This window comes from Oryctolagus cuniculus, chromosome X (genome assembly GCF_964237555.1).
Source record: "Oryctolagus cuniculus chromosome X, mOryCun1.1, whole genome shotgun sequence".
Classification (NCBI taxonomy): domain Eukaryota; kingdom Metazoa; phylum Chordata; class Mammalia; order Lagomorpha; family Leporidae; genus Oryctolagus; species Oryctolagus cuniculus.
The window spans coordinates 121,628,038-121,772,216 of record NC_091453.1 but is presented as its reverse complement, the minus strand read 5'-3'; the positions used below and the strand labels follow the sequence as shown (position 1 = coordinate 121,772,216).

Genomic DNA, 144,179 nt, shown 5'->3' with positions numbered 1-144,179 from the left:
CCTTCAGAGAGCGCAATTGTAGTAAGAGCGGCAGCTTCAGGAACAAGGGTTAAGAGGATAACATTTCCTGCTGTTCCAAGAGTTCAGGTTTAAGGGGTAAGTTTAATTGCAACATCGTTTGTGTATCTTTCATCCTTTTTACAGAATATATGTTATTAAAGTTCATGTAAATCGTCTAGATACACCTCTATATTTTGACCCTTCTCATGTTTCCAGCAATAATAGACAAAGAAGTGATTTTGAAATAATTTGTCTGAGGAGGTAATTATCCTCCACCTTGAGAAACTTCTACGTGGGAAAACAGGACTACTCTCAGACGGTGAGGTCATGAGACATTAGTATCAGCACACAGTGGATCAGAGAAGAGATTTGAAAGTTAATCATTTTTAAAGTGAAGATGACTCCCATCCTTTGACTTAACTAAAGGTTAACATATATACATCCATTCTTCAGTATACACAGGGTAATTGTTCCAAGACACTACCTCCAAAGTCTCTTACATAAATTACCCTAGCATTTGCAAATAAATCATGCAATCTACTTGTATACTTCAAAACATCTGTAGAATGTTTATAATACCAAATATCCTGACTGGTGTTTAGTGCAGCAGTTAAGACATTACTTGAACAGATTTTTTTTTTAATATGGCAGAATGGAGAGGAAGCTTATTACTCTAGTCTTGGGGAAGATAGTTTAAAAAAAGTGGAGAGAGAGCAATCTTGGGAAAGAGTTACGGAGAAAATGGCAGAGGAAACCCCATGCAAATTAGAGCGACACTATGGACCTATGTGGAGGGTGTGCACAACTCAGCACCCCAGCATCCAAGAGCCTCAGCACCAGCTTTGGAGTGAGGTGAGGCCAGAGTGTAGCAGCCAAAGTAACTAGTGATAAAGCTGCCCGAAGAGCCTGGCGTGAGTCAGGCTTGGAACCCTGGTGGGGACAACCTGGAGGGGAAAAACGGAGGCACATTTTTCATTCCCAGACCATTTTTCACCTGTGTCTTGTAATTAGCGAGTGCAAGCTCCATTTTGGAAATACATAACAGCTGTGCCACCTTGTGTCCTCATGCCCAGCAACCAGCAGAGAAGAGACGCTTGAGTCTGGCTGGAGAACTGACAGGGGGCTGGGAGCTCATGACTGTGGGAGCCTTGTGTGCCAGGACTGTGAAAACACTGTGGCGATGTGGGAGGGTGCAGGGTGTGGCTGGGACTTTGGGCAGTCACTGTGGGCAGCTCCACATACTTGGGGCTCCCTGATTCCCTGGTGAGGGTCATTGCTAAAGGATCCATGTTCACACTGAGAACTCTGTGGACTGCAAGGATCCTTTGTGTGGTTCTTGTGGCAGCATGGACGAATACTGTACCCATTAGGGCTAGCGCCTAGGCACTGGTCTCCTTCGCAGAGAGCAGGTGAGCATGAGAACATGCCAAAAGAGCAGAACAAGCCTCCCCTCAGATTAAAAAAACAGAGATTTTTCATGCCCAACTTGGGTGTTACCTTGGACACTCCCCTCACCCTGGAGCACTGAACAGAGCTCTCTGACCATAAGTAGCACATGCCTCTGTGTATTCCCTGAAAGAGAGAACACTGCACTAAGCCACAGAAGCATGGTCCAAAGATAAAAACCATCACAGGGTGAAAAAAAAGTATCACCACAAATGCCTAATAATAAATGCAGCGGTTCAAGAAACAAGAATAAGGAAGGCAGTATGAGATCTCCAAAAGAACAGAACACTTCAATACTAGAATTTGAAGATGAAGAGATTGACAAAATGCCCAAAACAGAATTCAAAAAATGATTATAGGATTACTTAGAAGTAACCAGAAGCAAATTCATGAGCTAAAGAAATATGTACATGACATGAAAGCAAATTTTTCCCACAAAATTGAGATTTTAAAGAGAAATCAAAATGAAATATTGGAAATGAAGAATTCAATATAACAAATAAAAAATACAGTGGAAAGCCTCAAGAACAGACTGTGAGGCGGAAGAAAGAATATCCAAGTTAGAAGACAAATCTCTTGAAATCTTACAATCACACCCCCCAAAAAACCTAGAAGAAGAAGAAATTAGAAAACTAAAAAACAGTGCTGGATATGTATGGGATACTACCAAATGACCCAACATATGGATCTTAAGAGTTCCTGAAGGTGTGGAAAGAGAATGGATTAGAAGGCAATTTTAGTGAAATAATTACAGAAAGCTTCCCTAATTTAGAGAAAGAAAGGGACATATAAGTACAGGAAGCACATAGAACTCCTAATAGACATGATCAGAAAAGATCTTCACTACAAAACGTTGTAGTCAAACTCTCCATGGTAAAACATAAAGAAAAGATAAAATGTATCAGATTACTTTCAGCAGTTCTCCAATTAGACTCACAGATGACTTCTCATCAGAAACTCTATAGGCAAAGAGAGAATGAAGAGATATATTCCAAGATTTTACTTAATATAGAGTTAATTGTATGTGTAAAAAGTTAATTGAATGAGTCTTAGTAAACAATAAGAATGGGAATAGGAGAGGGAGAAGGAAGATCGGTGGGAGTGTGGATGGGTATGGTGGGAAGAATCACTATATTCTTAAAGTTGTATTTACAAAAATAAATAAATAAATAAATTGTTATACAACAAATAGAAAAAAAAAACTGTCAACCTACAACACTGTATACTGAAAGCTCTCGTTTATGAATGAAGGTCAAATAAAGACTTTCCATAGCAAACAGAAGCTGAAAGAATTTGTCATTACTCCTCCAGTCTTACAAAAGATGCCTAAGGATGTGCTACACACAGAAAAACAGAAACATGGACATCACTATGAAGGAAGGTAAAAGCAGGAAATCTTCCAGTAAAAATACAAAGGAAATACAAAGTAAAAAACAGGAATATTTATGGAAAAACAGCAGGGCCAAATTGTTACTTATCAATAGTCAGCTTGATTGTAAATGGCCTCATCTCTCCAGTGAAAAGATACAGATTAGCTGAACAGAGTAAAAAGAAATGCATCTTACCAACAAGGATGCATGCAGACTGAAAGTGAAAGGATGAAAAGAGGTATTCCATGATAACAGAAAACAAAAACGAGCTAGGATAGCCATCTTAATGTCAGACAAAATAGACTTTAACACAAAAACTGTTAAAAGAGACAAAGAAAGTGCACTATGTAATGATTAAAGGAACAATTCCATAGGAAGATGTGACTATTATAAACATATATGCACCTAATTACTGGGCACCTGACTATTTAAAAGAAATGTTAATGGATCTAAAGGAATACACAGATTCCAATACAATAGTAACACGATACTTCAGTACTCCACTTTCAACAAAGGACTGATCAACCAGACAGAAAACCAGCAAGGAAACAACATAGTTAATCAACACTATGGACTAAATGGACCTAATGGATATCTACAGAACTTTTCATCCTGCAGTTGCAGAATACACATTCTTCTCACCAGTGATGGAACTTTCTCTAGGACAGATCACATACTAGGCCATCTAACAAGCATCAGCTAATCCAAAATCAAAATCAAAATCATACCATGGAACTTCTCTGACCACAATGGAATGAATCTGAAAATCAGGAACTCAAGAATCTCTAGAACATAAGTATACATGTGGAGACTGAACATCATGCTCCTGGATGAACAGTGTGTCATTGAAGAAATCAAAAGAGGAATTAAAAAAGTTCTGGAAATGAATCAAAATGACAATACAGCATATCAACACTTATGGGTTACAGCAAAAGCAGTGTTAAGAGGAAAGTTTTATAGCAATTGGTGCCTACATCAAGAAATTGGAAAGGTGCTAAATAAATGAGTTATCAATGCATCTCAAGGATGTAGAAAAACAACAGAAAACTACACCTAAAACTATTAGTAGAAAATAAATAATTAAAAGTAGAGAAGAAATACATGAAATTGAAACAAAAAACTGTACAAACAATCAGTGAAACAAAAAGTTGTTTTTTTGAAAAAAAAAATAAACAAAATAGATACTCCATAGGCCCAACTAACAAAAAAAGAGGGAGAAAACCCAAATCAATAAAATTAGAGATGTAAAAGGAAATGTATTGACACCACAGAAATAAAAAGAATCATCAGAGGGGCCAATGCCATGGCTCACTTGGTTAATCCTCCACCTGCAGCACCAGCATCCCATATGGGCAGCGAGTTCTGGTCCCGGTTGCTCCTCTTCCAGTACAGCTCTCTGTTGTGGCCCGGGAATGCAGTGGAGGAGGGCCCAAGTGCTTGGGCTCCTGCACCCGCATGGGAGACCAGGAAAAGCACCTGGCTCCTGGCTTCGGATCGGCACAGCGCCAGCTGTAGCGGCCATTTGGGGAGTGAACCAGCAGAAGGAAGACCTTTCTCTCTGTCTCTCTTTCTCACTGTCTATATCTCTACCATCAAATAAAAAAATAAAAAAGAGATAGTTTACCTGCTCTACCTACTATATAGTTCCTGCCCTTACTTGTCATTATGTTTAGCATATTCTGACAGATATTCTAATACATTCAGTCTTTCAGTCCATAAATGCATATCTCCATTTAATTAAATTCATTAAAGTTTCATTGTTTTATTCCTATATTGAATGCAGAATTTTTTTATTTTTTTATTTTTTTTTGAATTTTTTATTTTATTTATTTTTTTTTTTTTGACAGGCAGAGTGGACAGTGAGAGAGAGAGACAGAGAGAAAGGTCTTCCTTTGCCGTTGGTTCACCCTCCAATGGCCGCCGTGGCCAGCGCACTGCGGCTGGCGCACCGCGCTGATCCGATGGCAGGAGCCAGGAGCCAGGTGCTTTTCCTGGTCTCCCATGGGGTGCAGGGCCCAAGCACCTGGGCCATCCTCCACTGCACTCCCTGGCCACAGCAGAGAGCTGGCCTGGAAGAGGGGCAACTGGGACAGAATCCAGTGCCCCAACCGGGACTAGAACCCGGTGTGCCGGCGCCGCTAGGCGGAGGATTAGCCTAGTGAGCCGCGGCGCCGGCCTGAATGCAGAATTTTAATCATTACATAGTGCACTTTCTTTGTCTCTTTTAACAGTTTTTGTGTTAAAGTCTATTTTGTCTGATATTAAGATGGCTATACTGCGGCATCGGCACCCTGGATTCTAGTCCCAGTTGAGGCGCCGGTTCTGTCCCGGTTTCTCCTCGTCCAGTCCAGCTCCCTGCTGTGGCCCAGGATTGCAGTGGAGGATGGCCCAAATCCTTGGGCCCTGTACCCGCATGGGAGACCAGGAGGAAGCACCTGGCTCCTGGCTTCGGATAGGTGCAGTGCGCTGGCTATAGCGACCATTTGGTGGGTGAACCAATGGAAGGAAGACCTTTCTCTCTCTCTCTCTCTCTCAAATAATAAAATTAAAAAAAAAATGCTTTCTTAAAAAAAAGAATCATCAGAAAATACTACAAAGAGCTGTATGTCAACAAATCAGGAAATCTAGAAGAAATGAATATATACTTGGACACATACAAACTACCTAAATTGAGCAATGAAGACATAGAAAACCTAAACAGACCCATTACCAAGATGGAAATTTGATCAGTCATTAAGACCTTACCAACACAGAGAAGCCCAGGACCAGAAGGCTTCACTGCTGAATTCTATCAGACATTTAAAGAATTAAGTCCAATTCTTTGCAAGCTATTCAAAACAACTGTAAGGGAGGAAATACTCCCAAACTCTATGAAACCAGCATCACCTTGATTCCTAAATCTGAAAAAGACTCAACAGAGAAATAAAAACTACAGAACTATTTTCCTGATGAACTAAGATGCAAAAAATCTCAACAAAATTCTAGCCAATTGAATCCAACAACACATCAGAAAGATCATTCACCCTGACCAAGTGGGATTTATCACAAGTATGCAGGAATGGGTCAACATTCGCAAATCAATTAGTGTGACACATCACATTAACACACTGAAGAACAAAACTCTTATGATTATCTCAATAGATGTAGAGAAAGCATTTGATAAAATACTACATCATTTCATGATGAAAATATTAAGCAAATTAGATATAGAAGGAACATTCTTCAACATAATCAAGGCAATTTATGGCAAAACCACATCCAGTGTCCTGTTGAATGGGGAAAAGCTGACTTGATCAGCTCTTGTCCTGACGGTTGATGTACAAGGTAATACGTTATCCATTTTAGTATTTTTTTTTTGTTCTAGTACCGTTGGTTGAACTCTGTAATTAACACACAATTATTCTTAGGTATTTAAATTTTAACTGAAAAGTTGGCCGGCGCCACGGCTCACTAGGCTAATCCTCCGCCTAGCGGCACCTGCACACCGGGTTCTAGTCCCGGTCAGGGCGCCAGATTCTGACCCAGTTGCCCCTCTTCCAGGCCAGCTCTCTGCCGTGGCCAGGGAGTGCAGTGGAGGATGGCCCAAGTGCTTGGGCCCTGCACCCCATGGGAGACCAGAAGAAGCAACTGGTTCCTGCCTTCGGATCAGCGCGGTGCGCCGGCCACAGCGCGCCAGCCGTATCGGCCATTAGAGGGTGAACCTACGGCAAAAGGAAGACCTTTCTCTCTGTCTCTCTCTCTCACTGTCCACTCTGCCTGTCAAAAAAAAATTAACTGAAAAGTGATCCCTGTTAGGAATTTGGAAAACATTATGCTGAGTGAAATAAACCAATCCCAAAGGGACAAATACCATATGTTCTCCCTGATAGGTGACAAGTAACTGAACACCAAAAAGGAAACCTGTTAAAGTGAAATGAACACTATGAGAAACGGTGATTTGATCAGCCCTTGCCCTGATTGTTGATGAACAACTTAATATGTTATCCCTCTTAGTATTTTTTTTGTACTACTTATAATTTTGGTTGAATACTGTAATCAATACACAATTCTTCTTAAGTGCTGAATTTAACTAAAAGTGATCACTGTTAAATATAAGAGTGGGAATAAGAGAGGGAAGAGACGTGCAATTTGGGACATACTCAAGCTGACTTACCTCAAACGGTAGAGTTAGAAACATACCAGGGGATTCCAATTCAATCCCATCAAGGTGGCATGCACCAATGCCATCTCACTAGTCCCAGTGATCAATTTCTGTTCACAATTGATCATAATGATAGGACTAAGAACCAAAGGGATCACATAAACAAGAATAGTGTCTGCAAATACTAGCTGATAGAATAAAAAAGGGAGAGAATGATCCAACATGGGAAGTGAGATACACAGCAGACCCATAGAATGGCAGATGTCCTAAACAGCACTCTGGCCTCAGAATCAGCCCTTAAGGCATGCGGATCCGGCTGAGAAGCCCATGAGAGTATTTCAGGCATGGAAAGACAAAACACTTTGGGAAAAACAAAAACAAACAAACAAAAAACCTAAATGAAAGATCTCCACGAGTGAGATCCCAGTGGAAAGAATGGGTCATCAAAGAAGGAGGTACCTTTCTCTGAAGGGAGGAGAGAACTTCCACTTTGACCACGGCCTTGTCTAAATATGATCAGAGTCAGTGAACTCAGGGGGCTTCCATAGCCTTGGCAGCTCATGACAAGAGCCTAGAGTGATTACTGATGCCATACACAAGAGTGTCAATTTGTTAAGTCAACAACAGGAGTCACTGTGCACTTACTCCTCATGTAGGATCTCTGTCCTTAGTGTGCTGTACATTGAGATTTAATGCTATAACTAGTACTCAAACAGAATTTTTCACTTTATGTTTCTGTGTGGGAGCAAACTGTTGAAATCTTTACTTAATGTATGCTAAACTGATCTTCTGTATATAAAGAGAATCGAAAATGAGTCTTGATGTGAATGGATGGGGAGAGGGAGTGGGAAAAGGGAGGGTTGTGGGTGGGAGGGACGTTATGGGGGGGAAGCCATTGTAATCCATAAGCTGTACTTTGGAAATTTATATTCATTAAATAAAAGTTAAAAATAATAAAAAAAGAAAAGTTGGAAGCATTCCTACTCAGATCAGAAAATAGACAAGGATGCCCACCATCACTATTGCTATTCAATATAATCCTGGGAGTGTTAGGCAGAGCCATTAGAGAAGAAAAAGAAATCAAAGGGATACAAATTGTGAAGGAAGAAGTCAAGCTATCCCTATTTGCAGATGACATGGGTCTATATATAGGGTATCCAAAAGACTATGCTAAGTGAGTCTTGGAACTCACAGAAAAGTTTGATAAAGTGTCAGGATATAAAATCAACATGAAAAAACAAGAGCCTTTGTATATACAGAAAATACCATGGCTGAGAAAGAATTTCTAACATCAATCCCATTCACAATAGCTAAAAAACAATAAAAAATGTTAGAAAAATTTAACCAACTATGTCAAAGATCTCTATTTTGAAAATTACTAAAGAAAGAAAGAAAAAGAAGACACAAAAATGTAAAAATCTTCCATGTTCATGGATTGAAAGAATCAATATCATTAAAATGTCCATACTAATGAAAGTAATTCATAGATTCAATGCAATACTAATCAAAATACCAAGGATATTCTTCTCAGATATAGAAAATATGATGCTGAAATTCATATGGAAACAAGAAATCCCAAATAGCTAAAGCAATCTTATACAACAAAAACAAAGCAGGAGGCATCACAATACCAGATTTCAAGACATACTACAGGGCAGTAATAATCAAAACAGGCTGGTACTGGTACAAAAACAAATGGATAGACCAAAGGAACAGAATAGGAATGCCAGAAAGCAACCCAAGCATCCACAGACAACTTATATTTGACAAAGGAGCTATAATCAATCCCTGGAGCAAGGATAGTCTCTTCAACAAATGGTGCTGGGAAAACTGGATTTCCACGTGCAGAAGTATGAAGCAAGACCCCTACCTTACAACTTGCACAAAAATTCACTAAAAGTGAATTAAAGACATAAAGCTGTGACCTGATAGCATCAAATTATTAGAGAACATTGTGGAAAATCTGCAAGACATTCGCATAGGCAAATAGCTCTTAGAAAAGACACTAGAGACACAGGCAATCAAACCGAAATTTACAAATTAGATCAAATCAATTTCTGAAGTTTCTGTACTGCAAAAGAAACACTCAGCAAAGTGAAGAGGCAACCAACAGTATGAGAGATATTATTTGCAAGTTATGCAACTGATAAAGGATTAATAACAAGACTACATAAACAGATCAAGAAATTCAACAACAAAATAAGCAACCCAGATAAGAAATGGGCAAAGTACTTACTTAAACAGGCATTTTTCAAAAGAGGAAATAAATATGGCCAACAGACGTGAAAACATGCTCGGGATCACTAGCCATTAGGGAAATGCAAATCAAAACCACAATGTGGTTTCACCTCATTCCCGTTAGAATGACTTTCATACAGAAATCAACAAAAAACAAATGCTGGCATGGGTGTGGGGAAAAAGGTTCCCTAATTCACTGTTGGTGGGTGTGTAACATGGTATGCAGATATCTCAGAAATCTGAATATAGACCTATAATATGACCCAGCCATGCCAATCCTGGGTATTGACCCAAAGGAAATGAAACCAGCAAATGAAAGAGTTATCTGTACTCCCATGTTTATTGTAGCTCAATTAACAATAGCTAAGATATGGAACCAACTCAAATGTCCATCAACTGAAAACTGGATAAAGAAATTATGGGATATGTACATCATGGAACACTACACAGCGGTAAAAAAAAAAATGAAATCTTGTTGTTTTCAACAAAATGGATGAAACTGGAAAACATCATACTTTAATGAAATAAGTCATTCCCAAAGGATAAACATCATATGTTCTCCATGATCTCTGATAACTAATAGAGCACCTAAAAGTTAAACTGTAGTAGTGAAATTAATACTTCGAGATGTAATGACTTTGATCAGCCCTTGTCTCGACTGTTGAAGAACAGTTTTCTTTTTCAAACAATTCATTGAACTCTTTACTTAGTATAGAGTTAATCATATGTATAGAAAGTTAATTGAAAATAGACCTTAGTAAAAAATAAGCATGGGAATAGGAAAGGGAGGAGGAAGAGGGGTGGGAGGGTGGGTATGGTGGGAAGAATCACTATGTTCCTAAATATTCCTAAAGTTGTATTTATGAAATGCATGAAGTTTGTATTCCTTAAATAAAAGGTTCCCTTTGGAAAAAAAAAGACATTTCTTGGAACACCTGCATCCCATATCAGAGTGTCTGGTTTGGGGTCCCAATTCTGCTTCTGATTCCAGCTTCCTGAAAATGTGCACCATGGGAAGCAGTAGGTCATAGCAAAGTATTTAGTTTCCTTCAACCCAAAGGGGAGACCTGGCTTGAGTTCAGCTATTGCAAGCATTTGTGGAGCGAACCAATGGATGGAAGATCTGTATCTCTTTCTCTCTCTGCTCTTGTGTTTCAAATAAAAAAAATTCATGGAAAGTAGAATTTAAAAAATGCTAAATACTCAGTATTGTGAATGGATATTGTCATAATTGCATCATAGCATAGTAGCTAAGAGTAGTGGCTAACAGCACTGGATCTGGAGCCCATCCTTTCTGGACTCAGCTACCAACTATGTAATTAATCCATTACTTAACATCTCTAAGCCTTAATTTCTTTATCTATAAAATAAAGAGAACATCAACTACTGCATAGAATTGATATAAGGAATGTTGTTTTTTATTCATAGCATGGTGCCTTCAAAATGGAAACTCATAACATTTGTAGCAAATTATCTTCATAGACATAAGTTCAGCTACACACACAGAGAAATATATAATAAAACATCTTTCATGTGCATAGAACATGGCAATGGTGCTTCAGTAGTACCCTCCTCGACTGTATGCTCTAAGGTGCTTTCCATCTCTTGAGTTATGTTTCCATAGCTATCACGGCAGCACACGTTATATGATGCAGAAAGTTTGATGGAATTTATGGTGAGAACTAGAGCATATTGTTACATGTTTTCTTATAAGCCATTATAATGCAATACTCAGTATTATTAAAATAACACAAACTTTTCTTTATGATGAGAGAACTTTATCAGTATTAAAATGTTTGGGCATCCTTTTGAAAATGAAGATATATAAATGTCCAAATAATTTGTAAAACTTGAAAAAATTTATATAGATATTGACTATTTCTCTATAAGAATAAGTGACGTAATAAGGTTTTTAACACTTTTATTTGTTTAATTTATTTTAAAGGCAAGAAAAGAACGAGACAGAGAGACAGAGACAGAGAGAGAGAGCAATCTTCCATCTGCTGCTTCATTCCTCAAAATTCCTGGAACAATGGGAACCTCACCAAGTTCAAGCAAGGAAACTGGATCTCAATTCATGTCTCCTATGTGGATGTCATGGACTCAACTATTTGAGCCAACACCTGTTTCCCCTTATGGTCCACATTATAAAGAATCTAGAGTGAAGCTGAGACTTGGTCCCAGATACTCTGATATGGGACATAGCTGTCCCAAGCTGTGTCTTAGCCACTATAACAAATATTCACCCTTTAGTAAGGTATTTATTGTGTTTACAATCCACCTTGATTTTGCATTTGCTTAGAATTGAAAAGCTATAAACACTACTATCATTTTTTTAAGGATGTTACTGCTTTTTGAGTGACTGTCACTGACAAGTACAGGCATTTCTTTTTTATTTTATCTTATTTTATTTTTATTTATTTATTTGAGAGGTAGAGTGAGAGCAAGAGACAAAGAGAAAGTCTTCTATCCTCTGGTTCATTCCCCAAATGGCCGCAATGGCTGGAGCTGGGCCAATCTAAAGCCAGGAGTCAGGAGTTTCTTCCATGTCTCCCATGGGAGTGAAATGGCCCAAGCACTTGGGCCATCTTCCACTGCTTTCCCAGGCCATTAGAAGAGAGCTGGATTGGAAGAGGGGCAGCCAGGACACTGACTGGTGCCCATATAGGATGTTTGCACTTATAGGCTGAGGTTTTAGCCTACTGTGCCACAGTGCCAACCCCAGTCACTTTCTTATTACTATTTAAGTATCAGGAAAGGACATAGTGACATAAAATCAAACCCCAGTTGGCAATGGAAACATTTAATAAAATTCTTGTGCATTTTGCTTCTCAATGCCACCACATGACTATTCAGTGACATCTGCATAATTGGTAACATCCTAAGCTTTCATATTCAACTCATGAAGCTTACAGCCTAGTTTTGTGTACGTGACAGGAAGCTAGAAAACAATCCAAGGCCAAGTTCATTCATTTGTTAAAAATGTTATGCCTTCTGTTAAAAGTGAACCCTATGCTTAAAGGTTTCTCTCCAAAAGGAATGTATGAGCTCCTTGTTTTTGCCTATTACCTTTTCTTATCTCCAGCCCAGCATCCAGTAATCTCCAACCTTTCAGTGACCCTCCATTAGTATGCATATGATTTCCAAGCTCTTAATCACAACACTGAAGTTCCTCCAGTACCTAGTTCTTGGCTACCTCAGATTTAGGTACTGATGGGGATAAGAGGCACCTTATGTGAGTTTTATCAAAGTGAGATCCATGCATTTATCCTGATACTCAGCTTAGAAGTCACCTCCTAGGGGAAGTCTTCCCATTACTTTAGTGCCTTCTCTGATTTCCCAGTTAACACTTCTGGAGTTGATAGCATGAGAGAAAGAGTGGAATTGTGCCATTTGGTAGCTATAGCTTGAAAGCACAGCCAATGGTGTGCTCTGAGCAGATCACACTAGCTTGTGAACACTAATTGTGTACAACTCTTCCCAATTCTGAATACAATGACATCACTTTGGTGGCTTAATGTCACTAGTGGTGGCTAAAATGCAGCATAAATTAGTAAATGACACAAATTATGTTTTGTTTGGTTTTTCCTTCCTAGAAATATGACTGTTTCCACTTAAAATCATACTACTGCAAAACGTTTGTATATATTGGTATGAGAAAATTCTGAAAATATTCTGTTAATTAGGGTAAATGAAATAGCACAAATAATTAGGTGTTGAAAGAAAAATAATTCTTAATTAAAATATGAAACTCTTCCGGTCACACCTCAATGAAAAGTTTGAGGAGGATATGCAGTTACCTTCAGTAATAATTGCTTAAGAATTTGAGTAATTGATGATTTTATGTACATCAACTATGGTAATTTTATTTTTGTCATATTTATAACTGTTTAATTGTTTCAGATTAGTTGTATTGGAGTGCATTTTGTTGAGGGAAATTCATTAGTACCACAAAGAATCAGTCTATGTACAGGCAAACATTTTTAAAATATTTATTTATTTGAAATGCAAAGAGAATGAACAAGAGCAAGCATGAGAGAGAGAGAGAAAAAGAGAGAGAGAGACAGAGAGAGAGAAGGAATGAATGAATAAGACATTTTCAATCTGCTGTTTCACTCCTTGAATGCCTGTGACAGCTAGTCCTTGGCCATACAAAGTCAGAATCCAAGAATGCCATCCGGGCCTCCCATATGGGTGGCAGGAACTCAAGTACTTAAGTCATGATTTGCTGCCTTCCAGGTGCACTAGTAGGAAGCTAAATGAGAACCAAAAGTGGGACTTAATCCTAGGCACTCCTCAATATGGGATGCCAGAGCCAGTGTTGTGGTTTAGTGGGTAAAGCTTCCACTTGTGACACTGGCATCCCATAAGGGCACCGGTTAATTTCTCGGCTGCTTTACTTCCAATTCAGTTCCTTCTTAATGGCCTAGTAAAGTCATCAGAAGATGGCTCAGGTGCTTGGGCCCCTGCCACCCATGTAAATAGTCTCAGAAGCATATTGAGTTAAAATGACTGCTTGCAAACTATCAAATATTCAAGAAATATACTAGATAAACTCGACTGGTAAACATTTGCTTGATGTAGTGAAGTTGAAACATCACCTGTGATGTTCAGCTTAGTTGCAACAGAATCACCTAGAAAGATAGTTTTAAATACATATTCTTGTACTCCAGAACATGAAGAACTTTGTAAATTCCTTGGAATTTATATTTTAAATAAGTTCCAAGATGATTCTACTATATTTATTGAATACAATATTGTAAATCTTCTCTCATTTTGTTTTACTTTGCAAATCTGCCTTCCTTTTACTTTAAAATATATGCTGTCATATCTGAGTGACAGCCATAAAGGGAAGCTAAAATTAATCAGCAACATCAATAAATAGCTAAAAAATTGTTTCCAATATAGGATGCAATATATTGTGCATACACATGGGAAATTAGTTGGGAAACACAAGAAATTATTTCAATGATTTAGATTTATTTCAGCTTGAAATATTTTTCTGATGCCCTGTCCACATAATTGAGGAGTAAGTGCTGTGACCATTAACTTTACCCAGTAGTTTTTCAGTTCTTCTTTTTGAATGTATATAGCTATTTTGCAAATGAATTAACAAAATCAGAGACACTGGCTTTCAGTCATTATTGCTCTATGAAAATCTTTGGTTATTGCCATATGACCAAACGACTCTTTAATGATTTAAAAGCCAGGAGAAATAAGAATATATTTGCAGAATGGCAATTTAGTGTTTCAAAAATTATGTGTAAGAACTTAAACAAAAATGATCCTGTTTTGTTAACTGATATATTCATTTCCACTTGTACTTTTGCTTTTTCTGAACAGGGTTTTACTTTATCTCAGTTGAATGTGGAATTGCATTCACCTTATGGACTACACATAGAACCTTGAATGCAGAAGATGAACTGCACAGGAGATAATGGGTAATACTCTGCTATTCTTATGAACGTGTCTTTCTTTTAGCACATACACACTTGTTTTCAAAACACAGGATGTATTTCTTTTAATGACCATGAGGAAACAAGCATCCTTACTTTTGTATTTGGCTATGTATTTTATTTTTAAAGGAAAGACAGAGGTTTCCACAGTTACTAACCACATATTTCTTACAGTGCATTGTTGTTGAATGCTTCCAAATGTCATTATAATACCATATTATTTTCTTCTTAATTCATAAAATATTGTAAAAAAAGTGAATTTTAACATTTGGAAAAACTTGGAGTACTCTACTTCTGAAAATAAACATTTCAAGCCTTAAAAAACATGGATACAACATTTAAATACAGGTGTTACAGGAAAATGGTGCTGGAAAACATATTATTATCTCGGTTCTTTGTCTTACACGAAAGAAGAATTTCCAAGCAGACAAGGCGAAGAGGAAAGTGAGATTTAAAGTTTAAAAGCAAGATGTATTAGAGTCCAAGAGCTCCAGCCAGAGTGGCGTGGAGGGGGGGGGGGTGCAAGAGAAGCAAAACCCAAAAAACCCCATGGGCACTGGGTTTTCTAAGTACAATTTCGAAGGAAAAGATACTTGACAATCAGATTGACATTCAGTTACCATGGGGGGACAATATCCATCAAAAGACCTGATTTACAGTCCTATCTGGCTTGCTCTTGATAAAACAACAAATATCCAGAAGGACTTATTTTCACAACAAGCTGTGATCAACACTCCCTTGCTATTCTCATGGTAAATTTGGAGATTCTGAAGGAAGGAGGACATTCTTGCTAAAAAGAACATTTTGGGGGGAAGCAAGCATTGTACATCCCCAATCCCACTAGGACCATCCTAACTGCCTATTAACCCACCTGACTCCTCACACAGGGACTACCATGTGTGTGTGTGTGTGTGTGTGTGTGTGTGTGTTTGAATCTCAATCATTGCCTTTATTGCCTTGGTTCTAATATATTGTCCAGAACCACACATTTAATTACTTTTTCAAAGCATTGATAATATAACATGCCTACAACCAGATAGCTGTTAGCCTTTACATCGGATTATTATAAAGATCAGTTATTGTATTTGATCCTTCATAAGTAGTGCCATTAATCCAAATTAAAATGTTCAGTTAATATGATTGCCTGCAATAAGTAGAAATGAATACATCTTTATTGACAGTGGAGATGATATGGAGTGATAAAGGTATGGTTAGATTAGAATATATTTATTTCACAAAAATTCAAATTTAATGTTGAAATGATAAGAATGTTTTGAATATTTTGGAATTTAATACATGAATTCAATACCAGTCTTATAAATAAATATTCTATGGTAGAGTGGAAAAAGTCATTTTGTAGAAGATAAGTCTTGAATTCTAATTCAGACTCAGTTACTATCAAAGTGTGTAATGTTGGAAGAATCATTTACTCTCTCTGGGTATTAGTTTTCCTGCCTATGATATAAGGATACTGAATTAAATGTTTTAAAGTTTTATTAAATTTTTGGGATTTTGACTGACAAAATGAAGTCACTTACATCATAGCAGTTTAAAGTCTTTTCAGCATGATAATTTGAGGCAACTAGGGCTAGAAACATGAGAGCAAATATGTTCAAATATTTTATTTGAGAACAACCTGGAAATAGTTGTTGATCAGGTCACTACAGTGTTAGCTGTATTCTAGAATTGCAGTAGACAAAGTCCTTAGGATAAGAGCAATTGTATCTAGAAAGGAGATTTATGAAAGCAAAATTAGTTGAAAAAACTCACTTTTAAGTTGATTAATGACAAAAATAGGACTGTAACCCAATTTTGATTCAGTTAACAAAAATAATTGTGAAGTGTTTCAATGCAAAGTGGCTGCTCCTCCTGGGCAAATACAGAAGCTAAAAAGAAATTGACAAAACTTAAAAATAGGTCAAGAAATACCAAATGTATAGTTCTTATTGCAGCCTGTAAAAGTGTGAAAAATGAATTGGAATATAGATATAGAAAATGCATATATAATTTGAGGAAGAAACTCAGCTGAGAAACATGAGGTACAGATTTAGAATTTAGTTCATTTCTGAGATTTAAATACTCACAATAGATTTCCTCTAGCTAGAATAAATAGAATGGAGAAGTATGTAATAAGTAGAGTCCTTTCAAAAAAACAAACACTTAAGCAGTGCTGAAGAATGACTTCAGTTCAGCACAAGCATGCGTGATATTTGCTTCCCTTCATAGACCAGCACCTCTTTGATGGGTTTGTGGGAGTAAATTCAGGACAGTCAGTCATTCAAAAAGCAACTGGCCAGTTTAAACACCCACATAGATCTGTTTAATTACAAGATATCTTCTTATTACAGGAAATGTTAAACTGTGAATCTCAAACATAAAGTGGTTGATTCTCTTGTCTTCTCCTTTTCCCAAGCTCATGGATTCCATTCACTGTTTTCATTGTACTTTGAATTGAGTCAATTGGTAGGAGTCATCCCTGACTCTGACAATGTGATTGAGACCCAAATCATCTTTAGCTAAATGACATTCATCTTTGAAACACATAGTTTTGCTTTCAAATCATAGACCTTTTAGCTCCTATATTTCCTGCTGTATGGTATATTGAGATTGAAAACCTGGCTCTGCCACTAAATACATTGATGACCTTTGGGAATCACTTTCCCGGCCTGCTCATTTAGTTCCCTTACCTCTAAAACGAGCATGTGTAAGATCCTGTTCATAGGCACAATCTGATGGATTTTATCTCTTCTAATGTGAATATCACCTCTATGCTTTGTTCAATCTATTTAGACTTCTGCAATATTTCTGAGTGAGGTCCAATATTTGTTTATTCATTAAAAGCATTCCAAAGAAAGCAGAATATTCCAAATAAGGAAAATCTACACAATCCAAGTGTTCCTTACATAAGTATTTCTTCCAAGTGTTTAGTAATGAAGTGAGCGTTTGGCACAATGGTTGAAGTCCTTCCTTGGATACTCGCAGCACATAGCAGAGTGCCTGGCTTCAAATCGTGAATCTACTTCAACTTCCAACTTCTGCCTAATGTGCACCCTGGGAGGCAGCAGGTGATGGTTAAAGTAGTTGAGTCTCATCACACATGTGGGAGACCAAAATCGAATTCTAAGCTCCTGGCTTCAGTTGGGCTCATCTCTGGCTGTTATAAATATTTACGGAGTGAACCAGCAGTTGAAAGATCTCTGTCTGTCTTGCTCTGCCTTTCAAATAAGTAGAAATAAATCAAGAAACATTTTCTGAGACCCTAGTAAGTACTATTAAGTTAGACAGCTCCAAGTTAATAAAAGGAGAAAAATCAGAGCTGCCATTTATAACCTTACGTGATAAAAGTATGACAATCATATAGATGTTAAGCAGATACAATATTAGAACAGAGAAGTTGGAAAGCATTTAAACCTTTTTCTAATTGGTTAATATCAGTTTTTAAAAAGATAGTAGTGTCTAATTTTTTTAAAAGAAAACACATAGCTAAGAGAATAAAGAGGTAACTTCTATTTTGTAGAATTATAAATGGGAAATCACACACACATGCATATGTATAGTAAGGATATTGTAAATATTTAGCAGGTTCATTGGAGTTAATAAATCATGCTTTTTTGAAGGCATCAACTATAAACAAATCAGAATTTCCTAACTGGAATCAATGAAAAAAGTAAGAAAGAGTATGGCTGCACTATCCCAGCAGCACAGTGAATATGCACTTTGAAAGGTACACTGTATCTGCTTTCATTCAAACCACAAAAAGAATCGCACATTATGTTTGCTGCATTTTTGTGCTTTGCTTTATTGAATGATTAATTATGTCTGTCAACTTCAAATATGAAATTGTGGAAGGAAAATGGTAGGGTGCCTGTGAAAAAAGGAATATGGGGAAATTCCTACAAATATTTTCCTACCTTCATTTTAAATAACTAATATACAACCACACATTTCTGTCAATTTTATTGGTTAAAGAAAGAAAGTAATGTGAACTGAACATTTCAACGATGTCTACAGAAGTAGAGGGGAATGGAGAATTTAGCTAATTATCTAAAATACTCGGGGATAGAGATTACTAGAAAAGCCCAGGAATTTGGGCATGTATCACCTGAATGAGTTATTTACAGTGATTATTTTTTTTATTTTTTATTTAGTAAATATAAATGTTCAAAGTACAGTTAATGGATTACAATGGCTTCCCCCCCCCATAATTTCCCTCCCACTCACACCCCTCCCATCTCCCACTCCCTCTCCCATTCCATTCACATCAAGATTTACAGTGATTATTGTGCTTGAGCAAATGGTAAGTTCTGAATTTTACTTTCTAGTAGCTCCCATAGTTCAAAACTTCAATCACCCTTGGATCCCCATCATAAAAGTCAAGTTATCTACTATATGAATTCATGCCTTAGTGTCTATCCGGAGTAACTTTGAAGAAAAGATATTTTATTTCCTATTTTTTGTTTGTTTTTGTTTTCTAAAAGTATGAAGTAGCTGCTACATGTACTAAGTGACTTTTATTCTCCATGTCATGTCTACTCAGCTCACATTTAATTTCATGTACAGCCTCATTGGATGGTATCATCTCAGCTTATGCTGACAAGACACATTTCTGTTTTCTTCTTATGGCCTTCTCCAATAATGTGGAAGCAAAAATATTCTTAACACATATGAGAGATGTGAGATTATTATCTCCAAGAATAATTCTTTTTTTTAAGATTTATTTTATTTCTTTGAAAGAGTTACAGAGAGAGGTAGAGACAGACAGAGAGGTCTTCCATCCCCTGGTTCACTCCCCAGATGGCCACAACAGCCGGAGCTGGGCCCATCTGAAGCCTGGAGCCAGGAGCTTCCGCGTCTCCAACATGGATGCAGGAGCCCAAGGACTTGGGCCATCTTCTACTGCTTTCCCAGGCCATAGAAGAGAGCTGGATCGGAAGAGGAGTCAAATCGGTGCCCATCTGGGATGCTGGTGCTTCAGGCCAGGGCTTTAACCCATTGTGCCCCCCAAGAGTAATTCTTACATAATGAGGGACAAAGGCCAATATATGTATTTTGCTGACTGTTCAGGTGGGCAATTTTGGCAGATATCCCGTACACTTTTTAGTAGGTCTCAATAGAATTAAATCTTTTTTTCATTGTTGCATAACATGATCGTATTTAATGTTACCAAACTTGATACATACAAGTGGTTGAAATTATAAATACTATGGTATGTATAGTTCATCACAATAAAATATTATACATGTATTTTAATTAAACCAGATGTAAGTACTAAATGATAGAATTAAATCAGTTATATTTTCTATACTGTAGATGTAAATGCATATAATTTTCTTCTTTTTTTTTTTTTTTTTTTTTTTGACAGGCAGAGTGGACAGTGAGAGCGAGAGACAGAGAGAAAGGTCTTCCTTTGCCGTTGGTTCACCCTCCAATGGCCGCCACGGCCGGCGCGCTGCGGCCGGCGCACCGCACTGATCCGATGGCAGGAGCCAGGAGCCAGGTGCTTTTCCTGGTCTCCCATGGGGTGCAGGGCCCAAGCACCTGGGCCATCCTCCACTGCACTCCCTGGCCACAGCAGAGGGCCGGCCTGGAAGAGGGGCAACCGGGACAGAATCCGGCGCCCCGACCGGGACTAGAACCCGGTGTGCCGGCGCCGCTAGGCGGAGGATTAGCCTAGTGAGCCGCAGCGCCGGCCGTATAATTTTCTTCTTAAAAGAAAATAATTTCCGGGAATTAGTTTTAGATCCTTGATCAAATATAAGTTGGCTGTAGATGTTTGGGTTGATTTCTGGTATTTCAATTCTGTTCCATTGGTCTATCCATCTGTTTCTATACCAGTACCATGCTGTTTTGATTACAACTGCCCTGTAGTATGTCCTGAAATCTGGTATTGTGATGCCTCCAGCTTTGTTTTTGTTGTAAAAGATTGCTTTAGCTATTCGAGGTCTCTTGTGCCTCCATATAAATTTCAGTACCATTTTTTCCAGATCTGAGAAGAAGGTCTTCGGTATCTTGATTGGTATCGCATTGAATCTGTAAATTGCTTTTGGGAGAATGGACATTTTGATGATGTTGATTCTTCCAATCCATGAGCATGGAAGATTTTTCCATTTCTTGGTATCCTCTTCTATTTCTTTCTTTAAGGATTTGTAATTTTCATCGTAGAGATCTTGAACGTCCTTGGTTAAGTTGATTCCAAGTTATTTGATTGTTTTTGTAGCTATTGTGAATGGGATTGATCTTAGAAGTTCTTCCTCAGCCATGGCATTGTCTGTGTATACAAAGGCTGTTGATTTTTGTGCATTGGATTTCCACGTGTAGAAGCATGAAGCAAGACCCCTACCTTACACCTTACACAAAAATCCACTCAACATGGATTAAAGACCTAAATCTATGACCTGACACCATCAAGTTACTAGAGAACGTTGGAGAAACCCTTCAAGATATTGGCACAGGCAAAGAATTTCTGGAAAAGACCCAGGAGGCACAGGCAGTCAAAGCCAAAATCAACTATTGGGATTGCATCAAATTGAGAAGTTTCTGTACTGCAAAAGAAACAGTCAGGAGAGTGAAGAGACAACCGACAGAATGGGAAAATATATTTGCAAACTATGCAACAGATAAAGGGTTAATAACCAGAATCTACAAAGAGATCCAGAAACTCCACAAAAACAAAACCAACAACCCACTTAAGAGATGGGCCAAGGACCTCAATAGACATTTTTCAAAAGAGGAAATCCAAATGGCCAACAGGCACATGAAAAAATGTTCAAGGTCATTAGCAATCAGGGAAATGCAAATCAAAACCACAATGAGGTTCCACCTCACCCCAGTTAGAATGACTCACATGCAGAAATCTACCAACAACAGATGCTGGCAAGGATGTGGGGAAAAAGGGACACTAACCCACTGTTGGTGGGAATGCAAATTGGTCAAGCCACTATGGAAGTCAGTCTGGAGAGTCCTCAGAAACCTGAAGATAACCCTACCGTTCGACCCAGCCATTCCACTCCTTGGAATTTACCCAAAGGAATTTAAATTGGCAAACAAAAAAGCGGTCTGCACCCTAATGTTTATTGCAGCTCAATTCACAATAGCCAAGACCTGGAACCAACCTAAATGCCCATCAACGGTAGACTGGATAAAGAAATTATGGGATATGTACTCTTTAGAATACTATACCGCAGTAAGAAACAACGAAATCCAGTCATTTGCAACAAAATGGAGGAATCTGGAACACATCATGCTGAGTGAAGTAAGCCAGTCCCAAAGGGACAAATACCATATGTTCTCCTTGATCGGTGACAACTGACTGAACACCAAAAAGGAAACCTGTTGAAGTGAAATGGACACTATGAGAAATGGTGACTTGATCAGCATAGCCCTGACTGTGAATGAACAACTTAATACATTATCCCTCTTAGTAGTTTTTTTTGTCTGTTCTACTTAATATGACTGGTTTAATTCAGTAATTAAATGCACAGTTATTCTTAAGTGTTGAAAATTAACTGAAATGTGATCCCTGTTAAACATCAGAGTGGGAATAGAGAGGGAAGAGATGTATAATTTGGGACATGCTCAAGCTGACTTGCCCCAAATGGTAGAGTTAGAAACATACCAGGGGATTCCAATTCAATCCCATCAAGGTGGCATGTACCAATGCCATCTCACTAGTCCCAGTGATCAATTTCTGTTCACAATTGATCATAATGAAAGGACTAAGAGTCAAAGGGAGAACATAAACAAGTCCAGTACCTGCTAACACTAACCGATAGAATAAATAAAGGGGAGAGTGATCCAACATGGGAAGTGAGATACACAGCAGACTCATAGAATGGCAGATGTCCTAAACAGAACTGTGGCCTCAGAATCAGCCCTAAAGGCATTTGGATCTGGCTGAAAAGCCCATGAGAGTATTTCAGGCATGGAAAGCCAAGACACTCTGGCAAAAGATCTCTGTGAGTGAGATCCCAGTGGAAAGAACAGGTCATCAAAGAAGGAGGGACCTTTCTCTGAAGGGAGGAGAGAACCTCCACTTTGACTATGACCTTGTCTAAACAAGATAAGAGTCGGAGAACTCAGAGGGCTTCCATAGCCTTGGAAACTCATGACTGGAGCATAGGGAGATTACTGATGCCATAGACAGGAGTGTCAATTGGTAAAGTCAACAACAGGAGTCACTGTGCACTTACTCCTCATGTAGGATCTCTGTCCTTAAGGTGCTGTGCATTGAGATTTAATGCTATAACGAGTACTCAAACAATATATTTCACTTTGTGTTTCTATGGGGGTGCAAACTGTTGAAATCTTTACTTAATGCATACTAAACTGATCCTCTGTAAAAAAAAAAAAAAAGAAAGAAATGATCAATTCCCAACTTGACTCTCACTGGGATTAAACATGACAATAGGTCTGATCTGATTTCATCATCATTTAAAAAAATCATCTATTATTTTTCACTTTATGTTTCTGTGTGGGAGCAAACTGTTGAAATCCTTACTTAATGTATACTAAGTTGATCTTCTGTATATTAAGATAATCGAAAATGAATCTTGATGTGAATGGAAGGGGAGAGGGTGTGGGAAAGGGGAGGGTTGTGGGTGGGAGGGACGGTATGGGGGGGGAAGCCATTGTAATCCATAAATCGTATTGGAAATTTATATTCATTAAATAAAAGTTAAAAAAATTAAAAAAAAGAAAATAATTTCCGGGAGTGTTCTTTCTCTGTGGCAACCAGGCATACAGCTGTCTTCTCACTAACTGAACAGGGACCTGTACTCTTGCTTTCCTCTTTCCTTCTTTGTCCTCCTCATTTTGACCATCTTTTCCACTATGGCAATGTCTCTGATATCTCCTTTTATCCTCAAAATCATAGTGCTCCTATTCCTACCATGTGTAATTAGCATATTTCAAAATCCCTTACAGGAGCAAATGACTGCTATATCCAGTTCAGTGGCAACATACGACTGCTTCTTCTTCAACCAATCCAATCCAATCCAGTGTATGCTCCATGTCTATGCCCCCTATCAGCAGAAGGTAGGCAGAAAGAAACCGGTGCCCCATCTCCTCTTCTGTGCTTAGAGTCAGCATTGATGGAACGAGGACATGAGTCTCAGGCATTTTTGGTTTCTTGTTGCCCCTGCCTTCTTTCAAGAAACCTGTTCATTCTCATACCTGGTATGTTCCTCACCCCAACCCCTGCATACTTCTCCAGGACTGAGAGCCTATGAAAAATCTGAAAAACCTGTATGGTGCACAATACCAACATGGTGCATGTGATCTTCCTCCAACTCTTTTTCCAGAATGCGCAGCTGTCTGCGGACAACCACCTGAGCAATACTGCACACAGCCAGAAGGAAAACCGAGAGCGGCAGGAGCACAGCGACAGGAGGAGAGTTGGCAGCCCGAGCCTTTGTCCAGTGGACGACCCCAGGGTAACTCACGGCAGGTGGTGGAACAAGATGAGGAGGAAGATGAGGAGCTGACACTGAAATATGGCGCCAAACATGTCATCATGCTATTTGTCCCTGTGACCCTCTGCATGGTGGTGGTCGTGGCTACTATCAAATTGGTCAGCTTTTACACCCGGGAGGACGGGCAGCTAATCTATATCTCGTTCACAGACGACACCGAGACAGTGGGCCAGAGAGCACTGCACTCGATTCTGAATGCTGCCATCATGATCAGTGTCATTGTCGTCATGACTATCCTCCTGGTGGTTCTCTATAAATATAGGGGCTACAAGGTTATCCATGCCTGCCTTATTGTTTCATCTCTATTATTGCTCTCCTTTCCCTCAAAACTTCAGATTTTTTTCAATTCTGTTAAAATGTTTACATCAAAAGTGTTTGTAATGTGTCTGTTCTGTTCTATAATTCCTACTATGTTTCATGTCATTCGTTTTTAAGATGTATTTATTTATTTGAAAGGTAGAGCTATAGAAAGAGAGAGAGAAGAGGAGACAGAGAGAGAGAGAATGTTCCACTGTCTAGTTCAATCCCCAAATGGCCACGACAGCCAGAGGTGGACCAGGCTGAAATGAAAATCCAGGAGCTTCATCCACGTGGGTGCAGGGGCCCAAATACCTGGGCCATCTTCCCCTGCTTTCCCAAGCAAATTAGCATGGAGCTGGATGGAAAGTGGAACAGCCAGGACCTGAATCAGTGCTCATATAAGATGCTAGTGTGGCAGATGGCAGCTTGACCTGCTGTGTCACAACACCACCCTGTGTTCCTTTTAAAATCCCCAAACTTTATCCAATAGCATGTATACTCCCATACTTTTTCACACCTTGGCTTCTCCATTTTGTTTTTTCCTTGCATTTTTCAGTTTGTTGTTTGGGTTGACTGGATTCCTTTCTTAAGAGCATGATTATAAAAGAGGCCACTGAAAGCTATTGCCCTGACAGAAATTCTACATACACTGTACTTGGAAGTTATAATACTTAGTTTAATCAAAGGCAGAGGTTTTCCCGCTTTTATTCTTTTTAATATTTTTCTGAAGGCTTCCCAAAAGAAATACAGTGGAAATATAATTAGTTTGCCATCTTCTATCAGACATCTTCTGAATTCCTGCTACTTAATAAATTGCTTACACCACAAAGTGGTAAATTCCAGAATTTTGGAGTTCTAGATCTGTGGCATGCTGCTAATGGAGCCTGACGATATTTACCCTGAAATCGGTTTCCTTATTTGTTTTTTTTTTCTGGTTTCTTTTTTTTAAAACTTTTATTTAATGAATATAAATTTCCAAAGTACAGCTTATGGATTACAATGGCTTCCCCACCATAACGTCCCTCCCACCCGCAACCCTCCCTTTTCCCACTCCCTCTCCCCATCCATTCACATCAAGACTCATTTTCGATTCTCTTTATATACAGAAGATCAGTTTAGCATACATTAAGTAAAGATTTCAACAGTTTGCTCCCACACAGAAACATAAAGTGAAAAATACTGTTTGAGTACTAGTTATAGCATTAGATCTCAATGTACAGCACACTAAGGACAAAGATCCTACATGAGGAGTAAGTGCACAGTGACTCCTGTTGTTGACTTAACAAATTGACACTCTTGTGTATGGCATCAGTAATCACTCTAGGCTCTTGTCATGAGCTGCCAAGGCTATGGAAGCCCCCTGAGTTCACTGACTCTGATCATTTTTAGACAAGGCCATTGTCAAAGTGGAAGTTCTCTCCTCCCTTCAGAGAAAGGTACCTCCTTCTTTGATGACCCATTCTTTCCACTGGGATCTCACTCGTGGAGATCTTTCATTTAGGTTTTTTGTTTGTTTGTTTGTTTGTTTTTGTTTTTGTTTTTGTTTTTCCCAGAGTGTCTTGGCTTTCCATGCCTGAAATAGTCTCATGGGCTTTTCAGCTGGATCCGCATGCCTTAAGGGCTGATTCTGAGGCCAGAGTGCTGTTTAGGACATCTGCCATTCTATGGGTCTGCTGTGTATCTCACTTCCCATGTTGGATCATTCTCTCCCTTTTTGATTCTACCAGCTAGTATTTGCAGACACTATTCTTGTTTATGTGATCCCTTTGGTTCTTAGTCCTATCATTATGATCAATTGTGAACAGAAATTGATCACTGGGACTAGTGAGATGGCATTGGTACATGCCACCTGGATGGGATTGAATTGGAATCCCCTGGTATGTTTCTAACTCTACCGTTTGATGTAAGGCAGCTTGAGCATGTCCCGAATTGCACATCTCTTCCCACTTTCATTCCCACTCTTATATTTAACAGTGATCACTTTTCAGTTAAGTTTCAGCACTTAAGAATAACTGTGTATTGATTACAGTATTCAACCAAAAGTATTAAGTAGAACAAACAAAAAAAATACTAAGAGGGATAACATATCAAGTGGTTCATCAACAGTCAGGGAGAGGGCTGATCAAGTCACCATTTCTCATAGTGTTCATTTCACTTTAACAGGATTCCTTTTTGGAGCTCAGTTAGTTGTCACCTATCAGGGAGAACATATGGTATTTGTCCCTTTGGGACTGGCTTAATTCACTCAGCATGATGTTTTCCAAATTCCTCCATCATGTTGCAAATGACTGGGTTTCATTGTTTTTGACTGCTGTATAGTATTCTATAGAGTACATGTCCCATAATTTCTTTATCCAGTCTACTGTTGATGAGCATTTTGGTTGGTTCCAGGTCTTAGCTATTGTGAATTGAGCTGCAATAAACATTAATGTGCAGACAGCTTGTTTGTTTGCTAATTTAATTTCCTTTGGGTAAATTCCAAGGAGTGGAATGGCTGGGTTGAATGGTAGGGTTATATTCAGGTTTCTGAGGACTCTCCAGACTGACTTCCATAGTGGCTTGACCAGTTTGCATTCCCACCAACAGTGGGTTAGTGTCCCTTTTTCCCCACATCCTCTCCAGCATCTATTGTTGGTAGATTTCTGCATGTGAGCCATTCTAACTGGGGTGAGGTGGAACCTCATTGAGGTTTTGATTTGCATTTCCCTGATTGCTAGTGATCTTGAGCATTTTTTCATGTGCCTGTTGGCCATTTGGATTTCCTCTTTTGAAAAATGTCTATTGAGGTCCTTGGCCCATCTCTTAAGTGGGTTGTTTGTTTTGATCTTGTGGAGTTTCTTGATTTCTTTTAGATTCTTGTTACCAACCCTTTATCTGTTGCATAGTTTGCAAATATATTTTCCTATTCTGTCGGTTGTCTCTTAACTTTCCTGACTGTTTCTTTTGCAGTACAGAAACTTCTCAATTTGATGCAATCCCAATAGTTGATTTTGGCTTTGACTGCCTGTGCCTCCTGGGTCTTTTCCAGAAATTCTTTGCCTGTGCCAATATCTTGAAGGGTTTCTCCAACGTTCTCTAGTAACTTGATGGTGTCAGGTCATAGATTTAGGTCTTTAATCCATGTTGAGTGGATTTTTGTGTAAGGTGTAAGGTAGGGGTCTTGCTTCATGATTCTGCACATGGAAATCCAGTTTTCCCAGCACCATTTATTGAATAGGCTGTCCTTACTCCAGGGATTGGTTTTGGATCCTTGGTCATATATGAGTTGGCTGTAGATGTTTGGATTGATTTCTGGTGTTTCAATTCTGTTCCATTGGTCTATCCATCTGTTATAAGACACCGAGAAAGCATTTGATAAAATACAACACCCTTTCATGATGAAAACGCTAAGCAAACTGGGTTTGGAAGGAACATTCCTCAATACAATCAAAGCAATCTATGAAAAACCCACAGCCAACATCCTATTGAATGGGGAAAAGTTGGAAGCATTTCCACTGAGATCTGGTACCAGACAGGGATGCCTACTCTCACCACTGCTATTCAATATAGTCCTGGAAGTTCTAGCCAGAGCTATTAGGCAAGGAAAAGAAATTAAAGGGATACAAATTGGGAAGGAAGAACTCAAACTATCCCTCTTTGCAGATGATATGATTCTTTATTTAGGGGACCCAAAGAACTCTACTAAGAGACTATTGGAACTCCTAGAATATTTTGGCAAAGTAGCAGGGTATAAAATCAATGCACAAAAATCAACAGCCTTTGTATACACATACAATGCCATGGCTGAGGAAGAACTTCTAAGATCAATCCCATTCACAATAGCTACAAAAACAATCAAATACCTTGGAATCAACTAAACCAAGGACGTTCAAGATCTCTATGATGAAAATTACAAAACCTTAAAGAAAGAAATAGAAGAGGATACCAAGAAATGGAAAAATCTTCCATGCTCATGGATTGGAAGAATCAATATCATCAAAATGTCCATTCTTCCAAAAGCAATTTATAGATTCAATGCAATACCAATCAAGATACCGAAGACCTTCTTCTCAGATCTGGAAAAAATGATGCTGAAATTCATATGGAGACACAGGAGACCCCGAATAGCTAAAGCAATTTTGTACAACAAAAACAAAGCCGGAGGCATCACAATACCAGATTTCAGGACATACTACAGGGCAGTTGTAATCAAAACAGCATGGTACTGGTACAGTTTCCTTGTTTGTAAGGGATGATATTAGGATGATTATATTTCTTTTTTTAACCCATGGAAGTCTCATGTTATGCTTATTGTCTAAGCTTAATTACTAAGAGCTACCATTTTACCCCAAAAATGCTCTGCTATGCAAAACAAAATGCATGGGCATTCTAATGAATGGTGGTGGCTACCATATACTGTTGTTGTGATCATTAGAAGTTACACAATGTAGTGTAGAATATAGAGCCTGGCACACCACTGACTGAAAAATCAGGATTCTTCCCCTACCAGATACTGTATTTGAAAATAAATGTGCACCCTTTCTCTGGGGGGAGCATTTTCCAGTTTGACCTATGCAGAGAAAGTCCATAATATTCTCTCTAATACTCATGTTCTCCTCATGAGTTTCTTTCAAAAAGTTCATGGAAAATGGAATTAAAACATAAATTTGTTTTGTTGCAAAATATGTTTTAAATACACACGTACAAGAGTTCCTCAAATAAATTCACAGGAAAGTCACATGATGAAAAACTATGTCTGAATTTCAAAAATGCATCAAAAATTATCTTTTAATTCCAGTTTTCCATGAACTTTTTGAAGGAACTTCATCTGCATTTCCAATGTGTAAAGGATGATTATGCAAATGTTGCTTTTGGACAGAGGTGAAAAAGAATATGCTTTGATTTCAAAGTTTATGAGAACAGTTTGGGGGAGTTCTATGGGAATGCATGAAGCAAAGATATATGGACATTCACTTTACCCTAAATAATCATGAAATGTAAGTTGCCGAAGAAAGAAGAAATTCTTTCGAAAGATTTATCATTCCAGTTTGTGAATATACAACTGAGAAATGATTGAGGTGGCAGGAGCTAGCAGGAGCTAGTCAAGGACTTTATTATTTATTGTGTTCATGTATCTATATGAACTTCCTGGGGGAAATGAAAATTACTTTCTTTGAAAATTGTGCTGTTTGTACTATTATTAAACACATTTCATATGCTTGTGAATATGTTAGCATAAGGGAACGATTGAGTTATATGCTACATTTGCCTCAGGAAAAAAAAAAATATTGCTCCTTAACTAAAAGGTATAAAGAAACCCAAATGTGAAAATCCAGAAATAGACAAAAAATTTCTTTGCTTTTCCCTGATTCTAGATTTCCAAAAAATCTCATCTCATCCATTTTAAAGATACCAAAATAATATCATTACTAATAAATGTAGGTGTGCATACTTACGAATATGTAATTAAAATGAACATAAATGATTTGCATACTAGTTCTTTTTTTTGAATAAGTGCTTTTTGACTTGCTTATACTTACCATTTCTGTGTAAGTTTATCTCTGTATCACTTATTTCATGAATATCTAAATAGTATAAAGATATTCATAAATGAACAAAATACTGAAGGAACTTTTGCTGATAACTGTATCTTCCTCCTCAAATTTATGTAAAATATCTTTAAAGAAAAAGCTCACGTGTGATTCCATTAAAAATGTCAATATTTTTCCTAAAAATTAAATTTCACAAACTATACTTGGAGATGATGATTTCTTTATAAAATGAATTTACATAGAATCATTTTAGGGAGTTCTCTTGGATTATTATTATTTTTAAAATATTTATTTTATTTATTTGAAAGGCAGTTACAGAAAGAGAAGGAGAGACACAGAGGAAAAAAAGAGAGAGATCTGCCACCTCCTGGTTCACTCCTCAAATGGCAGCAACAGCCAGGGCTGGGCCAAACTGAAGTCAGGAGCCAGGAGATTCTTCCGGGTCTCCCACGTGGGTGCGGGGGCCTAAGCCAGCCATCCTCCACAGCTTTCCCAGGTACATTAGCAGGGAGCTGGATTGGAAGTAGAATATCTGGGACTTGAACCAGTGCCCACATGGGATGTCAATGTCTCAGCTGTGACTGTACCCAGTACGCCTTGTTTTTTAGATTACACTATGTAATAAGATCAATGTGCTGTGCTATTTCATGGATATATTTGCTGCAGAAACAAAATATATAACTATATTAGCTATTCATTATGTTGAAAGCTAATTTTAACTTGTTTTAAAACATATTTTGAAGTGCCGGCTCTGTTGTGAAGCTGGTTAAGCAGCACCGTCATCCCATGTGAGCACCAATTTTAGTCCTGGCTGCTCCACTTCCAATCCAGCTCTCTGCTGATGTGCCTGGGAAAGCAGTGGAGGATGGCCCAAATGCTTGGGCCCCACATGGGAGACCTGGAGGAAGCTCCTGACTCCTAGCCTCTGATAGGCTCCGACCATTGAAGCCATTTGGGGAGTGAACCAGCAGATGGAAGATCTCTCTCTCTGACTCTCTTCTCTCTCTCTCTCTTTCTCTCTCTGCAATTCTGCCTTTTAGATAAATAAAATAATTTTTTTAAAAAATACATATTTTGAAAACATACTAATGACAATTACTATGACACTAACTTGAGAACCAACAGGTTAATAAACAAAATAAGCATTCCTAAAATAAATCATAGTATATATAATAATTTAGTATTTAAAAATAAGTCGTAGAAACCAATTTGGGGACTCAATGGAACTTTCATTGAGTTATGATGAGGATTTTGGTTATTTTCAGGATAGGATCATGTTTAAACCTCATACTGAATTATATAATGCACAAAAATATGTCATCCATAAAAATAAACTCCAGTACTCTAATAACAAAATTGAAAAAAATAAAGCCTCAATGTGTAAAAGAAAATAGAAATAAAAATGGCAATTGTCTCAGGAGGGGAAATGAGTTTTCAGTTACAAAAGAAATTACAAATGAAATGTTTCATCTATTTTGTTACGTAACATTTTTAATCTTTCTGTTTAAAAGACGGTAAAGAGCTCTCTGCTGTGGCCAGGGAGTGCAGTGGAGGATGGCCCGAGTACTTGGGCCCTGCACCCCATGGGAGACCAGGAGAAGTACCTGGCTCCTGCCATCGGATCCGTGCGGTGCACCGGCCACAGCGCGCTGGCCATGGCGGCCATTGGAGGGTGAACCAACGGCAAAAGGAAGACCTTTCTCTCTGTCTCTCTCGCTCTCTCATTGTCCACTCTGCCTGTCCAAAAAAAAAAAAAAAAAAAGTAAAAGACAGTAAAAGAATACAAAAAATGCATAGGAATGAAATGAACATCTCAGGATATAATTGACATTTTTAGCCCTTTTTGTATTCCTTGTGGAACTGTGCTCTTCCTATTTTTTACTAGTTGAATATTGTGGATGGTGGTAAATTAAGCCTGTGGTTATAGAGTGGATTAAAAATATCTCTTTGCAAATATTAATGAAAAAAAAAGAAAGGAGTGAAGGAGGGGGATCGGGAGAGTGAGAGGGAAGTATGTTTATCATCTTAAAATTGTTTCTATGACAAAAAAAACTACTAAGAGGGATAATGTATTAAGTTGTTCATTAACAGTCAGGGCTATGCTGATCAAGTCACCATTTCTCATAGTGTCCATTTCACTTCAACAGGTTTCCTTTTTGGTGTTCAGTCAGTTGTCACCGATCAGGGAGAACATATGGTATTTGTCCCTTTGGGACTGGCTTACTTCACTCAGCATGATGTGTTCCAGATTCCTCCATTTTGTTGCAAATGACTGGATTTCATTGTTTCTTACTGCGGTATAGTATTCTAAAGAGTACATATCCCATAATTTCTTTATCCAGTCTACCGTTGATGGGCATTTAGGTTGGATCCAGATCTTAGCTATTGTGAATTGAGCTGCAATAAACATTAGGGTGCAGACCGCTTTTTTGTTTGCCAATTTAAATTCCTTTGGCTAAATTCCAAGGAGTGGAATGGCTGGGTCGAACGGTAGGGCTATATTCAGGTTTCTGAGGACTCTCCAGACTGACTTCCATAGTGGCTTGACCAGTTTGCATTCCCACCAACAGTGGGTTAGTGTCCCTTTTTCCCCACATCCTCGCCAGCATCTGTTGTTGGTAGATTTCTGAATGTGAGCCATTCTAACTGGGGTGAGGTGGAACCTCATTGTGGTTTTGATTTGCATTTCCCTCATTGCTAGTGACCTTGAACATTTTTTCATGTGCCTGTTGGCCATTTGGATTTCCTCTTTTGAAAAATGTCTATTGAGGTCCTTGGCCCATCTCTTCAGTGGGTTGTTGGTTTTGTTTTTGTGGAGTTTCTTGATCTCTTTGTAGATTCTGGTTATTAACCCTTAATCTGTTGCATAGTTTGCAAATATTTTTTCCCATTCTGTTGGTTGTCTCTTCACTCTCCTGACTGTTCCTTTTGCATTACATGAAACTTCTCAATTTGATGCAATCCCAATAGTTGATTTTGGCTTTGACTGCCTGTGCCTCCTGGGTCTTTTCCAGAAATTCTTTGCCTGTGCCAATATCTTGAAGGGTTTCTCCAATGTTCTCTAATAACTTGATGGTGTCATGTCGTAGATTTAGGTATTAATCCATGTTGAGTGGATTTTTGTGTAAGGTGTAAGGTAGGGGTCTTGCTTCATGCTTCTGCACGTGGAAATCCACCTAAATGAAAGATCTCTGTGAGTGAGATCCCAGTGGAAAGAACAGGTCTTCAAGGAAGGAGGTACCTTTCTCTGAAGGGAGGAGAGAACCTCCACTTTGACTATGACCTTGTCTAAACAAGATAAGAGTCGGAGAACTCAAGGGGCTTCCATAGCCTTGGAAACTCATGAATTGAGCATAGGGAGACTACTGATGCCATAGACAGGAGTGTCAATTGGTAAAGTCAACAACAGGAGTCACTGTGCACTTACTCCTCATGTAGGATCTCTGTCCTTAATGTGCTGTACATTGAGATTTAATGCTATAACGAGTACTCAAACAATATATTTCACTTTGTGTTTCTATGGGGGTGCAAACTGTTGAAATCTTTACTTAATGTATACTAAACTGATCTTCTGTTAAAAAAAAAAGAAGAAATTATCAATTCCCAACTTGACTCTCACTGGGATTAAACATGACAATAGGTCTGATCTGATTTCATCATCATTTAAAAAATCATCTATTATTTTTCACTTTATGTTTCTGTGTGGGAGCAAACTGTTGAAATCTTTACTTAATGTATACTAAACTGATCTTCTGTATATTAAGAGAATCGAAAATGAATCCTCATGTGAATGGAAGGGGAGAGGGAATGGGAAAGGGGAGGGTTGTGGGTGGGAGGGACGTTATGGGGGGGAAGCCCTTGTAATCCATAAGCCGTACTTTGGAAGTTTATATTCATTAAATAAAAGTTATAAAAAATTGTTTCTATGAAATACATGAAACCTGTTATCTTTATATTAGTTTAAAGAAGGAATAAAAGGCGAAAGATTTATACGATCTGAAGAGAAACCAGATCTGAAGAGAAACTGCCCGACGCCCGCCCCCCGGCCACAGGGGACCGGGGAGCTCAGACGGACGCCGGAGACGGAAGAGGAGGGCAAGAGGCGCACACGCACCACCCAGACGCACCCCACCGGCCAACCCGGACCGCCACGGCCACGCGGCAGCGACGGCACACGCCCCCTCGTCCACCCCCAACAACCCCCATCGCCAACGACAAGCACACACAGACCTCGAGGCCCTCTCGGGACGCCACGAAGTTGGGGGTGAGAGGAGTGCGGCAGAAGGGGTAGGGGGAGAGGGAAAGGCGGGAGGACGGCAACGGCCCCGAGGCGTGCGTGGGAGGGGACAACCTCCTCCTCCCTCCTCCGCGCCCAGGTGGCTCCGGGGCGGCTGGGCCTCCAACGGAGAGAGGGATGACGGGCCCCGGGATGGAGAGACAAGACGAGGGGCGGGGGGAGTTGAAAATTAACTGAAATGTGATCCCTGTTGAACATGGTGGTGGGAATGGGAGAGGGAAGAGATGTATAATTTGGGACATGCTCAGGCTGACTTGCCCCAAGTGGTGGAGTTGGAAGCATACCAGGGGATTCCAATTCAATCCCATCGAGGTGGCATGTACCAATGCCATCTCACTGTTCCAGGTGATCAGTTTCAGTTCACAGTTGGTCATGGTGAAGGGACTGGGAGTCAAAGGGAGAACATAGACAAGTCTAGTACCTGCTAACGCTAACTGATGGAGTAAATAAAGGGGAGAGTGATCCAACATGGGAAGTGAGATACTCAGCAGACTCATAGAATGGCAGATGTCCTAAATAGCACTCTGGCCTCAGAATCAGCCCTAAAGGCATTCGGAGCTGGCTGAAAAGCTCATGAGAGTATTTCAGGCATGGAAAGCCAAGACACTCTGGCAAAAGATCTCTGCGAGTGAGATCCCAGTGGAAAGAACAGGCCATCAAAGAAGGAGGTACCTTTCTCTGAAGGGAGGAGAGAACCTCCACTTTGACTATGAGCTTGTCTAAACAAGATAAGAATCAGAGAACTCAGAGGGCTTCCATAGCCTTGGAAACTCATGACTGGAGCATAGGGAGATTACTGATGCCATAGACAGGAGTGTCAATTGGTAAAGTCAACAACAGGAGTCACTGTGCACTTACTCCTCATGTAGGATCTCTATCCTTAATGTGCTGTACATTGAGATTTAATGCTATAACGAGTACTCAAACAATATATTTCACTTTGTGTTTCTATGGGGGTGCAAACTGTTGAAAGCTTTACTTAATGCATACTAAACTGATCCTCTGTAAAAAAAAAAAAAGAAATTATCAATTCCCAACTTGACTCTCACTGGGATTAAACATGACAATAGGTCTGCTCTGATTTCATCATCATTTAAAAAAATCATCTATTATTTTTCACTTTATGTTTCTGTGTGGGAGCAAACTGTTGAAATCCATACTTAATGTATGCTAAGCTGATCTTCTGTATATTAAGATAATCGAAAATGAATCTTGATGTGAATGGAGGGGGAGAAGGAGTGGGAAAGGGGAGGGTTGTGGGTGGGAGGGACGGTACGGGGGGAAAGCCATTGTGATCCATAAGTCGTACTTTGGAAATTTATATGCATTAAATAAAAGTTTAAAAAAAAATAAAGAAGGAATAAAAAGGGTAAAGACAAAATCAAAAATACATAATTATTAACAAAGTTAAAGACAGTTTGATATTTCTGACATATACAGCATTTAACAGCCAACAAAATAAGGCTAATAGAGTAGCTTAAAATGCAAAACACACAGCTAAATAATAAATGAAATATAAACAGTCAATAGCTCTACAAAAAAATTTCAACTTAAGTAGTAACAAAAGAAGTCCACATCTAAACATATATATATATGCAAACACACACTCATATATACACATACATATGTATACAAACACACACACATACATTCAGAGGCATGATAAGGCAGTATATCTTTGATAGGCACATAAACTGCAATTTGCCAGGCACATAAACTGTAGTCTGGTATATGTTTTCTGGAAAGAATTGTAACAACATTTATCAAGGACATTGAAAGCAGTAATATCCTTTGATTCGGTTAAAATTTATCTAGGAATACAAAGAATAAGTGTGTAAAATGTATTTATCAGAATGATGGTCCTAGTTGTGAAAATCAAGAAATTATCCCTTTATTGAAAAATAGAATGATTAAGTCACTGTCCTCTCAAATGAGATATTGTACACATTTAAAATTATAAATTTTTTGAACCTTAGAAAAACACTTGTTATATTTTATCACAATTTACCAGCCACAAAGAAAAACTACATGAGCATCTTAATAAGATGCAGACAACATCCCTTTGATGAATATTTATTAACTTGAGAAATTCTAGCTCTGGTGAGCAGATTAAAAGGTGACCTCATGGTTCCTTTCTCCCCTGGTGTTCACATCTTTGTTTAATCCTTTCCCCTTGAGTATAGGCAGTAGCTATGTCTTTCATCTTACCAATAAAATACAGTACAGGTGATGGGCTATCATTTCAGTGATAATGTTAGGCAGTTTGTAGCACCAACATTGCTACAGGTCACACTTTCCCTTTCTGGATTTGATGAAGGAAGCTGGCATGTTGTGAGATCTCCCTATGGAGAAGGCCACATGGCAAGGAAGTGAGGAGGATCTCTAGCAGATGGTGGGTGAGAAATTTTGATCCTCAGCTTGACAGCCTGCAAGGAACTGAATGCTGCCAACAACTCCTGGAACATGAAAGTAAATTATTCCCTGGTTGAGTCTCACATGAGACCACACTACTGGTCAACATGTTGACTGTAACTTTATACACTTAAACAGGGTATCCAGGTAAGCTGGCACCAAACTCCGGATCCACAGAGTGTGTGATAGTAAATGGGTGCTGTTTCAAGCCTCCAAGTTTTGGATGATAATGTTATGTGACAAAAGACAATTAATGTACTATCAAAATATTAAATGTGAAAAGCATGATAAAAGTGTATGTATTGTGCTTATCATGAATCTTTGCTGCATAATCACTCTCAAAACCTCAATGGTTTATGAAACCACTCATTTTTAACTTACATTATGTGTTGGTGGTTGCAGGGAAGCTCTCCTTATTTCTTGATTGATTCTGTGACCTTGCCTGAAGGACCAGTTCCTGAAGAAGGCATTCCCATCTGTATGACAACAGGACACAGTGGACTGAAAATGAAACCTGTGATTGCATTTAGAGCTTTTGCTAAGAAGTCATTTACATTCCATCAATTTGTTATGGTTGTCAGATTGAAGGCCCCGTTTGGAGCATGGAGGACCCTTGTCATCTCCTAGAAGTTTCTCAGAGTTTTTACTACGTGCCTTCTTATAGGGCATCTCATATACTCTCTCCACATCAGAATGAGCAATAGGGTTTCTCATATTGAACCTCCTCAATCTTCAAATCCGTCAGTCTTCCACTTCTGCTCCCAACCAGGGAAATGTACTGCTTTTAAAGTCTCCCCTGATTGGATCAGATTCATGAAGATAATCTTCTTGTATTAAGGTCAATTTACTTGGAAATTTATACGTGCAAAATCATGTGACAGCACCAGCTTGATGAGTGTTTAGATAACCAGAAGATGAGAATCCTGGGAAGAATTTTTGACATATGGGTGCAATAGTGACTAACTCAACTGAATGTTTCAAGGACTAAGTGGAATGAAGTTTCTAATGTTCTTAGCAAAGCTCTTAATATATGCCTTTGCAAACTGGAAGCTTAATTATTCACCTTATAGCAAATTTTGATTTTAATAAATTCTTAATATCAATCTTTAAAGCAAAGAAATTCAGCAAAACAGATGATAGAGATGATAAATGGATGTCTAGGTAGATCTCTATATATACTCACACATACATACACACATGCATATACTGGAGAATATATACTTAGCATATTTGGATGATGATATCTACCTGCTTATCAAGGTAATGTAGTTAAAATTATTATACAAAGTGTAGAACTCCATCTGCATCCCATTAATGTGTTCTTTCTCTTGGCAAGGAAGTTGGATGCAGAAAGGATCTGTGATGTTCCTTTACCCAGGCTATGAGTTTTTCTTCACAGAGCCTTGCAGCATGTGCCAAAACAGGCGATGAGACACAAGGTTTGAAACCAAATCCATTTTTTTCATAAAAGATTACAAATCACTGTCATTTCATTTCCAAGACCACTGCTTCAGCTTTTTAAAATGATTTTTTCCTGGACTATGATCAACAACCAGCAAAGGAAAGGCACTGAGATGCCAAACCTGTGCTTCTGATACTTGATTTTCTAACTGGCAAACACAAAACTAGGAAAACAGTCTAAAATGACTGTTCCATCTTAATTATCCTTGGTAATAATTTAGCACAAGTTAGAAACTTATACCAGCATGTATATATGAATCCTTAGAGGTACTGAAATGCAAAAGCTACCTTTTCTCCAATGGATAAATTGAGGTGTGGAAAGCAGAAAAAATCCATTTAATATCCAACCACAGATTCTTGTTTTTGGCTATTTTATAGCAATGGGATAAACGGGAAATTTCTGACTCTCAGCAAAGTAATGACTGGGTCATTATTTCTATTGTTAACAAGATATTAGCTCACTTATGGCATTCTTTCCTAAAATTAAGACACTGCAAGCTAGGTTTGACCCAAGGTCAAATTCAAGGAGCTCATCTTTAATGACTTAATTTTCTCCTTTGTTTACTCTGTGCCTGTATCTCCTGACTATACTGCACCCATTTAGAATGGTTGCAAAACACGGTAAACATGCTTTATTCTGTGCCTCTCCTCACTCACTTGAATATCAAGAAAGGTCAAGTTACACTCATTTATGGTGAAATATTACCATTTCATAAGGCCTGTGGATTCAGTTTTTGTAGACATATTTCTGTGTTGCTTAAGGATGATGCAATAGATTTTAAAGTGTTGAAATCAGCAGATATGAATTCAATTGAGAGAGAGAAAAATTTTATTCAAAGTAGAGTAAGTTGTAGAGATCACAGACTGTCGCTCCCCCTCTTCGCGGAGGAACGACACAGAACCCTGCGCTGTTCTTCTGTCTGCTCGGCCCTCCCCGGGTTTGCTGCTGGTTCTTCCTGGGTTGGCTACCGTCCCTTCCACCTCCGTGGAAGGGAAGTTCCCCCTGCCACTTTCCCCACTTCCGCGGGGGAGCGGCACACCGCCAGCCAGCTCTCTCGGGGGCTGCACAGGTATTCCTTCAGATAGATGTTCCCAGTGCATGTTGTCTCTCTCCTCCTTTATAGTCCTCTTCCACCAATCCCAACTCTGCTACCCACAGGCTGAGTACGCTGCTCTCCTCCAATCAGGAGCAGGTCCTGCTGTTTATTGGTTGAACTGGAGGCAGCTGTGTAGAAACTGTTTCCTCCTCTCCCAGTGCCATATTGTGGGAGAGCAGATGCATAAAATAAGTCTTAATTCGAGTAACAGTCTAATCCCAGTTGCTCCCCACAGATCCCCCTTTCTTTTTATTTTTGACGTTGATACGCGCCTGTCTTCGGTGCCCCACGGTACACACACTGCTCTGCTTGCTAGAGTTGTCCACAGGTACTTACAAGCCCTACCAATCAGGCAAACCGAATCCGGGTCCTCTCTTCGCCATGTTGTGAGGAGGTTTTTAGGTGCTGATGCGTGCCTGTGTTCGGTGCCCTGCAGCGCATGCTCTGCTCTGCTAGAACTGCCTGCAGGTGCTTACAAGCCCTACCAATCAGGCAAACCGAATCCGAGCCTTCTCATTGCTGTATTGTGGGGAGACTTATTGATGTTGATTCGTGCCTATCTTCGGTGACCTGCAGCTCATACTCTGGTCGAACTGCCTGCTGGTGCTTATCGCCTAATCAGGCAGACCGAATCCAAGCCCTCTCATTGCCGTGTTGTGGGGAGGCCTTATTTTTCTCTATCTCTGGGCATTCCTATTTCTCCCATTTTACTTCTATCTGCCAGCATTCCTATTTCTCTCATTTTACTTCTATCTGCCAGCATTCCTATTTCTCTCATTTTACTTCTAAACTTCTGTTTCTCTTATCCCCGCGGCTTCCTGGCGCCCGCCCCAAGGCTGCTTCTCGGCGCCTCGCCCCGCAGCGGCTTCCCGGCTCTGCGCGGCTTCCCACGCGCGGTCTCTGCGCCCTTTGCGCCCGTACCACGGCCTTTGCGCTAGCCCCACGTTTCCTACTCATGCCCCGTGCACTCTCCCCGTTTGTGCCCCGCACGCTCTCTCTGCGCGCGGCGGCTTCCGCGAGTCACACAGCCTAGCTCACGTTTCCGCCACTGGTATTCAGTCTAAGTTCCCCGGGCTAACCTGGCGAATTCAACCTAGCTCACGTCTGTGCTTTTCGGTTTGGCTTCCCGTCTTTTGCTCCCCGGGCTAATCTGACGGATTCCAACCTGGCTTACGCGTCTCCGCCTCTGGTTCCAGATTTTCGCCCCTTGTTCCCCGGGCTGACTTGAAGAATCCCAAGATAGCTTACGTCTCTGCTTCAGCCTGCACCCGCGGCTTCATTTTCCCTAACATTTTTCTCTACCTGGTATGTTTCCTAACTTTTCTTCCAACAATATTCCCCTCTCATTTCTCCTGGCTTTTCCCCACAGTCCGTATCCAAGTCTGTTTGTTCTAGCTTTCACTTTCGCTTTCAATCCTAACCTCCAATCCTAACTTCTTTCCCACAGTCCATATCCGAGTCTATGCCTAGGCTTTCGATAGCTTCTTCCGGCACCTTTTCCGTCCGGCTTTTCCCTAGGCTCTTTGCTAGTCTCTCTCTCCAGTATTTTCCCACTTCTTCCCGCTTCTTCCCTCCTAGGTTTCCTATCCGAGTCACGGCACCATTATGTCGCTCCCCGTCTTCATGGAGGAACGACACAGAACCCTGCACTGTTCTTTTGTCTGCTCGGCCCTCCCCGGGTTTGCTGCTGGTTCTTCCTGGGTTGGCTACCGTCCCTTCCACCTCCGTGGAAGGGCGGTTCCCCCTGCCACTTTCCCCACTTCCGCGGGGGAGCGGCACACCGCCGGCCGGCTCTCTCGGGGGCTGCACAGGTGTTCCTTCAGATAGATGTTCCCTGGTGCATGTTGTCTCTCTCCTCCTTTATAGTCCTCTTCCACCAATCCCAACTCTGCTACCCACAGGCCGAGTACACTGCTCTCCTCCAATCAGGAGCAGGTCCTGCTGTTTATTGGTTGAACTGGAGGCAGCTGTGTAGAAACTGTTTCCTCCTCTCCCAATGCCATATTGTGGGAGAGCAGATGCATAAAATAAGTCTTAATTCGAGTAACAGTCTAATCCCAGTTGCTCCCCACACAGACTGTGTGGGGATTCTAGGAAAACACCATATTCCCAAATTCACTGCTAAATCACTCTAACATTTGGCAGGTTACAAATCTATAATATGTATTAACCAAAGCTTTGCAAGAGGGGGACTCTCTAGCAGTTGTTCCTTTTGGACACATGCAAGTTAACTCATGGGAATTGCTATATAACCAGTTATTTTGAATGAATACCTAGCAATGCAATGGAAAACAATCCTGTAGAGAGAGAGAGAGAGAGAGAGAGAGAGAGAGAGAGAGAGGTGTTCTATACCATCTGGAAGTGCCTTATAGAGGTTGTGCCGTGGTTGGATCAGGGCTGACTTTCCTCATACATAAGACAGAAAGCATACCATTTCTTCCTTCCATAGTATTCTTTGGACTGCAACTCTTCCTGCTAAGCCTCTGCTCCTTTCAAGGGCCAAATCAACCTCTATATCCTCTAGGTTTCTCATTCGCTTCCCAGACTTGATATGTTGAGTTTGGAGACAGATTAAGGGTATTTCAGAAACCTAAATTAGTTACAAAGGCCCTTTTCTCCAGTATCACGGGAACGGTATTCGTAGCAATGACCTTCAAGGTAGGGCGATCTGTCCCAAGGCAAATAGTTGGGCTGAGTGATCAAATAAGAAAAAAAAAAAAAAACTATGAATCCAAAGAATTTGCACTTCCACTTAAGATGCAGAGAACTTCAAGAGAAAGTTGTTTCCATCATAGCAATAAGATTAAAAGAGAATCTGCGAAACCATAACCACTCCTGATTTGCTCAGATGGCTGAGGTCACAAAGCAATCAGATGAACTAAGTCCCTTATGAAAGAGGCAGAACCCTTGTCTAGACTGTTGAGGAACAGTTCTGTTAGGTGTTTTATTCTGTAATTTCTTTGTTTCTTTTTCTTTCTCGGACTAATCAGAAGAGGGAGGAGGAAGGGGTGGGAAGAATTACTATGTTCCTAATGTTGTATTTATGAAATATATACAAATAAAAAACTAGGTACTGAAGCAGTCATTATAGCCCAAATTGGAAGAAAATTAGAAAATTGTTTTTGAGTAAATTAAAAAAAGAAAGAGACAGAACACCTAGAGTGTTTTCCTTTAGGAAAATGTGGTGGGAAAATATGATAAACATCAGGCAAAAATAAAATAACTGAAATGTTAATCAATTCTTAAAGATATATTGTACATTAGTAATTAATTTTGAATGCTTGAAAGTGTCAGATAAAGGGGTGTGTGCACTCACTCACAAGCTCTTCCCAGCCTCCACCCATTGCTCCCAAGAATTACTGCAGACACTAAGACCTAAGAGAGTGGGCTTTGTTCATGCTGCAGACATGTAGATAGTGATCTGTTATCATTGGAAAGCAATCAGAAAACGTTGCCCACTTCCCTAGATTTTGCTCTCATTCCAAACATGAGCCATTTTCCATATGAAGAAGAGGAGAAAACCCTGGTGCTCACAGTACCCAGGCAAAGTCTCAGTGCTTTTGAAGGAAGAAAGGTAGACATAAATGTCATCTGCCTATGCGATGAGATAAAGGAATATTTAGAGTCTAGGAGATCAAATGCCATGGAGGGGGAAAGGAAACTCTCTCTATTATAGCTGACAGATAACAAAAAAGAGAGCTACTGTCATCAAAAGGAGTAGGAACACTATGAAATTACTTCTTCTGTGGTCCATGTGCACAGTGTCTAAAACAGAGCTTGCAGTTGGAGAAATGAGTGCCTCCTTTGCAAACAGCAAAAGCCTCTCATAGAGTGCTATGGTTTGAACATGTCCCTCAAAAATCATGTGTTGGAAACTTAATTCTCCAATGTGACAGCTGGAGACAACTGGGAGGTGCCTGTGTCTTGGCAGTGGAAACTTCATGAATGGATTTATTGCTTTTCTTGCAAGAATGGGGAGTTTTTTCTCCTTTTTTCCCTCTCCCACATGTCCAGCTTACCTCCTACTTTCCACCATGCCTTAAAACAGCATGAGGCCTTCACCAGAAGCTTCACAGATGCTAGTAATACATTCCTGGACTCCCCAGTCTCCAGGACTGCTAGCTAAAATAAGTTTCTTCCTTTATAAATTACTAAACTATCTTGTATTCTATTATAGAAAGTGAAATTGGAGGGTGGGGTTGTAGCTCAGTGGGTAAAGCTGCCGCGTGCAATGCCAGCACCATGTAGAGTCCTGGCTGCTCCACTTCTGATCTAGCTCCCTGCTAATGTGCCTGGGAAAGCAGTGGTATATGGTTCAAGTGCTTCGGCCCCTGCACCCAAATGGGAGAAGAAGCTCCTGGCTCATGGTTTCTGTCTGGCCCAGCTCTAATTGTTGTGGCCATTTGAGCAGTGAACCAACTGATGGAAGATCTCTCTCCCTCTCTCTATGTGTCTCCCCTCTCTCTGTAACTCTGCCTTTCAAATAAATAAATATATCTTTAAAAAAAGAAAGCAAATGGACTACGACAAGAAGTAACTTGAAATAATAATCCAGTGTTGAGGGAACAAAAAAATATAGACAAGTATACATAGCCTAATAAAATATGGGGTTGGAATAAGAACAGTGAGAAAAGATTTCCAGTACTCCAAGTGGCATACCTTTCATGTCAGTGAAAAGGATGTATCAATTTCTTTATGCCTATGTATACTATAGAAGGAACAAAACCTTAGTCTGTCTCAATTACTGATCAGATTGACTTGACATCATACACTAAAAGCCTGAAAAAATGAAATGGCATACACATTTATGTGCATAAATAATATTAGCTCATTAAAGAAAAGCAAGTTAAAACCATAGTTAGAAATAACTGCATACCTACTAGAATGGCTTCAAATAAAAGAACTGGCAGTGCCAAATGCTGGTGAAAATCCAATGTGAAGAAATGTTTCACAGATTCCTGTAGGGATGTGGAATGCTACAACCACTTTGGAATTTTTAAATAATGTTGGCTACACGCTTATCATGTGACCCAGTGACAATTCTGTTCGCAAGTAAGAAAAATGAAAACTCTTATTCACACACAAATCTCTGCAGATATGTTCTAACATATGAAGGTTTGTCTTGTTTTTACTATGTTTTTACTATAAAGTAGTAGAGAAGCCATATACATTCAATAGAAACTGGACTTCAAATTTGGAATTTCCATTTTTTTCTAGGCTATTTATTGTAAGCAATGTGATCCTTTCTCATGATACTGGACAGGGGCAGCAAGCACAAGAAACGACTAACACTCTCTAGTGTGCTGTGGTGATAAACCAGGATGTTTGATAGTTTAAGTGGGTTAAATACATTTTTAAAAGATTTGTTCATGTATTTGAAAGTCAGAGTTAAAAAAAAGAGAGGGAATGGGAGAGAGAGAGAGAGCAAGAGCAAGAGAGAGAGAGATCTTCCATCCACTGGTTCACTCTCCAATGGCTGCAACATCCAGGAATGCTCCAGGATGAAACCACGTGCCCAGAACGTTCTCTGGGTCTCTGACATGGGTCGCAGGGACCAAAGTACTTGGGCCGTCTTCTGCTGATTTCCGGTGCACATTAACATGGAGCTGGATATAAAGTGGAGCAGCCAAGACTCGAACCGGTGCATATATACAGATGTGGCATTGCATACAACAGCTTAATGCACTGTACCACATTGCCGGCCCCCTAAATGCATTTTTGAATTATAAATGTTCATCTTACAAAGGGTTTATCGGGATGTAACCCTATCACAAGTCAAAAAGGATGTATATATGAATGATTAGAATAGCTGTATTCATAATAACCAAAAATTGGAAACAACCAAGATATCTATCAATTAGGGAAAAGATAAGCAAAATACTATAATGGAAAATATTCTACATTAGAAGTGATAAACTACAACAATGTGAATGAGCCTCAAAATAACTATGCTACATGAAAGAAGCCAAACACAAAGGATGACATACTGCATTTTCCCTGTATATGAAATTATAGTTTGATGAGTTTTAATAAATGCCATGAAATGACCACAATCATAATAAAGAGTATTTCCATCAGTCCTCAGAATTCCCATGTCTCTGAGTTCTTTCCTAAATAAACAACCACATAAAAATATTCAGTAGTGCTTCCACACAATGTACAAGGAAACTGACAAGGACAATCTCACAATGTTTTGAAGTATGTTACCTTAACAAGTGAGGAAATTGAGACCACAAAATATTAAATAATTTTATGTGATCATAAGAGAAAGTAAGTGCTGGTACCATGTGTATCTGACACCTCAGCCTGCGATCAATCTACCTTGCCATTGAGCTCTCCCATGAGGCTAAGAGAAGGCTTGACACTTTTATCAATAATTCTCTCAGTAATACTAAAGTATTTCAGGAGGAAAAAGCTTTATAAATATCCTAGTCCAACCTATTCTTTTGACAGATGAGGTACACAAATCTCAGAGGAGATTAATGACTTGTCCAAGGTCATAGGGCCACTTATTGAACTTTCTCAGCTATAACCTAAATCTCACAACTCCCCATCTAGTACTCTTTCAAGTTTCTGTTTTTGGGAATCAATGACCACTCAACAAAATGTTTATCAGATCAAGGGAATAAATTTGATTAACGTGCTCCCTTCCAAAAAATACTGAATAGCATTTGAGTATCAGGAGGACCAGGTAAAAAAGTACAATAAAAGAAATCCATAGTGTAAAAAGAAGTTCTGTATTCACTCCCTGCTGAGTATAGGTCACAGAAGCTACCTTATCTGTGGAACCATCTCTCTACCCACCTAACAATTATACTGAAAAGTTCCTCTAGGCATGAACCCAAGGAGTCTAAAAGTGGGGTATAACTAACTGCTCAAAATGGTTATCTTTCTTCTAGCAGGTTAATTAAAGAGTCCCCCAGAGAAACTGCTTATCTCAAGTTGATCTCTAGAACGTAAGGTTCTTTTGTGAGAATCTGCACCGGAGCTTTTTAAGCAAGAGAAGTGGTTGCAGTGAAACGTGTCACAGTAACTACCATTTATTGACTTCTTACCATGAGCCATGCACTATTTTAGGTTCTTTACACCTTTTAGCTTAATCCATGAACTAGGATTATATAAAGCTGGCACCATCATTACTTTCTAACTTTACAATTAAGGAAACTGATGTTAAGAGAATCTAAGTAACTTGCCAAAAGTCAACAGTGATAAGAGATGGAGATCCAGGGAGGAAATTTAGCTTGCACATGCCTCACCATCACAGCACAACTGAAACCTTCTGCTGCAGCTCTAGCGCTTTTGAAAGGATATTTAATTAAATTTCCAAATGAATGATGACAATTTCAATATTCTAAAATATGTCCTTGTTTTGGTCAGGCTTCTAGTTTTCCTGTGGATATAGATAACAGGTTGTAGCTTACGGAACCACCTTCCAGTAGAAATTTGATTTCTATCTCTGTCACTTATTGATTGGAATTGTGGTCAGGATAATTAGCTCGGCCTGGGTTTTTCAACAACAAAGTCAATATAATCTTGTTGAGCCTGTGTGACTGCTGTGTATGTCATCCAGAGTCCAGGTATGAGTCATCATCAAAAGAAGTGATGGGGGTTGTTCAATGGAGAGACTATTTACAAGATATGGACAGAATTCACAAAAACCAGCAAGACATCTAGCAATAGTGAGGAGCCATTATCACCCCTAGGCCTGAAAGATCAAAGAGAAGGCATAGGAAGCTAAAGAAAATACTTTCACCGTGGGTAAGCTGAGGCGACCTGAGAGGAGCTAGAAGCTTTAGCTGATGGGCACCACCATATCAGTGACATTGGAGGAAGCCAAGAGAATAAATTGCCTGACCATTCCCTACTTCTTTGCTCAATCTCTTGCTTCTATTCACTGAAGCCAACAAAAGTCAGAGAGCAAGAGAATCAAGTTGTCACAAGTTTACTTCCTGTTGTGTCACCTGAAAAAGGGTGAAGCGTGGCTCCATAGAGCACATTGAAAGCATAATGAGATGGCTGATGTATGTGAATATATCTGACACACAGCACGGGCTTAATCATGTTTGCCTATTTTTTCTCTAGGAGTCATCTGTTTCTGACAGCTCAGCATTGTTTTCCCTTATTTCAGTAATATAACTTCTCCTTTGGTAACTGCATTAACTGTGGGATAGTGAGAATAGAGGATGTGAAAATATATCAGTACTTGAAAGTTTTATATTTATGGAGGTATTCTGTAGCTTAATGGTCAAAGGCATGGGTTCTAGAATGAGATGGACTGGATTGAATAACAGCTGGGACCTTAAGGAATTATCAGAATATTGTAGAACATCACTTCCCATTTTTGTATAAAGGGAACATAATTCTTATACTGACTCAATAGCATGATTTTGAAGATTAAAGAAGATTGCATAAGTACTTAGCATGGAGGCTGGAATGAACTAATGAGCTTTTGTGCCAGGCTTTCCTACTGCTATTCCATGTGTTCTTGACAACCAGGGCATCACTGACCCACCAGTGAGTAGGTATGTGCCTCAGCCTGGGTCAACTTGAATTTTTCTCCTGAGAATTTAAATTCTGCACAGAATGAAAAAAGGTTAAAATAGGCTACTGATGCTCAAGTCACACTGATAGCAAGGTCTTTAAGAAACTGTCAAAATTTCTTGCTATGCAATCCCAGTAACTCCTCTCATTCTGTACTTCCAGACTAGTCAACTGTTTCTATGGTTTTAAAAAGTACATTGGAACTTTTAAAATTTTTAACAAATTCATTGAGATCTAATTCTGATATGATACAATTCACACATTAAAAGCATATGAGTCAATGATTCTCAGCATATTCGTAGAGTTGTGCAACCATCATCACAATCTAATTTAGAATACTTTCATCATTCCCAAGAGGAATTCCCTGCTCTCCTGAGCAGTCATTCCACATTATCCAAATTTCTTCTACCCAGTATATCACAACCACTAATATATATTCTGTCCCTATGGATTTTCAACAAGGATGCCAACATAAGTCAATGTGGAGAAAGTAATATTCCCAACATGAGACAACTGGATGGCCACATGCAAATGAATGACATTACCCCCTTATCACACATTCCATATAAAAGTCAATTCAAAATGAATCAAAGACCAAAACAAAGGAGGTAAAAGTATAAAATACTGGGAAGAAACAGGTTTAAATTTTATTCCTTTGATTCTGGGAGTCACTAACTTTTCAACAATTTTCTTGTGGAAATTGTATAAAATTTTGTTTTGTTTTGTTGCTATTATTGTTCGCTTGTTTGCAAGTGCAGAATTCACAGTCTGCCACCACTGGCCCTCTTGCAGTTAGAATATTCTTCCTCAAAACCACTCCCACTCCCACACTCTCAGACCAGCAGCACAAAATACAGTACAAGTGGATTAGAACATGTTCTCTCAGCTTATGGCTGTAATATTATATACATTTTACATATGGAGAAACAACTGACTAGATTTTTGGTAAAAGACAGCATTGCCAAGAGAGGGAGAGGGAGTGGGAGAGCGGAGGGCCACGGAGGGAGGGAGGTCGGGGGGGGGAACCATAACAATACAAAAGTTGCACTTTGTAAATTCACATTTATTAAATAAAAAAATAACTATATAACAAACAAAAAAAAAGAAAAAGAAAAAAGAACTTAATACTTTACCCTTTTAGTATTTTTTATGTTCTACTTAAAGCTATTGGTTGAACTCTGTAATTAATACACAATTACTCTTAGGTGTTTAATTAATGCTATAGCTAGTACTCAAATAGTATTTTACACTTTGTGTTTCTGTGTGGGTGCAAACTGTTGAAAGCTTTACTTAATATGTGCTAAATTGATCTTCTGTATATAAAGAGAATTGAAAATGAATCTTGATGTGAATGGAAGGGGAAAGGGAGTGGGAGAGGGGAGTGTTGTGGGTGGGAGGGAAGTTATGGGGGGGAGCTATTGTAATCCATAAGCTGTACTTTGGAAATTTATGTTCATTAAATAAAATAAAATATAAATATAAAAAAAATTAAAAAAAGAAATACATTGAAATAAATCTTTCAGTTGTACATAGAGGCAAAAATATAGGGAGGAAATATGAAAGTGAGCATTCAGTAAATGGAAATTATGTTGGTAGACTAGAAATTTCGACATCTGTATAAGATTCATGTGTCCTAATTTCTTAACCACTCACCCCCTACTTTTTTATTGACTCCTAAAATTTAATAATGTTATAATTTTGAGCCTACAACTACATTTTCCCCCTTTTTAGATACTCTATGGAGTTGCATAAGCATAGACTATGCCCATCTGTAAATCCTGACTGTTTGCATGTGTGCAAAACACATTAACAAAATAAGGACCAGTTAAAGGTTCCTCAAGGGAAACCAAGGGCATTTTGCCCCTATTATTTTCTGCAGTATCCACCAGCATCTTTGTTAGGAAGAAATGAGAATATTAGCAGAGTTGAGTAACAGAGCAATATTTTCTTTTATTTATTTATTTATTTATTTATTTTTATTTTGACAGGTAGAGTGCACAGTGAGAGAGAGAGAGAGACAGAGAGAAAGGTCTTCCTTTGCCGTTGGTTCACCCTCCAATGGCCACCACGGCTGAACCGATGGCAGGAGCCAGGTACTTATCCTGGTCTCCCATGGGGTGCAGGGCCCAAGTGCTTGGGCCATCCTCCACTGCACTTCCTGGCCACAGCAGAGAGCTGGACTGGAAGAGGGGCAACCGGGACAGAATCCGGTGCCCCGACCGGGACTAGAACCCGGTGTGCCAGCGCCACAAGACGGAGGATTAGCCTAGTGAGCCGTGGCGCTGGCAAGAGCAATATTTTCTAAACAGTCCTCATACCCCTAAGCAGACAGTAGCTCCTGACTACTCCTACACCCAAGGGGAGGCCATTGAATAAAATCTCCTCAAACTTTGGATGTGTATAAGTTTCTGCAGAGAGACCTGGGCTCCTCAAATTTGAGCAATAGTAACAGAGTACAAAATAATATGTGTCAATAACAATGGTGAATTCTTTAGTTATAATAAAAAAAAACACTCTCACGCTCTACAAAGAAATCAGAATCAAGGTACAGAATCAACTGTGCTATTTTCTTGTCTAAAAACTTGTTATATTTGCTCCAGGGATTGTTTTTAGCTCCTTGGTCAAATATGAGTGGGTTGTAGATGCTTGGATTTATTTCTGACAATTGTATTCTGTTCCATTGGTCTGTCCATCTGTTTTTGTATCAGTACCAAGCTGATTTGATTGTAACTGTCCTGTGGTATGTCTTGAGGTCTGGTACTGTGATGCCTCTGGTTTTGTTTTTGTTGTGTAAGATTGCTTTGGCTTTCCAAGAGTCTCCTATGTTTCAATATGAACTTCAGCATTGCATCGTTTTTTCTATATTAAGGAGAATGTCGTCAGTATTTTGATTGGTATATCATTGAATCTGTAAATTGCTTTCAAAAGAATGGACATTTTGATGATGTTGATGCTTCTAATCCATGAACATGGAATATTTTTCAATTTTGTGTGTCTTCTATTGCTTTCTTTAATGTTTGACAAATGGTGCTGGGAAAACTTGGTTTCCACATGCAGAAGTATGTAGCAAGACCCCTACTTTATACCTTACACAAAAATCCACTCAAAATGGATTAAAGATCTAAATCTATGACATGACACCATCAAATTATTAGAAACATTGGGGAAACCCTTCAAGACTTTAGCATAAGCATAGACTTCTTGGAAAAGACCCCAGAGGTACAGGCAGTCAAAGCCAAAATTAACAAATGGGATTACGTCAAACTGAGAAGTTTCTATACTAGAAAAGATACACTCAGGAAAGTGAAGAGGGAACTGACAGAATGGGAGAAATTATTTGCAAATGATGCAACTGATAAAGGATTAATAACCAGAATGTACAAAGAGATCAAGAAACTCCACAACAACAAAACAAACAATCTAGTTAAGAGATGAGCAAAGGACTTAAACATTTTTCAAAAGAGAAAATCCAAATGGCCAACAGACACATGAAAAAATGTTCAGGATCACTAACATTCAGAGAAATGCAAATCAAAACCACAATGAGGTTTCACATCACTCCACTTAGAATGGCTTTCAAACAGAAATCAGCAAACAGCAAATGCTGGTGAGAGAGTGTGGAAAATGGTACCCTAATCCTCTGTTGGTGAGAATGCAAAATGTGAAGCCACTATGGAAGACAGCATGGAGAAAACTCAGAAATCTGAATATAGACCTACCATATGACTCAGCCTTCCCACGTCTGAGAATTTACCCAAGGGAAATGAAATCAGTAAGTAGAAGAATTATCCTCACCGCCATGTTTATTGCAGCTCAGTTCACAATGGCTAAGAAATGGAATCAACCTAAGTGTCCATCAACCAAATACTGGTTAAAGAAATTATGGGATAGGGGCCTGCGCTTGGCCTAAGAGGTAAGGCTGCCACCTGCAGTGCCCATATGGGCGCGGTTTGAGTCCTGGCTGCTCCACTTCTGATCCAGCTCTCTGCTATGGCCTGGGAAAGCAGTAGAAGATGGCCCAAGTCCTTGGGCCCATGCACCCACATTGGAGACCCGGATGAAGCTCTGGCTCCTGGTTTTGGATTGGCGCAGCTCCAGCCATTAGAGCTATTTAGGGAGTGAACCAGTGGATGGAAAACCTCTATATATATATCTCCCTCTGACTTTCCTTCTCTCTGTGTGTAACTCTGATTTTCAAGTAAATAAATAAAATATCAAAAAAAGCATTGCCAAGAATATTCATCAATATTTTTATTTAACAGTTTGAATGTCTGATTCTTGCCCAATACTTTGAACAGGAAAATTTTTCAAACTCTGAAGGCCCAGACCAGATTTCCTCAGTTGTTCACCCTAGGTCATCCCCCTGACTGATATGCTAAATTCAGGCTTAAATTCAAGGACATCATTGCTCAAGGTTTGACTGAGTCTGAAATGCTAATCCCCGTGGTATTTAAACAGCAAATCTCTGGGAGTTCAGTATGTGCTTTTGCAGGGCTAAATGAAGCTTCAGCAAATTTAAAATGACAAAAGAAATAAAAGTTAAGGAGTTGTCCAGTTTGGTACTGTGGGAGTTTGTGATGAGGAATGGAATTGAGAGTTTATCATAAACAGGACCAGTGAATTCCCACTTAGCCAGTTTTGCCTTTGTGAAGGGAATTTTAACTTACAAATAAATCAAATTAGAATATGAACATCATTAAAAAAAGAAGTAAAACTACTACTAAGTGTGTGTGTGTATGTGTGTGCATGTGTATGTGTGTGTGTATGATGGGAGAGGAGAAGATGGGGAAGAAATCAGTGTTATTCTCATCGGTAATAATATGACATTCTAACTGCAAATGGGTCAAGGATGAATGCATGTACTCACATATCTAAAACAAATGACTGTTCGCTACACTGAGTAAAAATTATCAACCCCATAAAGTGAATGCAAGACTGCACTCAAGGTTGGACTGTGTTGTTGAGAAAATGTACAATAGCAAAATTTTTTTAAAAAAGAACACAATAGCAATGTCCTTTATTGTATAGGATGGAAGATGCACAGTTTCAACAATTCTCAGGGATTCTTTTTTCTTTGAACAAGCCAATTGAACCACATGCTTAGAAAATATTTTTTTTTATATTCTGGAAGAATGAATACATGTTTTTCAAGTTAGAAAAATGCAGATGGAAAAGACAGCAACATGAGCACTAATATCTATCTGAAGCAGGGAACAAGCTTGCTATTACTAAATCTGGGAAATAAGATAGATAAAGATGATATGTAATGAATCAACTGGTATGGGAAAAAGAGTGTGTAAAAATAAGCAATAAACTAACCTTCCCTCCTCTTACATCCCTTGTTGCTGTGAATCATTTGTTTTCTGGCTAGGCGTGAAATGTTGCAATTCCTCATTACCTAATCCCAGATCCTCCTATCTTTTACTTTACATTAATTTATAGACCATTTTATCTACACCTATGGCTTTGATTATCATCCACTCACAGTTAAATTTCATAGTTCAAATGTGCAACTCCAGCTTAGATGTGTCTCCTGTAATCTACAAGTTATCCATCTCCTGAATATCCCTATATGGGTGCCTCAGAAGTATATATTCAAAGCTAAACTCAGGATCTTCATCCCCTAAACTGCACCTCTAGCCGCACCATTTCCCTAAATGTCACCACCAACCACTAACGTCCACAAGTCAGAAACTGAAGGTTTATCCGTAATATCCCCATATCATTCATATTCTCTAGATCATTCATTTGTGACAGAAGCACAAATTGAACCATGGTGGTTACTTCTAGTCTAGTATTATTAAATATTTATTTATTTGGAAAGCAGAGTTATAAAGAAAGAGATAGAGAGAGAGAGAGAGAGCAAGAGAGAAATCTTCCATTTGCTGATTCACTCCCTAAATGGCCACAACAGCCAGGGCTGGGCCAGGCAGAAGCCAGGAGCCAGGAGCTTCTTCTGGGTCTCCCATGAGGATTCAAGGTCCCAAATACTTGGGCCATCTTCTACTGCTTTCTCAGGTGTATTTTCAAGACCCCTCATATGTATGGGTTTCAAAATTTTCTGCACCAAAATAGACTTTTAATTCTATTTTCATGCATTTTTTGAAGTACCTTCATATTTACAGAATCATGAAACACATGGAGGTGAGGGGGCTGAATTGAATACCAGGATGGGATGCAAAGTGTCAAGGTAGTGGCTGTTTGCCAGTGAATACAGAAGTATTTCAATGTTTCAGCAGTAATTCTCAGTGGTGGTAGGAACTTGGCCTTGGAATATCACTATTCTCCAGGGGCTATCCATGAACTGCAAAACATTTACTATCTCTGATCCTTGGCCACTAAATGTCATTTAAGTCAACCTGATAATCAATAATGTCTTCATACATTTTAAAAAGCTACCTGGGTATTAGAGCAGTACTTTGTAAGTTGAGAATTATTTCATCACCTCCACACCCAACCCCCCCTCCACGGGAACTATGTAAAAAATAAATTCACAGGGCTTCAGCAGTTCTAAAATAGAGGCCCACAAGGGAACAAGCAATTCGATACCACTGTTACCAAGAAACTATATGGCCAGGAAGAGAGAACAGGGAAGCAACAACAGTGATCATCAACAACAACAAACACATTATAATCATAGACAAGAAGAGAGAGACTTGTGCCTATGCCTCTTGCCTCCATCTTTTGTCTACCTCAATGTACTAGAAGTGTTAGGACTTGGAAAAGGAGAAGAGAAATCTGTGTATCAGACACTGTGGCCCCTAAACTATTCACATCCAGTTGTAAGCCTGCACTGAGGAAAAGGAAGGGAAGTGCAAGTGAAATAAAGATTGAGATAGAAACCATAAACTAGATTGAAGTTTAATAACAAAAATTTCCCAGAGAGTTTATTGAACCTGTTCAAGTCTTCATTAAAGGACAGAAAAGGGAGATTCAATAAATGTGGTTGAAGGAAATGACTGTAGAAAAAATTTTTTAAAAATATGTCATGTTTATATCCCACTGAGCCCAGGCTCCACAATAAACTGATTGCAAAGCACCCTTATCATTTTATTTTAACCTGTAATTTGGCTCTTTCCATTCATGTTTGAATACACAGTTAGTGGGCTGACGTCTGATTGAAGAAAAAGATTTATAGCTTTTGAGAGATTACCATTTTCTTTTTCTTTCAATTATATTAAGTTTATATGATCTATGCATCAGCATGTTCGATTTTCTATTTTCCTCTCATTTTATTAGCCAATAAGGGGAAATAAAATACAAAATATTCAAATAACTGCACAATAAACCCTGATGATTATTAAGAATTGCAACACAGCTGAAATTGAACTGATGTCTGGCTGGAAGTACCACTATGCAATAGCGCAAACTATATAGTACAGTTACAATTTCTTAGCTGTTTTATATCAGTTCAAAATTTGAAGTATGATAGACACCTTAGGTATTTAAGAGTAAAACGTGGTAAAGTGTAGATTAGCCAAAGGTTGGGCTATGAAAATTGAATATCATGCACTGATATTAATATCCTACATGGGGCCAGTGCTGTGGCTTAGCTAGAAAAGTCACTGCCTGCATTGCCAGCATTCCATATGGGCACCAGTTCAAGTCCCGGCTGCTCCACTTCCGATCTAGCTCCCTGCTAATGCTCCTGAGAAAGCAGTGAAAGACGGTCCAAGTCCTTGGGCCCCTGCACCCATGTGGAAGCTCCTGGCTCCTGGCTCTGTTTGGTGAGTGAATCAGCAGATAGAAGACCTCTCTCTCTGCCTCTGCCTCTCTGTAACTCTGCCTTTCAAATAAATAAATAAATCTTTAAAGAAATACCTTACCTAAAGTTGTATCAGAGGAAAAAATAAGGGCGCCACCAGCAATCTCCACTTAATTAGCTGAATACAGACAATCCACTTGAAGGCTTTTATTCTTACAAATTAACATGCAAATTATCATATTATATCATCCCCATCCTTCAATGATGACATAGAATTATCAGTCTTTGTATTTTAAAGCTTTGAAATTTCAATTTTTTAAAATAAAACTTTAAATTTAGTTGATACAATTGTCCATATTTATGGGGTACAGTATGTCATTTCAATACATGTATGCAATCCGTAGCGATCACATCAGGGTAACTGGAATATCCATCACCTTCAACATTTATCTTTTCTTTATGTTGAGAACATTAAAAACCCTCTCTACTAGCTATTTTGAAATAGTCAAATTTTTGTCAACCATAGCTATTCAAACTATAAATTTTAAAATTTTTAACAAATGTACCTCATCAATCTCATTATGAGTCTGATTATGATTATAGACTCTCTGCTCAGAAGAATAAATATACTGCATATATAGTTTTTAAAGATTTTTTTATTTATTTGAAAGAGTTACAGAAAGAGAGGGAGAGACACACAGAGAAATCTTCCATCTGTTGATCCACTCCCCAGATGATCCCAACCTCCAGTGCTCGGTCAGGCTGAAGCCAGGAGCCAGGAGTTTCTTCCAGGTCTCCCACAAAAGTAACAGGGGCCCAAGCACTTGGGCCATCTTCTGCTGCTTTCCCCAGGCCATTAGCAGAGAGCTGGATGGGAAGTGGAGCAGCCGGGATACAAACCGTTGCCCATAGGGGATGACAGCATCACAAGTGGTGGCTTTACCTGCTATGTCACAACCATGGTCCCTGTATATGCAATTTTGACTCCAGTTGCATGCTTCCAGACTATTCAGTAACCTCAGGTAGGGCAAGTATATTTTACAAAAGTGAAAGCACTGCTGTTTATCGTATCTTAAATGATCTCTTACAATTTGAGGTTGATATTCTGACATTGTATGTTGGAGCTATGTTCCCTCTTTAATCTAGGAAGATCATTCTAATGGATTTAACCAAACGAAGAATGAATGTGGAATAAATTTGACACCACATACAAGATTAATTTAAATGGATCAAAAACCTTAATATAATAACCAAAAGTATGACACTTAGATGAAAACACAGGTGTGAACACCAACACCCATAGGTTAAGCATTGGTTACATAGATTGAAAAATTGAAGCACAAGTAATCCAAAAAACAAGCACGTAAATGTATCTTCATCACAATTAAAAACTTTCCTACTTTAAAGAATACCATCAGGGGATGGTGCTATGGCATAGCAGATTGGGTGGTGGGCTGTGGTGCTGGTCTTGGAATCCTTTAGGGGGCTGATTGAAGTCCCGGCTGCTCCACTTCTGATCCAGCTCCCAGTTAATGTGCCTAAGAGGGTAGTGGGGGACGGCCCAGCTGCCTGGGCCCCTGTTCCCACTTGGAGGATCTGGAAGAAGCTCCTGACTCCTGGCTTCAGCCTGGCCCAGCCTTGGTCTGTGGGGCCATTTGGGAAGTGAAGCAGGGAATGGAGGAGCTCTCTTTCTCTCTCTGTTTCTCCTTTTCCTCTGTGGCCCCGCCTTTCAAATGAATAGATAGATCTTTTTTCTAAAAGAGTACCATCAGAGAATGAAAAATATTCTCACAGAATGGGAAAAATCTTAGTCATCTATCCTATAAGGGGCTAGTGAATTAATGGAAAACATCCCAACTTTTTTTTCATATGGCTAGCATAATGTAGTTAGCAAATTCTAACAAGGAGAGAAGGAGAATGAAACAAAAGAGTGTCAATTTCATTCAAAACACAATATAAAATTATAAATAAAATAAACATTAATAATACAATAAATAGTTACAGCTAATACAGGAATGCAAAATTTTCTGTCATTAAAGAATCAAATATAAATCAACAGATCAACAGATAAAACAAACATGATCATTTCAATAGACAAAGAAGAAGCAATTGACAAAACTCGACATTCACTCATGATTTTAAAATGAAACCCTTAGCAAATGAGAAATATAAGAAAAATCCTTAGTCTGACAAAGGGATGTATGCGAAGACAATGAGACTGAACATACATTTACTTATTGCCGAAAGCTTAACTTATTCCCCCATGAGAAGTAGATTTAGACAAGGATGTCCGGTATTATCACCTATATTCAACAATGTATTAGATGTTATAGCTAGTGCAGAAAGCTATCAAAAGGAAATGAGAGATGAGGAATGTAAGACAAAGAAAAAATTTGTGACTTATTTTATGTTTAAAGAATCCTAATGAGTCTACAAATAAACTATTAAAATTAATAAGAATGTTGCAGGATTGTAGAAAAAATCAATATCAAAAAATTAATTGTACTCTTGCCTTCACTCTTCTCCCTTTCTCTTTCATTTCCTGTGTGCACACAGTGGAATAGTACACAAACTAAGGCAACACATCAAAGTTAATGAATCATTTCACAAACCAAATGGAGGGTGAAAAAAGTAAAACTCATTATGCACTATTTCATTTAAATAAAGTATAAAAGCTGTCAAAACTAAACTATATATTTAGAAATGCAAACATAAAGGTTAAACCACAAAGAAGAACAAAAAATCAGAAATATATATATAAATATATTTTATTTTTCCAAATGTGCTATACACCACAAAAAAGAAAAAAAAACACTTCCAAAGAATGTATGCATGAAACACCACAGCAGGATAAAAGAGGTCTTTTCATGCTTGGCTCTGTATATTTTTGTTGCTTAAATGTACTACAAAGAGAATATACATTTTCCACTATCATAAATAATTTATTTTTAAATATAATTATAGATGAAAATACTATAAAATACACCAAAAGCATCTATATACATTTTACACAGAAAGGAGCATTTCAGAATTAAGATAGGTTGTATAATGAATCGAAGCAAAACAAATAAAAAATACTGAGACTTTGAGGGCCTTCAGGTATTTTGAGATAGTTGATGCAAAGGATACATATGTGGGAATCAATCTGAGCTCTCCAGAATCTGATGTTGGAAGGGCTGGGGCTGTACCATGTAAATGTGGCTTGAGGTCATGCACACTGAATCACATGGCAGCGTTCTTTTTTATTTTGACCCTATCAGAGCTGGTAATAAATTCCACAATTATTAGCAATTCTAACTACAGAGCACCAAAGAATTGATGAGGCCAGAGGAAAGGTCTGCCCTTTAACCAGCAGCTATACATTCAAGTCACCTTCAAGGCAATTTTCTGGGGCAAACCACTGCCCATGCATTTATGTGTGGTTAATGAGTAGTGAAAAGCCCTTTGGAATGTTCAGAGACCCTTTTCATTTGCACACAATTAGGGTAAAAATGAAATGTGCAAATTAACATTGAATGACATTCTTCGTTATCTTTTTTCTATCACATCATGCATGAAAACCAAAGGTCTCTTTGTGATAATAGGGTCTAAACTGCTTAATCCATGAATTTATAAACTTGTGTTATTTCCCCATAGAGAATTCGTCATAATTTCTGAGCTCTTGAAAAATTCCAGAAAGTGTTAATGCAATAAATTGTGTATATAAACTCAGAATTCATAGCAGAAGACTGGTAGGAAAATTTAAGTTCAGAGGATAAAGGATGAAAGGCAAATGGTGAATGTTTACTTTGGCAATTGAACTTTAAAAGATACGTGTTTCCTGAGGGGAAAGACAGTGGACAAACTTCCTAAATGTGCTTTAGATTTAACTTAGCTTGTACATTAGCATGGATGGGAATTTGGCACTTGAAGATAGCTTCTTGAGGAAAGATATGGAAGCACACAGTGGTGACCTTGTTTGTGGAAGGAAAATTATAGGAACTCTGATATCAAACCTTCAGTGGTCTCTATCTAAGCAGTATAATGAAGGGTAAGGGGAACGTTGCTGCAGAGTGTTCCCCATTACGTCCCCACTTCTCTGATTTTGTGTCTTCTTCTGTAACATAGAGAAGAGGGTAATAATTCCTGCTTCACAGAGATGTTACCAGAATTAAGGAAAACATGTAGTGCACTTCAGATGTTTCCTAGCGCATGGTGGACATGTATTTCATATACATTATTATCATCAGAGTTTGAACATACATTATGATATAGAAAGTGAAAAAATTTAAGTTAAAGATAGAATTAGAAAGTATTTCTTAAGCCTGGATTCGAATGTGATTCAAATTACTAGGATATTTAGTAGTTTCTGACTAATTGCTCTACATTTGCTCTTCAACTCCTTCCAATTTACCTATATTGAGGGCATGAATTTTTGCATGTGAAATCCATGGCCTCAGTATAGGTCTCTGTTTTCCCTTTCTTCTTTTTGAAGTGCTTCACAGGGTCTCATTATACCTCTTTGTCACTGACTCTGGAGTTGGCCTGCCAATCTCCAGGATGCAGTCTTTGGGATAGGCTTCCTCTCAGCTACTCCAGCCATCAAACTAAAATGGGAACCCCTACCCTGCAGCCTGTCCAGGATGAAAAGGACGCAATACCTCCAGGCAGCTCCACACCATCACTGGTCCTCATTCCCATAGCAACGGTGCTAGGACTGCAATTACTTCAAATTTTCAAACCACTATCTTCTAAAATGGAGGCATTCAAACTACAGCCCAAGTGCTGAGTGCAACCCTTTGTCTATTTGCATATGGGCCTTCAGATAAGAATAAATTTTCCTTTTTAAAATGATGTAAAAGAAGAGGCAAGATGAGATGAAGAAAGAGGACAAGGGAAAAAAAAAAAAAAACAGGTGACTAGGATAAGGAACAAAAGCAAAGAAGAATATGTAGTAGAGACCAGATGTGTCCTGCAAAACCTACAATATTTGCTCTTTGGATCTTACAGAAAGAAAGGGTCCTGATTGCTGTTCTCTTGCCTAAAATCTTTCCACAATTCCCCTCACTCTAGGGATAAAACCTACACTCCATCATTTGATCCTACCTACCACCTGGCCCTTATCAAATTGGCCTCCATATGTACTCTCCATTAACAGAGCCAGAACTGCTTACACTGTTGTGAATATACCCTGGACTTTCATTCTGCTGTCCCCTTTTTTCACACCCTCTCTATTCCCTGGAATTCCCTTTCCTTCTGTCTCACTTGGAAAACTCTTCCTTGAAGGTTTAGATAATCTCACCTCCTGTCTGAAGCCTTCCATGATTCTCCCAAGCAGAATTAATATGTCCTCCTCTGTACACTCACAGCATGTAGTTATGCCTTCTATTGCTGCACTTAATATAAAACTGTGGAGCCACTACTCTCAGCTGGAAACTGAAAGGTTTTTCATTTCCATCTAGCTATTTTTATCATGGAGACATTCTAAAAGGTGCCTTATGTTTGAATTTATTTCTACGTCTGTTTACTGTTTACCTAATTTGGGAAAAAAACAAAGACCAAAAATCAAAAATTAGAACTATTATTTTCAGTTCACAGCAATATTGTTCTGAAGTCCAGGGAATACTTTGAGAAATAATTGAAATAATATCTGCACAGTCAGATACCTTCTAGTTTTTTCTTGTGAGAGAATAAGCTTTAGGCCGGCGCCGCGGCTCACTAGGCTAATCCTCCGCCTAGCGGCGCCGGCACACCGGGTTCTAGTCCCGGTCGGGGCGCCGGATTCTGTCCCGGTTGCCCCTCTTCCAGGCCAGCCCTCTGCTGTGGCCAGGGAGTGCAGTGGAGGATGGCCCAGGTGCTTGGGCCCTGCACCCCATGGGAGACCAGGAAAAGCACCTGGCTCCTGGCTCCTGCCATCGGATCAGCGCGGTGCGCCGGCCGCAGCGCGCCGGCCGCGGCGGCCATTGGAGGGTGAACCAACGGCAAAGGAAGACCTTTCTCTCTGTCTCTCTCTCTCACTGTCCACTCTGCCTGTCAAAAAAAAAAAAAAAAAAAAAAAAGAAAAAAAAAATAAGCTTTACACATATCTGAAGAACTGCGTTTCAATACAATTTATGCTAGGTTAGGAATTCTTTTAACTTGAATTCCTACATGATTTAAGAGGTAAAAGAGGGAATAGGAAAAGATTAAGTAATTCTCTAGTCAATGAAGTGAAATGAAAAAAAATCCACATGAATATCCATAGTGCTCTATAAGACATGATCATTTATTTGTAAAAATCAATTAAATAATTAAATTTGTTATAGTGAATGCATACTATTGACTTCTATAGAAATGTTCAATAAGATGTGGCATTAACATAGAAAAATGTTGATGAGGATAAAGTGTGTTGGAAATCTATATAGACTATGAGCTTTATGTAACATTCACTCAAAGTGAAAGACAAAACACCCTGTGTGTATATATGAATGCATGTATTTACATATCAAAATGTGCAAGGTATGCCTTCTTAGTGAAATATTTCCTCTATGAGTAAGTGAGGGGGTGATGGATGCAAAAGCATAGTTGGGAGAGCTGGCAATCCAAGGCAGTCGAAGGGCATTTTGCTGCCACTTTTACTTGTGAATTGCTTCACTTTTTAGAAGTAATGAGCACATTTTCCTTTTGTCAACTTAAATATAAAGCAATATTCTTTTCAATTTAAATTCAAACCAGTAAAATATCTACCCAAATCACGATGCAATTCTACACTACTACAACACAGAATATCTCCATAGGGCCTAAAAATACAGGTAATAGTGATATGGTCTAATTCATTTAACATATACACACATATATGTGTGTGTGTGTGTATATACATATATATATATATATATATATAAAACATGTACTAAAATAGTTATTCTGGACCTCAAAAATAGGTTGAGAAAATCAGAAATAAAATCATACAGACTAAAGTAGTTTCTACTGAAAGTGCATAAGACAGACAGGAGATAAAAGCTGTGTAATCATGGAAGCAACGGACATGAACACCGATTTAAAAAAAGGAAGGGGATATTATGATTTGTTACAACTAGTGATTTCAATTCAGAATGAATTTCTAGAACTAACATATTTTTACCTTTGAAAATTAATAAAGCTGGTTGGTTAATTTCAGTGCAGACTAAACTGTAATATAGAGTCATTTTCTCCTCTTTGATTCATTAATTCAAATATTCATTCAGCCATAACAACTTTAGTAAGTTCTGTGATGGGACAGACCCTATAATAAGTGTAGATGATATGAAGAAGAAATAATTCATGCTCTTCCTTGAACTAACAAAGCTCAGAGTCCCATCAGCCTTGATTCTAAGCCAATGATCTCTAAGGGAGGCATTGGATATCTGCAACAATGTTGGTCTTTTTTTTTTTTAAATTCCTTCTACAGTTAGTAGAGATTGTCCCTAAATATACCACAGATCCAAATTCTTTTCTGAGACAAGAACTGACAATGTGGAGAGTTACTTTCTACAATTTGTTCATCATCTCTGCTTTCTGAGCTTCAGCATAGGAAGTTTTTGTAATGATCCAGAAAAGAAATATTTAAGTCTTTCCAGGTAAGGCATGTAAAACATTATGGAAGTATCTATTAAACCATTTAAAATGTAAAAATCATTCTGAGCTTGTGAGCCATATGAAAATATGGCCAGATTTGACCCATAATTTGCCAAACCCTATTCTATTAAAAACATTTGGGATGGGGTGGGGAGGGAAGCAAAATTGTTCTTCCTGTCATCTATGGCCAGGCAGTTGGCTAAGCTCTGGTAATAAGATGGAGAACAAAATAGACAGGGTCCTTGCCTTTCACAGAGTTTATAGATTAGGCACACACCTGGTGCATAAAGGAAATCATTATACCTAGCAGCAACTGTAATCCCACGAGGATCTATGTTTATCTTATTTCTCCTGAATGTCACAAAACCAGCAACTCTTTGAAAGCATTTCTTACACTTATTCCTTTATACTAAAATGAACTATTTTCATTCACGTATCTCTAGTAGGCAAAACAAAAACAAAAACAAAAACAAATAAAAAAAAACCCTGCTGAGCCAAGAATTATGTTTTATTTATTATATATTCTTAGTGCCTAGCCTCTCCTGGCCCTTGTACATGTTATGTGCTCAATAACTGCTTGACAGGTGACTAGAACTGAAGTGATTTTTGTCATGTTATTTGGGTGCCTTTTTTGGTGGCCTGTTTTCCTTCTACATTTTAAATGTAACTTAACTGTGTTGTAAGAAAGACTCTGAGTTCAAAGGCTTTATGCTTGAGAATGGAATAGGGTGTTATTTTCACTGCACTTGACATCACCAAAGGTCTAAAAAAAAATCTTAGTGACATCCTATATTTTCAGCTGGGAGTTGCAGAGAACTATTGTTTTCCTTTCCTCCAAGAAAAATTCTTCCTAACAACAATTTTCTTGTAGGTTTCAGAAGGAGGCTGTTTGTGTACTTACCCCTCTGGTGAGATTGATCATGTCTGACATCGTTGTGGTTTTTTTTCCCCTTATTATTTTCTAAAGGGAAGGGACAGCTTTTCCTCCTATTGACTGTTCTGTCTTTGCTTTCTGCGGATAAAATGGAACATACAGGTAGTGACTACACGAAAACCCATCTAGATAGCTAAAATTGACACTTTTCTTCTAGTTGAGCAGATGTGAAACTAAATGTGTGTCCCTGTCAGCATGAAATATGCAAATGCTTTCAAAAACATGCTATTTTTACTGGTAGGAGAGAAATGCATGTTCATTGTAGAAAGTTTGAAAACAGGGGCCCAGCACTGTGGCTTATGCATTAAGCTGCCACCTGCGGTGCTGGCATCCTATATGGACTCTGGTTTGTGTCCTGGTGCTCTCTGTCTCTCCCTCCTCTGCACTGTGGCTCTGCCTTTCAAATAAATAAATCTGTCTTTTTTGAAGGCAGTCTTTTCATTAAATGTTATTGAGAAAACTGGGTAACTACAAGTAGAAGAATGTGATTGCACCACTCTCCTTCATATCACAGCAACTATAAAAGCAGCTTACAATGGATTAAAGACTATATTTAGGGGACTGGCATTGTGATACAGGTTATGCCATTGCCTGAGATGGCAGCATCCCATATAGCCGAACTGGTTCCTGTCCTGGCTACTTTGCTTCCGTTCCAGTTCCCTTCTAATACACCTGGGAAGGCAGCAGAAGATGAGCCAAGTACTTGGGCCCCTGCCACCCACTTAGGAGCCCCAGATGGAGTTGCTGGCTCTTGTGTAGGCCTGGCACAACCCTGACCATTATGACTATTTGAGGAGTGAACCAAAAGATGGAAGATCTCTTTCTCTCTGTCTCTCCCTCTCACTTTCTGTCTCTCTCAGTCACTACCTTTCAAATAAATAAATAAATGATCTTCTAAAAAGTCTTAAATTTAAATTTTTAAATTGTAAAAATACTAGAAAAACATTGGAGAAAACTTTCATGACATTGATCTGGGCAATGATATTTTGGATATGAACCCAAAAGCATGAGTAATGAAAACAAAAATAGTTAAATGAGATTAGGTCAAACAAAAAAGTTCTGTATAGCAAAGGAAACAATCAACAGAGAAAAGATACAATCAATATAAAGTATTTGTAAGCTGTATGCATGACAAGTTAATGTCTAAAATATATAAGGAATTCAAACGACTCTAGAGCTGGAAGCAAATAACCTTATTTAAAAACAAATGAGACAGGACTTGTTGTCCAGTGGGTGAGGCAGCTGCTTGGGAACTAATATCCCATATTAGAATGCTGGTTCAATCCTGGCTCCTCCACTTCCAATCCAGCTTCCTGCTAATGCATCCTATGAGGCAGAAGATAACGACTCCAGTGCTTGGGCACCTGGCACACACAGAAGAGATCTGAACAGAGTTCCAAGGTCCTGACTTTGATTTGTCCCACACCTGGCTGTGAGAAGCATTTTGAAAGTGAACTAACAGATGGAAGATATTTCTCTCTTATCTCTGGACGAATGAGAATATGGTTAACATAATTAATCATAAGATAAGCACAAATAAAAACAATTAAATCTCATTTCACAGATGTTAGAATAGTTATTATAAAAAAGAAGAAAAATAATATGTGCTGGTGAGGATGTGGAAATACAGGAACACTTGCACACTGTTCGCAGGAGTGTTGGTCAAGTCATTAAGCTAAACAGTGTTGAAGGTATTCCCGTGTGATGCATCAGTCTCTCTCCTGGGTATATATACAAAGGAAATGTAATCGCAGTGTGATAAAGATATCTGCACTGCCATGCTCATTGCAGCATTACTCACAAAAGCCATATAAAATCAGCCTTACTGTCCATCAACAGATGAATGGATGAGTGAAATGAGGTGTACATACACATTGGAACACTATTCAAACTTTTGAAAATTTGAAAATTCTGTTATTTACAACAACATGGATGAACCTGGAGAGCTGTCTGTTCAATGAAATACGACAGGTAGTGAAAGACAAATACTGCATGTTGGCTGTAATAAAGTCAAACTCATTGGGGCAGAGAGTAGGATGATTATCAGGGTATGAGTGGCAGGATGTGTTGCACTGTGGAGATGTTGATCAACCAATACAAAATTTCTTTTAGGATGAATGAGTCCAAGAGATCCATTGTACAACACAGTGACTGTAGTTACTAACAATGTATTTTATTCTTGAAAATTGCTAAGGGGGTAGCTTTTAAGTGTTATCATTGCAAAAAGATAATAAGCATGTGAGGTAACGTAATGCATATGTTAGCTAGCTCAATTTAGTCCACATTCTATACATATTTCAAAACAGCATGCTACTTACCTTAAATATATACATTTTATGTATCAATTTTTTAAAAAAGTAAAAGGCATATGTTTTGGTGTTTGATTAACAGAATGAATATTTTATTTTACTTTATTTGAAAGATTCATTTATTTGAAAGTCAGAGTTACAGAGAGAAGGAGAGAGACAGAGAGAGAGAGAGTGTGCACTTCCATCTGCTGGTTCACTCCCCAAATGGCCATAATAGCCAGGGCTGGGCTGGTCTGAAACCAGAAGTCAGGAGCTTCAACTGGATCACCCACATGGATTCAAGAGCCCAGACACTTGAGCCATTCTTTGTTGCTTTTCCCAGGCCGTTTTCAAGTAGTTTCATGGGAAGTGTAGCAGCCAGGACAGGAACCAGAACCTATAAGGGATGCAGCATCACAGGTGGTATCTTTACCTAGTATTCCACAACACTGGCCCTAAGAACAAATATTTTAAAAGTAGTCATATCCATTCTCCAAAGATGTTAAGTTTTCAGAAACTCAAACTAAGAATATTCCATTTTCTCTGCTTTCTGCCATATTACTCTCTAGAATGGTAAATACAAAAGAGTTTAACTACTAGGATTTGGAAATGGAAATAGAAAGAACAATAAGGGGCTGGAGCTATGGCGTAGTGGGTAAAGCCTCCACCTGCAATGACAGCATCCCATATGGCTGCTCCACTTCTGATCCAGCTCTCTGCTGTGGTCTGGGAAAGCAGTAGAAGATGGCCCAAGTCCTTGGGACCCTGTAACCACGTGGGAGACCCAGAAGAAGCGCCTGGCTCCAGCCGTTGTGCCCATCTAGGGAGTGAACCAGCGGATGGAAGACCTCTCTCTCTCTCTCTCTGTCTCTGCCTCTCTGTAACTCTGCCTTTCAAATAAATAAATAAATTGTAAGAAAAAAGAAAACTATGCAAGAGAAGAAGGAAATGATTAATAGTGTCTTGCCCCTTGTCTAAAGACTTCTCCATCCTCAGAGGAATGCTGCAACATCACAGGCAACTGATTGTTCTTTCTTCCCTTTTCCATGGAAAGCAGAATGAAATTTTAAATACTCTAGGAAATTTATTTTTTAAGCGATACTAGTATGAATCCTTTAGTAAGATGATTATGTTTGCTAAAATGAATAATTACCTTCTAATATTTCTTAATATTTGAGAATTTTCTTTAAGTGAAAGCTATAGTTACCTTTATTTGGTATAATACTTAGGTAGTAGTCTGTAGATTTACCAATGATAACCATGGTTATAAATTACAATGGAATTGAAAAAACAGATTTTTCCTTTCATTTGCAAGATTGCATAATTAATGAAATGAATGCCTTAGGTTTAGAAATTGTAAATTTAAATAATTATGCTCACCTATTTTAAATCAATTATAATTTTTATTTATCATCTCTTTCCTAGAACAAATGTCTACCCTAAAGCTCCTAACTTTAGGTTACATATTCCGAACTATCAAATCTATCAGCATATCACTTTTCATTGATTGAATTAATGACAAAGCCTGCTATAATTGTCTTTCTGTTAGACATGTAAAAACAAGATACAATATATCTCTTTAGGATATGTCTTTGTTATACAGTTTCATTGTTTATTTTAGTCGCAAAGCACATGCCACCTGGTGGCTGAAAGAAATATTTAACATAATACATTTCAAAAATACCTTGTGAAAAACCAGATTCCAAAAAACTCACTTCAGATCTATTTCTAAATTAGTAGCAAACATGTGTTTTGGGGAAAGACACACGACAGTGGAATATCTTATGTGTTCAGAACGACACCAAATAAAGGCTGTGCCAAATGAATATATTTAATGGCAATACTCCATCGAAGATATTTTTAAAATCCTTTCCAGATTTTTCCGGTATTCTGAAATATTTAGTGTTTTTCTGTCATATAGATTTTACTAAGCAGGAGTTCAACTCAGAGTATTTATATGCAAACAAAATAATAGTGAATTATCACCTCACAACCATTGGTACAATCACTATATATATTAGACAGAAACAGAAAAATGAGGGAAAATGTTTTCTTTGCTTTCAACTAATTGTGACCACAGAAGCTCAAACAATGTTTTGGTAAAGTTTCCATTTTTCAAAAAAATAATCGTACTAAACACACATAAAGCTGGCACCTGTGGCATAGTGGGTAAAGCCACTACCTGCTGTACCAGCATCCCACATGGGCGCCGATTCGAGTCCGGCTGCTCCACTTCCAATCCAGCTCTCTGCTATGGCCTGAGAAAGATGGCCAAAATCCTTGGGCCCCTGCACCTGCATAGGAGAACCGAGAGAAGCTCCTTGCTCCTGGCTTCAGATAGGCTCAACTCCAGCTGTTGCAGCTATTAAAGGAATGCACCAGTGGACTGAAGACCTCTTTCTTTCTCTGCCTCTGCCTCTCTGTCCTTTCAAATACATAAATAATTCTAAAAAAAAAAAAAACCTTAAATTACCCTAACCATTTTAAGTGTATTCTTCAGCAGTATTATAGTATAATAGATCTCTAAGACATTTAATCCTATAAAACCTAAACTCCATACAAACTGAAGAACAACTCCCTGCTACTTCTCCCCTAAAGCCCTGAATAATCACCATTTGTCTTTATGTTTCTGTGAGTTTGACTGCACTAGGTATTTCATGGAAGTGGAATCATAACAGTATTTGTATTTCTGTGAATGACTCATTTTACTTAGCATAAAGTCCTCCAGGTTTATTTTTGTTTTAACATATGACAGGATTTCCCTTTTTATTTAGGTGGAATGATATTTTATTTTATGTATCTACAATGTTTCCTTTATCCAGCTGGTAATGGCCATTTGGAGTTCTTCCACCTCTTGACTATTGTGAATACGAGATGTTCAAATTCTTTCTCAATACCTTGCTTTTCTTTTAGAAAAATCTCTAGAAGTGGTATTGCTGGATCATATGACAATTCTAGTTTTAGTTTTGTTGAGGAAATTTCACACAGTGTTCCATAGTAGCTGCATCATTTTAAATGCCCACAAATACTGCACAACAGTTCTAGTTTTTCAACATCCTTGCTAGCACTTCCCATTTTATGTTTCTGTCAGTTCTTTCAGTCATAATAGCAATAGTTGTGAGGCAATATTTCACTATTATTTTGATTTGCATTTCTATAAAGATGAGTGATGTTGAACATCCTTTCATATGGCTGTTCACCAAATCAATGCATTATTTGCAAAATATCTACCTAAGTCATTGGCCTATTTTATAACCAGGTTACTTTTCCATTGTTGAGTTGTAGGAATTCTTTATATACTCTTCTTATTAATCCTTTATCAGATATATGATTTGCAATTATTGTTCTCCTTTCCAGAGGTTGTCTTTTCATTCTATTGTTTCCTTTAAGTGCAGAAATGTTTAGGTTTGATGTAGGCACATGCATACATTTTTGCTTTTGTTGTTTGTGCTTTTGGTGTCCCATGCAAAAAATTGGTCAAACGATATGATGAAAATTTTTCCCCATTTTTTTTCTTCTAAGAGTGTCAGAGGTTTAGGTATTATTTAGCAATTTAATCCATTTTGATTTAATTTTGTATATGGTGTAAAATAAGCGTGCAACTTCATTCTTTTTCATGTGTTTAACCAGCTTTTCCAGCACCATTATTTAAAGCAACTGTCCTTTGCCAATTATGTAGCCTTAGCACATGTATGACAGCTTATATCTGAGCTCTCTTTTCTGTTCTATTGACATAAATCTCTTCATGCAAGTGGCATGATGTTTTGATCACTGTAACTTTGTAAAATGTTCAGAAATTAGAAAGTGTGAGGTCTTCAACTTCATGATCTTTCATTTTATTTTGTGGCAGTTTGGAGTACCCTGGAAGTCCGCGAACATTTCAGTGATTCTTTTCTGTTTCTGCAAAGGGCTTGCTCACAGCCATCTGACATGAATATCTAGCTTTCGATGTAGAGCAGTAAGTGTTAACCTCTGGTTTAACCCAGCAAAGGAAATTCTTTACTTTATGCATTGATACAACTTCTTTTATGCATGTGTGAACATTTCATCATTCATATTATTATGGCCTATGATAGCAACTTACTGAATGATCCGTTTTTAGCCATGGTATTCTCCTGAAGTGACTTATACCCTAGACTCACACTATATAATTTTATTTTGTATTTGTGCCTTTTATTCTGACTAGTTAGCTATTTATTCCTCCTGGACTGGACTTGTACATTATCTTCTGTTCCACCATCCATTCACCAATGTTTCACTAATAATCAGCCACTAATCTACTGAAGCTTCTTCCCCCATGGGAATTATGCCTTATCATCCTGACTCTAGCCCCACAAGGCCGCTTTCCCTTCCTGAGAATCTCACAAAGTAGGCACCACCAAGCACAATGCCCGAATCGCTGTACTAAGCAGTGCGATTTTTAAGTGTAACATCAGTTGAACTGAGAAAATCTTGGCCCTTTTCTCAGGACCCAGAAAAGTTCTGTGCTGCACCTTTCTGCAACAGGATCTAAAGGCTGACTGTGTCTTAATCTCCTGTTGGATTCAATAGTGAATGACTTAAGGATAACTACATAGAATGCACTCGGCAAAGGAGACAATGTAATGACTTCCAGATGTGATCAAGACATTTAAAAATTCTAATTTGTTTTATGAGACCAACTCATCATAGCGGAAAGTCCATCTTAGTTCATATTGTCTAAAAATGTCATAGCTGATTGTTAATTGGTTATTTGGTTGTATTTCAGTAGTGTAACAAAATTGATGCCTAATTTGACAAAATAAGATACTGATTAACAATAGAGATTCTGAATGGCAGAACCAAATCAGCTGCATGAGAATGCAAGTAGAGAGACAAGCATTTGACACATAGCTAAGATGCTGCTTAGGATGCCCATATCCCATTGTGAAGCGCCCGAGTTTGAGTCCCCGATCTACTTCTGATTCCAGCTTCCTGATGGTGCACCCCCTGGGAAGCAGCATGTGACCGTTCAATGCTTGGGTCCCTGACACCCATGTGGAAGACTTGAATTGAGTTCTGGGCTCTTGGCTTCATCTTGGCCCAGCCCTCGTTGTTGCAGACATTTGGAGAATGACCCAGCAAATGGGAGATTTCTTTATGTCTGTCTCTGAGCCCTTTCAAATAAATAGAAAGTAAATTTTAAAATTTTAAAAATTCAAATTTTAAAATTAAAAAAGTAAGTAGATATTACAGTGATTTTGACAAAAACAATGCTCACGAAAGATTGATATGTTTGATTATAAAACTTGCCCAGCATCACGTGAAGACACGTAAGCAGATGCAATGAAAGCTATAATGGAGTAGATGCTTTGCATATATGATTTCACTTAATTATTACAATAATACTGTAGCAAAGATGATATTATTATCTTATTTCATATATGAAATCATTAAAATCCAAACAGGCTTTGTGCCTCAGGTCACATAACTGGTAAAAAGAATATCCAAAATTAAATCCCAGATATGGATAATGACAAAATTACATTCCATTATATTAACCGTTATGTGATAGCTTTAAAGGAAAAAGGCACTAGAAACTCAGATAGCTGAGAAATTTAATATGTGCTGATCAGAAGATACTGAACATTTTGAATATTTGTTTCTTGAAACCATACACTATTATCAATATGAGAATTTTTATTATAAATGTATGCATATATGCAGCATGGATATATAAGTATGGATCTGTTACCTAAGTGACTCTACTACATTATTTAAAAGATGATATGCATTTTATCACTATCTTTAGCTGAGTAAGGACAAAGTCTATATTTGATACATGGTGGCCCTCATTTCTGGTTTGTGTAGAAATCTTGCAAGCCACATGAAAACTCATGTTTCTCAAGGGGATAGAGAACAATAGCCTGTGAACTCTACCCCAACTCTGGATAGACCACAGACTCTACAAACCCATTCACTCATTTTGCAAATTTGTGTTCAGTACTTATTAAATGAACTATTCTAGGTGCAATGAGAGGAATGTAATTTAAAAAAAAAAAAAAGAAAAAAAAACTGGCCTCTATCTGACCATTGATCTGTCTTAAAAGTTTCTGGTTGCTCTAGGCTCATCAAACTCATCACAGGAAACTTATATGGTATAGTCACTCATTCTATTCTTATAAAGCTTGTGGGACCCATACCACCACCATTTTGTAAGGATATATGATTTTAACTTCAACTTATATATAATTATTATTGCTATTACAAGTAGATTTTAAAATCTCTCAGTGCATTACCCATGGTAACAGTTTTACTCTTTAAACAGTAAGCAGCAGTTAAGGAACCATATCAGGTTTTCCAGCAATCTGTTTTAATACTAATTAGCTAATAAAGTAATTAGCAATGTAAGAAATATATTACTACTGCTCTGTATTATGATTTAGCAGAAATTGCATATGCAGATGCGTAATGTGGAATTTCTAAAAATTCCATTTAGAAAATTTAGCAGTGTATTTAAATATTTCCCATTCACAGGCAACCAGCTGTGATGGAAAAAGCTGTACTTAAATAGTTAGTCAAATTTGAAGGTGCCAGTAGGTTTCAATCGGAACACATGAAAGGGAACTTTTTAAAAACTTTGTTTTCCTTGCTGGCATGGATTATCACAACACACTGAAATTGAGGTGCTAGGTTTATTTTAGCCATCTATGTATATTTAAAGCTTTACAGTGCAGTGATTTTAAGTGCACAACTCTCTGGTAATATTCACTAAAAAATCTCCATGCACCTGTGCACCTGTGCCAGATACTATTTGCATGAGTAGTCATAACATCAGTGTACATATTGCAGTACATCTGGGCATAACTATTCAAAGGTAACATACACACATGAAGCGGCCACAGGATGTTCATGGGAAATTTGCATAATCATTTATTCCATTTTCAAAAACTGTTTGACACACTTCATATAAATCTATATTTGCATCTATAGGTATACCTGTATCTATATCTTTACCTGCACTCATATCTGTGTCTATACCTATATTTATCTCTATATTTGGGCCAGAATCTTTTTATACTTCATATAACTATATTACATTATTGTACTGCTGAGACATCTGTACTATTAAAAGCACAGGCTTTTTAGTATTAAAGCAGCCATACAGTAAACAATGCAATAAATCAACAAAGAATTTTCCCTTTTTGTTTTGAAAACACACAGTGAAAGAACTCAGAGCATTTTTAGAGCAGTGAAACTACTCTGCATAATCCTATAATGGTGGATACATGTGGCAATACACATTCATCCAAACTCACAGAATGTACAACATCAATAGTGAATTCTATGTAAGCAATTGACTCTGGGTGATAATGATGTCTCAGTGTAGGTTCGTCAACTGTAACAAATTTACCACTCTGGGAAAGAATGTTGATAATGGAGAGGCTATGCATATGTGGAATAAGAGGGTATTTTGGAAATCTTTGCACTTTCCAATCAGTTTTGCTGCTGTGAAACTGAAACTGCTTTTACAAAATCCATTATAACATGATGAAGCATACCTCTTGTATCCACGGATAGATACTAAATTTAAAGAAGCATAGTTACTGTTTTCCTTTTCAAAGGATGTATACATCATTTAAAATTATTGGGAGTCTAATTTTGTATGGTTTTATACAAAATGAATCAGATAGATTGCTTCTTGCAACCTAGCAATCTCTGCCAGAAAACAACAACAACAAAAAAGAATTAAAAGTGCTAAAAAAAGTAACCAAAGCATAAAATGAATACATGTAGCATTTGAAAGGAATACAAAAAGAGCAACATCTAACAGCCTTTTTGGAAAGTACATGGTTAGGTAGATTGTGAAATATGTGAGGAAATTCTATGACCAAATGAAGCTTGAAAGGGTAAAAGGTTGGCTCTTCTCTAAGCATTCTGAGAAAACTCTGCAGAAATTGTGGGACTTTAACAGTGGACTGGGATTGCCAAATGCCTTTAGTGTTTAAGGGCAATGGTGAGTAGGAAATAGAAATGGAAATATAATTTTTTTGAAATATCAAAAAGAATATTTTGATCTTCATGATAGAACTAATGTAAAATTATTTTGCTAAATAAAGTTGTTGTGATTTATCTAAATAAAGATGTAATCACAAATGAATAGATGATACTAATTCATGACCTTAACTTTCCTGCCCTACCTACAATATTTGATAATCTTTCCAGATGGTCTCACTTTGATGATTATCATAAGCTTGAAATAGATGACACAACAAAAGCACTGAGATGAAACCAAAAGAGTAAGCCAAAAATACTTTGAAAGAAATGCAGAAACAAAGATTTCCCAAACTGTTACCTATTTTTAATTTTATACAAGATTGTATAATATTGGCTGATCAAAAATTATTTGAAGAAAAAATGATTAATGTATATTGAATTTACAAGAAGGTACCTTCTATAGTAATTTTCCTAGAAAATTACAATGGGACTTGTTTGGAGAAGAAACATGAATCATTTAAAATACTGGTGCATTACTATCATCACCATTATTCACTAATAACTATTTTAAGTTATCTAGGAAACAAGGCGTAACTTGCTTTGTGAGGTACCTTCATTTAATATTGTGAATGGAAAGCTGTAATCACTCACTGATTGGCAAATAAAAAACAAGATAAAAACTCCTGGAAGGTCACTGGTCACTGAAAAACAAATTCAAGTGAAGACAAATAAGCCCCTGCTTATAGAAGTGAGCCATTCTGGTACAAAAGTCTAAACCAGCCCCAAATTCTTTTCCTTTATTTCCAGATCTTCTACTGGGCCTTTAATTATATATGTTCAATGGGTTTTCTAAAGAAAATTTCCCAAATAGCCATCAACTTCTCACCCCAAATGGGGATATGAATCCAAGGCCTCTGATCACTTAGCCAAAACCACATATTACCTTATCTGAAGAGAATTCAGAAAATCAATACACAAAAAATTCAATAGCATTCTTATACACCAACAATGCTCTGGTTGAGAAAGAACTTATAAGGTCAGTCCCGATGAAGTAGCCCCTCTCTCCAGTTACAAGAGTTATTATCCAAAAATTAAAAAAAAAAATAACAAATGCTGGTGAGGTTATGGAGAAAAGAGAACTCTAATACATTGTTGGTGGCAACGCAAATTTGTAGAGCCATAATGGAAAAACATATGAAGATTCCTCAGAAAACTAAAAATGGATCTATAATATGACCCAGCTATTTTGCTTCGGAGAATATGGGCTTATTTGTCAAATGAAATGAAGTCAGTATATGAAAGAGTTGTCTGCACTCCCATGTTTATTGGAGCACAATTCACAGTAGAAAAGATATTCAATCAAGCCAGGCATTTATTAGATGATGACTGGGTAAATAAAATATGGTGTATACATGATAGAATATTATTCAACCACAAATAAGAATGAAGTCCTGAAATTTGCTACAAAATGGGTGGAACAGTATATCATTATGCTAAGTAAAATAGGTCAGACACAGAAAGCAAAATATCCCATGTTTTCTTTCATATGTGGAAGTTAATATACAGAAAGAAACTATAAACATGTTTGTGCACATGTCATATTATTTGGTATATAGATAGTTATAAATATTGTATTCAGTGACATATACGATGTATATGACAATATACCTTTCTTTCCTCACTTTATGATCAATGTGATGAATATGATATTAATCTCTGTTTTCAAGATAAATAGTATATATGTGTATGTGTATAGTTTATCTACATATGAAATGAATATGATATAAATATTAAAAAGTGTTAAATTCTCCGGTGCCGTGGCTCACTTGGTTAATTTTCTGCCTGTGGCACTGGCATCCCATATGGGTGCTGGGTTCTAGTCCTAGTTGCTCCTCTTCCAGTCCAGCTCTCTGCTGTGGCCCGGGAAGGCAGTGGAGGATGGCCCAAGTGCTTGGGCCCCTGCACCCGCATGGGAGACCAGGAGGAAGTATCTGGCTCCTGGCTTCGGATCAGCGTAGCTCTGGCCATAGTGGCCATTTGGGGGGTGAACCAACGGAAGGAAGACCTTTCTCTCTGTCTCTCTCTCTCTCACTGTCTAACCCTGTCAAATAAATAAAAAAGTGTTAAATCAAAATAAATTTAAAAATTGCTACTTGGATCACAAAGACAAAAGAGAAAGTACCCCATAAATATCTATAATTAGTGTTAGTAAAATATTTTAATGAAGAAGGAACCACATATTACCTTATCTTTAACATTGTTACCAAATCTGTTACTCCATTTCAATTAATTCAAGTGGCATATACTAAGCAGTTAGATTTTGCCTTGTATGGGGATATACATAATCTATATATCATTGAGTAGGGAATGAGGAGGTAAAAACAAACAGAAAAGACAGGAGCCCCATTAGAAGTCTAGAATTTGATAAAGAAAGGTAGTGGTTATGATTGACTCTAAAGGATGGTGAAGTACTTATATTATTTTGAGGAAATATGATTGACTGAATAGTTCAATTACAGGCTTTGTTGACAAAACAGCATGTTGGCTTCGGCTTGAAATATTAACCCCAGAACTTTCATAGACATAGATAAGCATAGATAAGGCTTCCAGGCAGCAGGAGCAACAGATGTACATAACAAGAGGTGCAGCAAAATGAAGTCATAAAGTGTGGTCATGTGTGTCCCAGTAATGCAAAATTCAAGCATTGAATAATTAAATGAAAACTGGGAATGTGTAGAATCTACTTTTTTGAAATAATGTGCATGAGCAGTGACATTTGCTAAATGCCGATCAGCTAGCTGCCGGTCATATATCAATGCATGTCACCAGAAGTGTCTAACTTACTACTGAATTGTTTCTTTAACACATTATAGAAGTGATGTTTCAAAAGTGGAATTCCCATCCATTGTTGGAAATTGTAAGTTTATACCTTAATGCAATTTTAAATATTTCCTCCTCTATCACTACCATGCATCTAATGTGCATTGTGCTACCTTCTGCAAATATATAAAAGTTTAATGTCTTTTTTTGTAAAATATCACTCTAAATTACTCAGAAAGGTTAATCTTCTATTTTGAAAGTGAAACACCTTCAGTCTCATTAATGTTTTCTCGTCATACACTGTTTCTAGATCCTAAAAGGTTCATCCTAGATACTTTGTGTGAAATGTGGCACCTGGAACTCCATACTTTACTCTTGATACGTTGTGACCAACAGAAAAGAGAATAAAAACTATCGTTTTATTTATTAAAAACTTTGAATTTCTACTGATAAAACCTATTTGCATTTGTGTCAACCATGCCCACTATTGGCTCACAGTAGTCTTGTACTCATTTGATTTTTATAAGGAATCCATATGTTATACCTGTGAGCTTTCCTATAAGATGTTAAAACCAAGACCTTGAGGCTGGCACTGCAGCTCACTTGGCTAATCCTCCTCCTGCGGTGCCAGCACCCTGGGTTCTAGTCCTGGTTGGGGCGCCAGATTCTGTCCCAGTTGCTCCTCTTCCAGTCCAGCTCTCTGCTGTGGCCCGGGAAGGCAGTGGAGGATGGCCCAAGTGCTTGGGCCCTGCACCCGCATGGGAGACCAGGAAGCGGCGTCTGGCTCCTGGTTTCGGATTGGCGCAGTGCACTGGCCGTAGCAGCCATTTGGGGAGTGAACCAACGGAAGGAAGACCTTTCTCTCTGTCTCTCTATCTCATGTCCACTCTGCCTGTCAAATAAAAAAAAGAAAAAAAAGCAAGACCTTGAAACACTATACCAACCACTAGGATCACACAGCCTATTTATGACTTTGTACTACTAACCTCACGCTCTCTGGATCTTACTTCATTGTTCTAGAAATTAAGATAATAAAATTATATTTTTCATCAGGCTGTTGGTCACAATTAGGTAGATTCATATATAAACACCATGTAATACAGTACCTGACTAGATGCAAGTTCAAGGATTACTAAAGAGTCAGAGATGAGGAGAAATCAGGTCCATGGATGAAGCTTCAGTTACCTGAAACAATCAGTGAAAGAATGGCAATTTTTACAATCAGTCTTGGAGTAAGGTTGGTAAAATTTTTTATTATTTTAGGAAAATCATTGAAGACAGAGGCCAGAAACTGGGAAGAAGCTAAGACACCTCCAATTTGGAGACTTTTCAGGGAAGACTTTGCGAATGGAAACCATACAGGTAGCCACTTGCCCTAAGGTCACAAAAGTATAAATCAGATACGGAAGAGGGATATAACCGGAGAGATAATACTGAAAGAGATTGAAATTTCTATAAACAAATTTTGTCTGAACTTCTCAAATATAATGATGGTGCAAACCTGACTCTACCTTGGACCTGAATCGAAGCAGTTAAGCTTAATAACCAATAACATATGACCACACTTCTCAGTTTCGTTTTTTTTTTTTTTTTTAGAATAGTTCTATTATAAAATTGGCTCCCTTAATATCAGGCTGGGATTGGCAGTATTTTGCTTAGAAGTCAAGTACCCTATTCTAGTTTAGCAAGACAGTAACAACTGTATACAAGGAATATTGACTCTAATAACTTTAAAATGGGGTGGGAACCTTTTTTTCTGCCAAGGGCCATTTTGATATTAATATCATTCGTGGTTCATACAACATTATCAAGTTAAAAATTAGCCTGCTATATATTTACTGCACTTTCGAGTCCAGCCTGTAGTTGCTTTGGCAGAGCCAGACCAAATGATTTCACTGGCTTATATGGCCCAAGGACCATCCCTGGTTTAAAAGTTGCTTGAGGGGTCCGGCGCTGTGGCGCAGTGGGTTAATGCCCTGGCCTGAAGCACTGGCATCTCATATGGGCACTGGTTCGAGACCTGGCTGCTCCACTTCCAATCCAGCTCTCTCCTGTGTCCTGGAAAAGCAGTAGAAGATGGCCTGAGCCCTTGGGCCCCTGCACCTGCGTGGGAGACCCTGAAGAAGCTCCTGGCTCCTGGCTTGGATTTGCACAGCTTGGGCCATTGCAGCCAACTGGGGAGTGAACCATTGGATGGAAGACCTCTGTCTCTCTCTGCCTCTCCTCTCTCTGTGTAACTCTGACTTTCAAGTAAAATAAAGAAATCTTTAAAAAAATGCTTGAATTCTTTATAACCAACAGCACAGGATTTCCTCCAACTGCAATCTCCAAGAAGGTTGGACTTTTTAGGCCCACTGTTGAAATCTTAGTATATAACACAGTTCCTGAAATAAACTACGTGCACAAAAGTTATTTGTTGAGTAAATAAAGCAATGACATTTCTGTTCACCTTAATATTTTTTCCTTGTGATTGAGAGGAAAACACTTTCAGTAACATGTTTGGGAAGATAAAAAAAAAGCTGATAAATGGCATTCTACAATCATGTTTATTGTAAAGGAGCCCCTTAGGGGCTATGATGTATGGCAGAAATGATAAGGATGAGAGAAATACAGGATAATGTATGAAGCTTGTGTAAAGAAAGAAAAGGGGAAGGATAAGAAAACTTTTCTGGGCCAAAAGCATTGAATTTGTGCAAGGTTAGTGTAGTTCCCTTAAATTTATCAGGTTATTGAATTTTCAAAATCATCTACTCTCACATGATCAACTAAACACAAATCTAGTTTATTATCATTACAAATGAAATCTTCCAAATTACTATAATGACTTTAAATTTTAATTTAAAAATGTCACCAAAATCGATCCATGAGTTCTCCACTTTTCCCACCAGGCTTCGTAGTCCAACATGCACTGTACTCCTATCCATGACACATCCTGTGGCCTCAACACTCAGAGAGATCTGGAAGCTTGGCATCAATACGAGTTATAATTTAAAACACTATAACATTACGAGAAAATGAGCCTACGAAAGTCACTTGTCACCTCTTGGTTTACAATTTCAGAAGATTAATCTTTATTATCAAGGACAATTTTGGAAGTTTTTTTTATTTGTTTAATTGATTGAGTGGAGAGAGAGAGATGGGTTGGGTCAGTCTGAAGTCAGCAACCAGGAACTCCACCTGAGCCTCCCACACGGTTGGAGGGGCCCAAATACTTGGGCCATCTTCTGCTGCTTTTCCAGCTGCATTAACAGGGACCTGGATCAGCAATGTAGCAGCCAGGGCTGGCGCTGTGGAGTAGCAGGCAAGGCCGTCACCTGCAGTGTTGGCATCCCATATAAGCACCAGTTTGAGTCCCGGCTGCTCCACTTCAGATCCAGCTCTCTGCTACAGCCTTGGAAAACAGTGGAAGATGGCGCAAGTCCTTGGGCCCCTATACCCATGTGGGGGACCCGGAAGAAGCTCCTGGCTCCTGCCTTCAGATCGGCCCAGCTCTGGCAATTGCTGCCAACTGGGGAGTGAACCAGCAGATGGAAGACCTCTCTCTCTCTCTCTGCCTCTCCTGCTCTCCCTTTGTAACTCTAACTTTCAAATAAATAAATAAATATTTTTTTAAAAAGTAGCAGCCAGGATTTGAACAAACACTCTAATATGGGATGCCCCCATCACAATAGTGGGTTATCCCACTATTCCATAATGCCAGCCCCTAAGGACAATTTTTGTTGCTACTACACAAGTGGAAACAATTATGTTGGGTATTGCTTATTTAGGACTCTCTAGCTGCTTCTTAGTACTTCTATGACCAAGAGAAAAGATGAATGGAAAACCAACTCAAGGAAGGGAGGAAGCAGGACTAAAACTTCAGGTCTTTTATAAAGGTCAGTGTGTCAGAGAAAGAACACCTACGAGGCGAGTCCTGGTTTAGGGCAAAGGAAACATGGAAAAGGTAGTGGAAGCAGGTAGTTAAAATTATTATTTAAACCTTTGTGAAAGAAAAGGACCATAGCTGCTATGGCTATTTGCTTCCTTGATTATTGGACACATACGTGCATATATACACATGGACACATATAGCAACAGTTTTCTATAAAATAAATACATACAATTTAAGAAATTTTGTCTAAATTATATTCATTTACATATAATTTATATAATATATATGTCTAAATATACAAGTATACATACAACATACATGCATTCTTTCAAAACATTCACGGGAAATGTATTATAAAAAGTATGCATGGATTTCAAAAGAGGTTTACACCAAAATCTGCTTATTTTAATTCCATTGTTCATGAATGTTGTGAAATATCATTGTATGTGTGTGTGAAATGATTGTACTGTGAATGCATGAGATATGGATGTGTGTATGCACATACACATCCACATCTCTCCTTTTCCCCATTTTGTGACTTTATGTAAAGGTTTTTGTTGGTAGTTATCTTTACAGTTTAGACTTTAAATCATAAAATGTCTAAATGGAACTAAAGGAGTACAAAAGCTGGATGTCATGATTTTGGGGACTTTGTGTTGTGGAAAAGAGGAAATCATCTTCATTTCAAGGAGAGATCAAAAGCACAGAGTTTGTTGTATAAAAGTTAAACATGTAGGAAGATAGTTATGGATACTAAGTAGCCAAAGAGTACTGTGCTGGTTATTAAACTGTGGTTTTTCACCTCCTAATCAACATTTTTATACACTGTTCTCTCAGGCTGCCTCTGGGACTCTGCACAAGGTATTTTTCTCAGTGTTAGTTTTTGTCAACGTGGATTCTAAAGTGAGGCTGTAATGGTGGAAGGGAAACAAGAGTTCTGATCATCTCTGATTACCTGCCGATCCTGTCAGCAGTGCCCCAGTCACTGCCCTTTACCCTGGCAGTAACAGTAAGTTCCAGTCTCTTTTCTTTTGCAAAACCATTCTTCTGTTCTTCCATGAATATATTACAGCTACCTGCCTTAGAAAGTTGTAGAAGAAAATTTTTGTGTGTCAAAACCAAAAAAATCAAAGTGGTTTTTTTTTTTAATTTTAAACTGTGCAGCTTTTTTTTTGCTTTTTTTCTTAGCTCCTATTTTATCAGCTAATGTATATTAATAGAGTTAGCTTTAGTTTGTTTCTTGTACAATAAGTAGTGTTAATTTGATGTCTTTCTTACAATCTACAAGAGTGTTGTGAGCATTAATAAGAAAATATCTGTAAAGCTTCTCAGATATGTAACAATGATATAATTCTGAGCTAAGACTCAATATGGCAAAAGAAATAATTTTCCATATTCAACCTTTTGGAAAATATACAGGCACCAATCCCAGATGAATGACTAATAAACTGAAAATCAGTCAAATAATAGTACAGCAGCAGCAGCAGTAAAATATGTTCTTTTTCTTTCCAAATAATTTATTTAAGGAAAAATTAAACTTCAAGTAGATGGAATAGCAACAGGGGACTTTAGTGTATGATACTGAACAGTGAATGTTTCACTACTTTCTTGGTTTTCCTTCTAACTTTCTTCCTTATTGGAAAAGAGTGCAAGAAGGAGCCATATAAGGGTTTATTTATGCAATAAAGTAATGAAAGGGAGAAGAGTATTGGCAAATCTTGACTACCGGAGTCCCAATGAAATATATGCTCAAACACGAAAGTAGGAATTCTATAAGAACTGGTATTGGTGGTGGGCTGAGGAAAAGTCCAAATGAAATGCCATTATATAAAACAAGAATCAGGGCAAACAAACAAACAAAAAGATGTAAAATCTGTTGACATCCATAAGCAACAATTAGAAGGCATCACTGTCAGATAGAGGAAGGAATCTCAAGGATAAATGGCTATATGAAGTACAGCTAAAGATCGTTTTAACTTATTAAAACAGATAAAATATAAAGGAATCTACTTTTCAATCTTGGTAAAATAATTTCAGTAAGATTCCTCTCTTTCTTGAAATAATTTTCCCAACCTATTTAAAAGTTCTGGTACCTTTTGGATGTGTCTCTTAAAAGTAAGTAATAGTGTAAAATTAGACCTACTTATACTACTTATACTATTGCCAGCTGCTAGTATTTCCTGAGATAAGTTGTGATTTTCTGGTTGTTGCTGTTTCTCTATCACTTGATACATATATACAAGCACAAAAGACAATTATCATATTTCACTTTCAGTTCTACTTGGGAAGCCAAGTCCTTAACACCTATAAAATGTTCCCATTCCTAAAAACAGCACGAACTTCTCTTCCTTGTCATTTCACCATTTTTAGATATTTCATAATTTGGACATCAAATTTGAGAATATATTTATTATTTTGGTGTCTTCTTTCATTTTCTATCTTTTGCTTATGTGAGTTATTTAAATGTCTGGCCCGTCCAAATGATTTAATTTCTTATTTTATTGAACATTTCCTGTTAATGTCCTTTCCAAATATGCCTGGCACACATTAAGCTTTGACTTTGTATGCTGGAGTAATATCAAAGTTTTGGACTGTGTCATCTCCAAAAGGACATACAAGTTGTTGACCTTACCATTTGATGGAAGGCAATGTTCTGATTTTCTTAATTTCCTTGAAAATGTGCCATGGAAGCCTACCACTACTGCCTTCAACTATAGTATTTCATAATATTTAACAAAAGTGAGAATTTTGGTAAATTTTAAAGATGTTCAAGGGCACGTCCATTCAGAGTGAATTAGAATAATATTTATTATATCATAGTCCCTTCTGGTTTACACCAAAACAAGAGATCTTGGCGGACAGAGGCAGTTCTTTTCACCTTGGTACGCAAATCCTGATATGTGACAGGCATTCAATAACAATTTAATAAACTGAATATAATGGTTGAAAAGATTATTTGCAGTCAGTTTACCTTAATTTAACTTCATATATTCTTGAAATCCTTGAAGTTCTTGGAATCCAAAAACAAAGTTTTCTATTCCTAAAAATGGATAGAGTGATGGGGGTGCAAACTGTTGAAATCTTTACTTAATGCATACTAAACTGATCCTCTGTAAAAAAAAAAAAAAAAAAAAAGAAATTATCAACTCCCAACTTGACTCTCACTGGGATTAAACATGACAATAGGTCTGCTCTGATTTCATCATCATTTAAAAAAAAATCATCTATTATTTTTCACTTTATGTTTCTGTGTGGGAGCAAACTGTTGAAATCCTTACTTAATGTATACTAAGCTGATCTTCTGTATATTAAGATAAACGAAAATGAATCGTGATGTGAATGGAAGGGGAGAGGGAGTGGGAAAGGGGAGGGTTGTGGGTGGGAGGGACGGTATGGGGGGGAAGCCATTGTAATCCATAAGTCGTACTTTGGAAATTTATATTCATTAAATAAAAGTTTAAAAAAAATGGATAGAGTGAAATATACTAATTTGTTTCTGGTCTATTATTTCACTTTTCCAAAGTAAAATTATGACATCAAACATTAGGATGTGGATGGGAAGCATGACAAGGATAAGTGCATTGCTTTTGTGTGTGTGTGATTTTGGAGTGCTTTTGTCTGTGTGGTACATGATGTAATGCAGCTTCCTAGGAACTCTAAAAATAAAAATTACGTTTTTTCCAGATATACTCCAAGAACAGATGTGCTTAATGTGGAGTTTTCAGTCACTGGTAAGGAAAGAAAAATGATTGATTGAAAAAAGGTAGTTACCCAAAGTAGGTAATTATTTGAATGAGGACAAAAACCTACTTGAGAGTTATGTGTAATTTACAAATTGTATGCATGACTATAATAGAAAGTCATTTGTTTCTCCTTTATCCGTTCTTCCCCTCCAGGCTAGTCTGTTCTTGCCACTAGTCTTAATAAATGATAAAGGCAGAATCTCTAATGAATTGGAGACGCCTTATGTAATAATACTTCATAATGAGCTGTAAAGAGACCCAAACACATTTACCTTTTGAGCTAAAATCCATTTAACCACAAATTTTTGCCATTCCTTTGCTACTCTGGAAATAATATACAAAATTATCTCCTTATGCAATTCCCACTGTGTTCACCAAATTCAACTTGTTTTGCAGCAAGACACTCCATCTTTAAAAAAAAAAATTCTATTTTAGGTTAGGCATGAGCATTCTTTGGAGTGAAGTTGCTCAGGACTTGCCACAGTCCTTGAGATTTCTTTGCTAGCACTGCCAAATATATCACTGGAGATGGCTAGAGCAGAGATTTTGTATTCATGTGAGAGAGAATTTAGATGTGATGCAGAGTAGTAGTGTGAGAGGTTTTAGGATTTTAGGGCTTACAGAAGGAGAGGAAAGGCTGGCGCCACGGCTCACTAGGCTAATCGTCCGCCTGCGGCGCCAGCACACCCGGTTCTAGTCCCGGTCGGGGCGCCGGATTCTGTCCCGGTTGCCCCTCTTCCAGGCCAGCTCTCTGCTGTGGCCCGGGAGTGCAGTGGAGGGTGGCCAAGTGCTTGGGCCCTGCACCCGCATGGGAGACCAGAAGCACCTGGCTCCTGTCTTCGGATCAGCTGCAGCGGCCATTGGGGAGTGAACCAACGATAAAGGAAGACCTTTCTCTCTCTCTCTCTCACTGTCCACTCTGCCTGTCAAAAAAAAAAAAAAAAAAAAAAAAAAAAAAAAAAAGGAGAGGAAGTAGCTAGTTAAAGAAGACTTTATGGGGCCAGCGCTGTGGCAAAGTGGCACAGCCTGCACCTGCAGCACCTGCATCCCATGTGGGTGCTGGTTCATGTCCTGGCTGCTCCACTTCCGATCCAGCTCTCGCTATGGCCTGGGAAAGCAGTAGAAGATGGCACAAGTCCTTGGGACCCTCCTGGCTCCTGGCTTCCAATCAGCACAGCTCCAGACATTGTGGCCAACTGGGGAGTGAACCAGTGGATGGAAGACCTCTCTCTGCCTCTGCCTCTCTGTAACTCGGCCTTTCAAATAAATAAATAAATAAATCTTTTTAAAAAAGGAAAGAAAAAAAATAGGGGTCAGCGCTGTGGCACAGCGGGTCAACACTGTGGCCGGCATCCCACATGGCACCAGCATCCCACATCGGGTTAACACCGCGCCGGCATCCCACATGGGCACCGGTTGGAGACCCAGCTGCTCAACTTCAGATCCAGCTCTCTGTTACGGCCTGGGAAAGCAGCAGAGGATGGCCCAAGTTGTTGGGCCCCTGCACCCACGTGGGAGACCTGGAAGAAGCTCCTGGCTCCTGGTTTCGGATTGGCACAGCTCTGGCCATTGCGGCCAACTGGGAAATGTACCATCAGATGGAAGACCTCTCTCTCCCTCTCTCTCTCTCTCCCTCTCCTCTCTCTGTGTAATTCTGACTTTAAAATAAATAAATTAATCTTTAAAAATAAATTAATTAAAAATTATCTTTTAAAATATATGATTGCCTTTGACACTTTTTAACTAATGAGAAGTTCTTGTCTTTAATATGAACATTAAATGTTAGTGATTAACTTAAAGATATTCAACCTTTCATATAAGTCTTTCACTTGGGTAGACATATCTAGACAGCCAGCACACATCTATTCATTCACCAAATTTTAAACTGGAGAATAACATTTCCTGTACTTTTATCCAGAATTGCTCTTTATGTCTGCAAGGAAGGGTATGAATGGAAAACTCCTTCATAGGACAATGGCCCCCATACAGGAATGCCCTGCCACGTAGAAGACAGTCTCAAGGAGAAAATCAAAGTGGCTATCAAAAAGACACTTCTCCCTTCAAGGCTCAGAAAACTCACATCCCTTGAAATACAGGCAGATATATGAAAGGAGTCATCATTACATGGCCCATTTGGAATTTTTTGTCACTGCACTGAGTACTCGGATCCTATAGTTTTGGTATTCTGGATAATCCTTCATCCATAAAGATAATAAAAATGAAATTGTATAGAATAGCTTTAGCTATAAATGGGAGTAAAATGCACAACAACTTTAACACCGTGGGAGAGAAAGTTAGCTAGAGGTCATTCCTTGAACACTTTTTACCTTAGTTTTACTATAAGGATGTACAAATAGGATCCAATAACAAAAGTTATATATTTTGAACAGTGAATATTCCAAGAAAAGTCAAATAATGGTAGATCTAGTAGACACTATATCTTTCTGAATAGTTACTGAGTGATTGAGATTGAACTCATTTACATATAATTTATCATACTAATGTGATCTTAGTTATAATTGCATCACACTTGTCAAATCTGACTTTCCTTTTAAAAACAGCATATGTCACTTTAAGGGCAACATAATCTTAAATGAATACTAGTTTTTTAAGTCAATAAGTTTCTAAAAACACAAATTTTATTTAGATAAAATAATGATATTGATGTCTTAAACGGGGGAATCTTCAAAAACTTTATAAAAAACATGTATCATGAAAAATTATGTATTACTTTCAACATTCTATTGCCCCAAAGGAAGTTTATATTTTAATACTATTTTTCAACAACTTTCTGAGGTACCTTCATGTTAGATAAGTAGAAATTTTGTTGAAAAATAATAATGTCCACTCCTTTGGGGTCTAAAGTACAGAAGATGAGATTCTAAACTACAGTCTGGCAAATCAGATTCTATAAAAAAAGAAATGTATTTTATAATGATCCTCTTTACAGAGATTGTTTATACATTTTTTAAAACTCATAATAGAAGAAATGATAATACAAAAATATGTAAAGTGTACCAAGAGGAGGAATAATTCATGGATTTATTTTTTCAATAGTTCTATCTTTTAAAGTAATTAAAAATAAGCAGAGAAAAAATTAACCCAAATGTCTTCTTCTACCCATAATTCTTAGACTTAGGTAGGAAACATTTAGTCTACATGCTTTACTTTTTTAATATGTGGAAGTTTGTTATGTTTAGGAGCTGAAAGAAGTAATAATCTGCAAGAAAGACACAGTGCTATGTGTTGGCAAACATTATATTAATTAACTCTCATCAGACTAAGGCAGATTGGGTTCATAATGTCATGTTACAGATGAGGCAGTGAAAGTTCAGAAAAGTTAGCTGACTTTTTTTTGACAGGTAGAGTTTTAGACAGTGACAGACACAGAAAGAAAGGTCTTCCTTCCATTGGTTACCCCCCAAATGGCCACCACAGCTGGCGCTGCGCCAATCCGAAGCCAGGAGCCAGGTGCTTCCTCCTGGTCTCCCATGCGGGTGCAGGACCCAAGCACTTGGGCCATCCTACACAGCACTCCCAGGCTGCAGTGGAGAGCTGGACTGGAAGAGGAGCAACCCGGTGCCCATATGGGAAGCTGGTGCCAAGGCAGAGGATTAACCGAGTGTGCCACAGCTTTAGCCTCAAGGTCTATATTTTTTTAAAAAGATAATTGTCTTTTAAAAGCATTTGGGAAAAAAAAAAAGGTCCTCAATGGTGTGTGTGTGTGTGTGTGTGTATACTGAATGGGGACAGCACTATCATTCCCCGGATACAGTTGAGCATGGTAAAAATACAAAGATTCTCATCAACTTTCTGTCTCTATGACAAAGCTCTGGTTGGTGTTATGGAACTTGTACAGCCCATGGGAGTAATTCTCTCAGCATAGTGTTTATTAGTGTTTATTAACTTCTTATATTTTATTTCACAATCTTTATTACCTGGTAGCTGTCTGTGGGCAGTTGAGTTTTTTCTGGCCCCTAACCTTTGACAGTGGATGAGAAAGATGAGATTTTTCCAGATTAGTGAATACACACAAAAAAAATGAATAAAGAAAACAGAGCTACTATTATGTTAGCATATGTGGCCTAGCAAAATAATAGCTACACAATATGGGTGGTACTAGCAAGCTGTATGAATAAATACTTATCAGGAGACAGAAACCTCGGAGATCCTTCAATATAGCATGTTACTTTTTGTTACTCTTCAATAAATAATAATTTATGAAAATCTGTGACAAATCTGTCAATGTCTAGAGGACACAGATTTTCAGACACTGACACTTGACATCTAAGTTTTTGAAAAAGACAAAAGGTTACAAACTGTGTTGTGAAGAAGTCTGGGGAAAATATATAGTCAGTTTAGTTGATATGCTGAGTGGAATGATAAACCAGTCTCACGTTTTACCATTATTTTGGTACCCTATTGGATAACACTTCTTTTGTTTTAATTCTGGAATAAGTGTAGGCATGAAATCTACTCCTTTAAATGGCTCCACTTGGCATTAGTAAAGCAATTTTCCCTAATAAAAGACATAACAGATTCAGAATCAGCTCAGGTTTGAGAGTTAGAAGAGCAGCATAGATCAAACAAGAACATTACCAGCAAAAAGTAAAATCAGGGGATTTAATACACCTGGCCTGGCACAACTGATGTGAACAGTTTCTCATTTCTTTATTGAGTTATTCTTGTGCTGCAAATTGACATATTAATACTTGTGAACATTTGGGTTCTATGTATTTATCTTTGGAAAATCTATTGGGTTTTTGAAGTTAAAAAGATTCCCAATTCTCTTGCAGAAAAGTAAGTGTGGAGTAGCGGAAGGTCAAACCTTGTCTGTCTCTCACTGTGTTAGCTACAGCAAATTATTTAGTCTCTGTGAACTTTATTTTTTTATAGTATAATAAGCCCTCTTTCATTTATAGGACTAAATAAAATAATACACGCAGGCAATGTCGATAAGAAGAGACATTCAGGAGCTAATTTTGCATAGGTTAGATTATGATCTGAAACCCCTCTTTAAACTTCTAAAATTTGTAAAAATGGGTAATTATGATAAATTTCTCAAATTATAATGATAAAACAAAAGGTTCCATTGTCAAATAAGTTTATGAAATTCTATATGCCATATCTCTTTTCCCTTGGTAAGTAAAAATTCATTTTAACATAATTCAGTTTATTGAGAAGTCTGAAATTTAACAAATAGTTTAGCTTTGTGCAATCAAGAATCTTTTAAATTTATTTGATTTTGGGAATGTCTCTTCCCAGAAGATATATTAGCATCCTAAGAACTTTCTTGTATTGAACTTAAAGAAATGGCAAGTTTGTAACTGTGAAAATGCCAGAACAGAAATGAATCTTCAATATTAAAATAAATTGAGTTATTTGTGGTGTTATCTGGGTACCAAAATTAAGACTAAATAGCATTAAGATAAGTCAGAATAAATGCAAAATACAAGGAAGGTAAAAGAGCACTTACTGGGGCCAATACTTGCTTCTGCTATAATTATTTTTGGTTGATAGTATTTGTTGTTGTTTGTTTTTTAAAGATTTTTATCTATTTATCTGAAAGTCAAAGTTACAGAGAGGGAGAGACAGAGAGAAAGAGAAATCCTCCATCTGCTGGTTCACTCTGCAGATGGCCGAAACGGCCAGTGATGGGCCAGGCCAAAGCTAGGAGCCAGGAGTTTCATCCTGGTCTCTCACATGGTTGAAGGGTTCCAAACACTTGGCTAGTCTCCCACTGCTTTTTTTCTAGGCCATTAGCAGGGAGCTGGATTGGAAGTGGGGTAGCTGGGACTCGAACTGCTGCGCATAATGGATGCAGGTGTCACAGGCGGTTGCTTTATCCACTATGACACAACATGGGCCCGGTTGATAGGTTTTAAGGACTAAGACTGCCTTTGGAATTAAGGATATTTGAGATATTGTTGATATTCCAGGTACAGTTGTTTAATTGTACTGACTGAGGGAGACACAGTATATCAGAGTAGTTCTAAGATTCCAGGTATACCTTTGCAAAGCCAAGAATAATTTCAATAGAACATTTAGAGAAACATGGCAAGGCTGTTGTAAAATTGACAATATTTACATTAATATATTTTAGGAAGAATACCACCTCTGTTTTTCTTTTAATTCATAAATAGTGCTGAAGTCTTCCTGACACTTTGTAGAATTTATTTATTTACTTGTTTCCACTTGTAAGTTAACAATTTCCCTTAGCTTCCTATTGCTCTCTATGGATGTCATGTGTAGTTATATGCAGTGGAAAAGAGATTGCAGGGCTCAAGGATTGGGTTTCAAAATTACTTCAAAAGCCTAAGAAGCATAAAGCATGGAAGCTGTTACTTGTGTTTTATTTCATAAGTGTCCATTTAATGTTTTTTTAAACAGCAAAATGGTTTATTTTAAAGCATTCCTTTTAGTTAATAGAGTAACTTAGCACTATTATTATTTGTAATTCATCAGTGTTCTTGCTACATTTGCTCTCAGATTTCTGTTTCCATACTTGTATGAAAAAGAACATTCCATAGTTATTGCAGTTAAATATAGCCAAGTCTCAGAACAGTTTTCTAAAGTTGAATAATGATAGGCGTTTAAATCATCTGGTATTTACTGTCCAAATGTGGCCTTTTCAGCTATCACAGCACTTGCAATGTGTACTATTTTTCAGGTAAATTTTTTTTGCTCATCCTATTGAATCTTGTTAACATTTATACTAAAGGACAAACAATTCACCTATCCTGATAAAATATATTGTAGCTTCCTGAGTCCTTTGCATTTAGAATAAATGCTAATTTGTTTTGATATCCATTACCACTTTCAAATTGCATTATGCAATATAATGCAAATGTAAGTTCTTAATTAGCAAGATCTGTTTTGTTCAAATGTACAACAGTATAGGGATTTTTCAACATACTGCAGCTGTTACCTATGAAGGAAACACATTTCACCTTACTAAGAGAAGCTGTACGGGTACATATGTTGTTAGGGACGGAGTCTTTAGTGTTTCCTTAAGCAATGCTATTTCATAATGGATTTCACATTGAATACAGAAAATTTTACCATTGCTACCCACTCAATTTCTGCCTCTAGGTTGTTTTTAAAGGAGAAGAACATGATATTTTTCAAGGGAATGAGAAGTGTGGTTGGAAGAAGAGATCTTCATAAAAGATGGAATATTTACCAAGGTCATAAAGAAATATGCATAACTATTTAAATATTCACTTAAATATTACATGTGTATCTCCGTATACATGCTGTAGCCAGGAAATATTTGCATGAATATAACCTGAAGGCAGCCTCACAAAATGACAAAAATGAAGTATGTAAATATATATGTACATGAATAGATACTACAGACAGTATAGAAGATAGGACATTATTCGTAAATAATATAATAAATCTTTTGCCCATAGGATTTTTTGCCTAGATTTGGGGCCTTTAAACATCAACCAATTATGGTAAATGTTTAACAGTGGGAGTTCAGGCTTACAGCCAAATTCTGGCTTGAAAGCTATTGCTAGATTTAGTTTAGAGAGTTTTTCAGCTTTAAGCAAAAGCATTTCTGGATACTGGTTTCACCCTATTGTGCCTAGAACGCTTGGCATTTGAACAAGTGAACTGGTCATAACATGAGTCCTAAAGGAATGGACCAGGCAGTGTTAGCTGAAATGTGACAAAGAATGGACTCTAGAAATCCTAGGAGTACACTTCCCACGTATAACTTAGCCCTATATAGTTAAATCCAGTGAATTACCACAGACACAAACTAAAGATAGCTGTTTTCTTAGCTGAGCATCTACAAAAAGAGCAAGACTGGGGAGCAGGGAGCCAAAGATCGTTTCAGTGTTTCCTTGTTTAGGAAAGGCAGGCATTTGAAATACATATATGACACCTTAACTCCCACAATCCCCTCCCCCAGATTCATTTGTTTTCTTAGCAAGTTTACTAACTGTATTACCAATCTGCAGGAAACCGGTTTGAACATTAGCCCTTCCTCGGGACAGTCTTACCCTGAGGTAGAAAGTACTAACAAACGGGTCAAGAAGAGGCCTAGATGACCCACCAGAGGGATTTGCAGCCTCCAGATCTTTGAGATTCGGCTGCTAAAGCCTCTTTCGTATAGACAATGAGGGACTGCTGAAGTGACTTTTCTTAGTCCATTTCCTCTCCTCCCTTCTACGCTTCCCTGAGTTGTCCAGTAGCTCCCTTCCCTCTTAACAGTCCCCCCACAGGGCCCCAAAGCTTCAAACCTTTTCTACCCCCCTCATCCCTAATGTCTCCCACCCAGCACACCACTCCCAACCAAAGTCCTCTCCCGGTCACCACCAAAGCCCGGAGAAGTGGAGTGCACACAATGCCTCCGTTATAGGGCTTGAGCTGGAAACTGGGCATGCTCAGTAGCCACAGCAGTCTTTTTTTTTTTTCTTTTGGTTGCAAGTGCAGCATCGCTCATCCCACACCTCTCTTTCCACTACCCTATCTCTTGTCCCCACCCCCAGCTCCTTAATCATTTAGCTTAACCCTTTTTGTACCCAAGGTCCCAGGAATTTCGAGGTGACCAGAAATAATGCTTTTCCTAAGCTCGCTGATTAGCTTCACTTTGGGTAAAGCCTCACACTTTTGCCTTAAAGCCCCTGGACCCTTATGCACAGGCAGGTAGGGGGAGTGCGAATACTACTGGATGCCTGGAAATTGGTCCCAAGAAGGCTCCATCCAGGATCGCCCGCTACCAAGAAGTATCCCCGGAGCACTCCGTTCTGCGGGGTGACAATTAGCCAAAGGTACCGCGATACACAACCCAAGTGCGATTGTTCCATTTGAATGTCATTGTTGTTGACTCACCCCTCTCCATGCTGGAATTATACAATTCCGCGTAGACTCGACGACCCTATCTCTCTCTCTCGGGCCCCTACCCCCAGGCTCTCAATGTTTCTTTGGCTTTTCCTGGGTTCTCCGTTGCTTTCTCAAAGGAACGCCGTGTGTGTGTGTGTGTGTGTGTGTGTGTGTGTGTGTGTGTGTTCCTTCCTTCTCAGGGGACTAGGGGGAAAGAAAGGACTCGAGTGTGCATGTATGTGGTGGGGGAATGGAGGCTAGCGCGCTCGCATTTGGAAACTGTGTGAGGAAAGGGGTCGCTCTTCCCTAGGGAGTGTTTTAGGCAAAAAGAGGGGGCGGATGCCAGGAGGAAAGCGCTCTCTCTGTCTTGCTCCTTGTGTGGGTTGAAGGGGAATCAAGTGGGGGTGTCTGGATGGGGGGTAGGGGGCTCTGGATTGTGCGGGGGTCGAAGTGGTTGGGTGTCGGGAGGGAGGGCTGCTTGTGCCGGGGGGCGGGGGCGGGGGCGGGGATTCGGCGCGTGTATGTAAAGGTGCAGCCCGTGTGCGAGGGGCTGGGTGCGCGCGCGGTGTCTGGCCGGGTACGCGCGCGCGCCGCTGCCCGCTCGCTGGCTCGCCTGCCGGGGCTGCTCGGTGGGTTTGACCGGGTAGCAGGCACAGGCAGAGCTGGATTTCGGATCACGTAGAGACCATCGCGGAAACTGCAACGCGGGTCCCGGGGCGGCGGTCGCAGCCCAAGACGCGAGGCTTTAGAGGTGGGTGAATTTCCAGCGGGGTCTAAGCGAGCTGCACAGGCAGAAGCGCAGCTTGTTCCCGGCTCCACTCGACAACGATGTGCGCGCGTGTATGTGTCTGTTCGCGCGAGCGCGCGCGCCGCGGGGGGCAGGTAGCTTATTATTTTTAGTTTGGGTTGTGTCGGTTTGGGGTCGGCTGAGTGGCCGAAGTGGCCATGGTGACTAGCCATGACACACTCACGCCTCCCACTTGCTGGCCCACGGCGGCGCGATCGCATGCTCTGAAGACTCAGAGAATCCGGGTGTCCTTAACATCGTTGCTCCCCCGGGCAGCGGGCCGGCGGAGAAAGTGTCGTGGTCTCGGGCTGTTGGCGCTGTCGGGGCCGCTGCACTGGGCTGGGTTTTGTTTTCTGTGCCCACTCGCGGGCACCGTGCACGGACCTGGATCTGGGGCTTCAGGCGGCGGGGCCCCCGGGCTGGTCAGAGATTGCTGGCATCCGGCAAGCCGGGGAATACGAAAGGAGGAGCCGGTGGGTAACTTAAAAGCCCTGCAGAGCCAGGCGGGCGCAGCCAGAGCGACTTTCCGAGGTGCCTAAATGTTGAGCTGATTTCTGGCTTGTTGTGAAGAGGATTATGTTCCCAGGCCATGAGAAGGGGGCGAGCAAAGGGGAGTCTGGGCCGCCACTCGCTGCCGCGCAGCCACGGGGTCATTCCGCCTGTGCTAAACCGGTCCTTGACGCCCCAGTGCCATCTCCCTCGGGGCCTGAGGTGGCCATCTCTTCCTCCTCACCCGCCGTACTCCCGGGTCTAGAGAGGCTGACGGCAACTCCGGCTGCTACCCCGTGTGGGACAGGAGCTCGCCGAGGAATGTGTGCGCAGCAGGGCTGAAGGCCCCCGCGACATCCTGTGTGGCACCCCGCCTCCATCACCCGGCACCCGAGGCTGCTGCTCGGATCTGGGACCTAGGAGGGGGCTGCGTGGCGGCTCCAGGCACCGGGATGCGGCAAAACATTGCGGTACGCGCTCGCGCCAACATCCCCTCCAGCCGCGTCGCCACCACCGGCCCGAGGTAGCGCACAGGGGGCGGCGGCGGTCGGGTTCCTCCGCGGAACCCCCAACCCTTCCCCACCGTCTCTCTCTCTCTCTCTCTCTCTCTCTCTCACACACACACACACACACACACACACTCCTTCAGCTCTGAGCGTGCGAGCCGAGGTTTCCCGGGTCGGCTCTAGAGGAGCCAACTCTGCCTCCCCACCCTCGTCAATCGCCTGCCCCGCAGGCCCTCTCCCTTGGCAGGGGCGCGGAGCTCCAGGCGCGGCACGCTGGTGGATGCCAGATCGGTGGTAGGGCTAGGTTTGTGCAGTCTTGGCAGACTGTGGGAGCAAAGCATCTGAGGGAAATGGAGAGAAAAGGAAGACCGACTGCTCTCAGCAGCCTGAGAGGTGGCTTTTGGTACCCAACAAGTACTTTGAGCGGTTTTTTTTTCTTTTCCTTTTTTGTCTTTCCTAATTTTAAATGTGCATGTGTTAGTGGTACCACGTGAATGTGCAGTTCCTTTGGCTTACATTCAGTGATCCCTTTCACTTTGGAACTCCCTTCTCTGAGGTTTTCTCCCATTCTCCACTTCTGCATGCTCTCTTGCCCTTTCAGTAGCTCACGCCCTCTCCTTCTTGAAGCTGCTTTTCCTCTCCCTTGCCTTCTCCAGCCGCTCCTGGCTTTCTCCGTTTCACAGAGCTGCCTCTGGGAACTTCCTAGCACGTCCTTGTGCCTTTCACCCTCTTGCTACTTAAAGTAGAAATAGGAGGAGGAGGGCAGCTTCTGATGTATTTTCCGAGCTGTTGATGCACCTGGTTCTTGTTTTTGTACTGAATCCGCATAATTCAGATTTTTAAAATTGTTGTTGCTGCTTTTTGTTTGGGGTTTTAGTTTAGTTGCCTTTTGGTTTCTTTATTATTGGGTGTGTGTGGGGGGGTGGTTAGTAAAACGAAATGACTCAAATGAACCAAAATAGCTGTTCAAAACCACATCTTTAACAAAGAAAAAAAAAGATTAACTGAAATTTTATTTTACAATTAAAGTTGATTTGGGTGATGTCATACTTAAGAATTATGACTTCTTTTTGCAATGCCAATCATGCTGTCACGGTGAATAGGGGGAATGCATGTCTATATGGCAGCCAAATAGCATCTCAGCACTGCAGGCTGTATTATGAACCACACTACTTAAAATGCAAATCTTCCTGGGTCGTGGCTAATGGATTGTCTACCTTGAGACCTGTTGGGTTTTATCACTAGCTGATTCCTCGTGGGCAAAATAAACAAAGGAGTTTCTATGTGACACTTCTTTCTTTGCATTCTACCCTCATTGTGTGTTCCTCAGTATTTTATTTATTTAATTAAAATTTTGTGGTAACCATATTGAAATTGCAGCCAGCTTCTCATTCATAATGGAAAAGACTCACATGGATAAAACTGCATCAATAAGATGCACACTGTTTGTTTTTCTTTTCATCTTCTCCATGAAGCAGAAACTCTGTGTGTGTGTGTATATGTGTGTCTGTGTGTATGCAGGATTTAAGGAGTGTGTATGCCGTATTTGAGTAGTTGGCCACAACAGTGGGTTGGTTTCCTAAGCATTGAACTACCAAGAAGTGATTCTTTGTTTACAGCAGAAACATGAAGTGACAATGGGGGGGGGGGACAGGGGGCACTGATGATTTTAGGACAAAAATGTGCTATACTAATATATCTGGTTCTGCAGATAAAGCTACTTCAAATTGTAGTGTGTGGTCTCCTCTTCCTCAGTAGTGGCAGTCTGTGGTCAAAGTGAAGGAGATAAACATTTGAGCCCAGCATCAACTGGACCTAGATTCAAAATGGCAAATACAGCAGTGGGAGAGGACCAGGTTCTGGGGGTGGAAAGGCTGCCTGTAGATCAGCTAGGTAAGCAGGTTCCTCTCCTGCCTTCAGGAACCCAAAGACAAAAGGCTCTTTTTCCTACCATTTGGGAGATAACTGACTGGAAACTAAATAGCATTTATTTTATCTGAAAATAAAACATGCACATTCTCTTCTCCATTGTTTTTCTAAAACCCAAAAAGGTTGTCTGTGCTTTGAAGGCAACAGTGTTCAAGATATAACTGATCCATTTACCTATGGGTTGAAGTTAAGGCAAATCTCTTCCAAGGGCGCCTTCCACCCATGTGTTTTAACTATCCCTTCTATAGCAATTCAGTTCTCTCATTGCCACCCTCTGTTGAAAGCTGAGCTCTAATGTCTTCTCTACTAGGCCTGTTTATCTGGTTGAAACCTTGAGAATAGATATCCACCAATTGAAATGCATTTGTGGTGAACACTTGAGGATCTGGGGACGGTTACTTGAGTTGAAAAAAGAAAATGCTTGTGTTCAAGAGCAGAGTTGGTTGGTCCGTGTAGAAAAATATCGTCAGATTGTTAAGGTTTAAGGTTATTAATAATCTCTTTTCCTAGTGTTTATTGTATGTACTGCACATGTAAATTTTTTGTTAACTATATGTGTGGAAATAAAATGTATCTCATTTTTGATGGTTTTTCTTGCTTGACTGAGTGTGATCATTTGGAGTTTTGGATGCCTTAAAAATGCAATGCTAGGAATTACAGTCATGTGTTCACTATGGTATGATTTAAACAGGAATAATTTTTCAAGTAATGACCATTGAAAAAATGTTTTCTTTTTATTTTTTAGATTAATTCTCTTTATTCAGAAGCATAAAGTTGTTTGCTGAGTGCAAGAAGATGTTTCTTTGGCTCTTTCTGATTTTGTCAGCCCTGATTTCTTCGACAAATGCAGATTCTGACATATCAGTGGAAATTTGCAATGTGTGTTCCTGCGTTTCAGTTGAGAATGTGCTCTATGTCAACTGTGAGAAGGTTTCAGTCTACAGACCAAACCAGCTGAAACCACCTTGGTCTAATTTTTACCACCTCAATTTTCAAAACAATTTTTTAAATATCCTCTACCCAAATACATTCTTGAATTTTTCACATGCAGTATCCCTGCATCTGGGAAATAATAAACTGCAGAACATTGAGGGAGGAGCCTTTCTTGGGCTCAGTGCATTAAAGCAGTTGCACTTGAACAACAATGAATTAAAGATTCTCCGAGCTGACACTTTCCTTGGCATAGAGAACTTGGAGTATCTCCAGGCTGACTACAATTTAATCAAGTATATTGAACGAGGAGCCTTCAATAAGCTCCACAAACTGAAGGTTCTCATTATTAATGACAATCTGATTTCATTCCTTCCCGATAATATTTTTCGATTTGCATCTTTGACCCATCTTGACATACGAGGGAACAGAATCCAGAAGCTCCCCTATATCGGAGTTCTGGAACACATTGGCCGTGTTGTTGAATTGCAACTGGAAGATAACCCTTGGAACTGTAGCTGTGATTTGTTGCCTTTAAAAGCTTGGCTGGAGAATATGCCATATAACATTTACATAGGGGAAGCAATCTGTGAAACTCCCAGTGACTTATATGGAAGGCTTTTAAAAGAAACCAACAAACAAGAATTATGTCCCATGGGCACAGGCAGTGATTTTGATGTCCGCATCCTGCCTCCATCTCAGCTGGAAAATGGCTACACCACTCCCAATGGTCACACTACTCAAACATCCTTACATAGATTAGTGACCAAACCACCGAAAACAACGAACCCTTCCAAGATCTCTGGAATTGTGGCAGGCAAATCCCTGTCCAACCGCAATCTCAGTCAGATTGTGTCTTATCAAACAAGGGTGCCTCCTCTTACACCTTGCCCAGCACCTTGCTCTTGCAAAACACACCCTTCAGATTTGGGACTGAGTGTGAACTGTCAAGAGAAAAATATACAGTCCATGTCTGAACTGACACCAAAACCTTTAAATGCCAAGAAGTTGCACGTCAATGGCAATGGCATCAAAGATGTGGATGTTTCCGATTTCACCGAGTTTGAAGGGCTGGATTTGCTCCATTTAGGCAGCAATCAGATTACAGTGATCAAGGGGGATGTATTCCACAATCTTACTAATTTACGCAGGCTGTACCTCAATGGCAATCAGATAGAAAGACTCTATCCTGAAATATTTTCAGGTCTTCATAACCTGCAGTATCTGTATTTGGAATACAATTTGATCAAGGAAATTTTAGCAGGCACCTTTGACTCCATGCCGAATTTACAGTTACTGTACTTGAACAATAATCTCTTAAAGAGCTTGCCTGTTTACATTTTTTCTGGAGCACCCCTTGCCAGACTAAATCTGAGGAACAACAAATTCATGTACTTACCTGTCAGTGGGGTCCTTGATCAACTGCAGTCTCTCACACAGATCGATTTGGAGGGCAACCCGTGGGACTGCACTTGTGACTTGGTGGCATTAAAGCTGTGGCTGGAGAAGCTGAATGAAGGGATTGTTGTGAAAGAACTGAAATGCGAGACACCTGTTCAGTTTGCCAACATTGAACTGAAGTCCCTCAAAAATGAAATCTTATGTCCCAAACTTTTAAACAAGCCATCCGCACCATTCACGAGCCCTGCACCTGCCATTACCTTCACAACCCCATTGGGTCCCATTCGAAGTCCTCCTGGTGGTCCAGTGCCTCTGTCTATTTTGATCTTAAGTATCTTAGTGGTCCTCATTTTAACTGTATTTGTTGCTTTTTGCCTTCTCGTTTTTGTGCTTCGACGCAACAAGAAACCCACCGTGAAGCATGAAGGCTTGGGGAATCCTGAGTGTGGCTCTGTGCAGCTGCAGCTAAGGAAGCATGACCACAAAATCAATAAAAAAGACGGACTGAGCACAGAAGCTTTCATTCCACAAACCATAGAACAGATGAGCAAGAGCCACACCTGTGGCTTGAAAGAGTCGGAAACCGGGTTCATGTTTTCAGATCCACCAGGACAGAAAGTCATTATGAGAAATGTTGCCGACAAGGAGAAAGATTTATTACACGTGGATAGCAGGAAGAGACTGAGCACAATTGATGAGCTGGATGAGTTGTTTCCTAGTAGGGATTCTAATGTGTTTATTCAGAATTTTCTGGAAAGCAAAAAGGAGTACAATAGCATAGGTGTCAGTGGCTTTGAGATCCGCTATCCTGAAAAACAACAAGACAAAAAATCCAAGAAGTCACTGATAGGTGGCAACCACAGTAAAATTGTTGTGGAGCAAAGGAAGAGTGAGTATTTTGAACTGAAGGCAAAACTTCAGAGTTCCCCCGACTACCTACAGGTCCTTGAAGAGCAAACAGCTTTGAACAAGATATAGGTCATGCAATCTTACTTCATGCAGAGGACATTTATTTAATGATGAAAGTGCCTTTTGTTGACTTCTAACTTCCAAATACCATATTATCAATAGGCATAGAGGCAAGTGTTTCCAAGGGTGTCTCATTAACTGTAGATGCAGAGATGTGTCGAATAGAAAAGAATTTCCTTAATAGATTTTACTACATAAAACCTATACTGTGGAGTCCTGTGGGGATACTGCAAACTCTATTGCCAAAGGGATGCTTTATACACATAATACACTGAATTTAACCTCAAGAGGCAAGTCTGTTTTGTACCCCAAAGCAAAACCTTCGTCTCTTTGTGCTTAGTAAAGCAAACTCAAGAAAACTGGTACCAGTGTTTGTACCTCAACTGGGTCCTTCATCTTGCACGTAGATTAAGTTGGTGGAACTGGAATAATCCTTTTGATTTGTGGCATTGTAACAACTCTGTGTAAAGATAATCTGAAAAGTAAAAAAAAAAAAAAAAGCATGCAAAGAGAGAACATTCGATAGTATTTATAAATCGGTAACCTTTATGACCTGCATCTTGAAACCGCTGGATTTATAATGTTCAATTGTGCAAATACTTGTTTAAAATATACCATGCATTACATAACTATAAAATAAATTTCAACACTTTAAGCATTACCTGTCTATACATAAAAACCTAAAAGAAAACAATCAACGTGAGTTACGTAGCATTTGTGGTGATCTAAAGATACGTGATATTTATCAGAATTAAACATGGCTCAAATTAACACTAGAGTTTGTTCTCAGTTATGTGAAATACCCACAATCCTTAAAGGTTGTCCAAAATTAGCAAAGTGCTTACCGTGTGAGCGCACCCAAAGCTATTTTTGTAACATAATTCATATTTATGAAGTACTTTGTATACTAAATAGGAAAATATGTACTCCTTAATATGTATTTAATATGCCTGACTTGTTTTCCTGATCACAGTGAATTTATCAGTAAGTATAAATTTAGACAGAAAAATATACTAAAAGAAACAGAAACTGATGTGTACAGAAATATTCTGGACTTTGTGATCAGGTGTAATTTAAAAACAGAAAAAATACATAAAAACAACTAGTTCTGTGCTATTCTTGTGAATTTAGCATATTATCTTCAGATTTGTTACCAATTGTGCATTTTAAAATAGGTTACTTAGTTTTATAGTATTGTGTCTGGGGCAGTTGTTATTTGCCATCAGTTGTCTTGCTTTTCAGGATTCTATGAGCTTAATTCAAATAGTTTTCACTACAAGTATTTAAAAAAATAATGAGTATATAATAGTATCTTGTATGCATCAGTATCCTGTTCTTTCATCATTCTGACTACTATCAGATAATCTAGTAGAACCGTAAACATCATGGTAATCTTGGCTATCAAAGCCACACTGTAAAATGCTTGCATTGGTCTCAGATGAGTCCACAGTCTGCAATTACAAATGATATGCCCCCGTGTTTGTGTGTGTTGTTAAGTTCTAAGTTAAAATCGGTCAAAGGAATGAATTCTTTGATAATGTGTGAAATCTGATGACTTTTAGGAGAACCTGACTGGCAAAGTGATATCCAGAAACACATTGCCTTCTATCATAAATTATTGTACTAATTAGTAAGATAACCAAGAAGGTAAACATAGACATTCTTCATGATTTTCAAGTGACAGATATTTTGGTGCAGCTTATAAAATGTTATTGTGGTAAAAGTTATAATAGCAGCCCCTTTATTAAGCACTAATTTCAGGGCTTTAGGTGTTGGTTCCAAGTTAAAAACAATTGGCATTCTCAGAGGGGTGTGTGTGTGTGTGTGTGTATGTTTGGGTATATATTCATACATATAGATAATTTGGAGATTTTTTAATAGTAAAATATGTCTCCATATGTATGTGCTGGTGCTCTTAAAACCTTAATGTGTAATTTTAATTTTCATGACAATGTCTGTGAAAACTTTATAAAAACGTAAACAATCCAAACAAATAATTGCTTTCTGATCTTGAAAGAGAAGACAAGATGTGTGCTCAATAGCTTGTTTTCATCTACAATTTCATAAGGACTTACTTTCAGTGTGCCATTACCATGCATGCATGCATTCATGGATTAAAGGGCTCCTAATGCATACTGACAGGATAAAGAAGCAAAGGCTTCAAAGAAAGTGTTTTAGTTTATCCTGTCAATAAAGTATGGATTGAGGAATCTTAAATAGACACTTATGGGAGGAACCAGAAAGCTCCATCCATGATCTAGGGATGATAGGTCATTGGAATGATGCCTTTTATTCAGTGCGGTGATGCTTTGAAGATATTTCAAAGTTTCTGCAGAATTGTCAATGGAAAGAGTACCTGCTGCTGTCTCAAAGCTTGCTGTAGTATATCGACTATCTCATACTCATTTGATGAAAGGTATAAAAGTTTAACTTTTTTAAAAAAATAATTTAAGTCTCTGTGGTTATTTGGAGATTCTAATTGTAAAGGAAAGTAACAAATCCTTGATTAAGGCTGATGTATTTTCCTTAACTGAAGTCATTGTGCCTACATTATACACTGTATACTATGTTGCACCTGTGTCTCATTAGTTCTACTTGTACATTTTATAATGCAGTTAGGTATAAGTTCTGAGTTGAATACAACAGTGGTTAAAATACTGTATCTACATTTTGTTGGTTTCAACTATAATTTTGATGTTAACTTAACCCCTTTAGGTTTGGTATGTAGGTCGGTATTGTATTTTTAGTAGAAGTTTAATGCAAATCTTGAAAATCCAAGAAGTTTTCATTTCTACGTTGGTCTCAGATATCACAGACTTCTTGGTATTACAATCATGTATACAAACTGCTTTAGAATGATTACTGAGAAAGTTAGATCTTATGAAATCAGTGAAGGGGTTGAGATAATATATTGTGTCCATGTAATATAAATCAAGTTTTAAATTATTTTTTTATGAAATCAATAAAGATGATTCAATTCTTTAAAAGTAAATCTTTGCGTAATTTTATGAGAAAGCAGCTATTAAAATACAGTGATTGAGTCTATCAGGTAATTTATATTCTATATTTAGTTTTCCATTCTAAATAATATACTGAATAAATATATTAACTAGAAAAAATTTAAGACCATCTTTTCTTTGTTGCTTTTTTAAAGCATTTAATGTTTTTAAGCCATAATGATGCATAAATTGTACAGGGCATGGCCTCATGACTAACATCAATCAACAGGTATTTCCCAAATAACAGAACACACCTAGAAATGTGTGGTGATAATGTTGATTTCTATCTTTTGCATGACTTGTACATTGACATTGTATGAAATGAGCACAGTGAGTTATTTTTTGTTGTTATCATTGTCACATCCAAAGATGGGGAGAAAATATATTAAGAATGTATTTATAATCACTATTTTGAAATAAAGTAAACACATTGTATTGTTTTTAACCTGATTTGATTATGATTATTTTAGGTTAGTTTATAAGACAAAAATCAAGTAATGCTATAAAAGTATTGTAAATCAGAGAAAGGAATTGTTCTAATGAATTTTGTTTGCTTTTAATAACATTCAAGGTATTAGAGAAAACTTATTAAATGCCATTTTTATGAAAGTACTAATAAAATTGTTTGCTACAATGGTATTTCTGAAGCCACAGTTTGTTAAACATTTCTCTTTCCATTATTTTCAGAAGAAATAATAACTGAAGTGATTATTTCACCAAACATGAGGGTAGGATATATAGCTTTATAAAACTGTGTGAATCGAAACTGATTGTTAAGTCTCTGTTAAAAGATTTTCTTTTTTTCTCTTTTTCTTTTCAAAACATCTTTGCAATCTGTGTTCCTTCCCACTGGCAGCTCATTTGGAGAAGAGTCAGATGGTACCAAGTCAACATGCTTTGATTTTTGCTCATTCTTATTAATCAGTTGGAATTTGATACAACTTCAGATAAGCAAATATAGTATTCAATTTTAACTCTCTATTCAAGTACTTTTAGAAAAACTTTAAGGCTTCTATATTCCATGGCCAGCTTAACTGTTTGCAGGTTAGTTACCCATTTATGAAGCAAATTATGGTTTTTCTTCTGTTCTTTTAAAGGTGACTGAAATTATCACTCCATTACTTGAGGCAGTTATCCATGGTTGAAGAAAATGCATTAATTGCATTGTGTTTCATTTGAGTGCAGAGAAAAATATAAACAGGCTACATTACACAAAAAAGTGGGTTAAAAGCACTTTGCTTAGGGGAAGGGAAGTATAGATAGAAACAGATAGAGTATAACTTATGATTATTATGGCCTTACATTTATACATATCTATGCTGATTGTGTGAACAGTGTACACAGGTACTTTTGAACTGAATGTTTTATGCTATGTATGATAGGAAATTCATCATACATGCATTATTTTTGTGTGTGAGTACAGAGCACACGGCTTCAGGTCTCTGTCTTTTCTGTTATATACACAAGTGGAACCAAATCAGGTCTGGCATTGTTTCCAGTCCTCATTCATTTAGTCATTACGGTCAGATGGGCTGAACTAAAGGATCCTGTTTGTGGCATCATTTACCATGAATAACTGCTGATATATACAAAGTTCACCTGATAGCTATTAACCTTCAATTTTAGGTCTGATGAGGAACTGTTATTTTTTAAATTAAAAGCAAATCAAATGAATTTGAATAACTTCCCTTAATCTAATTTTGAATTTCATTTTACTTTCATTTCATTTTAGTTTGCACTAGTTAAGATTAAATTTTAGAAGGGGGAATCAAGGAAGGGCAACTATATTGTCTGTCTGATATGAAATAGTATGACTTTTATCTTTAATAATTGTTTTTAAATTGCTTTCTACCATATCTGCAAAGGGAAAATAAAGTGGAATTCTGAGATACATAAAGATGTTTGGCTAAATAATTGCTACTGAGAATAAAATGATCCAAACTTCCTATTGAATCATAATTACCAGATCCACTGAGTGTAGAACTTAAAACAGGAGATAATTATTAGAACTTCTACTTTAGTTTGTTTTTACAGACATTGCCTAAATACAAACAGAAATTCTAGTGATTCCAATAATATATCAAATGAGAAGCTTCTTGTTTAAAAATGCTTATGAGTGAGGACTTTAGAGAGACAAGGTGCATATGCAATGAATAACATAACACCACTTTTAAATTAGCTATAGAAAGGAAACAATCTTAAAGTTTTTGAATACTAGCAGACTTTTCTTAGTTGGTACCTCATACCTTCTAGGTCATGTGAGATGCTGCTGGCTAAGAGCGTAAGGAAGCCGTGTTGTGCAGTAGATATTGCCCATGGAGGCATTTGAAAATCACTGTAAACTCTATTTTCCATACTAAGAATTGCAATGTATATTTCCATCACTGTTCCATGTAACTGAACCATTGTGGTAAAGTTTTGGAGTTGGTATGCAGTGACTTTAAAAGGCTGTTTTCATGAATAAAACTCTTTTCTTATAGGTCATATTTGTAGCTGTTCAATGTGCTTATTAGTGTGAAATTAGTTGAACTCAAAAAAAAGAAAGGCAAATAACCGAGTTTTTAGTTATATTAGTTTAAGTGGAGAGGTTGGGTCTACCTGCCTAACTACTTACCTACTTACTTACCTACACACACACACACACTCACACACACAGTAATACATGCAAATAGTGAATTGTGCACAACTGTAATTATCTGCTCTGTTTAAGTAAATAAACTGCTTCTGCCTTGACTACCTAGATTTTTCAAATCAAAGTAGATTCTGAGGCCCAAATGCAAGTTGTTATACTTTATGCTTACACTTTACATTGAAACCTGACCATGATGTAATATACGGTAGAAATTAGGCCCAGTTTATCTCTCAGGACTACCTTGGGTTTCATAATGACTGCTGTTTTGAGATTTGATCACATTTTCCTTATATGTTAACCTCATCATCTTCATTCTCTATCTATAAGCTTGTTAAATAATATGATGCTGTGTGCTATTCCTAGGTAGTCAGTTATGGTGAAAATCAATGTTGCTAGTACTACCTTTCACAGATATTTTCAGATAGCCATGTATAGGTATCTATGTCCACAATAAGGAACCTCAGAGACAAGAAAATTATTGGAACATGGATTTTTTTTTAAAAAAGATAAATTGGTGGAAAGTTATGACTAAAATATCTATATATAAGACCAGACAGGATAACAACAAGATGTTTAGTTTGCAGATAGGAATCCACTGAATTCTTGACAAAAATATTGGTAAAATATATAAAATCTTAAACTTCTTTCTGCTTATTTTCTACCTGTATTTTATTCTTTTAAATAGATATGAAATCCAGGCTATGTCAACCCAACATTAGTAATTCATAGCTTTACCAAACTCACTCAATTAAAATATCTAGTTGTCTTTCAGTCCTCAGTGAATTTCCTAATGGAGTAATATCATGATTTGACTGATTGTCATGGCCTCCTGATACAGCATTAGCTGTTAGAAATAATAAGTAATATTTGTGTTCAATGGGAATAGGAGGTGAGAAATGCAGATCACACATAAAGCATTTAAATAGGGAGAAACAGAAATCAGTACAAACATTTGAGTTCAAACCTTGTGATATAAAACTGCTAGGCTTTCTGGTTTGTTTTCGAAAACTATTTGGATAAATATTATCAAGTGCCTATTTCAGAAGGCATTTCCTGTAGGAACCCGCAGGAAACTGTGTATCTGCCATGTATCCCCTGGCTCCATAGCAGGATGTGTCATATTTGCCAAGTCCTCACTGTTGGAAATTTTTTCTCTTCTGCTGTTAGGAATAACCAATGCCATCTATGGCATGGACTATCTTAGGGAGAGTTTTTACCCACTGTTGTTTGTTAATCACTGCCATGCATACAATAATGCTAGGGTTTTAAATGCAAGTATATATTATCCATAATAATATTACCACACTAGGAAACATTTTGGTTTCATATATTTTCCACATTGAGTGTTTTTAGTAATCAATTATCCTCCAGTCCACAAATGCTACTACTATGTTTTAAATTTTGTCATTCTCCTTCAGAGTGGAAACTATTTCTCCATCTTGGAAATTCAGAGTTATTTATCGAAAGAACCATCACACTCATATCTGCTATTTTCTCATTAACCTAGGAAAATATAGAAAATTTAGTATAATGAGTAATATGTTTTAAAGGAAATCCTGTTGACATAAAAATAACCATTATCAAATGGAGTCAGGAAAAAAAGTCAACTTTTGGAAGATAGTTTTGTGCTTTAATTTCTTTGCATTGTAATTGGAGTTCAGTGTCTTAAATCACGGACTGGACCCAGTGAAAGTGGTTTTCACTCTGGAGACCCTGCAGTAACTAAAAAGTATATTATTGCTGACATGTGGGGCAGATTCGCCATGTGTTGTCATAAACATGGCTGTCATATTTTTCCTTGCACTCTCTCCTTCAGAAAGTATTCATTTGCTCAGATTTGGCACAGCTGCTGAAATGCTGCTGTATCAATTCTCACCATGAAAATTCACAAAGCATTTTTTTTCTATGTGTAACTAAGCAGTTACACAAAACTGTATAAAACCATCAGGATTAAGATGAGAACTAAAAAAAAAATGTATTACGGGAATCAAAATATAAACATTTTGTAGAAATTACATCATGGTTGATGACCTCCCTTTGAACGTGTTGACTATTTTATGCTTTATTGTAATGTGTATATTATCAGAGAAGTAAGTCTCAGTTCATAGGTAGTTTCCACTCTCTGTTCAGTCTTCTTAGTTGTCTAGGCTGTGATGCAGTGTAGGATGTGTGAGTACTAACTTGGTTGTTAAATCTCAAATGGATCTATGACTTCACTTGCTCATTGAAATATCATTATATTGAATGACACTAGTTTCTGATGTAATATTCTCTACAGTGGAGTTAGCACTGAAAGGTCATTATTTCATCTTAAATGTTATTAGAGCAGGGTAAACCAAAAGCCTGTTGATGTATATTTATATTCAATGTTTAAGGACCATCACAAGACGATAGAGTGAATGTTCTTCTTGAATTTCCAAGTCAGATAACTTGATCCGAATCTTTTCTCTTTTGGGAAAGTGAATGGAATCAGAGAGGGGAAGTAACTTACTTAAGGTCACTCAGTACGTTAGCAGTCAGTCTTGTCTAGGACCTGATTCTCCTGACTCACATGATGTTATTTCCATTGCATTGTTCTATTTGGAAGTTTCAGAGAGGAGAAAGATCTGTGTGTGAGGTTTCAGAGAGACATTCCATCAAAGCATACAGAATAGTCCCTCCTTTTGAATTTTTACAAAAGAAAAAACAACTTCCTTTGTAAATTGCACTGAAGATGGCACTCTAGTAATAACCTCACAGTAGAAATGACATGACATGATTGTATTCATTATTTCAATCCTAAATTTCAATTTTGATGTTATTTCTTGAGTTTGGCAAATGGAAAATAAAGGTTAATTTATTGTAATGTCATGTTCACTGGTAAGATCTGAGTCTATCTTTATTATTTACCCTCAATTAGATAGAATTGAATTTATTCCAAAGAATTATACTTCAGTATGCAGCTTAACAGTCTGCATTAAGAATATCATCTGAAAATTAGCTTAAATACAAAAAAATTCTCAGAAATACTTATTGGAATTTCATTCCAGAGATACAAAATTTTTTCTTTATAAAAGAAAAATAAAATTTTAAGGGTGCTTATTTGTTTATTTTGGATGTTTTTGCTTTAAAAGATTATGAGTATATCCCAGATAATTCTGAAATGAAGTTCTGAATTTGTCTTCATCCAGTACCATTAACTAGAACCCCATTATTGTTGGCTGCTATGTATTTCCTTGCCCCCTTTAATCATGAAGTCTATTCCTTCATGTACTAGTTACTCATCGAAAATTAACAGTTTTACAGAATGGAATATCACTTCCCTTCTAAATAGTCACAGTGTTAAATGTACAAATAAGCTTTGCCTAAATAATTTTATGTGCAAGCAGAGAAGAATAAAAGGTAATAAAACTACTTAATTTGGTTTGCTGCTCACATCTTGCTTATTAGAGCAAGGCATATTCACCCTTCTGCCTTCCCTCTCTCTTCATTTCACATACCCACTGATGCCACTGTCTCTCCTTGCCTGCTGCTTATGCAGCCCTCTAGTGCTTCACTCTTCTGACAGTGACCAAATAATCCCATTCCTATTAAAACTCAGCTTTTGTTCCATGTTTTGTTTTTCCTACTTAATTCAGATTCAGATTCCAAAATCACATACACCTAATTCACAGGCACATTAAATGAGTCAGTACTCTCAGAGACATTTGCATATTTTTAGAGAAGATATCAAGGAGTTAGGATAGGAGATCACATTAGTTGAACAAATGACACTTAAGAATTATGGCAGAGTCGACAAGGCAGCCTCTATTGCTATCCCCCAGTTTCATCACATATAAAGGTGTTGCAGTTCAGATCAGTGGTGACACTGACTTAAAAGTACTATCATGAAATCCCATGTTAAGTTCTCTTAGTGGCTTTTCTTCATTGAACCTTATTCATTTGGACTGGCATACAGGAGTCCATTAACTAGAGCTCTCCTGTGGAAATATTTCAGTTAAAGTACTGAAGGGCGAGTTTAAGTTAATTGTTGAAGAACAGTATTAGAGAAAGCATGTGAAGCTAAGAGAACAACATGGTATAAGACTCCAGGATGGGGATTAGGTCATTATGTGGTACTACCGAGCTAGGCAGGGGTTACATCAGGGGTTGCAGAACTTTTTATACAAAGAGCTGGAGAGCAAATACTTGAGGTTTTGCAAGTCATGTGGTCTTTGCTATGACTAGTCAAGTATGAAAGCAGTCACAGAGAATGAATAAATGGGAGTGGCTGTGTTCCATTAAACTTTACAAACAGTCTAGGGGATGGATTTGACTTATAGACCAGTGGTGCCACACCCTAAGCTAGATAGTGAAGACTCTGGTATGAGACTGACTGACATGTGCTTTGGGAAGTCAGTGATGCTTTTAAAAAGAATAGAAACTCCATGGCTAGGCTTGTTTAGGACAGATTTCTGAACTATATATGGAGGATGGACTAGAGGGAATTAGGAATAGAGTATCAGTAGGGGAAACAAGTCAGGAAGCTTTTGCAATAGTACTGAAAGAAATGAAGGCAATCAAAGCTGTGATGAAGTATGTACTTGTGAGCTCTATTTTAAATATAGACTCTGCAAGACTTGCCAGCATGCTAGATATAAATGTCAAGAGTGACAGTGAAGCCAAGGAGGACTTTAAGTCCTATGCCATGAGAAATTTGATGGATGGAGATGCTGCTCACTGAGATGAGGAACTCCAGGGGAGAGAAGAATGTGGAGAGGAGGTATCAAAAGAACAAGACATCTATTTTGGACATGCTATGTTTCAAATGTCCCAAGGGTCTTCAAGTTGTTGAGTATGTGACTGACTTTTGCAACAGGAGCTCAGAGAAGAGATTAGGCCATAGACAGGATTGAGAATCATTATCATGGACATTGAAGTCATAGGAGATTGCACCTGCACTTTGTCACTGTGCCTTGTTTTCTCCTTGTCACCTTTGGCATCAGAATCACCCAAGGTACTTGTTAAAATTAAACTCTCAGATTCTTCCCAGATTCTATGTGGGTAAGGCCAAGGAATGTGCATTTTGAAGCTTCCAACGTGGTAGCTATTTATATTAGATTATGAGAATGCCTGAGGTCTAGGAAACTTGGAAGAGAAAGCACCTACATAAAATAGAAATGGTAGACTGCTAAAGGAAAAATAAGGAAGCTATGTGTTCCTGGAAGCAAAAGAAAAGAGTTTTACAGGATGGACTCAGCGACTGATCATGTTCAGTGTTGCTGAGATAGCAGTCCTAATTAGGGTTTCCTGGTACTGATCCCACTTGGATTGCACACAAGACAGATGTGATAACAGCTGGGGACTCTGTGCCCTAACAGGAGACAGACTCTCAGAAAAAAACTCCACAGAGAACGGATGGTCTGAGAAATGAGAGATACGAATCAGGACCAGATTACTGGGCAAAGTGGGACCAAAAGATCAGTGCAAGTAAGACTTTAGGATTCCAGAGAGGAGGCATGGACACAGCAAAGCCAGCAGTAGGGTTGTGCACAGAGCAGGGGTTACAAGTGAGCACCCATGGTCAACTGCCCTGGGGAACAGGGTCAAGTTGCATTGTATGATCACCAAACTCCAGCACTTTTTAAGAGGCATGGTATCCAGTTCTTCCACACCTGGAATGAAGAACAAAGGAATATTAGAGCATCAGCCATTTGCTGGAGTCTTTGAATTGGACCAAATTCCGCCAGGAAAGCTATACTCCTACCCTATGCTGCCATGGCAACATCTCCTTAATAGAATGTGTTCCTTAAAACTGAGTTAATGCAAATTCAGTAAATGCCTACTATGTGTGTGTGTGTGTGTGTGTGTTTTCTGTGATGCAAGCTGGAAGAGGCAGCAAATTTGGACCACATCCCAGCCCCTAAGAGCTCACAACCTAGGGAAGGAGGCAGGTGTGAACATAAGTAGTGCATCACAGTGCCAATGCAGTATTTTAAGGGCAGTGTGCTACAATAACAGGTGCTCAGCTATGGGGAGTAAGAAGGGTTTCATCTTGTTAGGACATGGTAAGATAACCTTTGAAGGATGGCTTGGATGTTGAAAGGAAGAGAGGAAAGTTCCAGCTGAATGGTTTATGGCAGAGAGATTTGGGAGCACATGATACTCACAGTAGATTTAATTGTGCAGTATGGCTGGATCATGTGTCTCCTAGGGGATATCTCCCACTGATTACCTACCATGTTCTTCCAGATGGCTCCCAAGCACCTCAAGCTCAGTGTGTGCCAGACTTATTATCCTCTCTGTACATAAAATTCTTTTTTTTTTTTTGACAGGCAGAGTGGACAGTGAGAGAGAGAGACAAGAGAGAAAGGTCTTCCTTTGCCGTTGGTTCACCCTCCAATAGCCACCCTCCACGGCCGGCGCGCTGCGGCTGGCGCACCGCGCTGATCCAATGGCAGGAGCCAGGTACTTCTCCTGGTCTCCCATGGGGTGCAGGGCCCAAGGACTTGGGCCATCCTCCACTGCACTCCCGGGCCACAGCAGAGAGCTGGTCTGGAAGAGGGCCAACCGGGACAGAATCCGGCGCCCCGACCGGGACTAGAACCCGGTGTGCTGGCGCCGCAAGGCGGAGGATTAGCCTAGTGAGCCGCGGCGCTGGCCTGTACATAAAATTCTTATAGCCTTCTCCATACTAGTAGACAGCCGTCATCTTTTTTCACGTCATACTGAGCTCCTTCCTGTCCTTTGCCTCACATCAGAAAAGTCTTCACATCGCCCCCAAGTTCTTTCTTTCCATGTTGTCTTGGACTCTCCTGTACCTCTGCTGATGTCTCCTTGCTGCCCCTCCTCCTTTGCTGGCACTCTCCCATCTATTTTCCACACAGGTTCAATTTTAGTCACATTAAACTTCAAGTCACATTCAAGTTCCTTCCAAGAATTCTCATTACTTTTAAGACAAGATAAAAATATCTAAAACACCATTTTCATTTATTGGGTATGTATGACTTGCCAGTCAGTGTCCTAAGCATTTAGCATGTGGCATGCAAATTCCTTTCTATGTAATTTTTCATTGTTTATTGAACCACATATCATTTTTATTGTGTGAATTTAAAGTGTACAACCCGATGTGCTTATATACATATACACACTGAAATGATTATTATGGTCAAGCTAATTATTCATTCCTTACAGAGTTACCTTTATGTACCCATGTTATAAAAGCTCCTAAAGTCTACTTTGCAAGCAAACGTTTGTTAATGATACAGCAGTATTACCTACGGCCTTCATACGGTATATTCGATGTCTAGAATTGTTCATCCTATGTAACTCCAATTTTGTTCTCTTTTTGATCTAATCCTTATTTTGTGCCACCCCCTGTTCCTGGTAACTGGAGTTCTGTTTCTAAACATCTGACTTTTTTTTAGATTCCACATATAAGTGACATAATGTGGTATTTGTCTTTCTGTTGTTTGACTTCTTTCACTAAGCATAAGGTCTTCCAGGTTTATTCATGTTGTTGCAATTAGCAATATCTCCTATTTCAAGGCCTTATAATGTTCCACTTTATATGTATGTTATAGTGGCTTTATCCATTCTTCCATCCATAAATGCTTAGGCTGCGTCTGTCACTTGGGTATTGTGAATAAGGCTTCCATGAACAAATGACTGTATATATCTCTACAGGTAATGATTTTATTTCCCTTGAGAATATATCCTGTCTAAGTATAGCTGGGCCGGGTAGCATTTTTATTTTGAATTTTTTGAGAAACTTCCATATTGTTTTCTATAATGGCTGTATCAACTTACATTCCCATAAACAATGTGTAAGGGTTCTCTTTTCTTCACAACATTCCCAACACTTGTCTCTTTTCTTTTAAATACATAATAGCCATTTGGATAGGTGTGAGGAAATATCACATTATGTTTTTTTAATTTAATTTTAAAATTTATTTATTTATTTGACAGGCAGAGTTAGAGAGAGAGAGGTCTTCCTTCTGCTGGTTCACTCCCTAGATGGCTGCAAAGGCTGGAGCTGTGCCAATCCGAAGCGAGGAGCCAGGAGCTTCTTCCAGGTCTCTCACACGGGTGCAGGGGTCCAAGGACTTGGGCCATCTTCTACTGTTTTCCTAGGCCATAGCAGAGAGCTGGATCAGAGCGGACAGGACTAGAACCAGCTCCCATATGGGATGCTGGTACTCCAGGCAGCAGCTTTACCAGCTATGCCACAGCACTGGCCCCACATTGTGCTTTTGATTTGTATACCTCTGATGATTAATTATTCTGAGCACCTTTCCATATCTGAATTCTCTGTTTTTATGTCTTCTTTGGAAAATAAGCCAGTTCACATCCTTTGTCCATTTTTAAATCAGCCTTTCATTATTTTATCTATGGAGTTCTCTGAGTTTTTTATGTTTGGATATGTTTGGATAAGATAAATATTTTATAAAAATTTTCTGCCAATATATAGGATGTCTTTTAAAATTTTTTTTGGCTGTTTCCTTTGCTGTGCCAAAATTTTTAGTTTGATGTACTCCTGTTTGTTTATTTTTGCTTTTTGTTGCCTGAGCTTTTAGTGTGATATCCAGAAGATCACTGTCGAGGCCAATGTCAGTTTTCTCCCTATGTTTTCTTCTATCAGCCTATGCGATAAGCATTACAATTGTTTCTCATTTAAATATTAAGAAATGAAGGCAGAGATTATATACTAAGTGATGGAGCAGAAGAATAAACCCAGGCATTCTGGCCATAGATTGCAAACTTTGCTATATGAACTCTACAAAAAATAAACTATTTACTGTGGTCTACACAGCTGGCATGGCTGCATCTCCACAGGTCTTGCCAGCCTTAACTCATGCCATTGTTTTCTTCTTTCCCTTAATATTCTAAGCTGCATACTGAACTAAATTGTTGCAATTATGTGAACATGCAATCCTCTCTTCTCTTCAGGCTTTTGGACAAGACAGCTGCATCCCTCTGTCTGAAACACACTTTGTTTCTCTCTTTGCCAAGCTGACTTCTATTTTTTTCAAAGATCTCATCTTACTCATCACCTCCTCTGGGAAGCCCCTTCTTCACACTCCATAGCACTCTGTTTCATCCTGATTTCAACTCTTTGCACCTCATATCAAAATTTCATATGTTCTTATCTGTCTCCCCCATGAAAATAAACTTTGGAAGTGCAGGATCCATATACTGTTCCTCTTGCATCCCCAATGCCTACCATAGCACCTGGAACCTAGGATGTGGTGAACATATACTTATTTTTTAAGATTTATTTTATTTATTTGAGTGACAGAGTTACAGAGATAGAAGAGACAGAGAGAGGTCTTCCATCCGTCGGTTCACTCCCCAGATGGACGTAACAGCCGGAGCTGGGCCCATCTGAAGCCAGGAGCCAGGAGTTTCTTCCGGTTCTCCCATGTGGGTGCAGGGGCCCAAGGACTCGGGCCATCTTCTACTGCTTTCCCAGGTCATAGCAGAGAGCTGGATCAGAAGTGGAGCAGCCAGGTCTCGAACCCAGCACCCGTATGGGATGCCGGCACTTCAGTCCAGGGCTTTAACCTGCTGTGCCACAGAGCCGGCCCCAACATATACTTATTGAAACAATAAATATAATGATGGATGTGATAGCAGAACAAGTCTGATAGGTGTTTTGGAATCAATTTTCAAAATTTTAGGTGCCATATCAAGATGTTTACTTTTTCTGCAGACAATGGAGAGCCACTGGAGATTTTTGAGATGGGAAAAACACGATCTAAGTCTATTATTTAGGAAGGTAAAACTGGCACTTTTTGATATTAGAGACAAAATTAAGAAGGAAAACAGATAATTAGGATGGTATTAAGATAATTAGAAAATATCAACCAGTTTTTACTGCATTAAAACTGTCTCCATACTCAGCTACATGCACCTTGGAAAAACCAATGTAGGTTATGCTTCTGTTGGTCTGCTTTAGACTGCACGCCTGTGGGTTGGCTGAACTAGGCTGACCTAGGCTGGCTTATGTCCAAACAGGTTCAGTTCTGTCTTCTTCATATATCTCTCATTCTTCTGGGACCAGATGGACACCTAGGGGAGCCTTTTTCCTGGCAGTGTGGAAAGCACAAAAGGATAAGCCCAACTACATAATTCTGTATCAAGCCCTGCTTGCAACATGTCAAGGACCATATCAGACTCATAGGCAAGCCCAACAACAATGGGTCCGGGAGAATATTCCTTTCATTGAAGATAAAGGGGACAGATTGACTATTTGCTGAACAATAATGTAATTTACCTCAGATGCTGTTGGCATGGTCTGTTATCAGTGGTTTTCAACTGGGGAGTAACAAGGCATGCCCCACCTTGGAAGGTGAAACAGAATTTTAGTGTGTGTATTTTTCAGTGCATGGAAAATGGAATTGATAGAAAAGTTTACTTTGGTACAAAGTTTCTGAAATCTATGCATACAAAGGATCTTCAAAAAGTTCATGGAAAATGCATGTTACAAAAAAGCTATGCATGAATTTCAATTTTCTGTACCAAAATGAATTTATCTTTTAATTCTGTTTTTTCCAAGTAGGTTTTGAAAAGCTATTATACATGCATTTTTAAATTTTGTTTGTTTATTTGAGGGATAGAGAGAGACGGAGAAAAATATTGAGATTGCTGGTTCACTTCCTAAATGCCTGCAACAGCCAGGACTGGATGAGGCTGAAGTCAAGTGTCAGGAACTCAGTTCTGGTCTGCCATGTGGCTGGCAGATACCCAAGAACCTGCACTATCCCCTGCTGCCTTCCAAGATGCACATAATAAGGAAACTGTAATTATAAGGGGGCTAGGACTCAAACCAAGGTACCCTGATTTGGAATGGACATGTACCAAATTGTGTCTTAACCACTATACGAAATGCACGCCACTGATTATACATATTTTTGAATCCTACAATCCTTTCCCCATCACAATCATTAGTAGTAAGAGTAATTGTTATTCATAAGAATATCATATCTGTGAAATTTGGTAGGATGGAACAATAGTTTAAGAAGCAGTGTTACAGATGAGAGTTGATGTGGCCCTAGGAGATGGGAGGGGAAATACACTGGACAAATGATTGGATTCAGAGTATAGGGAGAAAGAGATTCGATGATGATGATCAAAAATATTAGAGACCAAGTAATTAATAACATAGATCTGGGTTGAACGTGAGAGGAAGTGATTTATTAATTGAAGAAATACTCGTGTCTATTGTGTACAAATACTTTTTCCTTTTTAAAATTCATTTATATAAAAGGAACAGATTTCTTGTATTTCATACATATAGTTTAAAGAATATAATGATACTACCCACCTTACTCTGTCTGCCTCCTACCTTCCCTCCTCCTTCCTTTCTTATTGTTCTTTCAATTTTTTCTTTGACATACTTTCAACTTACTTTATAATCACAAGCTTAATCCTCCACTAAATAAATAATTCAACAAGTAGTAAGTAGAAAACCACTATTCTTCAGGAGTATAGACCAAGGCTATAAACAGTAATCAATTCTTAATATGTCAGTCTCACTCATAATCATTACATTTTTGTATCCTATATATTAGTTACCACAAATCAGAGAAAATGTGATGTTTTTCTTTAGATACTGGCTTATTTCACTAAGCATAGTTGTCTCTAATTTCATCCATTTTGTTGCAAAGACAGGATTGCATTCTTTCTTATGACTAAGTAATATTCCATAGTGAATTCATACCACATTTTCTTAATTCAGTTGTTGTTTAATGGGCATCTGGATTGATTCCATATCTTAGCTATTGTGAATTAAGCTTCTATAAATGTGGGAGTACAGATAATTCTATCATATGCTGATTTCATTTCCTTCAGATAAATTCCCAGGAGTGGGATGGCTGGGTCATATGGTACATCCATTTTCAAATTTCTTTATTCACAGACATAAATAATAAATATATGGTTCCAAACAGATGTTACATAAAAGACATATATACACATACATATTATATGTTCTACAAAGAAGTAAATATCTATCAAGAAGAAGAAATTGTGAGTGCTCAATTCCACCGGTAGAGATAAACAGTGGAGAAAGTTGCAATAGATTTGAGCCTTAAAAATGGATGCGACTTCGACAGTGAGAGTGAAAGAGATGATGTAAGCAAGGACAGAGTTAAAAGTGTCTGGAATATGTGAGCACAATGTATAAAGGGTTAATAAGGAATAGTTATGGAAACATAGGTATTCTTCAGTCTCTTTTGAAAGCAAGAAACAGAAATACAATTCAAATTAGCTTATAAAAAGGAAAGTTCTAGAAAGTATTCTAACCTACCTGAGCAAATCAGAAGAAGGACAAAGAAAGAGTGTAGTAGTCCAAAACTTAAGACTCCAGAGGATTCCACAAAGTACATCTCTCTAGCTCAAACTTCTACTTGTCTATTTTTCCTTTCCTGCTACTCTTCCATCCCTAATGTAGTCTTCCTACAAATTCTGTTAGTTCTGCCTTCAACAAATACCGAGAATCTTCCCACCTCCTCCAACTCTATGAGCATCACCTAGGTCTGAAGCATTTCTCTTCCTCTCCTAGACATTGCAATGGCTTTCTAACTGATCTTCTTGTTAATACTCCTGTACCTCTTGTGTGTTTTTTAACATGGTAAGGAAAGGGATCCTTTAACACTGTATACATCTTTGCTGTTCCAAACCCTCTAGTGTTTCCCATTTCTTACAGAATATAAAGTTGACATTCTTACAATGGTCTATAAAGCTATACACACTCTAGCATCTATTACTGTTCTGACCTTATCAGCTATTACTTTCTCCATTATTTACTCTGTTCCAGGTATCCTGATGTTCTTCAAACATGTCAGATACATTCTGATTTTGTGATATTTAGAGTTTCTTCTTGCTTAACATTGCATCCCCAGAAAATCTCATAATTCATACCTTTACTTCCTTAAGTCTTTTTTCAGAGATATATTTGTTTATTTGCAAGCTAGAATTACAGAGAGGGAGAAAGAGAGAGAGAGAGAGAGAGAGAGACAGAGAGAGAGAGATCTAATTTCCTTATGTTTTAACTAACCGAAAAGTTACCTTCTCAATGAAGCCTATCATGACTGCCGAATTTAAAATTGCAACCTGACTGCTGCATTCCAAATCCCATCCTTACACTGCTCTACATGTTCCCTTTCAGCCTGCTATATAATCCATTTTTGTTATGTTATCACTGTCCATCACACTTTTTGAAAATATGAAGTCTGACGAGCTCAAATGTTCATGTGCTTTCTTTACATCTCTAGCATATAGGTAAACGCCTTGAAAGAAGTAAGAGTTTAATAACTTTGTCAAAATGCATTAATGAAACTATAATGTGAACATTCTCATTTGACTGTCACGGTTAGGTGGAACGTTAGTGAGGGACCGTGAGTCAGAGGGAAGAAAGAGCTAGAAGAAAGGAGGAATATTATTGCAGACAAAATAATCACTCCACAAAGCCCAGCTACAATGTGCATTTCCAGTGACACCCTCCCTGAACCCTAGTTCTTCTCTATACTCAAAGACCTTCGAATAATTCCCCATACAATAGCGTGGATCAGATGCATATGAATTGGTTATGTACTGGTCTTTCCCTTTGACAATGTTGAACTTTACCTGAGTGCTGTGCTCCTGGAAGAGTGACAGTTAAGATGAACTTCTATCATCCATCCCTCTGTATTCTCTGAAGCGGTTTATTACAAACAAGCACTCTTTCCCATATGATTACTAAGATTCATGAAAGATGCCCCTTAAATACCTATGATGGGGCCAGATGTGGACCCTCCAGATTCCCATCCTTTGTCACACAAATGATCAGCTGAGATGTTTGTTCCCACTCATATATCAGAACTAAATTCTCACTGGCTTGACATGACCAAATTTTGTCAGGCTTCTCTTCCTTCCCCAGGCTCCTGTAGTTTGACCCACCCTTAGCCTGAACCTGCCTGCTGGAAGCTCCTCTGGACAATAAGTTAGCTTCAGTGTGAAATATTCACTGAACTCTACCCAATCATGCCACCCTTCCTCATTCCACTTTCTCATATCCAGGTCTTTTCAGCTTTTTAAATATCTTTTTGTAAAAGAGAAGCCCCTTCCATGCTTGACCTGACACATTTCATGACTAGGGCCTCTCCCCATTGCTATTCATTCCCTCTCTGAATTGCAAGAATCCCTTTCCCCTCTTTCCTAATAATTGTTTTGAATACATTGTCTCCTTGATTAAGCCCAGATTTGCTTTTTACTTTATGTGATTGATTCTGTTCTTTCCATTTTTTGATGGACTGTGGCCATGTATGATTCAGCTCTAGACATCCTGTACCCAGTACCAGGCCTGCCAGGGTAGGCATTGCTATATATTAGCTGAATGAACACACACAAGTGAATAAATGTGGTATGCCAGGTGCTGAGGGATTTGCTTGGCAAGATAAAGGAGAATGATAATTCTTCCCCTCCTCCAAAGATTCTGCATATCTGATAGTTCCTTTGATGATGTACTGAACTTTGGCTTTGTTTAGACAAAAATTTCAGTTTATAGCTGGGACACAGAACTGACCTAAATCATGTCATAGGCCTGTGTTTCTGGTTGTTTATCCCCAATCTGAATTAGAAAGGGTTGAATTCAAGAGGTTCTCAGTTGAATTCGAATTTGCCTTCTGTCTTAGCAAGGTCCTTGAAGGAGTTTGGAGTATTGTTTTTAAAACCTTGAAAGCTGAACTGGCAGTGCATCGTTCCTGCTTCTATTGGTGGATGTACTCTGCTAAGCTCACGTGCAGCTTTTGTTGCAGGGATTCCTGTTGTTCTACTTCTTTGCAGGCATCTTGCAGTTGAAAGAACTGAGTACGGCAGGTTTGTCTGAACAGCTCTCAACAATTTTATTCAAGGCAAAGACGCTGCAGCCCTCCCAGTGATTTGTATGTGGAATCTTTGTGGTTTCCAGTTTGTCTTCTCACATGATGCTGAGGATATCATTTAATTTCCTCCCCCGCCCTTCTCTTTCTCCATAAAAAAATTCAGTGTGCATTTTCCTTTCTGTGTGTCTGTTCTGTTCTTTGAGGAAGGAACACCATGGTGAGTTCTCACCTTTCTGTGAACAGACCTCACATTTGGAGTGTGGCTTCCTTGTTCCACTTTGAGATAAGGCAGCAGGCAGGGCGGACTACTCAGTTGCAATTACATTTCAAAAAAGAATTGAGAGTCAGATATTAACAGTGAGAATGAATGCAATGTTTCGAACTTGAGGCTGTGTTTCCATCTCTACTGTATTCAAAATACAACTGGTACAAAAGCCATCCCGCCAGGAAAGATTCAAGATCTAACCTGTCCTTTTCAAAGGGCTTTTTTTTTTTTTTTTTTTGACAGACATAGATCTGTCACATCCCATGAAAAGCAGACTTGTGGGGGAAGAAGCCCCAATGAAAAATTTCCCTACCACAAAAGGATACAGCAGAGAAACTCAGAAATCCCAAGCTCCAATTCAAAGTGGTAGTAAGGCATTCTGGCTTAGAATCTAAGCCTGAAATGACAAGTGAGGGGAGAGATCTGAATGAGCTTGTTGAATGTAGATGATGTCACCCATTCTTGCTTTTCACCTCTCTGAAGTTCTATATTTGCTTGTTTTCTCTATTTTAAAGTGGAAGGAGCAGAAAAAATAGGTATGCCATTTGTCATGTGAATGTAAAACAGCCTGTTAAGTAGTCAATGAAAAATTTTGGCCAGTACTCTGGCATTTGCCATATTATAGTCAGCGATAGTTGTCCTCCCTTCTTACTGACTTTTATATGTATATTTGCCTGTCAATAATAGCAGGACTCAAAATATCATTTTATAGTTATGGTCTCCCATGTAGCAGTTTAGGACAGGGTTGGAAAATCTGGGAAAGGGACAGTAAGAAATAGAAATGTTAAGAGTATTTTCCAGCATTAAATATTATTACTTACTTTACACAATAAAATTGAAAGATATGAGGTGGCACTGTATTTAGGTTTTCCTGACAGAATAAAGGTCAGAAAAAAAGGATTAAAATTTATTTGCAAAGAAACTGACTATAAATGATTTGAATTAGCAAAAATCCAGGGACTCAACATCATAGAAAAGGTAATTATAACAAAAAGGAAAAAAAAAAGATTTTTCTATGTTATGTTTTCTAGTAAAAAGTGGAGATGGATATTTTCTACTCTCATCTTCTTTACTTTTGCTCTCAAATTCCATATACATTCACTCAAAGATGCTTCAGATTTTCTTTTGTGATCCGCTATGTTCAGACATTGTTGCTTATCTGTTTGGGTTTCCTTTCAGCTTTCACTATTGGCCACATCCAATGCAGTCTGGCTACACCCTGAGCTGTTGTCATCTATCCAACAGAGACATACCCTACGTGAGTGTAGAAAACAGCAATATAACACTTGAAAGGTCAGGTGTGGTTAATTCCTTTGTCCATCTGGTGATGAATCTTTTTCTTCCTTCTCCCTGTCTCTTCATAGGAGTGGTGCTAAAAAACAAGAGTGATTAAATACACTATTACTGTCCAACTCAAGGAAATTTCAGCATATCAAATAGGCTAATAACTTTTTGACAAATTCCCAGACCTGAGCAAAATACACACATTTATCTGGTAGTTCTAGTACTTCAAACTGGAAAAAATTTATCAATTTTAGAAAAGCCTACTCTACTGAGATACTTTTCAGAGGCTATATAACTCTGTCATCAAGAATTCTATATAACTAGCAACACCAAAAGCCCGGTTGGTTGGTTGGTTTTATGTGAGAAAAAATACTAATTGATTTATTCAATTAGTCTCTTTCCTCACCTGCCATGTAGCTGTTATTTAATAATGATAGAGGTTAGCACTTACTGAGCCCTAGTATGGGTCAGTCCCAGAGAAATAAATTCATTAGTATGATCTTGCTTAATATTATTAGCAAACTTTGTACAAATGTGTACTACAATTAGATATTGTACCTGGGTTTTTCATAATCTGACTTTTTCTAGAGTTCACATAGTTTCATTATGAGTATGATGGTACCAAAAAAAAATCAGTACAATTTTCACATGAATAAAAAGGTAAATAATATCTAAGGTCTATTGAAGTTCATATATTGCCATTGAGACCATAATGGCTGTCATTGGGGCTCCTTATTACAATACTTCCCATCATTTTTCACTTGTACAGATTGGATCCCCTGTGATGTGTGTATTATTGAAAATCACATCTCCCTTAGGCAGCCAACAAATTATTCTTAATCATTACAATGAAATTTCAAAAATTTTTATTGGGATAATGACATTTAACATGAGATCTACTCTTTGAACAGATATTTGAATGTACAATACATTATAGGTAAAATGTTATACAGATCTTTAAAACTTACTCAAGTGGCATCACTGAAATTATTTGAATATGAACACCCCTTGAATAGCAAATTTTCATTTCTCTCTCACCCTAACCCTTGGCAACCCACATTTGACTCTCCAGTTCTGTGTATTTGACTACTTTAGATATCTCATGTAAGTAGAATCATGGATATTATTTCTTCTGTGACTGGCTTATGTCTATCATATTCATCGCTGTTCTCATACATGATGGGAATTTTTCTTTTAAAAAATACAAATAATGGTCCATTGTTCATGTTTGTGTCTGTATCACAATTTGTTTATGTAATCATATGTCAATGAGAATTTAGGTTATTGCCACCTCTTCTCTATTGTGAATAATACTATGATGAGCATAGTTGTGCAAATATCTCTTTGAGAAAATGATTTCAATTCTTTTGAATGAATACCCAAAAATGAGATTTCAGAATCACATGATAGTCCAAGTTTTAAGATGTTGAAGAACCTTCAAACAAATCCATGGTAGCTGCACCATTTTGCATTCCCAAAAACAGTGTACAAGGGTTTCAAATTCTCCCCATCCTCACCAATAAGTATCTTTTTAAAACATATAGTAGTCATTTTAACATGTGCCAGGTGATATCCCAATGTGATTTTGAGTTTTCATTTTCCTGATCAGTTACATTAAACATCTTTTCATATACCTGTTGGCTGCTTTTATATGTCTTCTTTGAAAGAATGTCTATTCAAGTCTTTACTCTAGTTTAAAGTTGGATTACTAGTTTCTTTCCTATTGAGTGGTTAGGAGTTCCTCACCTGTTTTGAAAATTAACCCTTTGTCAGATTTATGATTTGAAAATAGTTTCTCCCATTCTAAAGGCTGTTTTCTTAATTCTATTGGTTTGTTTCCTTTGTTGTACAGAAACTTTTTATCTTGATGTAATTCCACTTAGTGAGTTTTGCTTATGTTGCCTATGATTTTTGTATGATACCTATGAAATCATTGCTGAGACCAATGATGTGAAGATTTCCTCCTATATCTTCTTTTAGTAGTTTAACAATTTCAGGTGTTACATGTAAGTCTTATTCCATTTTTAGTTGATTATTTTTGTGTGTAGTGCAAGACAAAGGAGCGATTTAGTTACTTTGCATGTGGAGCTCTAGTTTTTCCAACACCATTTGTTGAAAATCCTTTACCCATTGTTAATTCTTTATACCTCTGTCAAGGATCAATTGACCATGCATGCATGGATTAATTTATGTGTTTGCTGTTCTATCCCATTGGTGTTGTTTGTCTGCCTTTATGCTAGTGTCATACTGCATTGATTATTGCTGCTTTGTAATGTGTTTTTAAATCCAGACATGTATTGATTCCAGTTTTGTTATTTCTCATGATTATATTGGCTGTTGATAATCCTTTGTGGTGTCATATTAATTTCAGAATTTGTTTCTGTTGTTTGACAGGGATTGCATTGGATCTGCAAATAACTTTGGTTATTATGAACATTTTAATGTTATTAAGTCTTCCAGTCCATGTACATAGAATTTTTTTCCCATTTACATTTATCTTCTTTCATTGCACCAGTGTTGCATAGCTTTCAGGGTACAAATCTTTCACCTTCTTAATTAAGTTTATTTCTAAGTATATTATTAATTTTGATACTATGGTTAATTAGGTTGATTTCCTAATTGCATTTTGGGATAGCTTGTTGTTAGTGTACATTATTGTATGTTGCTTTTGTAACTCTACTGATTTTTTATTAATTCAAATATAACTTTTGTGGAGTCTTTATAGTTTCCTGTATATAAGTTCATGTTGTCTGCAAACAGGTATAATTTTAGTTCTTTTGCAATTTGGATGGCTTTTATTTGTCTCACTGCCTAATTGCTCTGGCTAGGACTTCCAGTACTATGTTGAATAGAAGTGGAGTGTGAGCATTCTTGACTTATTTCTGATCTTAGAGGAAAAGCTTTTAACTTTTCTCCATTGAGATTAACATTATCTATGGGCTTTCTTTATATGGCCTTTATTAGGTTGAGATGACTTTCTTAAATCGTTAGTTTAAGTGATTTTTATCAAGAAGGAATGTTTAATTTATCAAACACATTTTTATATATGCTGAAATGATCATGTGATCTTTAATGTATCTCTTTTAGTGTTATGGATTACATTAGGTGATTTTCATGTATTCAAACATCTTTACAACCCAGTAATGAAACCTACATGATCAGGTTGTATGATCTTCTTAATGCATTGTTGAAATTGATTTTCTAGTATTATGTTAGGGTTTAAAAACCATTAATTTAATCTACACACACACATACACAAACACACACATATGTACTATGCTTAAAAAGAAAAAATTAATGAGACAAAATATTCCTCTTATATTTTACATTCAGATCTCTGAGAGTAAAAGATAAGAGAGATAATAAAGCTGAAAGAAAACAGACAATAAACAAACAAGGGTTATGGTTCCTACTGACCTTTGGAATAGTTTCTTTTTTTAAAATTTATTTATTTATTTGCAGGTCAGAGTTACACAGAGAGAGGAGAGGCAGAGAGAGAGAGAGAAAGAGAGAGACATAGAGAGAGAGAGAGAGGTCTTCCATCAGTCGGTTCACTCTCCAACTGGCCGCAGTGGCCGGAGCTGCGCAGATCTGAAGCCAGGAGCCAGGGGCTTCTTCCAGGTCTCCCACGTGCGTTCAGGGGCCCAAGGACTTAAGCCATCTTCTACTGCTTTCCCAGGCCATAGCAGAGAGCTGGACAGGAAGTGGAGCAGCTGAGTCTCGAACCGGTTCCCATATGGGATGCCAGCACTGCAGGTGATGGCTTTACCTACTCCGTCACAGCACCGGCCCCTGAATAGTTTCTTGAATTCAGTTGGTCTGTTCTCCATTCTGGATCTCAGTTGCCCAATCTGTTGAATGTAGATATTAGATTGTCATTATCCTTTGGTGTCCAAAAGGGATTGGTTCCAGGATCACCACACATATCCAGATCTGTGGATGTTCTGACAGTATTTTCACTTAACTTATGCACATCCTCTTGTAGACTTTAAATGACCATGAAATTACTTATAATATTTACATGATGTAAATGCTATGTAAATACTTGTTACATTGTATGGTTTGAGTGGTAATGACAAAAAAACCCTGTATCTATATAGTATGTTGTAATTTTTTGTAATATCTCTCCAATCTATGGTTGCTCGAATCCAGGAATGTGGAACCAATAGATACAGAAGACTAATTGTGTTTTACTTTTTCCATGAACATGTAGCTGATTTAGTAGTTAATTTTTAAATTTTTATCTATTTAATTAATTTGAAAGGTAGAAAGTTAGAGAAAGATACAGACAGAAATCTTAAATCCACTAGCTCAATTCCCAAATGTCCTTTGTAGCCAGGGCTGGGACAGACAGAAGCCATGAACTCATTCTAGGTCTCCCACATGGATGGCAGGGAACCAACTACTTAAACATCACCTAATGCACCCCCAGGGTGCCCATTAGTAGGAAGCTGGAATCGGGTGCAGAGCCATGACTTGAACCAGTCAGTCTGAAATGGAATACAGGTGTCCCATATTAGTATCTTAACTGCTACACCTGCTTTAATAGTTATTATTCAATGAAAGTAATACATTAATAAAGTATAGAAAATAAAAAGAAAGGGAGATATATAATCCATATCAGGTTTATCTTTGGATTTCCTTCTTACTGGCAACCACTATATCTAGTTTTGATGCCCTTCCAGGATTTTCATGGTTATACCCACACATAAGCACATAATGTATTTTGTACATTGCTCAACTGGAAGAATATTTATGATTCTACTTAGGAAGAGGTAACATATATATACATATATACATATATATATACATATATACATATACATAATATAGTGTAGTCTTGAAAGTCAGACTGCATTTTCATCCTGATTCTGTCACTGTTTGAACTTGGTCACAGATCACTTAATCTTCTGTTAATCTCTAGATCCTCATCTGTAATATCAGAATGAATGTAGGGCCTAACTCACAGTTTGATGTAAAGAGTATGTGAACTAATAAAATAATATACAGGGGTGGGCATTGTGGTAGAGTGGGTTAAGTTGTTGCTCAGGGTGTCTACATCCCATATTGGAGGGCTGGTTCAAATCCAGGCTACTTTACTTCCATTCCATCTCCTTGCTAACGAGCCTGGGAAGCAGCAGATAATAGATCAAGTAGTTGTGTCTCTGCCACACCCAGGCAGGTGGAGTTCCTGGTTCCTTGCTTTGGCCTGGCCCAATCCTGTCTGAGTAAACCAGCAGATAAAAAATCTCTCTCTCTCTCTGTGTCTCTCCCTCTCTGTCACTCTGCTTTTCAAGTAGATTTAAAAAAAATTAAATAAGTAAATATAGTATAATAAATAATATAAATATTGTATAAATAATAAGTTACTCACTTGTTAGGTGATGATTAAATGCAAGTTAATATATATTTTATTTCTTTTCAATTGAGATATGCAGAAGATCGTGCCCATGAGCAGTTTAACTGTCTCCATTCTTTTATTTTTTTTGAATTAACACACAAAAATTGTATACATTTATGGAGCACCATGTAATATGTGAATACATTTATACATTGTGTAATATCCAATCAAGGTAAACATATCTATCTTCTCAAACATTTATCACTTTTTCTTTTTCTTGGTGCTAACATTAAAAATCCTTTTCCTGTTTTTTTTTTTTCAGAAAAGCACACAGTACATATTAATTATCTATAATTTCATTATTATACAACAGAACACCAAAAATTCTTATTTTTATGTAACTATAATATATGACCCATTAATGAACCTTTCCCCATGCTTCCTTCCCCTGTACTCTCCTCAGCCTCTGAAAACCACAATTATACACTTAACTCCTATGGGATCAACTTTTTAAAATTCTACATTTGAGTGAGATCATGTAGCTCTTGTCTTTCTATGTTTAGCTTAGTTAGTTAACACAATGACCTCCAGCTGCATCCATGTTATTGCAAATTACAAGATTTCATCTATTCTTTTTAATGATTTTATTTTATTACAGTAAAGCAAAATTTATACAGCCAGTTTCTCTTGAAAACCATGGAAGTTATTTCCAATTTTTTGCTATTAAAGATGTAATTGCAAGGGAAATTCTTGCCCATATAATATTTGCACAAAATTGTGAGCATATTGGTAGGATAACTTTTGAGCAGGATTTCTGTGTTATTAAAGGTGTACACTTAAAATATAGATGTATATTACCCAGCTTGCCTACATTCAGTGAGTTCTGACGTGGGATTCCTTCATCAGTGCTACCTGGGAGCATCATTTGCCCCACCCGTATAAACTTTGTTTATTTTATTTTATACATTTTACATTCCAATTTAGGAAAATAATATCTCACTGCTGTTTTAGTTTGTATATCTTCATTTCCTATGTGTATAAGCTATTTACACTTCTTTTTGTATTAACTGCCTTTTTGTGTTCTTTGACAATTATGTGATTTTAAAAATTGTTGATCATTAAAGAAACTTTCTTAAATTATTCCCCTTGTTCGGAAGCTTCCAGAATCTTTACTCTAATTAAAAACAAAACAAAATAAAAATTCTCTGGCAGTACCCATTTTATAGAGAAAGAAATCAATCTCAAACAATTTGAATGGCATGAGATAGAGCTAATTAGTAGCACAACTGAAACTCCTACCTGTTTTTTTGTTGTTGTTGCTGCTTTTTTCTTTGATTTGCATTTTTTTTATGGGATCAGGTGCATTTTTAAACCAAAACCATTTGTCATCTTCTTCGTGGTTAATATATAGGTATAGCTATAATAGCTTCTCTAGTACAGTCTCTCTTTCACAGTATAAGAGCAATAGGGTTTAGTATAAGGAATGTCTTATTTTTTTAACTTTTATTTAATGAATATACATTTCCAAAGTACAGCTTATGGATTACAATGGCTCCCCCCTGCCAATGACTTCCCTCCCACCCGCAACCCTCCCCTTTCACACTCCCTCTCCCCTTCCATTCACATCAAGATTCATTTTCATTTCTCTTTATATACAGAAGATCAGTTTAGCATACATTAAGTAAAGATTTCAACAGTTTGCTCCCACACAGAAACATAAAGTAAAAAATACTGTTTGAGTACTAGTTCTAGCATTAAATCTCAATGTGCAGCACACTAAGGACAAAGATCCTACATGAGGAGTAAGTGCACAGTGACTCCTGTTGTTGACTTAACGAATTGACACTCTTGTTTATGGCATCAGTAATCACCCTAGGCTCTTGTCATGAGCTGCCAAGGCTATGGAAGCCCCCTGAGTTCACTGACTCTGATAATTTTTAGACAAGGCCATGGTCAAAGTGGAAGTTCTTTCCTCCCTTCAGAGAAAGGTACCTCCTTCTTGGATGACCCGTTCTTTCCACTGGGATCGAACATTTAAAACTTTTTTGAGAAAACAGATCTTAGCATATATTATAATCAAAGGCTTAATGGCCCTACTAAATAGAGAAAACATTTGAGAAATACTGAGTAATTGGAATTTTAGGACCCTTCTAACTCTGAGCATTTGTAAGTCCATGATTATGTCATGGGATTTTAAGACTGCCACAAATATACATCCTTATCCTATGTATGAATTAATCTGTAATGTTCTACTATGTAATTTGATAATTGAATTTAAGCTGATATATTCCATCAAACTTCATAGCAGGGTTATTAATTTCCCAAGAATTAGATGAAAAGCTGAACTGTATCAGAGATAACCAAATCTAGTTGCACATTAGACACGAGGATACTTGTATTAAGTGAATATTTCTTGGATCAACTCTCAAGAATTCTGTCTCTATATTTTGGGGGAAAACTCTAAAAACAATTTCTAATGAGCACTGTAGCTGTTCTGAATTTGGTCACATGTATGTGGAAAGAGTCTAAGGTGAACCATTAAGATAGGCTGTGGAGATGCTATAATGGGGTTCTTAAATCTGTCTGTGCATCAGTTTCCAGAATGCTATTTGAGAGCTTGGAAATTTCATATATCACTATATGAAAAACTCTAAAATGGACTCTGATATTATTGGGTTATGGATATATACCTAGGAATCACTGTCTTAAGTGACTTATAATTCTTCCCAACCATGTTATTCTTTGATTTCGTTTTCTCCATATGACTACCCAAAATGCATTTATTATACAAAGAGAAGCATGGTAGTCCCAAAGATAGCCTATGCCATTGAGACTAGAACTGGAACCTAGTATTCAGGTATGGTCATCACTCTTACAAGAAGCAAGACAAATTGGAATAAGACCAGAGGGGAGGGACCAAGTTGATGAGGGAACTCATATGTCCAGAAATGGTAAATTTATCCATAATCACATGGAAGTACATATAATATATATATAATATATAATAGAGAGTGTTCACAAATATTACATTTCTCCTTCTTGCATAAACATGGTGGGATGATGCTTCCTAATCTTTGAAACTAAGGATGGAAATGTGACTTTACTTAGGGCATAATTTTTAAAACAATTCTGTGAGTCACCATATTCCCTTAATCCTGCAGTGGTGATAATGAAAGCAGGAGAAAATGAAACAGGGGTCCTCTGACAATGTAATATAAGTGCAAAACAAACCTTTGTCTCTGGCCATGAAGATTCAAGAAAAGGCTATCTATATATACATCTTCATTCAGTTATTGTTGTAAGTTGATGTTGTAAAAATTCTTATTTGTCATTGTGATTTTGCATAATTTTACTATGGAATAACTCAGCCCATCCTGGCTGATAAAGTTGTAAGTAGAAGAGTCAAGGTTGAATTTAGCTTATTCTGCTTCCCAAATCTGTGCTTTTGTTGTTGTACTACATAGTGTCTCAAATGATCAGTGTAAATTTTATAGCAACAAGAGAGTATTTCATGTGTTTAGTCATGCAAATATTTGATAATAACATGTTGGAGCTATTATAGATAGTATTAATAGATTAGAGAATTGAAAGATCTCTTCCAACTGTGGTATTTTAATCTTCTGATTGCTATGGTTTGGGTGTGCCTTGAGTGTCCCCCAAATGTTCACTGTACTTGGAGGCTTAAAATCCAAGACGGTGCTGTAAGGAAGTACCTTGGATGTTTGATAGTGGGGCTACTTGGAGATCCTTGAGTCAGTTGGGGTGAGCCTTTGAGAAGGATTGTAAGACCCCAGTCTTTTTCTGCTCCTGGCAAGATCTAATCACTTGCTAACTCCTACATTATCACACCATAGCTAACCACACCAAGAGGTGAGGGAGCCAAGGGACAAGCCTCACCATAGAGTCTATGATATGCCATTTGGACTGAGCTACATGAATATAGTCTGTATATGAAAAGCTGACTGATACTCTATGTGACAACTTAAAGAACCCAAATGCAAAATTGTGCTTGTGTGTTTTTTTCTATTTCTCTTTTCTAGGCCTAAGGCATATCCACTTTATGTGGGCCTTTCCTAGTTCCATCTCAATTGGTCTTTTTAAGAAAACAGAGGTTCTGTTTATTTTTTTTTCCCGCTAACAGTCATGAAATTTGGCACCCAACCACAGTGACCTCTTATTCCTAACAACTTCCCTGATGAAAAATAGTATTTGCCTTTCAGCTCATTATTTCTGGCATATAATTCATTCTTAAGTTTATTTATAATTTTGAGAGGTTACATCTTACAGCAGGTTCTCAAAGTTTAGTGCTACCCTGAAACATGATTTCTCTATTTTGTGTAGTAATGGGGATGTGGAATAATTTCGGGCATGAGACCTTGCTATCACTATTGTAAGGAAACAAGTGTAGATTGGTGCCGCCTAACACGGGGTACCAAATGTAAGAAAAAAAAAGGGGTGCAGAACAGAGAGGAGGCAGGGTATGAATTTGCAAACAGACTGAATTTATGCCAAGAAAATAAATCTGCAGGGGTGGGTGACCAACTAGTGGGATGCACAGACTGAATACAAGGCAAAGGGCCTGGACCCCAGGGGCTGGGCTTTTTTGTATCTTAGGATGCCGGGTGGAGTGGGGAGGATAGGGGGCAGTGTGCAGAGGTGAATTCTTCCATACAGGTATTTCAAGTTTGGCCCTGCTGGCTTCCAAACCTGAGGGCTGATGCAAGGGGTGGGGTGGGGAAGAATATAGGGTGTGAGAAGGAACTGGTCTCTTGAAAGAAGGCAGAGGTAACCAGAACCTAAAATGGCTGAGGCTTATGTCCTTGTTCCATCAACCATAATCCCATCTATATCATCAATGAAACAAATATGATCGTAAGAGTGATTTTGTTAAAGCTAAGATGTGATGACAACCAAGAAATAAACTTATCATGTTCTTTGCTTCCCGTTTTTGAGTATTTTTCTTTTTTTTCATTTTTTGACAGGCAGAGTGGACAGTGAGAGAGAGAGAGAGAGACAGAGAGAAAGGTCTTCCTTTTGCTGTTGGTTCACCCTCCAATGGCCACCGCAGCCAGCATGCTGCGGCTGGCGTACCACGCTGATCCAATAGCAGGAGCCAGGTGCTTCTCCTGGTCTCCCATGGGGTACAGGGCCCAAGGACTTGGGCCATCCTCCACTGCCTTCCCGGGCCACAGCAGAGAGCTGGCCTAGAAGAGGGGCAACCGGGACAGAATCTGGCGCCCTATTCGGGACTAGAACCCGGTGTGCCGGCGCCGCAAGGCGGAGGATTAGCCTAGTGAGCCGCGGCTCTGGCCTTGAGTATTTTTCTTATACTGGCTACTAGCATGTAACTCATCCAACTGCAGATGCTCCTGAAGGAAATAAAATGACTGCATTCAAATAAGCTTTATAAAGCAGAAACCACAAAATGATGCCCACACATTCTTTCAATACCTTGGAAGATGGTTGTCAGTGCATAAGGCATGGGCTGTCTGCAAAGTCTTCCAGCAACTTTGGGACCAGGGCTGACACTATAACTCACTAAAACCAAGCAAATACCTACTGGATAAGATAACTTCAAATTAATATATCATGATGAATGGCATGTAACTCTTGTGATATTAAGAGAAAGCTCCATCTTTGCTGTAAAGATTAGAGCGCCTCAATCAAATACAGAAATCAGGGTAACTTTCAGTCTAATTAAGATCAACCAAGTATGTTTGTGCTCAGGAATGTGTTACCCAGTTAGCCAAAGTATATGGCTACACTGGCTGGTAAGGTACAGTGAGAAAAATAAATTCCACAGTTAAGTTGCTAAAACATAAATGCCCCCCCAAAGCTTCAAAAGGTACATTAGCATACCAAAGGTATCAAAAGGAAATGTAGAAATGATACCTCTTTAACTTTGCTGAACCAAGCATTTCCCAAATGTATTTATTATTGAAACTGTTTTATTTTAATTGCTCTTATTGAACTGGACTAAGGAACACGTTTTAGCAAATACCAAGTTAAGGAAAAAGCAAGCTTATGGGAAGGATAGAGGGGGCTGGGGTAAAAATCTTGGCTGTATTTCATTAATTATGACAAATATATTATACCAATATGTAATAATAACAAGGGAAGCTGGATGTGGTTTATGATTGTGGAAAGTATATCATACTAAGGTGTTAATAATAGGGGAAGCTGAGTGTGGGGTAGATGGAAATTATTTGTATTACCTCACCCTCACAATTTTTATTTTATAAATTTAAAATCTTTCTGAAATAAAAAGTAAAAATAGGGAAAATAAGATATTAAAAAATCTAGGTTTTAAAAATATGAAAAGAGTGATTGTTTGGCATGGGAATCTTTTCGGTGTTCTACTTGTGTGTTACTTTATACACTGTACTGACCCTTTTCTCTGAGTCTCAAATTCCTTCTCTATGCAATGTAGTGAATATACATTACACAGTAAGGTATTTTAGCCATAGGAAGGCAACTCATAGCAGTTAGGCATATAGTTTCTGAAACCATAGACCTGAATGTGGATCCCGACTTCACTGAATCCTACTTGTGTGATGCTGGGCCATCTGTTCAGCTTGTTTTCCCTCTGTTTTCTCATTTGTACAACAGGATAGTAATTGTACCTATTAAAGGATTTGGTCTGAACATTAAATGTCATTAAAGCACTTTGAGTGACCATTCCACTAAGTTGGAGCTATTACTTTTATCTTGTCCAACTATCTGAGTTAGTATAATTGTTCAATAAATGGCAGTCAAGCCTCAATGAGAGGTAAGCCCATTAACAAAAGTTGGCCTGCAGTCTGTGTGAAATTTAGAGGATAAAAAAGGTAAAGAACCCTAGACGTCAATCTCTGTATTTATCTAGAAGCCTGGTAGATGGCAGCTTTGATCAATATCCACAAAGATTTTCTTCCACTAGACACATTAGCCCTAGTGCATCAGTCTGTCATAGTTGAAGGATAAGGTTAAACTTTCCAGCTTTTCTGATCTTCTGTATATTAAGATAATCGAAAATGAATCTTGATGTGAATGGAAGGGGAGAGGGAGTGGGAAAGGGGAGGGTTGTGGGTGGGAGGGACGGTATGGGGGGGGAAGCCATTGTAACACATGAGTCGTACTTTGGAAATTTATATTCATTATATAAAAGATTAAAAAAAAAAGTTTAGGCAACAGCTAAAAATCAGAAAAAAAAAAAAAAAAAAAAAAAACTTTCCAGCTTTTCACCATCTGCCCAGCTTTGCACTCACCAAATACTACTCTACAAGACTTTCCAAAAAGAAATAAAAAGGTTTTTACAGTCAAGAGACATACGTTAGGTCTATTTCCTCTTTAAGATTTCTGCCTCATTTGCAAGTTCCTAAGGTGAATTTAAATATTCTTTATTGTTACCCATTTCCACAAGAGATTGAGAGGAAACTCATAATAAAAAAAAACTATCAACAACAAGTGGCTTAAATAAATATTAAGAAGAGCTCAGAAACCAAAGAGAAATGATAGCAATAATTGAATGAGGAAAGGGGGAACAAATAATTATGGTAATTAAGCATGAATTCTGGCTATGAAATCATTCAGATCTGAATGACATTTACTTTTCCAACTCAGTCACTGTATTCCATGTTTTAATCACCAGTCTCACACTTGTATAAAAGTTAGAATTATTACTGAGCATTCTTTAGAATCTTCTTTATCAGGTACTATTCTTACTTCCCTAAGTCTCAGTATATAAATGTTTAAATTGTCAACCCATGATGGTAATTTTAAATGAGATATTATGCATTTTATTGTCAGCACACACACATACAAATTTTCACCTCTGTGTGTATCATTAGAATTGACTCTTTCTATCCTAGATAAATGTATAAATGTACCTGTTAACTTTTAGTCTTGGGTTATTTCAAGTGCCCTGAACCCACAATAGTATCACATCACCCCTTCCATCCCACTGAAATAGCTCGGGGAAGGAAACTCATAGCTCACATGTTGCCATGTTCAATTGACTGTCATTATCCTACTTGATTTCATAGTTGCCCATTGGGTCCTCTCCTGCCTTGGATTTTGCATAAATGCTTTCTTGCTTTTCCTTCTTACTTCACTAACAGTGTTTTGGTCCACTATATCAATGCTTTCTTCTCTCTCAGACTTTTAAATACCAGGGTTACTCATCATTCTATTCCAGGATTATGTCTCTAGGGGAAAAACTCAAAGGTCTAAATGACCCTATGTGATTTTCACCCCACTCCCTATCTGACCAAGTGGCCACATTTTTATGTTCTCTTTTACATCAGTACTCCTTGAAATATTTCTTTCCACTTATTGTCTACTTTCTGTCTTCCTGATATGTATTGAATGCACAATCATGATTTCATTTAAACCATGCCAAGGTACTTCGATGAACAGTTGTTGTCAAGGTCAAAGTGAGTTTATAGTTGCCTAATACATGAAGATCAATGCATAGTCCTCCCCTTACTTAATCTGTCTAGCACATTTAGAAAATTGATCACTCATTTCTTCATAAAACACTGATTCACTAGGTTCCAGAACTATCATTTCTTCTTACTTTTCCTACCTTACTAAACTTTCTGTCTCTTTTCATTAGATATTAATCATCTTTATGACCAATAAACATTGCAATACCTCAATGATCAAGTTTGGATCTATTTTCTTTTCCATTTGTATTAATTTCCTGTGTGATCCTATCTAATCACATAACTACAAATATCATCAATATATTGATGAGTTCCAGATTTTTATCTCCTGCCTAGACTCTCTACCTCAACTGCAGATTCAAATATTCAACTACCAATTTTGCACACACTCTAACAGACATTTCAAACTTAGCTTATCCAATGCCGAGCTACTACTACACTAGCTCAGAACTTGCCCCTCTTGTGGTCTTTCTCACCATTTCTGTAAACAACAGTTGAGTTGTTCAGCTGTTTAAGCCAATGCTTTTCAGTCTGCTCTACCTCCTTTATAAATCCCATACCACATAACAATACTTGAGATAATCCTGCAAATTCTACCTTCATAAATAAATAAAACAAAATGAAGAGAATTAAAAACAAAACAAATACCGAACCTGGAAACTTCACTATTCATACTTCATTGCTTCCATCTTGGTGCAAGCTAGCACGACCTCTTGCTTGAATGACTTCAGGACTCTCCTAACTAGTTCACTGACTTCCTTCACTTCCCCTCTATGAATTCTTCTCTACACAGCTGAGTGATCTTGTTCTAATGCAATTCAGTGGACTGGCATTGTGGCTTAATGGGTTAAGCCACCGCCTGCCATGCAGGAATCCCACATGAGCAACCAGTTCAAGTCCCAGCTGCTCCACTTCTGATCCAGCTCCCTGCTAATGCATATGGTACTGCAGCAGAGAATGGCCCAAGTGCTTGTGTACCCATGCGGGAGACCTCGAAGAAGCTCTTGGCTCCTGGCTTCTGCCTGTCCCAGCCCTGGCCTTTGTGAACATTTGGGGAGTGAATAAGCAGATTAAAGATTCTCTCTCACTCTCTCTCTCTCTCTCACTCTCTCTCTCTCTCTCCTTCTCTGTGTAACACTGCCTTTCAAATAAATAAAAATAAATCTTTAAAATATTTTTAAAAAATAAAATGCAAATCAGACTATGCCATTTCTCTGCTTAAAACCATTCAATGGTGTCTATCTCATTCAGAGAAAAAACCCAAGGCCTTACTTAGCCTTTAAAGGTTTACGTAATCTGTGACCTCATCATATACTCTTTTTTTTTTTTTCACTTTCCCAAGTCACACTTACCTCCCTCTTATTGTTTGAACATGAAAATGTTAGGCACATTCCTGTCTTAGAACCACTTCAATTGCTATTCCTTTGTCTGAGTGACCTCCCCAAAATAGTCACATGTTCCATTCTGTCTCATCCAGATTGCCATTCAAATATAATGTTCTCGGAGATGCTCAATCTGGCCACTTTTATATAGAAAGGTGTTCATTTACTGTCTAACCCCATTATACTGAGGTGACGTGTATGCTTACAGATATAGTCCTAGAACCAGGAATTTAACTGGCATATTATAGATGCTCAGTAACTACTAGATCAGTGCATGAAATGGGCATTCTTTTCATTATGCAGCAGACTTCACACATTCAAAGACTTTCAGTAACATTTCCAAAGCAATAATGCATTTTACTCATTGAGCATTCTGGTCTCTATTAACACAGGGACTACAGTGGTGAAAAATAAGGCATTTTTTCCTTTCATAGAGATCTATCAGTTTCCCAAATTATTCCGTTTCCCACTCTTGCCACAACTTCTATTAAATGTAGATTGTCTTTCTAGAATTGTATCTATGATATGCATAAATTCTGTTCTCTTTACATTAATAAAAATTTTAAAAGAAAAAATGGGAAACATTAAATAAAAATAAAATATGTATGATAAAAAACACTATGCAAGGGGGCTGGCGATGTGGCACAGTGGGTTAACGCCCTGGCCTGAAGCACTGGCACCCCATATGGGCACCGGTTCAAGACCTAGCTGCTCCACTTCCTGTCCAGCTCTCTGTTATGGCTCAGGAATGCAGTAGAAGATGGCCGAAGTCCTTGGGCCCCTGCAGCCACGTGGGAGACCCGGAAGAAGCTCCTGGCTCCTGGCTTTGGATCGGCACAGCTCTGGCCATTGCGGCCATCTGGGGAGTGAACCATTGGATAGAAGACCTCTCTCTCTCTCTCTGCCTCTCCTCTCTCTGTGTAACTCTGATTTTCAAATAAATAAATAAATGTTTAAAAAAAACACTATGCATGGATTGAAAAAAAAGAAATGTGGGCTTTCCCTATAGCATGCCTGAATACAATGCTATTATTTATGTATTTATTTAATTTTGACAGGCAGAGTTAGACAGTGAGAAAGAGAGAGAGACAGAAAGAAAGCTCTTCCTTTTCCGTTGGTTCACCCCTCAAATGGCTGCTACGGCTGGCGCGCTGCGCCAATCCGAAGCCAGTAGCCAGGTGCTTCCTCCTGGCCTCCCATGCAGGTGCAGGGCTCAAGGACCTGGGCCATCCTTCACTGCCTTCCCGGGCCACAGCTGAGAGATGGACTGGAAGAGGGGCAACCGGGAAAGAATCCGGCGCCCCAACCGGGACTAGAACCCGGGGTGCCAGTCGCAGGCGGAGGATTAGCCAAGTGAGCCGTGGCACGGGCCAATGTTATTAGTTAATACACAATAAGCCAATTGAAAATCTTAGGGAAAATTATGTCTCTTCCTTTCCCCTATTCCTGCAAATCCAATCACTTACCACGTCCAGTCAATTCCACCTGGCAATATCTATAAGATTTATCATTTCCATTTCATTTCTACTGTGAAATGAATTCTGCTTTCTCAAGCCTTACCACCTCTACCTTCTTAAGCCCTCCTTGTCTTTCACTTAAAAACTAACTCAGTGAATCTTCCTGCCTTCTCTCCTGCTCCCTTGCAGTCCAATCTATTTTCTGCACTGCAGCCTGAAGGATCTTTCTCAAATGCAAATACGATCACATGGCTCCTATTATCACAACCTTTTGATGGCTCTCCATTGCCCATCAGGCAAACTTCAAATATCTTAACTTGATCTTTAAGACCTTAAATGATCATGAGCCTACTGAACCTCACTACCTTTAGGTGCTGTTTTGTTTAAGCACATCTCACATCTGACCTTCTTCAAGAGACTTCCCAGATCCCCTCGTGCTCCTACAAATACTCCACATTGTCCACCAGGATAATTCAGTCAGACCGCAGTGCAGTGAATAATGTGTCTGTGGTACTGACTGTCTTTTCTACTGGCATGTCAGCACTAGATACTTACTATGTGATTTCAAAATGTCCCCTACTGGAATTGTTCTCTTCTTTCCCTGTGTTTATCTGTTTCTTTCAATGTATACTTTTTATTACTTAGTTCTGGACTCTTGTCACCAGTACAGTCTGAGAGCTCCTGATGGGCAGGACTATGTGCCTCCTGCTGCTGTCAGTCTCCAATCTATGTGCTGCTGGGTCTGTGAATTGGCCTGGAGTAGACAGTGAATCAACGCTTGTTGATGAACAAATCTTACTTATGGACATTTGCACTTATTTTGCATTTCTGTCATAACTTTTCCCTTTTATATTGTGATTGCATAATTTACAAATACTATTATAATATTTAATTCTATTGGGTTTTCTGCTAAAATAATTAGTACCTACTCCTTTTCCACATTTGGTAACAAAATCATAAATAGAACTTTTTTCATAGAAGCCCAAACATTTTTGGGGGTTTGGGCATGGTGGTGCCACAGGTTAAGCCACTACTTGGACCCCCACATCCCATATCAGAGTGTCAATTCAAGTTTTGGCTACTTCTCTTTTTTAAATTTTTTTATATTTATTTATTTATTTGACAGGCAGAGTGGAAAGTGAGAGAGAGAGACCGAGAGAAAGGTCTTCCTTTTGCCTTTGGTTCACCCTCCAATGGCTGCCACGGCCAGCGCACCACGCTTATCTGATGGCAGGAGCCAGGTGCTTATCCTGGTCTCCCATGGGGTGCAGGGCCCAAGCACCTGGGCCATCCTCCACTGCACTCCCGGGCCACAGCAGAGAGCTGGCCTGGAAGAGGGGCAACCGGGACAGAATCCGGCGCCTCAACTGGGACTAGAACCCTGTGTGCCAGCGCCACAAGGCGGAGGATTAGCCTAGTGAGCCGTGGCCCGGCGGCTACTTCTCTTGTAATCCAGCTGCAAATGAGCCCAAGAAACAGCAGATGATGACCTAAATGCCTGGGTCCCAATCACTCACATGAGAAATCTGCATGAAGTTCCTGGCTCCTTGCTTCAGCCTGGCCCAGCTCTAGCTATTTTGGGCACTTGGGAGAGTGAACCACAGGATGGACGATCTCTCTCTCTCTCTCTTTCTCTCTCTTTCATTCTGCCACTTGAATAAAAAAATCTTTTTAAAAAAGAAACCCAACCATTTGCATTAAGTAAGGAACTTGATGATTTGTTTTGTTTAGATTACATAAATTTATGTTTGATTTAAAAATTCATCATTATCAAAGCTCATCTTTCATTATTGATTTCATTGTAAACTGAATCCACTCAGCAGCTGGCCTGAGTTAAGAGAGAAAAATGGTACCATTTTCAAGTGTGTAGTTCAAAAATAATGAAAGGAAAATTAACTAAACTTATATATGAATATATTATGAGGTTTGAGGACATTTATTTATTTGATTTACAATGGATTTACATTAGATTTACATATTATTTGCATTGGATTTCTACTAGATTTTTGGAATTGTCTAATTTGCGGACCTCTGTAAGACTAATGTAGAAAAAAAAAAACAAATGTAGATGATTATCCTGTTGGGTACTAGTTGGTTGATATGAATCTGTTCTGAATATATTCCAACAACACTCAGATACAACTTAAGATGCTATTTTGCTCCTTATAGTTCTCCCTTTTTTTAACTGAATGAGTCTCCTGTGTAAATCCCAGGAGTCATAGAGTCTGAGAGTGAGCTGGATCAGAAATATTAGATACAGATGAGCTTTATACAATGCACACATTGAGCTCTTAAGTTACACCAAATGGCAAGGCTCTTTTTGACATATTAAAATTATCTGTTTTGTTAAATATTTAATTCATTACTAATAAGGGACTGCTGTTGCTTTGAATTATGTAGACTACATTTATTATAAGATCTGGCATACTTCTACTTCTATTTTAAAATAATATCTGAAAGAAAAAAGTGTAGAAAATTAGATGCATGAAAATGTATTTTCTAATCAACAATATGATCATTACCTGCTGTCAAAGGATATCTTAAAATATTTAAGAAGTGAATCTAAGCTGTAAATACATACCATAGCTTTTTCATTGATGTTTATCTATATTTGTTCACCCTTTGATCTCACTCCAGCACAGCATAAACTAAGGAAACAAGGAGGAACAGAGGCTAATGGAAGAAAGAGCTCCTGTTCAGAAGGAAAGACAGTCAGCTTCATCACTTCCTGGCTTATCAACTTTGGGCAGGTCACTCTTCCATTGTCATTTTCCATTTTCATACCCACAAAAGGAGATATTTGTACTAAATCAGAGATTTCTATGATGCTTTTATGATGTTCATAAAATTCATTTCAGTTCTGTTAAGTCAGTTCAATCGAACAGTCTTTTTTTTTAAAGATTTTATTTATTTATTTATTTGAGAGGTAGAGTTACAGACAGTGAGACGGAGAGACAGAGAGAAAGGTCTTCCATCTGCTGGTTCACTCCCTAAATGGCCGCTGTGGCTGACTCTGAGCCAATCCAAAGCCAGGAGGCAGGGGCTTCCTCCTGGTCTCCCATGTAGATGCAGGGGCCCAAGGACTTCCACTACTTTCCCAGGCCACAACGGAGAGCTAGATTGGAGGAAGAGCAGCCACGACTAGAACTCGCACCCACATGGGATGCTGGAGCCGCAGGCAGGGAATTAACCTACTGCACCACAGTGCCAGCAGCTCGAACAATCTTGAGGGATAGCTACAATGGCATGTTATAATGTAATAGTGTACAACACAATATAATATAAATATAGCACAGGATTTGGAATCAGATAAATGAGAAATTGACTCTAGAATCTCAACTTACTAAAAGAAGTCAATTCACCTTGCTGATTTTTTGATTTATGTGTGTCTGATGGAAATGATGATACTGCCTCTTTTTCATAATTGTTGTCAAAATAAGTTATCCTGAAATATGCCATTTTTTTTCTCTTTGGCAATGTTGAGAATACAAAGATGAACCTAACATGGTACCTGCTTATGCTTAAAGTAATCATATGCTATGTGTGTTGAGGGAGCAGCATAGATTAATTTTTAAAATATGTATGCATTTTCATATATTCAAAAGAGAGTGTGAAAGAGAGAAAGTTATCCCAGCTTAACCTGCTGTGCCACAATGCCAGTCCTACAACAGTGAATTTAGATGCAATGCATTCTGTAAGCAATACCACACGAGAATTTTAAACTAAGTGATCTGGGAGTTATAATGTCCAGGAGAACAATTTTTACTTGGAGCATCAAAGAATATCACATGTATCCCTTCATTGATCATTTATTGAGCACCTACTTTGTGCTAAGCAAGGGAATAAACAGATGGATAAGAAGAAACCTATGCTTTTCAAATGTTTACAGAAAAAAAGTGCAGTGACTATTGGTTTTCATTCATAGGTGTCCTTTAAGAAGCTGTTGTAAAAGTAAGGAACGCTATACCCAGAAATATGATCAACTAATTTAAAAAATATTAATATAAAGAGAACAAATTTCATGTATTTCAGACATAATTCTAAGAAGATAACCATACTTCCCTCCATCCCTCAATCCCCTTCCTTTCTTTTCTTTTTTTAAGCTTTGCAAAAACATGCTTTCAATTCACTCTATAATCACAGGCTTAATGCACCTCTAACCAAGAACCTAATTTTGTATTAAAGTTCAGAAATTTCAAGAACCTCACTGAGTTCATTTTTAAGTTTATTTGTGTGTGTATGCGTGTGTGTATGTGTGTGTCTGAGAGAGAGAGAGAGAGAGAAAGAGAGAGAGAAAGAGAGAGAGAAAGAGAGAGAGAGAGATCCTTCTACCTACTGATTCAACTCCTAAATATGGGCGGGATCAGGCAGAAGCCTGTAGCATGCAACTCCATCTGGGTCTCCCATGTGGGTAGTATGGGCCTAAGCACTTGGACAATCATCTACTGCCTCCCAGGATGAACGATAAGGGAGTTAGATCACAAGCAGTGAGCAGTGTAGTCAGTAGTAATACTGGCATTCCAGCATGGGATGTAGGCACCCTAAGAAGTGGCTTAACCCACTGCACCCAAACACGTGCCCCTAGAAGTTCATTCGTATAATTCTTAGGTCCATGAATTCCAGATTCAAAACTTCTGATTTAATTAGACGTTTTATAAAAGAGAAGAGATTGAAGGAGAGTTAGAATTTCAAATGGTACCAAAGAATAGTCTTGGACTTTCAACCCACCTCCTCCAGTCCCCTGGTTTGCAATGACCACTTCTTTCTGCACTTTTGCTGTCTCAGGACAAAGAGCCTAGTTTCTTTTCTTGACACTCATTACCTATAGCCTTCTTGACTGCTGGCTGCTTGCCTGGTTTCTGAATCCAGCTCTTTTATTGACATCAAGCTTACATGCTATCCCAGTTGTCCGTTTTCCGTTTAGTTATTCATGTTCTTATTATCTGATCTTTGCTTTTCAGTGCTGATGATGTCTTTTTTCTCCCATACTAATGCCTAAGTTATCTCTGAGATCCACTCCCAGCAAAAGGCCCAATGCTACAGGTGAACAGATAGTAAAGAGGTATTTGTGAGAAA

General features: G+C 38.3%; 1 protein-coding gene, 1 long non-coding RNA gene and 1 pseudogene across 2 annotated transcripts; 2 read left to right on the top strand and 1 right to left on the bottom strand.

The window, feature by feature from the left end:
- Positions 1-23,914: 23,914 nt before the first annotated feature.
- LOC103352058 (presenilin-1-like) lies at positions 23,915-34,243 on the top strand (annotated as a pseudogene).
- Positions 34,244-37,041: 2,798 nt separating this feature from the next.
- On the bottom strand, positions 37,042-93,919 carry LOC138847601 (uncharacterized). The gene is made up of 3 exons (XR_011385480.1): positions 93,494-93,919; positions 78,142-78,220; positions 37,042-37,137 (listed from the first exon to the last, which is right to left on the bottom strand). It is a non-coding gene; the product is annotated as an uncharacterized lncRNA (long non-coding RNA).
- A 111-nt stretch (positions 93,920-94,030) lies between these two features.
- SLITRK4 (SLIT and NTRK like family member 4) lies at positions 94,031-104,133 on the top strand. The gene is made up of 2 exons (XM_008273445.4): positions 94,031-94,235; positions 97,941-104,133. Exon 2 carries the CDS (start codon positions 97,991-97,993, stop codon positions 100,502-100,504), a length of 2,514 nt encoding a protein of 837 aa, XP_008271667.1. The 5' UTR covers positions 94,031-94,235; positions 97,941-97,990; the 3' UTR covers positions 100,505-104,133.
- The last annotated feature ends 40,046 nt before the right edge of the window (positions 104,134-144,179 follow it).

Bases quoted from the DNA above. Each gene is read 5' to 3' on its own strand.
- SLITRK4 (XM_008273445.4), top strand. From the start codon at position 97,991: ATGTTTCTTTGGCTCTTTCTGATTTTGTCAGCCCTGATTTCTTCGACA.